At 39.9% G+C, this 144,179-nt stretch overlaps 1 protein-coding gene across 1 annotated transcript in view; it reads right to left on the bottom strand.

Annotated features, from left to right (window-relative positions):
- LOC131995745 (uncharacterized) overlaps window positions 1-1,406 on the bottom strand; it is a 5,220-nt gene extending 3,814 nt beyond the window's left edge. The window contains exons 1-2 of the mRNA XM_059364703.1: window positions 1,230-1,406; window positions 1-914 (exon numbers count right to left, since the gene is read on the bottom strand). The exon at window positions 1-914 is cut by the window's left edge and continues 64 nt beyond it. Of these exons, the coding sequence (XP_059220686.1) occupies window positions 1-914; window positions 1,230-1,406 (1,091 nt within the window). The remainder of the gene's footprint in view (window positions 915-1,229) is intronic.
- Between the last annotated feature and the right edge of the window lie 142,773 nt (window positions 1,407-144,179).

Below are 144,179 nucleotides of genomic sequence, written 5' to 3'. Positions count from 1 at the left end.
AGTAGCGCCCTCAACGTAAATTTGCCACGATTTGTCACAACCCTAAGCCTTATCGTGTAAAGTAAAACAGAGTGAAACGCCTGAGCACTATGCGAAGCCATCTGGGTAGGTGCATTACCTGAACAACCAGTAGGACCAGCCCTGGTTAGAGGACCGTCCGAATGCAGCACCGTATGGTGTAGCTGCTTGCATGTGATACAACGGAAAGGAGATTTGCAATTGTTGTGGTCATGCCCGACCACAAAACAATTTTGGCAAGCGTTCTTCTTTGAGAGAAAATTAACCTTATCGCTCAAGGGCAATGCTAAAAATTTAAAACACTTTGCGAGACTGTGAGGTTTCTCGCAGAATGCGCAAAGAATAGGTTTTGGTTTGGAAAACTGTCCAGAATTGCACGAAGCCTTCCGCACCTGCGCATTAGATTTCGAATTATTATTACTTTTATTTCTACCCTTAGTGGGATATTGTTTATCAGATGGGAACTCATCGGTCATAGACTCCAGCGTTCGGAAAGTTCTTTCCAAGAAAGAGAAGAGTTCGGAAATGAGGGGGATTTCGGTAGAGGATTTCAAAGACTGTTCCCAATCCCTGCGGGATTGAAGATCCAGTTTCTGCACGAGCAAATGGATAAGAAGAGGATCCCACGTGCTGGCATCTATATTCAAATTTTGTAAAGAGGACAAACACTCTTGAGCAGAATCAAGAAGTGTCTTAATGGACTGAAATCCACCATCTGATTTCGGTATATTAAACAACCTAGAAATCAAGTTTCCCACAAGCATACGCCTATTATGGTATCTTGATTCTAATATCTTCCACGCCGAGTCATAATTTGCCTCTGTGGCTGAAATATTCCTTATCAGATTTGCCGCCTCGCCACCAAGGGTACTACGCAAATAATAAAACTTCTGTATCTTATTGAGGGATTCGTTTTGGTGAACAAGGGAAAAATATATGTCCCGAAATGGGATCCATTCCATATATTCCCCTGTGAATCTAGGCAGCGTGATCTTGGGAAGTTTAGAGTCTGATCCTATCGTCATATCAGAGCGACCGTGATGAGTCACAAATGTGCTAGACATAGGAGACTGCATAACATTATGACCCGCATTAGAGTCGATAATTTTACCCTTAAAAGAGAGATACCTCTCAGAAAAATCAAAATACACGTCATCACTGATATATGGAACGTCATTAGAATTCAAAGATGTGTCGTGAATAAGCCTCACTATCGTATCATGCTGTGCCTCGAATCGATTAAAAATATCATCAACCCTTTGGCCCAATGCATCTACATAACCATGAGTTTTCTCGGCAGGATTTTTGGCATCGAAACGACTTTCATATTTAATCAATAAATCTAACAAGTCGCGTTGCTCCTTTATAAAAGTGGCCAGTTCACTCATGGTTAATTCGCGCACAAACGTTCACTAAAAGGGCTTTCCAAGCACCAAATCAAAGCAAATGAATAAAGCGAAACAAAAAAAAAAAAAAAAAAAAACACTTCCACCAAGATTAACGCAGTTATAGAAATTCCAATTTAAATCCAATATCAAAATACGCGAAAACTATGCCAATCTATGTCCAAAGAACTTATTAAGCACTAAGCAATAATTTTCGTTCACCAAAACACAATTAACTTATTCTTTCCGTCAAGAAAAATGCAAAGAGAAGCTTAAAAAAAATATGAAAAGTTTAATTACTTTGTTTAGCAAAATAATAGAACAAAAACCGACACGAGATTCCCGGGTTTCGGCACCAATAAAATGTAAAGAAATATCACCAAAAAAACTCCCTTTCGTCTTTCAAAGAAATAAAGCACAGAAAATAATCTTTCCTCAAAAAACAAAAAGGTTTCAAATTTTATTTGGCTGTAAAAAGGGTTACAAGCTTGAATACTTAAGTGTTGTCTGCTCGATGGTCGAAAAAGAAGAGATCGACTTCACACAAAATTCTAGCTAAGGGACTTCAAAAGAAATTACTTTCAAGTATATAAAATTATTATTTACAAAATACCTAAATAGCTTAAAGTGTTATATTTATAAGTACATAGCAAAATTTGTTTCTACATATCGATCATATGAATAAATAGTTTCGCTAGAAGCAACGAACGCCCACCAAAGTAGCAAAACCGGTGGTGGAAGGGAGAGACTATCTGATTTGCATTCTAATCTGCTTACTGGTAACTCTTAACTCCCAAAGGGCTTGGCATGATGTATTATACTAAAACACCCGATCGTTAATGACAAAGGGGGAAGGTGCGACGCACAAGCTGCCAGGGATTCAGGTAAGATTTAATCGGTAAAGGGGGAATCGTTATCACCGAAGCAGATTAGCACGCACAAAGATCAAACTGCGTATACTGATGAGTATTTGAATAAATACGCACAAATAATAATTAATTACGATAAAAACATAAGTATTTCAAATTACTGAATATTAAACTGCATACATGATTATGGCTATAATAATAATAATAACGTGGTGAGGTGTGTTTTTTTATGATGACGGTTTGGTGGTGAATGGGGTGAAACGTTAATGTAATGTTGGGTTGGGAAAATATATGATTTTGCCAACACCACATTAAGCATTTTAGTTAAGAGCATCGAAACTATTGAATGAATAATGGGTTCAACGTGTTATGATTTTCACTTGAATTATCGTGCCGCCTACGCCATCAAACAATACCCTATGTATGCATGAGTCTATGTATCTTTTGTGCGACAAACAATCGAGCTGTGCAACAATCACTTTACGCTTGAGTAAGCTAAACTGTGGCAAAGCGGCATTTAAATGCAATCTAAAGCATGTGCGGAGCCGCACGTTGTACAACGATACAGTGGTGGTGATGATGGTTGATGGTGCGGCGCCAACAGCAGCAGGGAACAGACTTCACTCATCATGTATTCGAGTATTAGTTCATCAATATGCACAAACAAACACACTCACTTACACACACTCATTCACTCACACCCAATGTGTCCTGGTTTAAATATATCGTATTGTTGTTGCAAGGCATCACAGTGTGAGTGTGTGTGTGTGTGTGTGTGCATACACTACGGTTCCTTCTTATGTGATCATTGTGCGATGCTGGTAATGTATGAGGACGAACACAAACCCACACACACACACACATACACGTATCCACCTTCCTTTGGACATGAACTTTGTTCGTACATTCAACAGACGTACCCATGAGCAGATGCATATCTGCATTTCATTGTGTATGTATGAGCGAGCGCATACATTAAAACGCACATATACCCCCGGTACAACGTGCAATGTTCAATGTGTCTGCCAATGTGTGTGTGTGCGTGTGTGTTCATTTGTTTGTCTTGCATAGTTGTTAGCCAGTAAAGTGTTGTATTTTTAGAATTTAAACTGTTGACAGGGAACATTCAATCCTCCAATACACACACACACACGCACACACAAAACCATGCTGTGTTGCATTTGTATGTGGCAAGTATCAATGAACCACAATGGCAAACAAGCATTTCTACAAATTTTTGCTAGATTCCTTTGTCATACAAAAGAATTCTGATTTAAATTTTGCTCATATAACCGACAAAAAATAGTTTTGGGATTAGTTGTTAAACTTCTATGCAGAAATCCTTTAGCCTTTGCTGTGTTTTCCAGAGCGAAGATCTAAAATCATGGCATCAAAATGAATCATTAGCTTTACTGTCTTAGCACAGACATTTGAAGACAAAGCGAGTAAATTGAAATACAGAGTTCGAATGATAACAAGAATTGAAAATTACGAAAAAATTAAGTAGGGTATAACAGTTTGGGATGTAATTTTGAAAACGAAACATAAAAATGTGATGACAAACATGTGTGGCTACGTTCATATCTTTCAACTTCAATACGTCTCCGCCTTCAATACGGCCTCCGAATTATCATGGTCAATCAGATACCTCGATGGACAGACAAACGGACGGAAAGACAGACAGACAGATGAACGGACCCACATTTTTAAATCGAATGAGGAAATGATCTTTCTATCTGGGAAGCTACAAACAACCGGATGAGATTGTAATACCCTATACCATTTTAATGGTGCCCGGCATTTCAATGCTATCCATATGTGTGCACTTTGCAAATGTTAATACAGTAAACATTTAAGGTTCATGGGATCTTCCAAAACCACATTTATGTATGTATGCTGCATTGCAAAGAGGTTAACTCCTCTCAACTACTTTCCATTCTAATTATTTCTCATTGTTCTTGTTAAAGACAAGACAAACGAATAGATGAAATATTTCTATACCCTACACCACTAATGGGGTACAGGGTATTATAACTTAGTGAATTAATTTGCAACACCCAAAAGGAAGAGAGATAGACCCATTGATAAGTATACCGATCCACTCAGAATCACTTTCTGATTCGATTTTGCTATGTCCGTCTGTCTATCTGTCCGTCTGTCTGTCTGTCCGTCTGTCCATGTTAATTTGTGGCATCAAATAATTTGTGTCTTCGATCGTCTTCAAATTTGGTATGAGCGTGTCTTTCGGCCTAGAGACGAAGCCTATTGAAATTGGAAAAAATCGGTTCAGCTCCCATATACATGTTCGCCCGATTTTCAGTAATACTGCAATAAAATGGTCATTTGTTAACAGATTTTTTTGAAATTTGTTATGGGCATGTTTTTCAGCCTAGAGACGAAGCCTATTGATATTGGAAAAAATCGGTTTAGATTTGGATATAGCTCCCATATATATGTTCGACCGATTTGCAGGAATACTGCAATAATATGATCATTTGTAAACTGATTTTCTCGAAATTTGGCAGAAACGATTTCCTTATGTCTCCCGATATTACAGATGATTTTCATAAAAATCGGGTCAGATTTGGATATAGCTCCCATATATATGTTCGCCCGATTTGCAGTAATAATGCAATTAAATGGTCATTTGTTACCCGATTCTCTCGAAATTTGGCAGGAAGGATTTTTTTACAACTCTCAATATTACTAGTGAATTTCATAAAAATCGGTTCAGATTTAGATATAGCTCTCATATATATATTCGTCAGATTTTGGGTCATTTGCCATAATGTTGTCATTTGTCAACCGTAGTTATTACAGTTTGAACATATTTTTTCTCGCCGAGGTCCATCAAGAATGGTTCAGAATTGGATATAGCTCCCACATTGTACTTATAAGGTAGGTGTAGGGTATTATACAGTCGGCCCCGCCCGACTTTTGCCCTTCCTTGCTGGTTTGACGGTAATTTTACTTAATCAAAAATACCTTATGCTTCAACCAAATCCTGAGACCGTTTCATCTTTGAGCAAGCTTAAAAAGTTTCTCTTCACTGCTAACGTAATACTTTTTAACTTTCTTTATAATAGACTATTTATGGTTTTGAATAAGGAAGAAAAATGAGCTCAGTTCAGCTTTTTGTGGCAGCATCAGCTTATGTAACGTTGGCTTTGGCAATGGCACTTGTGGAGAATTCTTGCAATTTACAATGCTTTAGACTTTAAAGTCTTGAATCTTCATGCAACAACAGGCATAGAAGAGCATGGCACTTTCTCTGGATCGTTGTTGCAAAGAGTATCCCATTTCGGCTGACTAAAACTCAGGACAAACGCTTCCACACACACACACCGAAACAACTTTCGCCTTGTAGAGCAAATTGGTGCTTATGGTTGTCGGTTGCCATCAAAAATGCACAGACGACGTACTATGTGCTGCACAAAAATCAGAGTTTGAGTGTGTTTAAATAGCTCTGCGTGGTGCGTGAGTCTCTATTACTACGTTACGTAGTCTGGAAAATGCTGTGGCCCTATTGGATATGCCATCCTGGGAGAGAGGCCAAGAATACGGAATGGCTGTGTGCAATGCAGTGTCATAACTACCATTGCGACGTTATTATACGTATTGTCAGGAAATGATCGGTATACCTACATGGTTATATTGTTTGCAACACATCGATATATTTGCATAAGAGGAGAGAAGAGAAAAGTAATATCTACTCGAGAAAATACCACATCTCTCCTCTACTGGTGAAAGTTAAAAGAAATGCAGCAATGTATGAAATTGGAAACCTACTCAAAAGTCCATATAGAAAATTTCATTTTAACTTTGCCTTTAAAGAAAATTTCTGAGACATTTGATTTTTAGGAAAAATTTCTTCAAAATTCTAGAAATAGATCGAATGGGTTGTTATTGTTGTTGTAACCACATTTTCATGTGGAGGTGGCGATCCTCGTCAAGCTACTGTAGGTGAGCTAGCTCGTTGCGGTCCAAAATACCGATCGCCGCGTGAACAGAGTGGTCATTGGTTATTTTAAGGCGTCAATAACTCAACTTGTCGTATCGAGCATCATAGGCACTCCGTATTTGTGCAAAAGCCAGTTCTGCCCGACCTCTCACTGAGACTCTCTGCTCGATACCGCTGATTGTCCGCGACTGTCATTGCAGCTACTCTGTATGGAGCATTCCACTATCCACAACCTGTGGACGAGCCCGGTAGCTCGCAGCTAAGCTTCTCGTGACAGCAAAGAACACCACAAAAATCGGACCTCAAAGTTCCAGATTGTGTGGTGAGATCATTAGGAGGGCAGTTTAGTCCAATGTGAGACCCTAGCGAGAGAAAAGTGTGGATGAAAGTGGTAAAAGGTGTGAGTGCCTTCTATACACCAAGAGATGAGATAAATACTTGTAGGATAAGAGACAACATAGGGGAGAAGAAAACATTCGTCTATCCGACAATCTTACATGTCTGTACTTTCCCAGAGGAAGATCGGTTCACTTCGGTTCTACCTTCGAAAACTTTTTTACGTCTTGAGCCTTGAGGAGAACTTTGGCGGTTTTATTTTCTGTAGAAGCCAACTCGATACTATATCTTTATAAAATTTCTAGAACCCCGGCGTGAGCATCAGTGGTCTTGCGCTCCGATGAGTAATCTCACACGGAGACCCGTTTGGAGCATTGCTATATCCTAGCGAGAAGAGAAGTGTAGGTGAGAAAGTGAAAAGGAGTGAGTCCCTAAAATTAAATTCTACCTTCGAAATCATTTCAATGTTTTGAGCCTTGAGTCTTGAACCTTCGGCGGTTTTATTTCCTGTAGAAGCTTAAAAACCAACTCGAGAGATTAGATTGAATGAGACTATATCTTTGTTACGCTATACTGATTTTATCAGACAAACTATGCAAATCCAAATTGGCCCATGATAGTTACATTAAGGAACACGGGGTGAACTTCTCACATATCAATGAGTGCGACAGCTCTTTGGGAAAAATTTTTTACAAGGTTTCTAGACTATACCTAACAAATATTGTCTGATGTTCTCGCTCAAAGTCGAACCCTATCGTTCAGCGTCACAGACTGGCATGCTTACCTCTGCGCTACGATGGCTTTTAGCCAAGTTAAAGCAACAACTAAATTGCCGTTCTTGCAGATGGTTTAATCACATTCTACATGATCAAGATCAGACCCAAAAATATGCGTTATTCTTTCAATAAAGTGCTAAATTCGCTCGGGCCGAATCTTATATACCCTACACCATCGAAAGCATTTGTCAAGTTCTTTGGCCAATATCTCTTTATAGGCAAACAAAGTGTAATGGATTAGATTTGCTATGCTGGCCATCCAAGCATACTTGGTTTGGCTGCTGGAAACCAAAGTGGAAGTCTTTACGCAAAATTTCAGCCAAATCGGATAAGAATTGCGCCCTTTAGTGACTCAAGAAATAAAATCGGGAGATCTGTTTATATGACAGTTATATCCAAATATGAACCGATCTAGGCCAAATTGACGTAGGATGTCGAAGGGCCTAACGGAACTCACTCACTCAAATTTCAGCAAAATCAGATAAAAAATGTGGTTTTTATGGGCCTAAGACCCTAAATCGGAGGATCGGTCTATATGGCAGCTATATCCAAACCTAAATCGATATGGGCCAAATTGACGAAGGATATCGAAGGGCCTAACACAACTCACAGTCCAAATTTCAGCAACGGTACCAACGGGGGCCGCCCCACCCTAAAACCTACCAAATATATATTTTGACCCATCACGACAATATGGGACTCAAATGAAAGGTATTTAGAATAAGAAAACTTATCTGATATCCAAATATCGGACCAAGTGTTAGGGGGAGCACCCCAACCCCCAAAAGACCCCTAAATCGGACATATTTACTGACCTTGCCAATATGGGACTCAAATGAAAGGTAGATGGGAGTAGAATACGAATCAGATATCCAAATGTGGGTTACCAACTATTTGGGGGCCACCCCTCCACAAAAACACATCCCAAAGAGAAGAAATTTACGACGATAGCAATATGGGTTCTTTGGGAGTAAAGCACGAATCTGATGTCAATATTAAGGAAAAGTGTCTATGGGGCCACCCCCATAACACCACCCAAATAGGACGTATTTTCATATCATTGCAAAAGGTGTTCAAATAAAAGGTTTTTTATACTATAACATATAACTGATATATTTTCAGGGCTAAGTCACTTAGTTGCCGTCCCATCCCCCAAAACACCCCCCAAACCGGACATGTTTGCCGACTATGGAAATATGGGGCCCAAATGAAAGGTATTTGGGAGTAGACCACGAATGTGATTTCAGCATTCGGGACCAACTGTCTGAGGGACGGCCCACCCCCATAACATCCTCAAATAGGACGCATTTGCTCACCACAGTTTTTAGGGCCCGTATCCCAAACCCTTCCATTTAAACCCAATAAGGGGTTAAAATGAAATGTATTTGAGATAAGGAAACGAATTTGATATCCAATTTTAAGGTCAATGGCAATATGGGGGTTCAAATAAATGATATTTGAAAGTAGAGCACGATGCTGATTTATGTTCGGCAGACCACAACGCTCCCTAAACCGGACATATTTCCTGACCATGTCAATGTGTGCCTCAAAAACGAATTTGATAACGGAATATTTGACCAAGTGTTTGGAGACGCCTCATCCCATAAAATTTCCTTAATCCAATGACAATATGAGCTTTAAATAAATGATATTTGAGAGTAGAGCACGATGGTAATATTTTTTCAGAGCTAAGTGCCAGGGGGACCACCTCACCCCCGATAACGCTCCTAAATCGGACATTAATTGGATCTTAACACGAATATCTTAGATAATAGAAGATGTCGTTGTGCAAAATTTCAACCAAATCGGATAAGAATTGTGCCTTCTAGAGTCTCAAGATGTATAATCGGGAGATCGGTTTATATGGAAGCCGTATCAGGTTAAGTACCGATTTAGACCATTCTTGACACAGTTGTTGGAAATGAAAACAAACCATCTCAAGCAAAATTTCAGCCAAATTGGGGGATAATGACGTCCTCTAGAGGCTGAAGATGTCAATATTCGAGATCGGTTTATATGGGAGCTATATCAGGAAATGAGTCGATTTTTACCATACTTAGCCCAGTTACTGGGAGAACAAAACACTTCTTGCTAAATTTCATCAAAATCGGATAACAATTGCTTCATCCAAAAAATCAAAATTCAGGATCTGTTTATATGGCAGCCATATCAATACATAGACCATTATAGCCAATTACTTATTTATTTTTCACTGACTAATTTCTCAAATTGCAAATTTGGCCCCTGAACATTCCACTAAGGAACAGGGGTAAACTTCTCACATATCAATGAGTGCAGTCCAATTCAAGTTTAAGTTCAATGATAAGGGACCACATTTTTATAGCCGAGTCCGAACGGCGTGCCGCAGTGCGACACCTCTTTGGAGAGAAGTTTTATATGTCAAAATACCTCACAAATGTTGCCAGCATTAGGAGGGGAAAACACCGCTGAACAATTTTTGCAGATGGTCTCGCCACGATTCGAACCCAGGCGTTCAGCGTCATAGGCGGACATGCTAACCTCTGCGCTACGGTGGCCTCCTCTGGGTGTAGCACCTCGAAATATTGATCTGCGACTTTATAAAGTATATTTATTCTGGATCGCCTTGACATCATAAGTCAATCGAGCCATGTCCGTCCGTCTGTGGAAATCACGGTAGCAGTTGATCATGTAAAGCTAGCCGATTGAAATTTTGTGCAAATATTTTTTATTGTTGTAGGTAGTTGGAGATTGCAAATGGGATATATATCGGTTCAGATTTGGATAAAGCTCCCATGTCAAACGAATTGGCTTCTTCACTTCACTGACCTCAGATGTAGCTCCCACTTGATTTCTGCTATTCTCTATGGACTTACCTATAAGCCATCCATTGTGAGGGGTGTTCAGATTTCGACTATACCCATATACCAGCCCATTGTGACTTTCTGTAACGCTGGCTGTCGATGCTGTTACCTTGTGGCGCAGAGTGCTTGTCTTTGGTGCAATGTTGCAACATCCCTTGTTGCATGCAACCAATTTAATATTCGTGAAATACCTGAGGATATTAGTCTCGATTTTGTTTGTGCTGATTTTACGAGTTGTGCTCGTACAACATTTTAAGATTAATACATACAAGAGTGTAACGTGTTTTCTTCTTAAACTTTAACCCCCTCCCTGTATATGTGTGTATGTGTGTGTGTGCGGTTGCGGTGTGCACATAAGAACTTTGTAACTGCAGCTGACTGGAGGAGAGTGCTTTGTAAACTTTAATGGAGTTAATGTTGTTGCATTATGGCTGGTATGCCGCAGGTCTGACATAAAAGATTCTTGGAGGCTTAACCAAGACTTTGTGTTTTTGCCAATAATTAATTTCAGCTAAAGAAACTTTATCGCGCATAACAGAATTGCCCAACACGCAAAAATCCAGCAATAACATTTATGCAAGAAGTGAACATGAAGAAGTTACCTAATATTAAATTTGACGATGAATTGCACCGGCAAGAGTTCACTGAGACCTTTGTCAGGTGTCTGAAAGGGGGAACTGTAAATTTGCAAATTTGCCTACAAACATTCAATTAAGAAATAAGAGGAAAACTTTTTATATAACAGTCCAATGTGAGAATGCTAACAACTCGGCTACAGGGTCATAATCATCGCCGAAAATTTTTCTGATATTCTCAGCAAGATATAAAAACAGCGTCGTAGACAGACTTAGACATTCTCACCTTTACGCTATGGTGGCCTACCACAACAACCCACTAGGGCAATAGGTTTAATCAAGATGCAGAGAATTTTTATACCCACCACAGAGGGATGGGGGTATATATATATATGGACGATCTAGACATGTCCGTCCGTCTGTCCGCCTGTCCGTCCGTCTGTTTAAATCACGCTACAGTCTTTAAAAATAGAGATATTGAGCTGAAATTTTGCACAGATTCTTTTTTTGTCCATAAGCAGGTTAAGTTCGAAGATGGGCTATATCGGACTATATCTTGATATAGCCCCCCATATAGACCGATCCACCGATTTAGGGCCTTAGGCTCATAAAAGCACATTTATTAGCCGATTTTGCTGAAATTGGGGACAGTGAGTTGTGTTAGGCCCTACGATATCCTTCGTCAGTTTGGTCCAGATTTGGATATAGCCCCCATATAGGCTCTTCGACAGTTTTGTGCAACTTTACCCAAATCGATTCAGATTTGGATATAGCTGCCATTTAGACCGATATCTCGATTTAAAGTCTAGGCCCCATAAAAGGCTCATTTATAATTTGATTTCACTGAAATTTGACACAGTGGCTTATGTTGGGCTTTTCGACATCCGTGCTACTAAAAGACCAATATTTTGTTATACACAATTGAACAATGACTTGTACTTATCAGTATTTGGTCCAAATCGAAACATATTTCGATATAGCTGCTATGGGACATAAAGTATGCAATTTTCGCCGGATTTTTGTTTACAGGTGGTTTACATATATACCCGAGGTGGTGGGTATCCAAAGTTCGCCCCGGCCGAACTTAACGCCTTTTTACTTGCTTCATTTCAGGTAATTCTAATTAAATCTTAGTTATGTTGCAAACATATTGTATTTCCAAGAGGTGTCTCCCAAATACACTGAGAGGACGAGATAGTTCAGACTTGATACTAGATAAGATCTTTCACGCAATTTTTTCGCACTGAGTAGTAACTAGTGCACCGCCATGGAACATGGTATACATGGGCGAAAGAGCCAAATCCTTGGTCTCATTTTCTTTCGGGTGAAACAGTACCTAGATTGGATCTGATTTATTTTCCCACCAACACTCCCTCTTGCTAGACCGTCGAAATGTATTAAACTGCCTAAAAAACAATCTAACCAGGATTGTGGGATACCTATTTAGGCTGCAGAAAACATTAATTGAAGTTTTGACCTTACTTAGACAATAACCTATGCAAAAATTTCATTGAAATTTTGTCTTAAAGGAATTATTCAATAAATAGCTTAGCTTAAGAGGATTATATGAAGGCGTATTTGCGTTTAGAGGAAAAATTTTCAAAATTTGTCTCCTAAAATTGTCAGTTTTTTTTTCTGTTACTTACAGCTGTCTTTACTAAATCCGAAGCAGTTTAAAAGTGTTGAATGAAATATAATATTTTATTGTGCACTCATAAACTTTTCTACTTGTACATAATCTTTTCCTTTTTTTCCATTATTTCCCTTCATATCGTAAGCCTTGGCGACTTACAATTGAATACATTGAGTTATAGGCCATTAGCAAGTGATTTCTCACAAGCATTGCGTTAGACAAATTGTTACAAAATGTTGTGTAATGGCAAAATTGGATTATTTTCGGTACTTTAACAATGGCAAGAGCACAGCGAATAAAGCCCTTTGATGCTCGCATATGTTTGCCGGCAACATTGTTTGGTGTTGGCGATTTCTCCTTGTTGCTTAAATTATCACAACATAAACGTTAAGTGACTTGTTCTCTAAGAGCCTTTCTTCATTTGGCATTTGGCAATGTGGCCATTGGCACTTGCTCTACAAATCGAGAACCTAGGGCAGTGACCTTAAGTGGATGTTTTGAACCTTTTGTTGGCACCCGCATTGTTGGACATCCGGAGACAGATGAAATTCCATTACCATTCCATTTTGTGCTGGGGCTCATTGTCTCGTTAGCCGTTTAAGTGGATTAAACGAATTACACCAGCATTTGGGGCCCACTGCATCCGCATTCGCTTCATTTCATTTCGTCCAAAGTAAGCGGCAATAGCTTAATAATATCTTTATTGTTGTTTTATTGCTTACTTATGTTGCTAGGGACACGAGCGTTCGCATATCGCATCTCAGCTCATACTTCCGCGTTTGCTTTTGTCTACCAACCACCCCGCCCATCACACACACACACACACACACACATACATTAACCCACAAGGTTAGTGGGATTTTCGTCACCAAAATAAAAAGCAAAAATTGTTTGTGCCGCAACATAGAGCCACCCACCGAAAAAAGCAGCCGAATTGTAGGAGCTCATGACTTTTATTTGTTCACGTTTCGACTTGAACACAAATAACAATTTTACTGCCTTGAGGACCAATACAGTCACACAAGTGAATCAACGAAATTGTAATTATTTTACACTTACACACACACGCGCGCTCATTCATACACAGTCTCACATATAGCAAACAGAAGTCCAACACATGGTCTACACACTAAACTGCTTGGGGGGGAGGGGGGGGGGATAAAGCAACAAATGTGTGTCGATTTGCTGATGCATGTGTGTAGATGTATGCGGTCGCAACATAATAAACAATAAAAACATTTATGTTGCTCTGGGACTCCGACAGAAGTTACTTTGCAGCACCTTGGATCCACCGTTACCACATTCCAGCTTCAAAGTGAACAGTGGGCTGTAGTTGTAACCAGGTCAACATCAAAATACGTTAAGCTGTTAATGATGTGTTTTTATGGATGCGTTATTCATTTGTATACCCACCACCGAAGGATGGGGGTATATTTAAATTGTCATTCCGTTTGCAACACATCGAAATATCCATTTCCGACACTTCTTGATCAGCGTAAAAATCTAAAACGATCTAGCCATGTCCGTTCGTCTGTCCGCCAGTCTGTTGAAATCACGCTACAGTCCTTCAAAATAGAGATATTGAGCTTTGAAACTTCCCTACGCAGACGTTATTATAATACTTCTAAGCGGTAAGGATCCAAATCTGCTACGCAGAAGGGCCGAAAGGGCCTTGCAAATGGTATACGACTGGGCTAGACCCAGGAGGCTCAATTTTAACCCACAGAAGACTGAAATCTGCCAGTACACGAGAAATCTGCCAGGGGGTGGCCCAATTCGATACACAACGTTTCCTTAATAGAACAATTTCGATATATGACAAGGCCAAATACTTAGGAGCGATCTTGGACAGGAAACTTAATTGGAAGCGTCACAAATGTGATTTGAATCCGAGGAAAGTTCACTGGCTCTACAGGAGCGTTATTAGACCAATACTTACTTACGCCTCAGTTATTTAGTGGCCTGCTATGGAGAAAAAATGCAACGTATGGAGAAAACAACAGGTTCAGTTAACATGTTTGCTTGGCATAGCCGTAGCGATGAGGACCACGCCCACTGAAGTCTATGATAGATATCCGACCCACAGACTCTGAAGGAGCGTGATTAGATCAATACTTACTTACGCCTCAGTAGTTTGGTGGACTGCGATGGAGAAAAAGTGCAACGTTAGGATAATACGACAGGTTCAGTGAACATGTTGTCCTGGCGTAGGCGGAGCGATGAGGATCTCGTCCACTTCGGCACTGGATATCAGACTCACTGACATACATATCAAGTGTGACGCAGCCACTGCGGCTATGAGACTCAAAGTGATGGGAGAATGGAAGAGAAAAGGAGCAGGTCTTACCGTTGGGGAGGCGACGACAGGGAACCAGGATGAATTAGAAAAGATTTTCGATCGGATACATGAGACGACACTTGAGATCGATTGCAAGACACTACTGCCAGAGGCACACTCTTGAATTGACAGAATTCTGGTATTACCATCTGAGAGATGATGCTTTACAAATGGATCAAGGCTAGCACATAGTGGGCCTGGGGTCTACATTGTGGGCTTGGGGTCTACTTGAAAACTAAGGAACTGAGATCTCTTTTAGACTGCCTGACCACAATTCGATCCTGCAGGCGGAGATCCGGTCAATCACAGCATGCGTGAGGTGGTGTGGTGTACACGTGAGGACGTTGAGTGTGAACATCGTTACGGACAGTAAACTGGCCATCAAGGCAATAACAACCAGGATGGTAAGGTCACGAACAGTCTTAAAGTTTATGAAGGAGATTAACACTTTCTCTGAGGATGGCACAATCTGCATCGTTTGGGTGCCGGGTCATAGCGGAGTAAGGGGGATTGAAAGAAAAGACGATTTGGCTGTCAAAGCCAGAGGACATCAATGGAGAGATCCCGATCGTGAGAAAACGGAACTATTACTGAAAGAAAGTAAGCAGGAAGTCAGTGAGAAGCACGGAATTCCTAACTTAGGTTTTCTTTTGCGAAGTTACTTTTTTTTAATATTTATAGCGCACAATAAGCCGATTACTGGATTAGGTGTTTTTTTCCATAGTGGCATGTGGCGTATTATTATCTGCAACCTATCTTCAACCTAAACTATTTTTGAATGGCGAAGATGCATTTTTCGATTCCAATAAAAGTTTGAATTATTATTTCAAGAAAAAAAAAATGTGAGTGTTAATTAGATAAAAACCAGCAAGGAAGAGCAAAAGTCGGGCGGTGTCGACTGTATAATACCCTACAAGTTCAATGTGGGACCTATATCCAATTCTGATGGACCTCGGCGAGTAAATATGTTCAAACTACGGTTGACAAATGACAAAATTATGGCAAATTACCCAAAATCTGACGAACGTATATAAGGGAGCTATTATATCTAATTCTGAACCGATTTCGAGCAAACTTCTCAGATAATGTGGTAGTCGTCGAGGAAAGCGTTGTGCAAAATTTTGGCAAGATTGGTCAATAAATGCGCTTGCAGTGGCTCTTGGGGTGAAAATCTGGCGATATACATATATGACAGCTATATCTAAATCGGGGCCGATTTCTATGAAATTCAACAGTAATATAGAGAGTCATAAGAAAATCCTTCCTGCAAAATTTCGAAAGAATCAGATAGCAAATGATCACTTTTTTGCAATATTTCTCAAAATCAGACGAACATATATATGAGAGCTATATCTAAATCTGAACCGATTTCGAGCAAACTTCTCGGATACTGTGGCAGTCGTCGAGGAAAGCGTTTTGCAAAATTTTGGCAATATATATATATATATATATATATATATATATATATATATATATATATATATATACATGAGAGCTACATCTAAATCTGAACCGATTTCCATGAAATTCACCAGTAATATTGAGAGTCAACAGAAAATTCCTTTTGCCGAATTTCGAGAAAATCGGACAACAATAGATCATTAAATTGTGATATTACTGCAAATCGGACGAAAACATATATGGGAGCTGTATCTAAATATGAACCGATTTTGACCAAACTCTATGTATATTGTGGTAGTCGTCGAGGAAAGCGTTGTGCAATAGTTTGGCAAGATTGGTCAATAAATGTGCTTGCAGTGGCTCTAGGAGTGAAAATCGGGCGATATATGCATATGAGAGATATATCTAAATCTGAACCGATTTGCATGAAATTCGCCTGAAATGTCAACAGTCGTAAAAAATCCTTCCTGCCAAATTTCGAGAGAATCGGTTAACAAATGATCATTTTATTGCATTATTAATGAAAATCGGACGAACATATATATTGCAGCCATATCCAGACTTCGTCTCTAAGTCGAAAAACATGACTGTACCAAATTTGAAGACGATCGGATGAAAACTGCGACCTGTATTTTGTACACAAATTAACATGGACAGACGGACATAGCTACAGGGTGGCTGATGAAAGCCGCTACCAAAAAAAAATGTAATAACTTTTTTTCTATTTAATAATAATAATTTAATAATTAATTTAATTAATTAATTAATTAATTTAATTAATAATAATTTAATAATTAATTTAATAATTTAATTTAACATGAATAAAAGAAAAATGTATTCCATACACCGAAAAAAAAATGTAGCAATATTCATCATTGTAGCAATATTCATCAGCCACCCTGTATATCGAATCAGAAAATAATTCTGAGTCGATCGGTATACTTATCAATGGGCCTATCTCTCTTCCTTTTGGTTGTTACAAACTAATTCACTAAGTTATAATTCCCTGTACCACAGTAGTGGTGTTGCGTATAAAAATCAACCTGTGTAAGATAATCCAGTGTGGACTATGTTAAGTTAGGCAATATTGAATCAGAAAAACGGATGTTTTTTAAAGGTACCAAAACTAGTTAAAATCCATTTGGTTACTCAATAAACCCACTGTGATTGCTACAAAATAGATATAGACCAACACACGCACACACACACACACACACCCAACCACCCATTGGCAAAAGTACTTTTTACATTATCACACTCAGAATTCACTCACCCGTAAATCCATGTGCATGGTTTTACAGTATGTGTGAGTTTGCCACACATATGCTTGTATGCGCTTGCGATCCAGTGGCACATCATGTGGCATGTATTATTTTATTGCCTTGGTGGGGAAATTGAGAGAGACTAAAATGGAACCACAACAACATGAAATCCGTAATACGTGAAACCTTAAATCCTGGTTTGATGGTTCTACCATGGCGATTGGTCAATTGGGCAAGCAAATATCGTTAGCAATGCTTACCACAGAGAATTCGTATGCGTCCGGTATAAGCACTAAATAGCTTAAACACGTCAAAAGTGCACAAATATTTGACCAATTGTTTTTGGAGCAAACAATCTCTAATCAAATTGGGTTAAAGATGGATATATGCAATTTTACAAAACACCTGACACCTAAAAATGCAACATAGATGTAAGAGGTGGATTTCAAGGAAATCTTCAAATTAGCTAAAATACTAGCTTTGTTAGCTTTCAAAGGGGGGCGAATAGGGTTGATTTTCATTTCCATAAAGTTTGCCGAAATTCTATCAGATTTTGGTGGTGTTTATTTATTGTTCGAGTTGTTTCATTTTGGAGAAATGGAAGATAAGATGAACAGATTTACAGAATCAATTACACATGATAACAAATGAAAAATTTTATAAAAGTGCTTAGAACTCTCAATGTGCTGAAGAAAGGGCAACGAAGAATAAAAAACATGCACAATAAACTCCACTTTATTTTAGTCTTCAAAATTTCCACTGAATGGAAATTCTACCTGGGAAAAACAAATATAGTTTATCCCAAGTTAAAATATTTTGTTATATTGTTTAGCACTATGGTCTATAAATCTGTACCCGAAATATTCGAAATCTATATAAATAATGTGTAGTTTGCTCACTCGCGGAGGTATATCTGAAAAATGCAAGGACGACATGAGTGTTTTATGGCAAGAGCATACAACTAACAAGCAAATGAGCGTTAAGTTAGGCCGGTTCGTACCTTATATACCCATTAATGTGGATCGCAAGTGACAAGTGACGTTTTTATACCCACCACCGAAGGATGGGGGTATATTCATTTTGTCATTCGGTTTGTAGCACATCGAAATGCCCATTTCCGACCCTATAAAGTATTTATATTCTTGATCAGCGTAAACATCTATGACGATCTACCCATGTCCGTCCGTCTGTCTGTGGAAATCATGCTACAGTTTTTAAAAATATAGCTGTTGAGCTGAAATTTTGCACAGATTCTTTTTTTGACCATATGCTGGTTAAGTTTGAAGATGGGCTATATCGGACTATATCTTGGTTGATGGCATCATTGGACCGTACTTATTCAAAGATGATGCGAATCGTTAGGTAACTATGAATGGTGAGCGCTATCGTGAGAATATATCCTTTTTTTTTTGCCCAAAATGCAAGAGCTTGACTTGCATGACATGTGGTTTCAACAAGACGGTGCCACATGCCCCACAGCACGCGTAACAATGAACTTACTTTGAGGCGAGTTCGGCGAACATTTTATTTAATATTCGAGACTGGTCAATTGGACGCCAAGATCGTGTGATTTAACGCTTTTAACATTTTTTTGTGGGGCTATGTTAAAGCTCATGTCCAAACGGACAAGTCCGCTTCAATTGGCGAATTGGAAGACAACATTGAAGCATTTATTCGGGAGGTACCGGCCGAAATGTTTGAAAGAATTTGCCAAAATTGTAACTTAGCGGATGGACCAATTGAGGCGCACTCACGGTCAACATTTGCAGGAAATAATCTTCAAATTTTAAATTATATGGACCGTACTATCCATTTAAGTAAAAACGCCATGTATTTTTCTGAATTGTATGTGCTTTTTTTGAAAAACTTTCCTATAGCCCATAAAAAATCACCCTTTATTAGAATGTAAGTAGGGAACTACATTTTCTGGAAATTCTCAAGTGAATGAAGTTCTTTCAAGGGATGACGTTCTTATATTTTATCGTACCTTACATCGAATCTTGAAGTCGAGTGCGAGGCACTGCTGCCATCGGCACAGTCTTGGATTGAGGGAACCCTATTATTGCCATCTGGAAGATTTTGTTACACGCATGAATCAAAGCTAGAGGACTGAGTGGGCCTGGGGGTTTACATTGAAAACCCAGCGATTGAGATTTGTTTAAGACTGCTTGACCATAATACGCCCCGGCAGGTGGAGATCCGGGCGATCACTTTGAGTGTGAGTGCGAGGACGTTGAGTGTGAACATCTTTACGGACAGTAAAATTGCCATAATGGCAATAACAACCAGGACGGTAAGGTCACGAACAGTCTTGCAGTGTATAAAGGCGATTGACGCCTTCTCTGAGGATGACAAAATCCGCATCGTTTGGGCGCCGGGCCATTAAGGAGTAAGGGGAAATGAAAGGGCAAACGATTTGGCGGTGAAGGCCAGAGGACTGCCTTTCGGGTCGACACAGTCCAAGTTAAGGTAGTGGGCGACGAAGGCGCATGCAACATTGTGGAACAGCGAAACGGTCGGTTGGACGCCGAAAATCCTATGGGGGGATCCAGATCGTGAGAAGACGAGGCTATTACTGAAAGGAATCAAGTAGGAGGTCAGTATAGCTATTGTTATCATAACGGGACACGAGCTCACTTATGTAAAATGGGTGCGGCTAGTGATAGCATGTGTAGGACATACGGGGAAGATGATAAGACGTTGGAGCATTTCCTTCGTCATTGCCCGGCTTTCGCGTCTAACAGATACCGGCACTTAGGTGGAGACACAATACCAGACATGAACCAACTTAGGGGAGTAGCACGGAATTCCTAACTTAAAATTTTATTTTTAGAGGTTACCTTATAGTTTCTGAAGCTCACAACAAGCCGATTCCTGGCTTAGGTGTATTTCCATAGTGGCATGGGGCGGATTAATATCTGCACCCTCTTTTCAACCTAACCTAACATCGAATCTGCAAAAAACAACACCATATCACCTTAAATAACAAGATTCAAAATATGAAGAGAAATAATTTGTTGAAAAATCCCAGTGAGGTGCAGTTCTGAGAATAATACTTTCCTCAAGATAAACATGGTGCATGTGTGTTCATAATTAAGTTAAATGTTAACTCATAAAACTTTATTGATTGACGGCCATTGGGGTAATAAACGTGCTTTTTACTTCTCCTTCAACATTCAATTGGCTCTGAAACATAAAAGTGTTGTGGAAAAAAATGTTTAACACAGGCAGACAAGCATGAAATGGATACCACCACCAAGGAATGAAGAAAAGGCGGCAATGCAGCCACTTCTACTGGGTACGCTTCGACATAGGCGAAGCTACGCTCATATGTGTGGGGGCCACAACGTCACTAGGGAGCCAAGTGCATAGCCAACTAACTCACTGACGTAGAAATTCCTTCTCTTTCACAGGGGGTATGCAAAACTACGAAGGCAGCAGTTTTATGTTCACTTGAATAGTTTTTGATGAGTGTTTAATTGATTCAAAGATTAAAAGGGATAAATGTTAATTCGATTGAGTGGCAAATGCAAAATCAAGATGAGAATCCTCTTCGAGGACAATGCACAATTTATGAAAACTAATTTATGGCTGACTCCTCACATTGCCACCCTCTTTGAGTAAAGTGCAAGTGGCAAGCATTTGTAGTAAAGCCAGAGATTGCAACTTTATGTAAATCCTCTTAATTATGTGGCAACATAAATGTGCAACATTTATGAGGGGGCTTTGAGGCAAAAACTATTTTTTTGACTCACAGAGATATATTTAAAGTTGAATTTCAATATTTATAACCTTGCATATGTTTTACCGCATTTTTGGCATGATTGAACTTAACTCAGCGTTATTTTGATACTACGAGGAGCAGCAACCTGCTTTATGCACTTAATTCTGAAACAACAATCACCAAAATGCTAAAATCAGATTTTGATTTCGTGTTTTAGGCTATGAGTCATCTCTTAATAATTTGCCGTGACTTTTATCTATAACAACACCCTACAAAAATAATTAACCTGACGAAGAATTCAAAAAACCGGTAAGAAAGGGCAAAAGTCGGGCGGTGCCGACTGTATAATACCCTACACATACCTAAGTACAATGTGGAAGCTATATCCAATTCTGAACCATTTTTGATGGAGCTCGGCGAGCAAAAATATGTTCAAACTGTAATAACTACTGTTGACAAATGACAACATTATAGCAAATTACCCAAAATCTGACGAACATATATATGGGAGCTATAACTAATACTGATCCGATTTACATGAAATTAACCAGTAATGTCGAAAGTTATTAGAAAATCCTTCCTGCAAAATTTCGAGAGAATCGGGTAACAAATGACTATTTTATTGCATTATTACTGCAAATTGGACGAACATATATATGGGAGCTATATCCAAACCTGAACCGATTTTTTCCAATTTCAATAGGCATCGTCTCTAGGCTAAAAAACACGCCCATACCAAATTTCGAGAAAATTGGTTAACAAATGACCATTTTATTGCAGTATTACTGCAAATCGAACGAACATATATATGGTAGCTATATCCAAATCTGAACCGATTTTTTCCAATTTCAATAGGCTTCGTCTCTAGACCGAAAGACACGCCCATACCAAATTTGAAGACGATCGGATGAAAATTGCGACCAGTAGTTTGTACACAAATTGGACAGACAGACAAACAGACAGACGGACAGACAGACAGACGGACATAGCTAAATCTGAGTCGATCGGTATACTTATCAATGGGTCTATCTCTCTTCCTTTTGGATGTTACAAAATAATTCACTAAGTTATAATACCCTGTACCACAGTAGTGGTGTAGGGTATAACAACACTTCGATGAGCCTTCCAATACACATATAGGAGAATATAATTCACTGAATCTAACATTTTTCGGTATAGATGAGATTGAACTGCACTCATTGATATGTGAAAAGTTTGCCCCTGTTCCTTAGTGGAATGTTCAAGGACGAAATTTGCAATAGATGAGATTAGTGTACTCCCCCTCCAATGGTTAGCAGTTGAAAGATTGACCTATCAAATTGTTTTTCACTGTCCTCCCACTGACCGACGCATGCAACAGATTCTTCAGTTTCTATTACCAGAATCTAGACTAAACGATATTCCAATGCATGACATTCATGACATATATTGTCACTGCTGCAGATTTTCTATTTTTACGCAAGTGTCTCTAGTGTGTGTGTGTGTGTCCATGTAGAGGAACTGCACATTCAAAACTTTTCTCAGTTTTTCTCTCTGGGTTTCCAAGCAATATGTATGCATGAATAAATTATTGCATAACAGTTTTTTTTTCTCTTCTTGCTGGGGCTTATGTAGCAAAATGTCTTTTCCTTAGGCCATAACGAGCAGCAACAAGAATTCCAACTGGTTGTGATGTATCCTTGGGCAGAAAATGTTTCTGCCATTAAATTTGGCAATGACAATTAGACCGCATCCTTCTTTTCTGAATATCCATGTGTTTTACGTTGCCTGTTATCCTTTGTGCCACAAGTCTGTGCAACAAATTGTTGCATGCATACGCAAGCGAGAAACGGTAACTCCATCCCAGCAGCCATCCGCACAGCAACAGCTCCAACCTATTCAACAATATTCAATTTTTAACCACAAATCTCTGTTGCAGATGGAATGGAAAGCCAGCAGAGAGAGAAAAAAAAACACATTTTTCAACATTCATTTTTAGAACCAGTTACAATTTAGAGCTTTGTACCACCAATTGTCTCTGTGGCTGGCAAAATGAGTGTGTATGAGTATATGATACCTGTCATGGATGTATACAACCTTAGTTTTGGGCATGCCTGCAGCAGTTACCTCTACCTTTAGCTAAGCCTAATGCACATGCTCACACACATATACATCTACACTAGGCCATGACATTACATCGCACTGGGAAGTAGCTTTTTTACAGTGTTCACAGTTTAACGATAACAATTTTGGCGGCTCTTTTTAGGATTTATGCTCTTTTAAACTATAGACACTTTAACGTGAAGCTAATAGAAAAGACATCAATGCTGACAAAAAATGATGGCTGGCAATCAAATAGTGTTTCGATAATTTCTTATACATTATACCACTACTATGCGCAGGGTGTTATAATTGAATTTGTTTGTAAAACCTAGAAAATGGATAGGTCCAATGTTAAGTAATGTTGGTGTCGGTAATGGCTTCGTTCGATTTATTTCAAACTTTCTCAGAGATCGCACTACTCGATACGTTATAGATGGGTTCTCATCCAATGAGCACAAATTGAAAGCAGGTGTATCACAGGGCTCTATTCTTTCTCCTTCTCTTTTTCTAATTTTCATCAACGATCTGTTGAGGCAGACATCGAATCCGATCTACTTATTTGCGGATGACAGTAATCTCTGTCATTCGTACTCATTCGACCATAGGCCCTGACCTATGGAGGCGGGTTATGGACCATACACTCTGCCAGGATTTGCTGGCCATTTCTGAGTGGGGTCGAATGTGTTGAGTAGATTTTAATGCACGGAAGACTCAGTGCTGCTTGTTGTCACACAAACGATTCGCTGACCCATTACGATCATCTTTGTCTATCAACGGTGTAGATGTTGAGCAATCAGTAGCTCTTGATGTTCTGGGCATGAAAATACAAAGTGATGTCCGTTGGGCTTAACATGTATTCGAAGTGTCGAAAGAAGCATTCAAGTGTTTAGGCTTCCTTAAATGGTGTAAGAATCACTTCACTCCGTCTGATCTTCTTAATATCTACACCATTTTCATTAGGCCGAAAATGGAGTACAACTCACATGTATGGGCTGGAGCTTCAAAATCATCCCTGGAGTTACTGGACCGTGTACAGAGGAGAGCGATGGCGTTGATTGGGGACAGAGGGGTATCCAACTCTATTGCCTCCCTTCATCATCGTCACACTATGGGTTGTTTGTCGCTGTTCTATCGGTACTTTCATGGTGTATGTTTGTCTGATATTCGTCTTCTTATTCCTGATGTAAGGATGTATGTCAGGGATACCAGACATTCCAGGAACTCACACCCGTTTGTAATTGATTGGCCAGCGGACCGCACAATGCATTATAGAGAGAATTGTTATTTCGCCCGAACCGGTTGTATGTGGAATCGACTTCCGGCTAATGTTTTTCCCACCCACTTTGACATCCAAAGATTTAACACAAATATCATTAAGCACTACATCCTTTTCACTCCTTCAATTCCTAATTTACTCTCGCCAACGCAATGCACTGCATTCATAGGGGATATCCCCTGCGTATTGGCTGAAGGAAAACAAAAAAAAAAAAAAAAATAAAAATCGGTCGACTCAGAATCATTTCTGGCTTCGTCTGTGCGTCTGTGCCTGATAATTTGTGTACAAAGTACAGACTGCATTGTTGATAGAATTACCTTTAAAATTGCTACATACTTCCTTTGTAGCATCGAGACTTTCAAATGGTTGTATTGACCAGCCATCACAATATAGGATTCAAATGAAAATTATTTGGGAGTAGAAAACGAATTTGATATTCAAATGTCTGGCAACATGTACTGACGGCCGCTCCTCGTTCCAAAACACCACCAAATTCTACATATTTATGGTGCTCAAATGAAACGTCTTTGGAAATAGAGCATAAAATTTATAGCCATTTTCGGACAGACTTCGTTTATAGCCTTGAGACTGTCAAATGGTCATATAGACCAGCTACAAACTTCGTGAGCACGGAATTGATATTCATTTTCGGGATCAAGTGACTAAGGATTCGCCCCACACCCCCAAACTTAACTTATTTATGTATCCCAGATTCAGATCGTGAGAAGACGAGGCTATTACTGAATGGAAGTAAGAAAGAGGTCAGTATAGCTAATGGTATCATAACGGGACACATAGGGCTATGAGCTCACTTATGTAAAAACCGTTGGAGCATTTCCATTGCTATTGCCCGCCATTCGCGTCCAATGGATACCGGCACTTAGGTGGAGCCACAATATCAGACATAAACCAAATTAGGGGTGTGGCAAAGAACACAATTAGGGATTTTATAAGTAGCACGGAATTCCTAACTTGGATTTTCTTTCTCGAGGTTACTTCTTTATAGTATTTAGAGCGCACAACAAGCCGGTTACTGACTTAGGTGTATGTCCATAGTGGCATGGGGCGGATTAACATCCGCAGCCTGTATTCAATTTAACATAACCTAACCTACGGTCCACTGTAAATGGAACTCAAATACAAGTTATTTAAGTGTAGAAACCTAATATGATATCCATTTGTGGGGAAAAGTGCTAAGGCGGCCGCTCCACCCCCAAAACATTCCCGCAAATCGGACATATTTACCAACCACGGCAATGTGTTGCTCAAATGAAAGGGAGATGAGCACGAATTTGCTGCACATTAGGGATTTATCTGAGGGGATAAGCCTTCCTCGAAAACATCCCCAAAGAGGACTTATTTACCAACCATTCCGATATTAGAGATCGGTATATATGACAGCTATATCCAAATATAGACCGATCTGAGCCATATTAAACATGAACGTCGTGGAGCCTAATACAATCCACTGAGTAAAATTTCAGCGAATCGAGCTATAAACGTGCTTTTATTATCCCAAGAACTTAAATCGGGAGATCGGTATATCCACATCTGGACCCTACTACAATACAACTCACTATCCCAAATTTCAGCGAAATCGGATAATAAATGGAGCTTTAATGGGCCTAAGACCTATATGGGGGTCCATCAAGTTATAGTCCGACATTACCCATATCCGAACTTAACCTGCCTATGGAGATAAAAAGAATTTTGGCTCAATATCTCCGTTCTTAACGGCAGTAGCGGTACTTCAATAGACAGACGATCGGACAGACAGACGGACAGACAGACGGACAGACAGACGGACAGACAGACGGACAGACAGACGGACAGACAGACGGACTGACAGACGGACAGACAGACGGATAGACAGACGGACAGACAGACAGACGGACAGACAGACAGACGGACAGACAGACGGACAGACAGACGGACAGACAGACAGACAGACAGACGGACAGACAGACAGACGGACAGACAGACGGACAGACAGACGGATAGACAGACGGACAGACAGACGGACAGACAGACGGACAGACAGACGGACAGACAGACGGACAGACAGACGGACAGACAGACGGACAGACAGACGGACTGACAGACGGACAGACAGACGGACAGACAGACGGACAGACAGACGGACAGACATACGGACAGACAGACAGACGGACAGACAGACGGACAGACAGACGGACAGACAGACGGACAGACAGACGGACAGACAGACGGACAGACAGACGGACAGACAGACGGACAGACAGACAGACAGACTGACGGACAGACGGACAGACAGACGGACAGACGGACAGACGGACAGACAGACGGACAGACAGACGGACAGACAGACAGACGGACAGACAGACGGGCAGACAGACGGATAGTAAATGCTAAAGACACTAAATCAGAACATCAGTCTATGTGGCAGCTATATCCAAATATGATCCGATTTGGCCCGTTCAAGAACTTAACCTGCGTATCGAAGAAATACAGATCTTTGCAAAATTTCAGTTCAGTCTGCATCATGTCCTTCTTGCCCTTTTGTATGCACTGTGCCCCATTTACTGAAGGGAGATTCTTTTTTGACTTTTCATTGTATGATGAGCTTGCAGGGTGCCATGGCATTGGACCACATAGAACTTGGTGGGCTTTGTTGCATTGTGCCTCCTCATCTTTGCGACTTTACAAATGTGGTTGATGATCATGTTGCTTCTTCAGTTACCGCCACTGCTACTGCCACTGCCACTGCTTCTGTTCCAACGTTAGATGCAATGCTATGAATGTTGATTTTTTTTTGGTAGCATGCAGCAGCTGTAGCGGCAATTGCTGATTCCGCCAAGAGGCCTGCTCGTTTTTGCCATAGATTACGCCAGAGGATAAGCGGTGGCGGCAACGTTAGCGGCCGCCTTAATTGTAATAGCAATAACTGCTTTAGGAATTGAAAGTGCAGCAGCACAATTCAGCCACCACACACAATTTCCGGTTGAGCATATTGTGTGGTTTTGCTACAACTCCTGCTGCATGAGGCGATTGCAAACTTGCTGCCGCATGATTCTCATTTGTGTGCCTCTTCAGACAGACAGACAGACATTCAATGAGCCCAGCCATTGCCATAGCCAGACCCCAGCCAACCTGGCAATGTAGCAGCCAACTTGCAACATGTTATGTGTGTGAGCTGTGGTTTTAAACTCCACTTGGTTGTAGGTGTGCGTGTATGGGTACTTTAATGCAAAAGAAACAATGCAACGGTGGCAAAAATTACAAAATGAAAAGCCAGAAAGAATTGGCAAAAACGGCAAGCAGCCAGGCTGCACTCCCACACAACCAAAGGGGACATTTAAGCCAGCCCTCGGTGTGGGTTGCAAAACCTCAACAAGTGAGCGGCTGTGGAAAAGTTCTACGTGCTGCCAAGAAACGAGTTGCTTAGCGGGTGGGCATGGGTAGCGGCAAAGCCACTTCCGATTTTAGGGGCAAGTTACTGAAGAGCTGTTCATGTTGCTAAATGCTAGTAGCTTTGAAAGGAGGTAGTTTTGAAAATTGTGTTTGAATTACAGTTGAATGGACAGCATTTAGCAAAATCTGTTTATAAAAGACCATAGAATTGAAATATCCTTCTAATATAGCTGTTGTGTCTCAAAAAAGTGGTCAATTGCGACATGAATTGGCATCGAATAATAAAACCAGCGATTTTTCATCATTTCTGTTACCGCAGAAGCCACAGACCACAGTCTTTGCTTGGATTCAAACTCTCTACCCCCACACTGGCAATCGAAGCCTCGATGCTGTAGACTTTGTGGCTAAGGCTAGGTTAGGTAAGAGTGGCAGCCCTTACAGAAACACTTAGACAATCTTAAGCCCATTACCCATACCACAGCAGCGAGAGCCCATCAACTCTGGTGGGAATGGAACACAATCGACATCCCCGCACTAGCAATCTGAGCATGCTGCCAACACGTCTACCGGGGCGGCAAGGGTTACTCAAATGAAATATTGACCAGGTTTCCGAAGAAATCTATCAAGTGAAGATTCCCCCCATTAGTGAATCGAAATGTTGTCTCGGAATAACCAACCAAGTGTTTGAGTTTCCTTTTCGCATTATCCCTCGTAACATTTTGCATAAAAAGTCCTGTAATAGGACTACAACAAATGCCACAATGAATTGAAAACTTGTGGCTTATTACAGAAAAATTATAGGCGAAAAACCTCCCAAGATCTTTCCCAACTTTTAACTTAATTAACGGTAGCAACATTTGTTACTTTTGTGTTTTTTTAAACCCCATTCGTTTGAAAGTTGTTTTTGCGGAAGGCAAAATGAGAGTAGCAAAGCTAAAATTGGGAAATTACATGGCAAATTATCAAGTGGTGGTTTTTGCAAAAAAATCTTAAATTGTGGTAAATTTTGCATACGTCAAAAATGTCTGGAATTAGCTACGCGACATGCTAAGTGCAAAAGAATGGTCGTTGATTATAAACGTAAAGGGAAAAAGGGTTAAGTTCAGCTGATATTTATCTTAAATCTTAAATCTTACTGACATTTGTCTTAAATCTTTGGGTGTCAAAGTGGGTTGGAAAAACATCTGCCGGAAGTCGATTCCACATACAAACGGATCGGGCGAAATAACAATTCTCTCTATAATGCATTGTGCGGTCCGCTAGCCAATCAATTACAAACGGGTGTGAGTTCCTGGAATTTCTAGTCTCCCTGACATACATCCTTACATCAGGAATAAGAAAACGAATATCAGACGAACACACACCATGAAAGTATCGATAGAACAGCGACAAACAACCCACATTGTAACGATGATGAAGGCAGGCAATAGAGATACCAGATACCCCACTGTCCCCAATCAATGCCATCGCTCTCCTCTGTACACGGTCCAGTAGCTTCAGAGATGATTTTGAAGCTCCAGCCCATACATGTAAGTTGTACCTCATTTTCGGTCTTATGAAAGTGGTGTTGATCTTAAGAAGATCAGACGGAGTGAAGTGATTCGTACACTGTTTAAGGAAGCCTATACACTTGAATGCTTCTTTCGACACTTCGAATACCTGTTAAGCCCAACGGACATCACTTTGTATTTTCATGCCCAGAACATCAAGAGCTACTGATTGCTCAACATCTACACCGTTGATAGATAAAGATGATCGTAATGGGTCAGCGAATCGTTTGTGTGACAACAAGCAGCACTGAGTCCTCCGTGCATTAAAATCTACTCAACACATTCGACCCCACTCAGAAATTGCCAGCAAATCCTGTCAGGGTCTATCGTCCATAACCGCCTCTTGTCTTTAATCTCTCGAAGACTCGGCCTATGGTCGATTGAGTACGAATGACAAAGATTATTGTCATCCGCAAATGAGTAGATCGGATTCGATGTCTGACCCAACAGATCGTTGAAGAAAATCAGAAAAAGAGAAGAAGAAAGAATAGAGCCCTGGGGTACACCTGCAGTCAATTTGTGCTCATTGGATGAGAACCCATCTAAAACGACTCGATTAGTGCGATCTCTGTGAAAGCTCGAAATAAATCGAACGAAGCCATTACCGGCACCAAATGCGACAAGCTTCGATAGTAGTGCACCGTGCCAGACCCTATCAAATGCCTTGGAGATATCTAGAGCCACAATCTTACTCTCACCAAACTGGTGGATTGAGCGACTCCACCATTTCGACAGAAGTGCCATGAGGTCGCCCGTAGAGTGATTTCTGCGGAACCCATACTGTTGGTCGCTAAATACCTCACAAAATGGTGATTAATCATGCTCTCCATGACCTTGGAGAGAGAGGAGCATATCGCAATTTGCCGATAATTCGCAGGGTTGTTTGCCTCACCTTTCTTGGGTATTGGCTGAACGTTCGCAACCTTCCAACGCGCCGGGAAGAAGACGGGAGGGAAGGTTGAACACTTGCGTAAGACAAGTGTTGATATGCCATCCGCGTCCGGAGATTTATTTACGTCTAGATTGTCAAGAACCCTTTTAAATCCACGAGTTCCAAAAAATGTTTAAGGCATGATGTCAGATACATTTTCGATTAAGGGGAGTGGTTGATAGCTATGCGGCAGGGAAGAATTCCCTGAAAATATATCAGCCAACAGATTAGCCTTATAACCGGGTCAGTGAACGTTTGATATTCCTTAACAAGAGTTGGAATAGATGGAGAACTACCCTTTACTCTTTTCACGAACGACCAAAAGCTCTTACTTCTTTGTGTAGAAGCAAGAACCTTAGCAGGCAGACGCTGTTCGTAAAGAAATTTTTCGCAGTTTCTGAATATTGATCTGACAGCATCTCTGCATGTCTGGTTAAACCAACTTTTGTCATCTGATTTAGCCGTTATAGTCTTAACTGGAATAAATTTTCTCATTCCATTTAAAATTTGATAGTTTCCAATTAAAATGCTGAAAGAATCCATTGAGCTCAGCCCAACGTATTTTTTCGTATATACCATCACTGTGGTACGGAGTATTATCCCTCTGTGCAAACAAATGCAACGCTAAGAACGTGGACTCGGTTATAATACCAACCACCATAGAATGTTGGTATACTTATCTAGTCATTCCGTTTGTAACACCTCGAAATATTGATCTAGGACCCCATAAAGTTTATATATTCTTGATCGTCTCGACATGCCGTCCATCCGTCTGTCGAAACCACGATAGTGGTCGAACGCGTAAAGTTAGCCACTTTAAATTTTGCATAGATTCTTTATATTGAGGTAGGTCGCTTGGGGATTGCAAACGGGCTATATCGGTTCAGATTTGGATATAGCTCCCATATAAACCGATCTTCCGATTTGATTTCTTGAGCCCATGGAAGCCATAGTTTTGCCGATTTGGCTGAAATTTGCACTTAGTGTTCTGTTATGACTTCCAATAAGTGTGCTAAATACGTTCAAAATCGGTCAAGAATCTGATATAGCTCCAATATAAACCGATCTCCCGATTTGACTTCCTGAGTCCCTGGAAGCAGAAATTTTTGTCCGATTTGGCTGAAATTTTTCAATAACTGTGCCAAGTACGTTTCAAAGCGGTCAATAATCAGATATAGCTCCCATATTTTAGCAGAATCCATTGTGGTGGGTTCCCAAGATATGTATCACTAGATTTTTAATTTTAGAGCCCTTGCCAGAGAATTTCTGTCTTCGTTTATGACCTTTACAGAGAATGCCGATTTTGGTTGAAATCGGTCCATATTTAGATGTAGCTCTTATAATACTTTTCTGTCGGCTTTTGACTTATACTGCAATAATTTGGTGGTTGTTAACCGATGCTTACAAAATTTGACCAGCAGGTTTCACTAGGACTCTTCTGATTAATGTTGGATTTCTTAAAAATAGGTCCAGATTTAAATATAGCGTTTTTGAAAGCGAATTTATCTACCAATCTTCTCAAAATTTTACACAGCGATATGTACGACTACGACTCTCACAATATGTACGAATTTCGGTCGAAATTCCTCATTGCAAATATTAATTACGAAGACATAGCCTTCATGCGCAATGTGATGTAGGCTATCAAAATTCAGCTTTACCTGACTTTAGCCCCTCCTTACTTGTGTTTTATTCAATAAAACTTAAAAAAGTTTACGCATTTTATCATGCATTGCTGCCATTTGAGAGTTGTTAATTATTTTGCAACTATGTAGAAATGTTTGTTGTCATTTTCTGGCAATTTAAACTACAGGCTTACATCATCACTTTTACTTTAGCCGCAACTCGCATTAAAAGTCAGTTAGCGTGTTAAAAACTGCAAACATTTCACAAAAAGAGGAAATCTTAAAAAATCCTTTTTAAGAAGACGTCATCTCGTGAGTATGAGTGTGCGAATACCATATGCTTTTTTATAACATGATTTTTGGTGTGTTAGTGTGAGTTTGTGTATCTATGTGAGTGTGGTATTCGAATCAATATGGGCTCCCTCCATTCGCTTTTTTGGGAAAACCACAAAAACGAAAAGTTTTAAAAACAAAAACCTCAGAAACTGCAAACTTAATACCAGCATGCAAACGAGGGACTGGAGCAAGAGTTTGCAGTCAAAGACTACCGGACTCAACATCAAATGTCTCAAAGAAATAACTGTCATCAAACAAAAAGGCCCAAACATCAGTCAACACCAAAAGTAGAGATGAAGACACCGAAGTCAGGATATAAACGAGTATTTAAGAGGCACAGCGTAGCGCAAAGGTCCATAGAACCGATTCGCTTATGATGCTGAAGTTCTAGGTTCAAATCCTGGCGAATACATTAGACAAAAAATTCCAAAGGTGGTTATCCCCTCCTAATTCTGGCGATATTTGTGAGGTACTATGTCATGTAAAAACTTTTCCCCAAAGAGGTGTGGCACTGCGACACTTCCTTTGGACTGTGCTATAAAAGGGAGGTCCCTTATCAATACGCCTAAACTTGAATTGGACAGCACTCACTGATGTGTGAGGAGTTTGTCCCTGTTCCTTAACGCAAGTTTGCATTGCATTGCATTTAAGAGGCACAGGCATTATTCCTTGATGAAGCCACGAATTTCGTATTTTTAGCTCTTAAGGAAGCATATTGAAGAATTCCGTAGCAATCTGAATAAAATTTTACTAAAAAGAAATTTTTTTTTTTGATAAATTTCTTTCATGGAAAGCCGAACGTGCGAAGCAGCGCTTTTGTTAAAGAACTTTGGTAGATGTGACTTTAACGAATGGCTTAACAATGCAACAACACAAACTATCGAGTGAATAGTTGTGGTCTATTAAAGCATTGTTGAAGAGATATGCCGAAAATATACTTGGAATGAGATGTCAACAGCCTGATGTGTATAGTCAAATTGAATCATAAAGAGATTTAACATCAATCTTTTTTTGTAGCAAAGAATTGAAATCCTTTGCTTTTAACAATTCATGAAAGTTGCTTAAGTTAAGAAACAGTAAAAGTTGTGTTGGGCTTAAAAGAACTCTCAGAAATCTCCACGCTTCAGCTGCAAAGTGATACACATACCGGGAGAATATATTTGAAATGAACATTTCCCATATCGGATCGCATCACATGGCACTGCTGCGTATCATATCCCATCATTCATGTATAAAACTCGCATATGAGAAAACTCGCACTTGCATTCAAACACTTCACAAGCACACAAAGACTTCGACTACTTAAACAACAACAACAACAAGAACAATTGAAAGACTCTTTCCAACAAGACAGAAAACACAAAACAAATTCTCCAACACACACATATTCATACACACACACACACACACGCGCGAGCAAACTGACAAAGTGAGAAGAATCCTTGTTTGTTTTGGTTTTTAGTTACAAATTTCAAATATTGTTCAACTTCATCCACTCACACACACACACACACACAAGCCGCTCAAAAGTCCCCCAAATTGGCAAACATGTAGACCAGCAGACATACATAGTATGTGGCATGCCAATGGAGGGCTGATAACAAGGCTATGGGTAGCTAACGAGACGAGGACATTGAAGTCAGTATCATATCTACCCCTGGGGCAGGGTGAAGAGTGAAGAATCAAAACTAGACAAACGAAGAGAAACAAAAGCAGATAATAATCCTTATCATGTGCTTCCATAAATGTTGATGTTATTGATTGTGTTCATATTAACACTGACTTACTAACACACACACACACACATGTATTCATATGTAAGTGTATGGCTATATGTGCCTGTATATCTGCTGTTTGCATAGTTCCCCTATGCGTGTGAGCAACTTACACCATCAAAGCAGTCAACCATCATTTTAGTTTTTTGTTGAGATATGCTATAAGCATTTCCCAAATATATATGTGTACGTATATGTGTATGTATGTATGTGGAAACAGATACTTTAGTGTATGTGCATGTGTATGTGAATACTCTGTAAGGCCATTCGCCAAAAAGGGCAAAGTTTTTCCTTTCTAATAAAACGAACACATTGTTCGTAGCAAAAATCAAAACATTTTAAGAAATTTGTTAAAAAGCCATTGTAAACATTACACCAGAATAGTGATGTCTTATACCATCTTGTTGCTCCTCCCCATAGACCATGGCAAAGTTTACACGAGCTTCTACTTTCTTATATGGGTTTGTATAATCCACATTTATCTTTTTTTCTTTTTGGGGAGTGTTAGCTACTACAGTGGAGCGGCAGCCCAAATATGTGTTAAGGCTTTTTTCTGGCATTGATACGGGTAAGTGTGTTAACAAGGTTTCTCATGTTAGGCGATTGGACTACACATCATAGTAATAAGCCGAATGTTACATTTTCAATTAATTTCTTAATACATCACTTTGATTGAGCATTAATATGGAAATGAGATATTTGTCTAACTGTGGTACACCGGTGGGTATGAGTAACATCCATTGCAATTTTCATACATCATACTACCCAGTGTTCAGTGCTTATAAAATTGTAATTCATCATTAGATTTTACTAGAAATTCAATTACTGTCGTTGCAGGATGCAACATTGAGGGTGAAATGAAATAATCTCCGAAAGTCGCATTTGCCATTAACTTTTGTATACCCACCACCTCGGATATATGCATGCACATATTAAACACGTGCCGTCATAATCCGTAATCCAGTGAAAAATGGTCCATTTATGAGCCCATAGCAGTTATATCAAAATAAGGTCTAATAAGAATCATGCAAGGCAAAGAATTCAGGGAGTCTAGAACAATTTGCTGTTTAAAACCGAGTAATAAACGGCCGAGACCATAAATTGGGAGATCGTTTATATGAAAGACATTTCCGAATATGGTCCTATTTGTATCATATTCAGGATGAAGAGGTCGATAATAATAACAACAAGTAAGAGCGCCCTAAGTTCGGCCGGACCGAATTTTATATACCCTCCACCATGGATCGCATTTGTCGAGTTCTATGCGCGGTATCTCTTCTTAGGTAAACAAAGAATATTGAATAAGAACTGTTATGCTATTGGAGCTATATCAAGTTATAGTCCGATTTGGACAATAAATGAATGCTGAACATTGTAGAAGTCATTGTGTAATATTTCAGTTCATTCGGATAAGAATTGCGCCTTTTAGGGGCTCAAGAAGCAAAATCGGGAGAAAGGTTTATATGGGAGCTGTATCAAGGTATTGATCGATTCAGACCATATTAGACACGTATGTTGAATGAAATGAGAGCAACCGTTGTACAAAATTTTAGCTAAATCGGATAAGAATTGCGCCCTCTTGAGGCTCAAAAAGTGAAAATCCCAGACCGGTTTATATGGCCGTTATATCAGGTTCTATACCGATTTACGCCATAATAAGCAAAGTTATTGGAAGACAAAACAAAACACCACGTGCAAAATTTCAGTCAAATCTGATGAGAATTGCGCCGTCTAGAGGCCCAAGATCGGTTTACATGGCAGCTATATCAAAACAGGGACCGATTTATACTTATTGGAAGTAATGCCAAAACATCACGTGCAAAATTTCAATCAAATCGGACAAGAATTGCGCCCTCTAGAGGCTCAAGAAGTTAAGGCCCATTATCGGTTTATATGGCAGCTATGTGAAAACATGAACCGATTTGAATCATACTTAAGACAAATGTTGGAAGTCATAACAAAACACTACGTGCTAAATTTCAGTCAAATCGGACAAAAAATGCGCCCTCTAGAGACTCAAGAAGTCAAGACCCAACATCGGTTTATATGGCAGCTATATCAAAACATGGACCGATTTGGCCCATTCACAATTACAGCCGACCTACACTAATAAAACTATTTGTGCAAAATTTCAAGCGTCTAGCTTTACTCCTTCGAAAGTTGGCAGCTTTCGACAGACAGACGGACGGACATGGCTAGATCGACTTAAAATGACATGACGATCAAGAATATATACATTCTTTATGGGGTCTCAGACGCTTATTTCGAGGTGTTACAAATAGAATGACGAAATAAGTATACCCCCATCCTATTATGGAGGGTATAAAAAGATAATAATGGCAAAACAATTTCAATTGTTTGAGCCACATATTTGGTAATTTTAGCCCTCTTTAACACGACACAATAAATAGGGTTAAAAGAGATGCTGCTTAGCTATATATCAGTTCCATCAATCATTTCCAAAAAAATTAATTCATTTTGCTTCTGTCAATTGTATCTATAACGTTTTATTTTCTGCAGTACCACCAAAGAGTTAGCACAAGTAGTTTGCTTATTACCCTACCGGTAGTTGTGCTTACTGCCATATCGGAGTTCTACTAACCCTTTGCCGATAGTTGTGCTAACTATCCTTCCCGCAGTTAGTACTGCATATAACATCTTCACATACCACTGAAGAATTCGGAATCCGATGTATGGGTCTCCCGGTCGCGAAAAACTTCAGGTAATTGAGTGGGTTGTCAGGGATAGTTAATGTGGTAATTGTATCATAGAGGCGTTTTCGCAGTAAATACGATTTAAATACAACATACCAACTCACGACCCTTGTAGCCATTACGCCTAATATGGTTGAAAAGTCGTCTAACCAAAGACGAAACGCGTCCCATAGTGGCTGGAGTGTGTTACTATATCTGGCTTTACTTTTCCATTTGCAAAGAAAAATCAAAGTTGTGGTTGGCAAAAGTATTGGTTGATACAAGAAATCTGTTTTCTAGGTGCAAGTATGACCCGATCTTTATCAAACTTAGCAGGGATTTTGAAGGGACAAATAAAACTTCATTGAAATCAGGCAAAAAATGAGACTTTTATGGGCTTAGAACCTTCATTCGGTAGATCTACCTATAACCTATAAATGGTTAGGTTAGGTTAGGTTGGAAAAAGGGTGCGAATATTAATCCGCCCCATGTAAATTAGGAATTCGGTGCTACTTCAAAATCTTTAATTGTTTTCAATACCACTCCCCTAAGTTGGTTCATGTCTGATATTGTGTCTCCACCTAAGTACCGGTATCTGTTAGCCGCTAAAGCCGCGCAAGGACATAGAAATGCTCCAACGTCTCATAATCTTCCCCACATGCCCTACATATGCTAACACTTACCGTACCGATTTTCATAAGTGAGCTCTTAGTCCTATGTGTCCTATTGCTAGTGAAAATTTGCCCATGAACATTCCATTAAGGAACAGGGGCAAACTTCTCACATATCAATGAGTGCTGTCCGATTCAAGTTTTAAGCTGAATGGTAAGGGACCTCCATTTTATTTCCGAGTCCGAACGGCGTGCCGCAGTGCGACACCTCTTTGCGGAGAAGTTTTTATATATATAACTGCCATACCAAATGGTACAGTACCTTCCAAATGTCGCCAGCATTAGGAGAGGATAACCACCGCCGAAATATTTCATGATGTTTTCGCCAGGATTCGAACCCTGGCGTTCAGTGTCATAGACGGATATGCTAACCCCTGCGCTACGGTGGCCTTCGATGTGTCCTATTACGATATCGAAAACAATACTGACCTCCTGCTTACCTCCTTTCAGTAATAGCCTCGTCTTCGCACAATCTGAATTTCCTCAAATGATTTTCGTAGTCCTACCGAACGTTTCGCTGTTCCATAGTGTTACATGCGGGTTCGACGACCACGCCCTTAACTCAGACTGCGTCGAACCGAAAGGCTTCGGGTTAACCAAGTTTATTTACGGCAGTCGTCTGGCCTTCACTGCCAAATCCTTTGCTCTTTCATTCCCCCTTATTGCCCAGATGGCTTGTTTACTTTCCGATGTGACCCGGCACATAAACAGTGAAGATTGTCTCGTCCTCCTTCTTACACTCCAAGACTGTCCCGAACCTAACCGTCATGGTTGTTATTGCCCTGATGGCTTGTTTACTTTCCGTTAAGATGTTCACACTGGACGTCCTCGCATGAACACCGCACCACCTCAACCGATCTCCTCCTGCAGGATCGTATTATGATCAGGCAGTCAAAAACAGATCTCAATGGGCCAATCTGCCCTCTAGCCTTGATCCATCTGTTTAGCACAAGACTGAGCCGCTGGCAGCAGTGTCTCACCCTTGACCTCAAGTGTCATCTCAGGTATCCGATCGGAAATCGCTTTTAATCCATTCAGGTTCTATCGTCACCTCGATAATCCATTCCCCCATTGCCTTAAGTCTTATAGCAGCAGTGGGTGCCTCAGCTTAATCTGTATGTCTATGGGTCGGTTATTTAGAATAGTTTCCTGTGGCTTAGTGGGTGTGGTCCTCTTCGCTCTGCCTATGCTAAGACAACATGTTCACTTAACCTGTTGTATGGTCCTTATGGCTTGGATATAAATACAACCCTTGCTTCCTGCAAGGTTTTCGGAGGATATGCGAGTGCGAGGCACGCTTTGAAATTAGTGGTCAAATGGGGCGCCATTTGACCATTAATTCCGTTATAATAAGCTTAAGCTTTCGACAACCTTAATATTCCAAAACACCGGTGTTTCCGTAAGTCTTGTTGTATCCCTGGGAAAATGCGTTTTCATCAAAAGCATCAACATGTTGTCTGTTGTCTCTGCTCTCACTCCCATGCCGTCTACTAACGTCTTGATGTAAACCAATATACCTGATCTGCCAATGTAAAAGCAAATTATCTGTGCAAAGTTGTAGTTCAATCTCATTTTTATATGCTCCACCATAGGATGGGGGTATACTAATTTCATCATTCTGTCTGACACCTCGAAATATGCATCTAAGACCCCATAAAGTACATATATTCTTGATCGTCATGTCATTTTAAGTCGTTCTAGCCATGTCCGTTCGTCCTTTGAAAGCACGCTAACTTTCGAAGGAGTAGGTCGGTTGAGATTGTATTAGTGTAGGTCGGTTGAGATTGTAAATGGCCCACATCATTCCATGTTTTGATATGGCTGCCATATAAACCTATCTTGGGTCTTGACTTCTTCAGTCTCTAGAGGGCGCAATTCTCATCCGATTTGACTGCAATTTTGCATGAGGTGTTTTGTTATAACTTCTAATAACTGTGCTAAGTATGGCGCAAATCTGTACATAACCTGATATAGCTGCCATATAAACCGATCTGGGATCTTGACTTCTTGAGCCTCTAAAAGGCGCAATTCTCATCCGATTTGGAAGAAATTTTGTAGAACGGCTTCTCTCATGACCTTCAGCATACGTGTCTAATATGGTCTGAATCGATCAATAGCTTGATACAGCTCCCATATAAACCTACCTCCCGATTTTGCTTCTTGAGCCCCTATAAGGCGCAATTCTTATCCGAATGAACTGAAATATTACACAATGACTTCTACAATGTTCAGCATTCATGTATGGTCCAAATCGGACTATAACTTGATATAGCTCCAATAGCATAACAGTTCTTATTCAATATTCTTCGTTTGCCTAAAAAGAGATACCGCGCATTGAATTCGACCAATGCGATCCATGGTGGTGGTTTCCCAAGATTCGGTCCTGCCGAATTAAGCACGTCTTTGCTTGTTTGTTCTCTGCATGTGCCCTTCTACTCCACCGTACACCACACACAAAGCCCCATGAGTTGTGGTGTACTTACAAATATTTACCAAAGAGGTGGACTTCGTCTTGAGGTGATTTATTAGATCTCAGGCGACAATAAACCCCGTGTTAGCCACTGGTCTCCCTAGAGAGGGAAACAGAATATAAACAAAAACAAAAAGTTCAATATTTAGTTAAAACATTCTTCCATGTTGTGATGACAGTTTCTGTGGCATTTTGCTTAACGCTAGCCAAACGTGTGTGTGTCTCAACTTCATCGAACAAAGCAATGAATAATGTTCCGGCATATACTAAGGAGTGTCCCCAGGATTATCAACCATTTTGGGGAGTGCTGCCGAGATTTCCACACCATGTGGAAGGTAGTGTTGACACTGCAGACAAACAACCACCATTTCCATCGATGGTCTGTCATCATTTTTCCATCGATGTCATTGACACTTTTTAAGTGCAAAGAAAATCTGATTAGAATAAACCATCAAGTGTTGATAACAATAAAACAAGACAATTAAGTGTAATTAAATAACAATAATCAGAGTAAAATCGATGCTGACATTTCATTCTGATGGGTAAATAATGCATGCGAAAACAAGATTGTCTAGGCAAATAAGTTGATGGTATTGGAATAGCAATGGCTCATCTAAGGGAGATAATGAAAAATGTGGTTGCATCATGGCACACAGATAATAAATTCCTTGGAAACATTGATGCTTATCAATTAAATAAATTACTATAAACATAAGACAATTGAATAATCTAATATCTGCTTACATCTTTAACTACGCTCAGTGAAATGCTGCACTAAAATTGGTTTTGATTAGTCCAATTCACCGAGAAACTCATAACTGCTAATGAATGGCAACAATTAAAGCTATAGCCTTAAGTGAAGAGTAATCAATGTGGAGTATTTGAAGTAATTTGCTATCTAAATTCATTAAATATTACCAAGCTGGCATTCAATTTTCACCATTTGGACAGCAATACTGTCAGTTATGTAAATTGTAAAATTGAAACAATCAAACCAATATGGCGTAAGTGTTGTCCGTTGATGTTGGGCGAATGGTAAATTAAGAACTAAATTAGGGATTTAATAGAGATATCAAAATCAGGATCAAATCAAGTAAAACAAATAAAAAGGAGTTAAGTTCGGCCGGGCCGAACGTTGGATACCCACCACCTCGGGTATATGTGTAAACCACCTCTCATCAAAATCCGGTGAAAATTGCATACCTTATGTCCCATAGCAGTTATATCGAAATATGTTCCAATTTCGACCAAATACTAATAATTACAAGTCATCGTTCAAATGTGTATAACAAAATATTGGTCTTTTTGTTAGCTATATCTAAAAAAAAACCGATCTGAACCATACAAAACATGGATGTCGAAAAGCCTTACATAAGTCACTGTGTCGAATTTCAGTGAAATCGGATTATAAATGCGCCTTTTATGGGGCCAAGACTTTAAATCGAGATATCGATCTACATGGCAGCTATATCAAAATCTGGACCGGTTTGGGCCAAGTTGCAGAAAAATATCGAAGAGCCTTACACAACTCACTGTCCCAAATCTCGACTAAATCGGACAATAAATGCGCATTTTATGGCCCCAAAACCTTAAATCGAGAGATCGGTATATATGGCAGCTATATTCAAATCTGGACCGATCTGGGCCAAATTGACGAAGGACGTCGAAGAGCCTAACACAACTCACTGTCTCGAATTTCGGCGACATCGGACAATAAATGGACCTTCCATGGCCACAAAACCTAAAACCGAGAGATCGGTCTATATGGCAGCTATATTTAAATCTGGACCGATCTGTGCCATATTGCAGAAGTATGTCAAGGGGCTTTACTCAACTCACTGTCCTAAATTTTGGCAACATGGGACAATAAATGCGCCTTTTATAGGCCAAAAACCTTAAATCGAGAAATCGGTCTATATGGCAGCTATATCCAAATATTAACCGATCAGGGCCAAATTAAAGGAAGATGTCGATGGGCCCAAGACAACTCATCGTCCCAAATAAAAGTAAAATCGGATAATAAATGTGGATTTTATGGGCCTAAGACCTTAAATCGGAGGAGCGGTCTATATGGCAGCTATATCCAAATCTGGAACGATTTGGGCCAAATAAAAAGAATACGGCGAAGAGCCTAACACAACTTACTTTCTGAAATTTCGGCAAAATCGGACAATAAATGCCCCTTTTATGGCCCCAAAACCTAAAACCGAGAGTTCGGTCTATATGGGAGCTATATTAAAATCTCGGCCGATCTGTGCCATATTGCAGAATTATGTCAAGGGGCTTAACTTTACTCACTGTCCTAAATTTTGGAAGATGTCGGCGGGCCCAAGGCAACTCACTGTCCCAAATTTCAGCAAAATCGGATAAAAAATGTGGCTGATAAGGGCCTAAGACCTTAAATCGGAGGATCGGTCTATATGGCAGCTATATCCAAATCTAGACCGATCTGGGCCAAATTGAGAAAGGATGTCGAAGGGGCTTAATTTAACTCACTGTCCCAAATTTCAGCAAAATCCGATAATAAATGTGGCTTTTAAGGGTCTAAGACCCTAAATCGGCGGATCGGTCTATATGGGGTCTATATCAAGATATCGTCCGATATAGCCCATCTTCAAACTTAACCTGCCTATGGACAAAAAAAGAATCTGTGAAAAATTTCAGCCCAATATCTCTATTTTTAAAGACTGTAGCGTGATTTCAACAGATAGACGGACAGACGAACGGACATGTCTAGATCGTCTTAGATTTTTACGCTAATCCAGAATATGTATACTTTATAGGGTCCGAAATGGATTTTTCGATGTGTTGCAAACGGAATGACAAAATGCATATACCCCCATCCTTCGGTGGTGGGTATAAAAATAGCACGGTCAGCGCCGAATTCGATAAGCTTCCGGAATAAGTTGGAAACCAACTGGACAAAATTCGGAGAGCTACTCAGAAGAAGACTTAGGCAAGATAATTTAGTTTGTCCAAGCATAGAAAACATGGATGAAAAAGTCAACAGGATTACGACGGCACTGGTGGGGTCCTTCGAAGATAGTTGTCCTCTTCGGGGAAGGAAATCAACCCAAGAAAAATCCTGGATGACCTGTGAGATTCGCAATATTGGGAAAGAGGTCCGCAGATTTTTAACAGAACACGTCGTAAAAAAGCGGAAGTTTATTGGAATGTGTATTACACATTCCTCTATGAATTCAATAAGATTACCAAAGCGGGAAAGCGCGCCTCCTGGAAGCTTTTCTGCGAACAGGTTGATAGCGTTAATGACGCCGCCAAGATAAGAAGGTTTTTTCTCAAAAACCCATGCCCAAACTGAAACTTTAGTAGACGACATGGGAGTGAGAGCAGAGACAACGGAAGACTTGTTGAAGCTTTTAATGAAAACCCATTTTCCACAGGATACGAAGGGACTAACGGAGACACCGGAATCTTGGAATTACGACATAGATGGAAGGTTTATAACTACGGAATTTATGGCGAAGGAATCCTTGAGGAGCTCCGGGTAGCTTAAATGGTTTGAACCATTTAATCTACCCGGATCTGATGGAATATTTCCGGCGTTAATATAGAAAGAGGCAGACTATCTGGCTCCTAGTCTGGCCGAAATTTTCACAGCGTGCCTAGGACTTGCATATACTCCGAAAGCCTGGCAGGACTCAAGGGTGGTGTTTATACCCAAGCACTATAAGGCAAGTTATGCGATACCTTTAAGTCTTACGTCCTCTCTACTCAAAACCATGGAACGTATTGTGGACACCATGATAAAAGGTAGAAAATCCAGTGAACCCCTCAAATACAAACAGCATGCCTATGTCAAGGGAAGGTCGGTGGAGACAGCCCTACACAAGGTTGTGCATGACATAATTGTGTGTCCCATGGCATAATTGTGTGTCCCATGGCGAATCTCGAGGCCACCGAAGCGCAGAGGTTGGCATGTTCGCCTATGACGGTGAACGCCTGGGTTCAAATCCTGGTAAGACCATCCAAAAATTTTCAGCGGTGGTTTTTCCCTCCTAATGCTGGCAACATTTGTAAGGTACTATGCCATGTAAAACTTCTCTCCAAAGAGGTGTCGCACTGCGGCACGCCGTTCGGACTCGTTCGGACTATAAAAAGGAGGACCCTTATCATTGAGCTTAAACTTGAATCGGACTGCACTCATTGATATGTGAGAAGATTGCCCCTGTTCCTTAGTGGAATGTTCACGGGCAAAATTTGCATTTGCATGGCTTAAATATAAGGAGAAAGTGGGACAGGCCACGCCACAGGGGGCATTTTATCGCCACTCCTATGGGTGACTACCATGAATGACCTATTAAGAATGCTGACTGAGGAGGGATTTGAACCCGTCTGCTACGCAGGCGATGTAATAATACTTCTAAGGGGTAAGGATCCGAACGAGATATGCAGAAGGTTCGAAAGGGTCTTGCCTATGGCATATGACTCCAGAGAAGACTGAAATATGCCTGTTCACGAGGAAGACGCACCACGTTTCCTCGATAAGACGATTTCGATATCTGACAAGGTCAAATACTTAAGTGTGATCTTGGACAGGAAGCTGAATTGGAAGTGTCATATTCAGGAGCGTACTGAGAAGGCTCACAGATGTTGGGCACTATGTAGACGGGCCCTAGGCTCGAAATGGGGCCTGAATCCGAGGATGGTCCACTGGCTCTGCAGGAGCGTGATAAGACCAATATTTACTTACGCCTCAGTAGTTTCGGTGAACTGCTATGAAGAAAAAGTGCAACATAAGGACCATACAACAGGTTCAGGCATAGTCGGAGCGATGAGGACCACGCTCACTAGGGCACTGGAGACTATTCTAGATATCCGACCCATTGACATACAGATTAAGTGTGAGGCAGCCACTACGGCTATGAGACTTATGGCGATGGGAGAATACCATCGCGATATAATCGAGGCGACGATAGAAAACCTGGAAGGAAGGGATGAGGTTTCCGATCGGATACCTGAGATGAACCTTGAAGTCAAGTGCGAGACACTGCTGCCATCGGCGCAGTCTTGGATTGACGTAACCCCAGTATAGCCATCTGGAAGATCATGTTATACGCATGGATCAAAGCTAGAGGACAGAGGGGACCTGGGGGTTTACATTGAGAACCCAGGGACTGAGATCTGTTTTTGACTGCCTGACCATCATAGGGTCCTGCAGGCGGAGATCCGAGCGATCACGGAATGAGTGAAGTGGTGTGGTGCTAAAGCGAGGAAGTCGAGTGTGAACATCTTTACGGACAGTAAAATTGCCATAAGGGCAACAACAACAACCAGGACGGTAAGGTCACGAACAAGCTTGCAGCGTAAGAAGGAAATTAACACCTTCTCTGAGGATGGCAAAATCAGCATCGTTTGGGTGCCGGGCCATAACGGAGTAAGGGGAAATGAAAGGGCAGACGGTTTGGCGGTAAAGGCCAAAGGACTGTTGTCAATAAACTTGGTTAACCCGAAGCCTTTCGGGTCGACGCAGTCCGAGTTAAGGGAGTGGGTGACGAATAGCGAAACGGTCGGTAGCACGACGAAAATCCTTTGAGGAAATCCAGATTGTGCGGAGACGAGGCTATTACTGAAAGGATCTCAGAAGGGGGTCAGTATAGCTATAGGTATCATAACGGGACACATAGGACTACGAGCTCACTTATATAAAATCGGTGCGGCAAGTGATAGCATGTTTCGGGCATGTGGGAAATATGATGAGACGTTGGAGCATTGCCTTTGTCTTTGCCCGGCTTTCGCGTCTAACAGATACCGGCACATAGGTGGGCACTTGTTGGTGAGTATAAAAACGTATGCCCCAATTTTGGCTTCAAGAACATTTGGTGGGTTTTGATAGGATTTATCTCAAATTCTGGTAGGATGTATATTTTCTTGAGTGGCCACACTGTTTGCAACACCTCGAAATATTCGTCTAAGATCCCATAAATATATATATTTTTGACCTTTTCTCGCCCAATAAAACGATTGTCAACGTTCCACAAATAATGATAACTATAAAGCATTAAAAGGCGAAGCAAACATCTACGAAAAAATCCTCATGCCCCCAGCAATAATGTATGGTTTTTAAGCTGATATTGCCTTTGCCATATAAATCATATGAACTTTGAATTTGATAAACTCTTTCTTTAAATCTCCCAACAATCACTTCGAAAGGACATGGCCCCAAGGCTTAGATCTATGACAATATCTGGGTATCTCAGTTGCAACCCTCCCACATATGTGGGCAACTTCCAATTGTGATTTCTCAACACATCTTTCACACTTAAGCTCACAGCATGAGCATGCTAGAATGGAAACTAGCAATTCTTCTTTGTCCTCGATAGCTTCTTATTAAAACCTTGCGGCTTTTGAGGTGATTAAAAAGTTTCCTCGAAAGTTTTGTGTGCTGGTTATTCTTCACGTGCCACCACGCAAAACAGAACATCCATCTTCTATTCAGTGCTAGCAATGCCGCCTCACCAGGAGCAAAAGGAAATCAACTGACAAGGCGATGGCAAGAACAAACAAAAGGGCACATGTGCTCCACGACTATGCGTATATGAGCGACCTGATTCTACAGCCAATTCAAGATGCCATACTGAGCGCTACAATCAACTACATTGGTTTTTAGAGATGTCATGATGAAATTTGTAAAATTATAAATACGGATATCATTCGGTATGTAAAAATGCAAATGCAAATGTTGCCCACCAAGGATCAGGGGCAAACTTCTCACATATCAATGAGTGCGGTCCGATTCAAGTTTAAGCGCAATGATAAGGGACCTCCTTTTTATAGCAGCAGTGCGACACCCCTTGGGAGAGAAATTTTACATGGCATAGTACCTCACAAATGTTGCCAGCATTAGGAGGGGAAAACCACCGATGAAAATATTTTCTGATGGTCTCGCCAGGATTCGAACCCAGGCGTTCAGCGTCATAGGCGGACATGCTAACCTCTGGCCTCCGTTATTTTCGGTATGTAACTTCTGAAAACGTTGGCCAAAGAATTTATAAAGTTTTAAAAACCTCTACCATAGGATAGAGACATAGATTCGTCATTTCATTTGTAACACCTCGAAACATTGGTCAAGGTATTGGTTAAAAATACATATACCTAGTATTCTTAACCGTTATGATATTCTAAGTCGATATAGCCATGTCCGTCATTCAATCAGTCGTTCAGCCACTAAATCAGTCTGTCCATCTGTTTGTCCGTCCATCTGTTTGTCCGTCCATCTGTTTGCCCGTCCATCTCTTTGTCCGTCCATCTCTTTGTCCGTCCATCTCTTTGTCCGTCCATCTGTTTGTCCGTCCATCTGTTTGTCCGTCCATCTGTTTGTCCGTCCATCTGTTTGTCCGTCCATCTGTCGAAAACACACTAACTTACTGACGAGTAAAGTTAACCAATGAAAATTTTGAAAATATTTTTCCTAGTAGTGTATTTGGGTTTGGATTTCGGATAAGCCAAATGGGTCCATGCTTAGATATAGCTTCCATAAAAACTCATCTCATGCTTTGACTTCTGGAGCCTCCAACAGATGCAATTATTACCCGACTTGGACAGGAATTTTCTAAGTGTTATTTTCTTATGGCTTTCAAAAAGTTTTCAAATCGGTCCTTAACCTGAAATAACTCCCACATAAAGCAATTACCCGTTTTGATTTCTTCAGCTTTGTAACGACAAGTTATCTCGTACTGCTTGGATTCAGCTCACAGGGGAACAAGGATCTTCACAAAAATTTATTTGATCTGGGACTGGGACATTTTATTAGCTTGATGGTGTCTTAAAGGTAGAAAGTAAGGGGTGTGTTTCCAGAGCACGGTCGCTGAGGGTCCATTTGTGAGCGGTCTCATCATAATACACGGTTAGACACTGGGGTTGGGCAGCCGGTAGGTGACACGGAGGCACACCGTAATAAGAGGTAAGTCAAGCAGATTGTGGGCTCATGGGTGTCTTGGAGGCACACTCTTATACACGGCGCTCTTCGGATTGCCGGTGTTCACGGTACGAGATGCGGAAGACAAAAGAATTCACACCCTTATATGAGGTACGTCATGCTGTTTAATGGTTAGGTGGCACACCCTTATACACTGCACTGATCGGGATCAGTGGGCGCGATGGCAAGAGAAAGGGAAGGAGGAACACCCTAATATACGGCACTTTTCACTCGCGATCGCGAAGCTAAAAGGCAAGAGGGCAATCTGTTTGCGCTTGGCACTGGGCGACGAATGGGCACACCCTGATATGTTAGAGGTAGTAAGGAACTCTAAGATCACTCTACTCACCACGTCTGCACGGTTGACTGTCCTCAGTACTCATTCTAAATCCCACTTTTTTGTTACAACTTTTTCCCAAAAGTTCTAAACAACTTTCGATGTCAACATTTCGTTGGATTTTGTTGTTGTCTGAAACCGATCTTAGTGCTATTGTTCGGCAATAGGCAAAAATGAACTAACTCCACGCTCGTTGATTAACTAAAAGCTGCTATTGAATTCATTAATCTTAATCTGAAGTGTGGGCGAAAACGAAGACTGTTGACTTTCTTCATCACAACTTCTTTTCCCACGCATAAAAATAGCTCATAAATGAAATTTTCGACAAAATTCCATCATCTTTTGCGATAAATTCATTGAAGAATTTGTGACCGATACAAAATTCCTTTGCTCAGGTGTTCAAATAAAAGTACGTTTACATTGACCACTAAATCTGGATTTTTTGCCTTTTCGAGATTAAACTGCTAAATCCTGTGTTTTTTTTTTTTTTGCAGATTTTACCATACAAAAATATATATGATTTTTGTAGGATTTATTTTTAAATCCCCAATAAAGTCGATTTCATTACTGAATAATCGATAAAAGTACCAAAATATGCAACTGTTTTCAAGAATTGTGTATGGTTGTGTGTGATATGCACATTCATGGACGCTTGTGTATGTCGCTTAAATCCCAAAGAATGCAGTGTAAACGGACAGAATTTGTTTTTTGATTTAGTTCAATCCAGATTTAAAAATTTTTAATGTAAACGTTCTGAAAGAGGAAAGATTTGTCATAAAAGAATGATAGATCCCAATTTCGTGATGATCGCTTAAAAATATACCATATTACTTCAACATTACTTAAAATTGGACTTACATATATATAGGAGCTATATCCCAATCTGACGACGACAGGCATCGTCTCTAGGCATACAGACGCCTCTGCACTCTCTCGTAGTCTCTGCCGAATGGAAGGGACACAAGAGATAAACAAAGCAAACTATTCATCTTTTTTTGATAATAAAAACGCGTTACGTTTTCTTCTCATTGGATTTCACCATATCCTTTCGTCCGTTCACCTACCTGGCTGGTTGTTCGTCCCCCTCATATCGTTCATTTGGGTGTCGAAGGCAACGCAAGTCCTGCAAGGCCCATAAGCTTATGAAGCTATCGATCTTCCTATTCGGTTTCTTGAACACCTGCATTGTGCAATATCGTACATCGTACTTGCGATTAGCTGGACAGGGCCCGCTCCGCTGCGCCTTCTTTAACTCTCTAATATCTATTTAGGATGGGGCCACTTTATCCAGAATGTGGATATCATGTTACTGTAGCCTATGTCCGTCTACGACGCTGAACGCCTGCGTATCCCCTCTTACCTGGCGACATTTGCGAGGTACCACACCATGCATGGTCATGTAAAAAATTCTCCCCAAAGAGGTGTCGCACTGCGGCACACCGTACGGACTCGCCTATAAAAAACGCACCTTATCAGCCCCTTGATGGCATGATCGGTAAATAAATTGTGGTTGAAGGTGGGATGTACCCCAGGGTCGTTGTCCCGAAAATCAATAAATTTCCACCCCAAATAATAGCTTTTATATAATAGGGAGGTATTTTAGGGTGGGACATTTGGCGAGTTTTGGGCCGTCCCCGCGGCACCTGTCCTTAACAATTGAAAGCATGTTTCGAACTAATCGCATTACCAATCTCCGAGATCTGGTATTTTTGAAATTAGGGTAATGAGAACTGGTTTTTATGGGAGCCATTTCGACTCAAATATGAATATCAAATTCATGCCCACTCTTAACTTTGAACCCCATTTTGTCATGGTCGGTAAGTATGAACCGTTTGGAGGATGTTTTGGGGCTGGGAAAGCCACCGCCACCTGAAAATAGATATCAAATTCGTTCTTTACTCCCAAATACCCTTGATTAGAACTCCATATTGCTTTAGTCGGAAATCAAGTTCAGTTTAAGGGGTGATTTAGGGCGTACCCCCAAAATTGGATATCAAATTCGTTTTCTACTCTCCAATATCTTTCATTTGAGTCCCATATTGCCATAATGGGTCAATTAATCAATTCGACGTGTTTTTAGAAGGAAAAGAGCCACCTTGAAAACAAATTATAATGTCATATTTTTTAATCCACTGCCAAATATCTTTCATTTGAAACCTATACAGCTATGGTCGGCTGATATGCCCATTTGGGGGTATTTGGGGGTGAGGCGACCTCCCATTACTTGGACCTAGTTTTTTATGCCATATTTGTAATCTACTGCCGGATACTTTTCATTTGAGTCCCATATAGATAGGAACCTCGAATGTTTCTGTTTAAAGGAGTTTATGGGTTGGGGAGGCCCGCTGGGTACTTGGACCCAAAATATAATATGATTTTCATTTTGTAGTCACCAATACCTTTCATTTGATAGCTATATTGTGCCCATCAGTCCTCTTTTGGTTTTTGGTGGCGTTTTTGGTGTAAGAGAGAGGGTCAGCCATCATCCGATATAGCCTATATTTCCTTTTTTTGATTCTACGGTATAAACAAACAAACCGAGTCTCATATAGTTATGATAGGTCATATGCCCATTTGAGGAGTTCTTAGGAGGTGGGGTGACCCCCTTCACTTCGATCTGATTTTGTATGGCAGATTCGTAATCTTCTCCCGAATACCTTTCATTTAAGCCCCATATTGATATGGGCTACTAATTTTCTGTTTTTAGACATTTTGCGGTTAGGGCAACTTCCTGGGTACTTGGACCCAAGTTTTAATACCATATTCGTATTCTACTCTTCAATACCTTTCATTTGATATCCATATTGTCTTTATCGGTCCAATTGTAATTTAGGGTGGTATTTTTGGGGTAAGGGGAAGGGTCTGCCCCCTTCCGATATCAACAAATTATAAAGCATATTTCTTCTTCCTGACCATATTCTTAGTATACTTCCGAATACCTTTAATTTGAGTCCCATATTGTCATGATCGTCAAATAAACCTATTTTAAGGGGTTTTAGGGCTGGGGGGTACTTGGACCCAATTTTTATTATGAAATTTGTACTCTACCCTTGAATGCCTTTCATTTGAATCCCATATTGTCGCGATCGCTGAACTTTTATTTTTGGCTAGTACTTTTGGGGTAAGGGGGAGGGTCCGCGCCCCTCCCGCTGTCAAAAAATTATGTAGCCTATGTTTTCTTCCAGATAAACCTACACAATCTGTGAAAATTGCAAGGTAATCGGTTCAAATCGACAAACAAACAAACACAAATTAAATTTTATATATAAGATTTCAATCAATCCTATTCCAAATCGTTTAAAAACCCTCTAGCGATATCAATTCCAATTTAATCCAAGTTCTGTTATGACTTCGAAATGTGGCGCAATTTTGATTTCATGATCACTTTCAGGGCGCGTTACTTATCCGAATATGGTGAAATTTATGCACGAGTAACTTCATGAAGGTTACTCGCCTAAAAGTTTATCCTTATTCTGATATTTGCAAGGACATCTCTAATTTGAGGTTTCATCGAAACTCTAGAGCATTATTCCCTGTCCTCACATTGCATACTCGGTGTCTCCCCGAAGATGACTTAAATCTAATGATGGAGCAAAAACAAAAAAAAACAGCCAAAAACAATACTTACAACATTTCGAAAAGGAAATTAAAACGTGAAATGAATCATGGCTGCAACAGCAACAACCATAGCGGCAACATCAGCTCATAGCCCAGAGCAGAAGAAACAAAACAAACAAAAACTATGGCTGCTTGTGAAAGTGTTGCCGCCGCTATTGCTGCTGGCACTTGGCTGCGGGCGGCTGCTGGGCCAAGGATTACATTACAACTCTCCCTCTCAACTCGCTCAACTCGTTGTGAGAAGTGAAAAAGTTTGTTTCATTTTGGTTTCATTCGTTTTTTCTTCTTCTTCTTCTTCTTCTTCTTTTGTTTCGTTTGTTTGCATTTGTTGTAAACGCTGAATCTGGTAACCAACGTATGTTTGAGCAAAAGTTTGAAAGAGTTTGTGGTGCCCTACATGTAACTGTGTGTGGGTGCATGTGGCTGTTTGTGCCTGTGGGTGAGGGTAAAAGCTAGACTTTTTTTTGACATTTACTGCGATTTCGTAGATGAATGTGTCTTTGGGGAACAATTGATGTCGTCGTTTAAAGAAAAACACAAAAACTCATAAAACAACGCAACGCGTGTTCCACCGAACCTATGGAGCAACACAAACACAAACACACACATATGCATACATGCTCGTGCTCACATCAATTCTGGTCGACAGATGAAAAGACAAACGGAAACCCCGAAAGCTAAGTAATGGAAACATTTGAGCAAAGTGCATGCAATGAAATGAATTGAATTGAACAACATATTCGTCGTGGTGTAAATACTCACCCACACAAGAGCACACCCCACTTGCCCCCCAGCCATACTTTGTGGGGTTTTTTGCTTTGGTTTATATTGCATGGGGATCAAACAAAAGACCTCTCACAGCCAAACTCCAGCAGTGGAGTGAAGACAAAGCTTCCCTCACACACACACACACACACACACACACAAATACACTTGTTATTGAGAGTGTCTGTTGGTGTGAGAGACATCATTTAAACGGCTCTTACGATTACAATTATTATTGTTAGTGACAATTTGAACAAATTGCTTCAACGTATTTCTCCTGCTTTTTGTGCATTTGTAATATGTCAGATTTTAATCCTGCCCGACTCTCCTCATTGACAAGTCCTATGTTTTTCCCTTTTTTTTCTTCTTCTCTTTGGCGAGGGGAGAGTTTTGTTTGTCTTTTGCGTAATGTGGCTTTTGCATTGTTTGCCAACTCTTTGGCCATGAGTCAACGTGGCACCGGTACAATGGCAGCGGGTCCTTGTCGAGGCAAAAATCCATCGCATCTCAGTCACTGTAGCCTAACAACCTTTTGGCGCTTGGATATGATTATAATCCCAAGAATAAACATTAATAAGTGAATGAATGAAATAATAATGGCAGCAAAGCTGTTTAATACCAAAAAAAATAAAAACAACAAAAATGAAACTGAAACTGAAAAAAAAAATAAACAACAGAGAACGGGAAAATCGGAATAATAACAAAGAGGACCAGGAAATGCTGACGATTTACCGTTATGAAATGCGTTGCTTGTGGCTACATGTAAGAATGTTACGAATTGAAAATATTAAGTCCTTGTTATAATCCAAAGAGGACAAAAATGGAGTTGCCATACTGCACACATTCTTGGAATAATTGCAGAACAAAAAATGCAATTTTTTTTTTATTTTTGTGTTTTGTTGAGGGGCTTTTTAGTCAGGTTGAGGATTATCCGAAGTCCCCTTTAAAAAACATAAATCTTTATTGGAAAAATTTTTAAAGGCAAGTTGCTTTGAAGCCTTTCACGACCCTGCTCGATATAATCTAATTGCCTACGACCAAGAACCATCCATACACGAGAAACTTACCGAGGACGGTTCAAGCTAGTTTTTGCACCAAAGCTGGGAAAATTGCAGTACAATTCACGATTTTGGACTATTTAAGGGCCTTAACCAATGTAAATTACTCTCCAAAATATATGTTTATAAAGGATATACATTCGGAGAGGACAGTGATTGTTTGAAGAATGAATATCCTGGTGGTAAAGAGATCATGGTTTCAGGACGGTAAAGCTAAGAAAGTGTTTTCTCCAAGATGCACTTAATGCAAATGGTAGACTGGATTCGTAATACATTGAAAACAAAAGCTTAAACCCCTTAAAGTATACGAAGGATAAAGATCGTACAGGGAGAAACTTGTACGAGCACAATTTCAGTCCAATAGGACAAGGATGTAAAATCTGGAGATCGGTTTTTATGAGAGCTATTTCGGGTTCTACAACGATTTTAACCATATGGTATCAGTGGTAATGCCTAAATTAATACCAAAGCACTACCGTATGGTATGTATAGAGCTTTACATCATCCATACCATACGGTATGGTTTTGCTCAATGGTTCCAATTTTGTTATCAGTGTAGGTCTTTTGTCCAAATCTACACTGCTATAAACTCTTTATAATCCCCAACGACATACGTTGAGCTTAAAACTTGAATCGGACTGCACTCATTGATATGTGAGAAGTTTGACCCAGTCCCTAAGTGGAATGTTCATGGGGAAAATTTGCAATTTGCCACGACCAACGTTAAAAAGAAGTGTCTGTGAAAATTTCAAGCGGATACCTTTATCTGATCGAACGCTACCATTATTTCCACAGGCGGATGGACGGACATTACTAAATCCCCTCCGGATTTTGAAGACAATCAGGACTATACACATCAATATTCCGAGGTGTTGCAAACGGAATGACTAGATTAGTGTACCTCCCATCCTATATGTCCGTGAGTATAAATTAACTTATTCCAAATTTTGTAGATATCGGATAGTAAATGATCCTTTTATGTCCCAAGATTATACCAAAAATTGGTGCTATGGATACGATACTTTGTAACGTGGTTTTATCTACGATTGGGGCAGGCCATCAATCGTCCTAGGTTTACCTTTAAGGACCCAGAAACTTTAAATAATAACTCATTTATAAATACCTTTCAGGGTACGCAGTACAGTTTTCGTTGTCAATATATTTCAGTAAATACAATTCAAGATGATGTTCTAAGCTCTACGGTGCAGTGTGTTGATCGGAGTCAGTCAATGAGGCGCTTTTAGCCCGTGGGTGACTGTTCTAGGGAATTGAGCCACAATACCGGGTAGATTCTGAATTCGGTAGATTTCCTCGGTGTTCGGACAGGCCGGAATTGTTAAACTTGCTGGCGGTTAAGGATACGGCTAGTATTCGGATTTTCGACTATTCGGTTGTCTAGTATTCGGCTTATATTTGGTTTATGCGCGCACCATTGGTGTCACCGCTAGAGTCTGAAAAGATAAGAGTAAAGTAAGGGAAGGGGATGTGTAATGTAATGTGGATTTGAACGAATCGCGTTAGGGTGCGATCAATTCGCCGTCAGGATGCAGACGAGTCGCATTAGAATGCGAACGAATCAGCGTTAAGATGTAAACGAGGCGCGTTACAATGAGAGCAAGTCACCGGTTCAGACAAGTGGAGTTAAGATGTGAACGAATCAGCATTAGGATTCGAACAAGTCAGCGTTGGGATGCCGATGAGTCACGTTAAAATGCAAATGAGTCGCGTAAGGATGCGAGCAAGTCACCGTTTGAATGCAGACGAGTCACGTTAGGATGCGAACGAATCAGCGTTAGGATGCGAGCAAGTCAGCATTAGGATGCAGACAAGTTTCGTTAGGATGCGAATGAAGCAGCATTAGGATGCGAACGAATTAGCTTTAGGATGTAGACGAGTCGCATCAGGATGCGAATAAGTCAACTTTAGGATGCGTAATAGGTTGCGTTAGGTTGCCAACAAATGAGCATGCAGACGAGTTGCATTAGGATGCGAACGAATCAGCGTTAGGATGCGAACGAGTTGCGTTAGGATGCGAGCAAGTCAGCGTAAGGTTAAGACAATTCGCCCTAGAATGGGAACGAATCAGTGTTAGGATGCGATCTAATCAGCGTCAGGATGCGGACTGATTGTGTTAGGAAACGAATGTAATCTATGTAATGAATACAGGGCTACTAATGACGAACAGTGGGCAAGATGACATATTATGTACAGGTCCAAATTGGTTCGTAACAACTTGACATTGGTATATAAAGAAATTTTCTCAAAAAGGTATACATAAGGGTGGGACAAATTTTTTTGTTTGTCAAAGCGATAATCAAAATCTAAATCTACTACAAATTCTGAGAATATTTCCTCAAGATTACTTAGGGTTTAAAATCAAAGTCAAGCATCCATTTTTACCGACAACGTCTGTCCGTCGATTGGTATCGTTGTATGGGAACACATTTCATATTGAGTTTAATGTAAATCTGTTGAAAGTTGTGGTCACTACATTCTCATGTGCGAAAATCGTGCGATATGTACATCTGAGAACTATACATAAATCTCAATCGATTTTTACCAAAGTTCATAGCGTTTTCCGTTAGGCTAAAAAAAGTGATATGTTGAAAATCAGGTGATGATTCGATGACAAATGCGAACTCCATCTTGATTACAAAGAGAAAAAATGGGGGACAAACCGTATGGAAAAAAGCATGGACGGAAATATCCAAGAATATTTTAGCCATAAAGTTACAGAAGTTATGGACGGACTTTGTCTTTAAAAATCGCAAGTTCAATTTTGATTTTAGACTCATGGTCTCATGGACTAATGAAACTAATGTCGTCGATTTCGATTTTGCCAACTGCTAGTTGGGTTTTTTTGGTCCACATAAATTTACCCACACTAGTATAAAATATTTTCTGTTAAATATATTAAACATGTTATCGTCAATATCAAGCCATAGCCCGCTTGTCCATCTTCGATCTTTAGAAGCTTTATTTTTGAAAATCACAGCGTAGTTACTACAGATTTTTGTTTTCATTTTCCTTGCCTGTGGCAACTTCCTCACCCTCATTACGTTCAGACACAGTTAAGGTGAGACGTATATGTGAATGTGTTTATTAATGTAAGCATTTTTTTTCTGTTATTTTTAATTTGTATAATTCATGCAGCAAACTTTTTTCATTATGCGTGGTCCTGGGTTTTCCTTCCATTCTTATTATATTCATTTCACTCTGCTCTGCAATCCGGTGGTTGGGCCGCATACATATATTTCATTTGGCTTTGTATGAGTGTAATACAAGGGACGGGTAAGGGCATGGTTAGCAGGTTTTCAAGTTAATACGGTCCAAGGTGCCCCATGTCCAGTAGGTGTGTTGACTTTGCCAAATGCACAAGTATGGCGTTGACCATCATTTGTGAAACCAAACCACAATTACCTTCCCAACCACATCTTTAAATTTTCCGCAGCCACATTTTCATGTTATTAACCAACTTCTGGCCAGCAACGATTTGTGGTGTAGGATAAGGAGAACAATAAGTTAGCGTCTCGTATTTTATTCGATTCTTCCTCTTCATCTGGGGAGGCAACATTCTAAGGTATCGTCATAAATATGGAGTTTAAAAGTTACCCATAAAATTTGCCAGTAACGGAAGTAATATAAAACACGTTTGCTACACCACTGCTTGCTTCAAGTGGTTTTAGGTCATCATTCAGTTTTCTTAAAGCTGCTGCGACTAAACCTTAAGTTGGATCCTACACAACAACAAAAAAAAAGCACATGACCTTAAATTCAAAACATTTTTTAAAGTAGCGGAAAGGGAAGAGGAAGAAAAAAATATGGAGAACAAATTTAATATTTTTTAAAGCTTACAATAACCACTTTGATTTAAAAGCTTTTAGGTAAAAAAAAAAACAAGCGCGATTGGAAAAAAATCCGAAAAACTTGGTTGATAGGATATTCAGTCAAAAAGCAAGAAAATAAAATTGAATGAATCGAAATTGTGGCCTACGACACTACATATGTTCTCAATCATCAAGTTTGTCCGTCTGTCGAAAGCATGTGGACTTTCGAACGAGTTATCCCTTGAATGGCTTAGCCACTGGAATTCATTAAAGGCCGTTTTCATCACGCTGCATATGTTATGCCATTTTACCTTTTTGTTGCTTATTGATTTCCTCAAGCGACGAAATCTGCAAATAGAAAATCATAATGTTTTCAAAACTATAACTGACAGCTTTCTTCGAAGCTGTGAGCAATAGTGCTCTCTCATTAAGACTATGTTTGTCTAAGCTCATAACATTGAGGATTGACTAGGACCTCGAAGAATACTGCTGATGAAGGGATGGAATCCTAGAAACTGCAGTCCGTTGATCCTTTCGAACAAAAATTTGGTGAACAAAAAATGGTGATTTTATTATTTTTATTCATCTTTCAAGGCCGTAGCGCAGAGGTTAGCATGTCCGCCTATGACGCTGAACGCCTGGGTTCGAATCCTGCCAAGGCTATCAGAAAACAATTTTCTACGGTTGTTTTCCCCTCCTAATGCTGGCAATATTTGTGTGGTACTATGCCATGTAAAACTTCTCTCCAACGAGGTGTCACACTGCATCACGGCGTTCTGACTTGGCTATAAAAAGGAGGCCCCTTATCATTGAGCCTAAACTTGAATTGGACCGCACTCATTGATAGGTGAGAAGTTTGCCCCTGTTCCTTAGTGGAATGTTCATGGGCAAAATGTGCAATTTTGTTTCTTTCAAGTTTCCATTCCACATTTCAATAGGCGCTAATATTCCAAATTAAGGTCTGACTACATACATATGTCCAATATATTAAAATTAGTATGTAGATCCGTAGGTGGTGTAAAGTATTTTGTAGTCGGCTCCACCCGATGTTTTCCTTTCTCCACTGTTTTCAATTGAATACTTCAATTTCAACCAGGAACAAGTAAAAATGCGTTAAGTTCGGCCGTGCCGAACTTTGGATACCCACCCACCTCGTAAACCACCTTTCATCAAAATCCGGTGTAAATTACATACCTTATGTCCCATAGCAGTAACCGGTACAAGTCATTGTTCGTGTATAAAAAAATATTGGTCTTTTAAGAAGCTATAACTAAAAATAACCCGATCTGAACTATATGCGACACGGATGTCGAAAAGCCTAACACAACGAACTGTCCCGAAATCGGACAATAAATGCGACTTTTATGGGCCAAAACCTTAAAACCGAGAGAACGGTTTATATGGCAGCTATATCCAAATCTGGACCGATCTGGGCCAAATTCAAGAAGGATGTCGAGTGGCCTAACACAACTCACTGTACCAAACTTCGGCGACATCGGACAAGAAATGCGCCTTTGATGGGCCCAAAGCCTTATATCGAAACATCGGTCTATAAAGCAGCTATATCCAAATCTGGACCGATCTGGGCCAAATTCAAGACAAGAAGGATGTCGAGTGGCCTAACACAACTCACTGTACCAAACTTCGGCGACATCGGACAAGAAATACGCCTTTGATGGGCCCAAAGCCTTAAATCGAGACATCGGTCTATAAAGCAGCTATATCCAAATCTGGACCGATCTGTACCATATTGCAAAAGTATGTCAAGGGGCTTAACTTAACTCACTGTCCCAAATTACAGCGAGTTAAGTTAACTCACCATCGGACAAGAAATGCGCTTTTGATGAGCCCAAAACCTTACGTCGGCGATTCGGTCTATATGGCAGCTATATCCAAATCTGGACCGATCTGTGCCATATTGCAGAAGTATGACAAGGGGCTTAACATAGCTCACTGTCCTAAATTTCGGTGAAATCGGACAATAAATGCGAATTTTATGGGCCCAAAGCCTTAAATCGAGGGATCGGTCTATATGGCAGCTATATCCAAATCTAAACCGATCTGTGCCAAGTTGAAGAAGGATGTCGAGTGGCTTAACGCAATTCACTGTCCCAAATTTCAGCTAAATCGGACAATAAATGTGGCTTTTATGGGCCTAAGACCCTGAATCGCGGATCGCTCAATATGGGGGCTATATCATGATGTAGTCCGATATAGCCCATCATTGGACCTGTTTATGTACAAAAAAAAAAAGAATCTGTGCAAAGTTTCAGCTCAATATCTCAATTTTTAAAGACAGTAGCATGATTTCAACAGACAGACGGACAGATGGACGGACATGGCTAGATTGTCTTCGATTTTTACGCTGATCAAGAAAATAAACTTTATAGGGTCGGATATGGATATTTCGATGTGTTGCAAAAGGAATGACAATTCATCACCCATCTTTCGGTGATGGGTTTAAAAACTGTTATTGGTATTATCATTTTTGGTGATGGAACATTTGCATGAACATTCCAATAAAGAACGGGGGCAAAGTTCTCACCTATCAATGAGTGCAGTCCGATTCAAGCTTAAGCTCAACGATAAGGGGCCTCCTTTTTATAGCCGAGTCCGAACGGCGTGCCGCAGTCGACATGGCATATTACCTCAAAAATGTTGCCAGCAGGAGGGGAAAGCCACCGCTGAAAATTTATTCTGATGATCTCTCCAGGTTTCGAACCCAGGCGTTCAGCGTCATAGGCGGACATGCTAACCTCGGCGCTACGGTGGCCTCCTATGGTGATGGAAGCAGTTCCAATTAAAACATCTATTGGATTCTTATTATACCCTCCACCATAAAATGGGGGCATACCAATTTCGTCATTCTGTTTGTAGCTCCTCGAAATATTCGTCTAAGACCCCATAAAGTATATATATTGTTGATCGTCATGACATTTTAAGTCGAACTTGGCAAGTCCGTCCGTCCGTCTGTCTGTCGATAGCACGCTAACTTTCGAAGGAGTAAAGGTAGCCGCTTGAAATTTTGCACAAGTACATCTTATTAATGTAGGTCAGTTGGGATTGCAAATGGGCCATATCGGTCCACGTTTTGATATAGCTGCCATATAAATCGATCTGGGATATTGACTTCTTGAGCCGCTAGAGGGCACACTTTTTATTCGATTTGGCTGACATTTTGCATAAGGTGTTTTATTATGACTTTCAACAACTACGCTGAATATGGTTGAAATTGTTCCATAACCTGATATAGCAGCCATATAAACCGATCTGGGGTCTTGACTTCTTGAGCCACTAGAGGACGCAATTATTATCCGATTTGGCTAAAATTTTGCGTGAGGTGCTTTGTTATGACTTTTAGCAACTGGGCTAAGAATAGTTCAAATTGGTCCATAACCTGATATAGCTGCCATATAAACAGATCTGGGGTCTTGACTTCTTGAGCCTCTACAGGGAGCAATTCCTATCCGATTTGACTGAAATTTTGCACATAGTATTTTGATATGATATCTAACAACTGTGCCAATTATGGTTTAAATCGGTCCATAACCTGATATAGCTGCCATATAAACGGATCTGGGGTCTTGAATTCTTGAGCCTCTACAGGGAGCAATTATTATCCGATTTGACTGCAATTTTGCACATAGTGTTTTGATATGATATCCAACAACTGTGCCAATTATGGTTTAAATCGGTTCATAACCTGATATAGCTGCCATATAAACAGATCTGGGGTCTTGAATTCTTGAGCCTCTACAGGGAGCAATTATTATCCGATTTGGCTGAAATATTGTACAACATGTTTTATTATGACTTCCAACAACTGTGCTAAGAATAGTTCAAATCGGTTCATAACCAGATATAGCTGCCATATTTACCGATCTGGGGTCTTGACTTCCTGAGCCACTAAAGTGCGCAATTATTATCCGATTTAGCTGAAATTTTTTGCATCGGCTTCTCTCATGACCTTTAACATACGTGTCGAAAATGGCATGAATCGGTTTACAGCCTAATGCAGCTCCCCTATAAACCGATCTACATATTTTACTTCTTCAGCCCCTTAAGTTCGCAATTCTTAAGATTTGGTTGAAATTTTACACAATGACTTCTACTATGGTCTCCAATATTCAGTTTAGTTATGGTCCGAAATGAACCATAACTTGATATTGTTCCAATAACACAGCGATTATTTTCTTTTATCCTTTGGTTGCCTTAAAAGAGATACCGTGGCTAGAGCTCGACAAATGCGATCCATGGTGGAGGGTATATAAGATTCGACGCGGCCGAACTTAGCACGTGTGTACTTGTTTTTTCTGTAGGTCGTTGGCGATTGCATTGGAAATATATACGAACTCTGTGTTTCGATCAAGGAATTATTGAAAAAAACCCGTTCATGGTTCTTCTGCACTTGACTTTGGACAGCAAGGCTACCTAGCGTTAAGCTTCTCAAAAGCAATTTACCCGGGAAGCAATTTACTTTGTTTAACTAAATCTATTTAAAGACTAACTACTTTCTCATAGTGTTATAAACAGTTTTTAATTACGGCGTCTCTCGTAAAATCTTTATAAAAATGCTCTTTCAGAGCCAGTTTCTAAGGGAAGTTTTTTTGCATCTTAATCACACATTAATATATTCTCTGGAGCGGAGTGAGTTCTTATATGACTGGATTTTTAAATCTCCTTGCAAAAGCATAGACCAGCAACACCACCACACCAAAGTGTTGAAAAAATACAATGGTATGAGTAATGAATGCATTACTCTTTTCACTCTAGAAAATAGTGAGAAGAAAAACATGCTAGCTTTTGCTTAAACTCACTCCTTGAAATGTTCTCATCATTTTTGCTTAGCCCTTTCTATTACCACCGGGGTTTTCTTTTTGGCAGAATCGTTTGTTTTGGTCTGTGAGTGGCGGCATAGCTTTGCTATTTTTTAATTTCCTGTGCAATAAAGTTTCCTGAATAAGTGCACTTTACGCTTAAACACGACTGCTTTCTTTCTCATTGCTGTGGGGGCTTTACGAATGAGGCAGTGTTTGCGCTGTATGTGTATGAGGGTTTTTTTTTATGCTGCGTTTCCTTTACGGCTATGGTCGTAATAACTCTTCACAGGTTTTTCGGATTCTTCAAGAAGGCACAACTGCCTGCTGCCTCGCAATAGCAAGGCAACTTCCTTTGTCTTTTCTCATCGTTGGTTCTCCACAGCACTCTGTTTTTTTTCCTTGGCAGCCTTGTAGCAGTGAAGCTAGCTGGTGTGGCCCGATATTTAAGACACTTTCGACCTTTTTGCAAATTGATGGGAGTTTAAAGTGGGAGTGCGTTTATTTGATTTTATATTCCACTGACACCCTCCTGCCATCGTGCCATCGTCCTCCGTCTGCTTGAGGATACAGGCCTCACGAAAACCATGCAGCCAGGTAATACAAAATGACGAATAGCGTCTTGTAGTCTAAAACAGTTTTCGAGCAAACTATGAACGCTGCTACTGCTGCTGGCTGCTCCTTAAATGATGACATAAAACTTTTCCAAGTAGTTTTGCCGGTATTGTTAATGGATCGCTCAAAAAAAAAAAAATGAAACAGGGTGTTGCCTACTCCCCAAGCAGCCATTCTTGCGAAATGTAATCAAAATCAAATTCAAGTGCCAATAACATAAATTTAAGCATTTCAAACACTTTGTAAAGCAAGTGTGTCTGATTGTATTTCATCATGGCTTGAAGTACAAAGGCCAAAAGAGGTGCTTTGTAACAATACAAAGAATGGCAATTTGTGTCAATAAAAGCCCAATGTCAATTTCATAAACAAGAGCTATGCAGTTCATGTTCAGTTGCTTTTCTCATTTAATATACATTTTTGCATTAAAGGTAGAAATTGTATATGAATTATAGCGAATATATTTGGGCGCCCCGGTAGACAGGTTGGTAGCGTGCTTGGATTACCAGTGCAGGGGTCGTGGGTTCGATTTACGCCAGAAGCCTTGGTCTGTCGCTACTGTGATATCCCAGTGGACTTAAATGTCTAAGTGAGTCTGTAAAGGACTGCCACTCTTACCTAACCTAACCTATAGGGAATATATTTGCAATGTCTATGTACAGAATGACACTTATAAACCTGTTTACAAGGGAGTGAAGGTTTTTTCCCCAATGAACATTGTAACCTGGTTTTATCGTTGACTGAGATAGACCAGCAGTCTTCCAAGACTTATCTTTAAGGACCTACAATCCTTAATTAATAATACACTTAATATTCTTTGCAGGATACGCAATCTAGGTTTTAATGCTAATACGCCTCAGTAATTACAACTCAAGATGGTGTTCTAAGCTCTTAGATGCAGGTTTCGGGTGGTTTCGGCATTCTATAGATTTCTTCGACATTCGAACGAATCGAGATCATTAGTCTCTCTGGCCGTATCACTATTCGCCCATGACCGATTTAACAACGCAAAACTTATGGCACTTAGGATATTTGTATACTCACCACCATAGGATGGGGGTATACTAATCTAGTCATTCAGTTTGTAACACCTCGAAAAATGCGTCTAAGACCCCATAAAGTATATACATATTCTTTATCTTCGCGACGTTCTGATTCGATCTAGACATGTCCGTCCGTCTGTCTGTCGAAATCACGACGCGTAATGTTAGCCACTTGAAATTTTGCACAGATACTCAATATTGATGTAGGTCGTTGAAGATTGCAAATGAGCCATATCGGTTCAGATTTGGATATAGCTCCCATATAAACCGATCTAGCGATTTGACTTCTTGAGCCCCTGGATTCCGGAATTTTTGTCCGATATGGCTGAAATTTTGCACGTAGGGTTCGGTTATGACTTCCAACAACTGTGCCAAGTACGGTCTAAATCAGTCTATGACCTGGTATAGCTCCCATATAAACCGATCTCCCGATTTGACTTCTTGAGCCCCTGGAAGCAGTTATTTTTTCCGATTTGGCTGAAATTGGACATGTTCAGTTCTGTTAAGACTTCCATCAAAGTGTGCCAAGTACGGTCTAAATCGGTCTATAACCTGCTACAGCTCCCATATAAACCGATCTCGCGATTTGACTTCTTATAAGCCCCAATTTTTGTCCGATTTTGGTGAAATTTTGCATGCGGTGTTCTGTTACGACTTCCAACAAACGGTCCAAATAAGTCTAAAACCTGATATAGCTCCCATGTTGACTAATCTCTCGATCATCCTTGTTCGGTTCCTAGAAGCATTATTTTTTGCTGGTTTGACAAAAGTTTGGTATGTAGAATAAAAGTATGCCCTTTTTAGCAGAATCCATGGTGGTGAGTTTCCAAGATTCGCCCCGACCGAACTTAGCACGCTTTTACTTATTATACCCACCACCGAAGGAAGGGGGTATATTAAATATTTTGTACCGACGTTATGAAATATATATTTTCTTGATCAGTGTAAAAATCTAAGACGATATAGACATGTCCGTCCGTCTGTTTATTGGAATCCCGCTACAGTCTTTAAAAATAGAGATATCGAGCTGAAACTTTGCACAGGTTCTTTTTTTGTCCATAAGCAGGTTAAGTTCTAAGATGGACTAAATCGGACTAGATCTTGATATAGACCGATCCGCCGATTTAGGGTCTTAGGCCCGTAAAAGCCACATTTTTTATACGATTTCTCCTTTAATTTGGCCTAGATCGGTTCAGATTTGGATATAGCTGTCATATAGACCGATCTCTCGATTTAAGGTTTTGAGCCCATAAATGGCTCATTTATTGTCCCATGTCGCCAGAATTTGGGACAGAGACTTAGGTTAGGTCCCTCGATATCTTTCTACAATATGGCACAGATCGGTCCAGATTTGGATATAGCTGCCATATAGACCGATCTCTCGATTTAAGGTTTGGGGCCATTAAAGGCGCATTTATTATCCGATTTTCCCGAAAATTGGGGCAGTGAGTTGTGTAAGGTCCTTCGTCAGACCTCTTGAATTTGGCCCTGATCGGTTCAAATCTGTAAATAGCTGTAATATAAACCGATCTCTCGATTTGAAATCTTGGCCCCATAAAAAGGCACATTTATAATCCGATTTCGTTGAAATTTGACACAGTGATTTATATTAGGCTTTTCGACATCCGTGTCGTATATGGTTCAGATCAGTTTATTTTTAGATTTAGCTACTGAAAAGACCAATATTTTGTTGTATACAATTGAACCATGACTTGTACTTATTAGTATTTGGACCAAATCGGAACATATTGCGATATAGCTGCTAGGGAGCATATGGTATGCATATTTCACCAGATATTGACGAACGGTGGTTTACGTATATGTGCGAGGTGGTGGGTATCCAAAGTTCGGCCCGGACGAACTTAACGCCTTGTTACTTGTTATACCCTCCCCCATAGGATGGGGTAATACTAATTTCGTCGTTCTGTCTGTAACACCTCGAAATATACGTCTGAGACCCCATAAGGTGCATATATTTTTGATCGTCATGCCATTTTAAGTCATTCTAGCCATGCCCGTCCGTCTGTCCGTCCGACTGTCCATCTGTCTGTCGAAAGCACTCTAACTTTCGAAAGAGTAAAGCTAGCAGCTTCAAAGTTTGCACAAAAACTTTTTATTAGTGTAGGTCGGTTGGGATTGTAAATGGACTAACTTTCTGACTTCTTGAGCCTCTAGAGGGCGCAATTCTTGTCCAATTTCACTAAAATTTTGCACGTGGTGGTTTGGTATCACCTCCACTAACTGTGCTGAATATTGTCTAAATCGTAACATAACCTGATATAACTGGCATATAAACCGATCTGCGGTCTTGAATTTTTAAGCCTCTAGAGGGCGCAATTCTCGTCCGATTTGACTAAGATTTCGCACGTGGTGTTTTGGTATCACTTTCAATAACTGCGCTAAGAATGGTTTAAATCGGTCCATGTTTTGATATAGCTGCCATATAAACCGATCTTCTGTCTTGACTTCTTGAGCCTCTAGAGAGCGCAATTCTCATCCGATTTGACTGAAATTTTGTACAACGGCTTCTCTCATGACCTTCAACATACATATCTAATAAGGTCTGAATCGATCAATATCTTGATACAGCTCCCATATAAACCTATCTCCCGATTTTGCTTCTTGAGCCCCTACAAGGCTCAATTCTTATCCGAATGAACTGAGATATTACACCAAGACTTCTACAATGTTCAGCATTCATTTATGGTCCAAATCGGACTATAACTTGATATAAAGGGTGATTGTTAAGCTACTATGTTTTCGACAACACGCATTTAAACAGGTCGCTCATGTTTCGTGTTTTGTTTCACTGTCAAACATCTTCATTATTTATAGACTGTACCTGTAATTTAACCATGAATCGTCTTACAAACGAACAACGCTTCCAAACTATTGAATCTTGTGAAAATGCGTGCTCTGTTAGGAAGGTTTAGCTCTCGCTTCTTATATTCCATCGACGAAGCTCATTTTTGGCTCAATGGGCACGTAATTAAGCAGAATTGTCGATTTTGGAGTGAAGATCAGCCAGAAGCATTGCAAGAGCTACCAATGCATTCAGAAAAAGTCACAGTTTGGTGCGGTTTATGGGCTGGTGGCATCATTGGACCGCACTTCTTCAAAGATGAAGCGAATCGTAAGGTAACTGTGAAGAGTGAGCGCTATCGTGAGATGATATCTTACTTGTTTTTGCCCGAAATGCAAGAGATTGACTTGCATGACATGTGGTTTCAACAAGACGGTGCCATCTGTCACACAGCACGCGATACAGTGGAATTATTGGGAGGCGAGTTCGGTGAACATTTTATTTCACGTTAGGGAACGGTCAATTGGCCGCCTAGATCGTGGGATTAAACGCCTTTAGATTTGTTTTCTGTGGGGCTATGTTAAAGCTCATGTCCATGCAGAAAAGTCCGCTTCAATTGACGCATTGGGAGACAACATTGAAGCATTTATTCGTGAGATACCGGCCGAAATGTTGGAAAGAGTATGCCAAAATTGGACTAAGCATTTGAGACGCAGTCACGATCAACATTTGCATGAAACAATCTCCAAACCTTTAATTATATGGACCGTATTATCGATTCATACCAAAGATTTCATGAATATATCCGAATTTTGTGAGTTTTAATTTTTTGGAAAACCTTTGCTGTAGCTCTTAAAAAATCACCTTTTATCTTGTTTTCTTCATTGCTATATATGATAATATGGAATTAAAAGTGTTTTCATAGTTTTTATCGCAAATGCCGCATAATGCTTCACATGCCTTATTTTCTATTTTAAATATAATTGAAAAATTAAGCTCATCTTCTCATCTCGTTCTGCCTTGAAAATGGTTTTTTTGCTATACTTCTACAAAAATTCAGCAAATGTTTAAATCTTTTCAAAACATTTTAACCATACATAAATGGCCATAAAAACAAAGACCTTTTTTCAAGCTGCTCATTTTAATGGGCATATCAAATTGATGGGTATCGAATTATTTTCCATTGCAAAAAGCGCAATTTTAATAATTTTTCAGGCATTTGCAAAAACTTGATAGTTGTGTTATTATTACTTCGATTCGATTCGGTTGAATAAAGCAATAAAGGATTCAATGATGGTGATGATGTCTGTGTGAGTACAAGTGTGTTTGTATATGTGTGCTGTGTGTCCTGTTTACATTGAACGAGTATTTCAATTCACAATGTTTTGCTTTAGGTTGTTTTTTTTACTTCTTTGTGTTATTCTGTTGTTTTGTTTCATTCTCCACAATGTAATTTTATCAGTCAATCAGAAAATTAAATATTTACTTTTTTAGTGGGGAAATTGGTTTTTTGTAATTTTTTTTTCTTTTTTTTTGCGTGTCTCCACTGCTGATACCATCGATAAGGGCACTTTGTGATTTGGTATTAAAGGTAAATTAAAGGCACATATCATGCAGCACTTGATAAGGCATATTCATGTTAAAGGACTCTGAACTTTGTAATTATCAAAAAAAAAATCAATTTTATTTAGTTTGTTAAAATTTTGATGAAGCTTCAAATAGAACGATTTTAAATTAATTAACATTTGAAGATAATGATAAATTAGAATGTAATAAAATTTTAACAAAATATATGAAATGAATTTTATATCTTTACCATAAAGTAAAATTTCTCTGGAGTAAAAAATAAGTTTCAAAAAAAAAAAAAAACAACAACAAACACCAACCACTATGGGATGCATTTCGTCTTTGGTTAGAAGACTTTTCAATCATATTAGGTGTGATGGCTTCAAGGGCCGTGCGTTGGTATGTTACATTTGAATCGTATTAATAGCGAAAACGCATCTATGATACAATTACCACATTAACCACGGTCCAAATCAGTACATCATAACCTGATATAGCTCCCCTGCTAAAAGGTCTCTTGATCATCCTTGTTCGGTTCCTAGAAGCTTTAATTTTTGCCGGTTTGATTGAAGTTTGGTATGTAGAATAAAGTTATGCCATTCAACTAAATTTATTTTGTATACATTTTTAGCAGAATCCATGGTGGTGGGTTCCCAAGAATCGGCCCGGCCGAACTAAGCAGGCTTTTACTTGTTCTATTTAAACTATTTATTTCGTATACAAAAATCGTTCTTTGCTTTCATTTGAATATATAGCTTGAAACTGCAATCTATTGAAATATTAACAAGTAAAATGAGTTAAGTTCGGCCGGGCCGAACTTTGGATATCCACCACCTCGGGTATAGATGTAAACCACCTTTCCTCAAAATCCGGTGTAAATTGCAGTTATAGCGAAATATGCTCCGATTTCGACCAAATACTAATCGGTTCAAGTCATTGTTCAATTGTGTATAGCAAAATATTGGCCTTTTTAGAAGCTATAACTAAAAATAAACAAGTCTCGGCGAAATCGGACACCGATCTCGGCCAAACATACAAAGGATGTCGAAGGGCCTAACACAACCCCCTGTCCCAAATTTCAGCAAAATCTGATAATAAATGTGGATTTTATGGGCCTAAGACCCTAAATCGGAGGATCGGTCTATATGGCAGCTATATCCAAATGTGGACCGATCTGGGCCAAACTTAGAAAGGATGTCGAAGGGCCTAACACAAACCACCGTCCCAAATTTCAGCAAAATCGGACAGTAAATGTAGCTTTTATGGGCCTAAGACCCTGGATCGGAGGATCGGTCTGCAGCGATCAGTGCCATATTGCCGAAGAATGTCAAGGGGCTTAACCTTACTCACTGTCCCAAATTTCGGCGACATCGGACAATAAACGCGCCTTTGATGGGCCCAAGACCACAAATCGAGAGATTGGTCTATATGACAGCTATATCCAAATCTGGACCTACAAACTTACAAAGGATGGCGAAGGGCCTAACACAACCCACTGTCCCAAATTTCAGCAAAATCGGATAATAAATGTGGCTTTTATGGCCCCATAACCTAAAACCGAGAGACCGGTCTATATGGCAGCTATATCCAAATCTGGACCGATCAGGACCAAATTTACGAAGGATGTCGAAGGGCCTAACACAACCCTCTGTCCCAAATTTCAGCAAAATCGGACAATAAACGTAGCTTTTATGGGCCTAAGACCCTAAATCGGCGGATCGGTATATATGACAGCTATATCCAAATCTGAACCGATCTGGGCCAAATTAACGAAGGATATCGAAGGGAATAACACAACTCACTGTTCCAAATTTTTGCAAAGTCGGATAAAAAATGCGCCGTTTATGTGTTCAAGACCTTAAATCGAGAGATCGGTCTATATGGCAGATATATCCAAATCTGGACCGATCTGGGCCAAATTGAAGGAGAATGTCGAGGGGCCTTACACAACTCAGTCCTAAATTTTGGCAAAATCGGACAATAAATGCGCTTTTTATGGGCCTAAAACCTCAAATCGAGAGATCAGATGTGATGAAGGATGTCGAAGGGCCTTACACAACTCACTGTCCCACATTCCAGCAAAATAGGATAATAATTGCGGCTTTTATGGGATGAAGATTTTAAATCGGTGGATCGGTCTATATGGCAGCTATATCTATATCTGGACCGATCTGGGCCAAATTGAAAAGAGATGTCGAAGGGCCTAAAATAACTCACTGTTCCTAATTTCCGCAAAATCGGATAATAAATGTGGCTTTTATGGGCCTAAGACCCTAAATCTGCCTATCGGTACATATCTAGATATAGTCCGATATAGTCCATCTTCGAACTTAACCTGCTTATGGACAAAAAAACAATATGTGCAAAGTTTCAGCTCAATATCTTTATTTTTAAAGACTGTAGCGTGATTTCAACAGACAGAGGGACAGACGGACGGACATGGCTAGATCGTCTTAGATTTTTACGCTGATCAAGAATATATATTCTTTATAGGGTTGGAAATGGATATTTCGATGTGTTGCAAACGGAATGACAAAATGAATATACCCGCATCTTTCGGTGGTGGGTATAAAAATTAAAAGGTTTAATGCTCTTTCTAAAGCTCTGGAAGCAAAGTTCGGACGACATATATAAACATGGGAGCTATATCTAAATCTGAACCAATTTTTATGAAATTCGTGCCAAATTTCGCGAGGATGGTTGACAAGTGACGATATTATTGCAGTGTTAGTCCAAATCGGACCAACATAGACACGGGAGCTAGATCCAAATATGAAACGACATCTTCCAACTTCAATAAGCTTTGTCTCTAGGTCAAAAAAGGGTGCCAGTAATAAATTTGAACACAAACTAAAAAGGCAGGAAGACAGATCCAGAAAGACAGAGAGACAGATGGTTGGACAGACAGACGGACATAGCTATATCGAATCAGTGAGTGATTCTGCGTCGATAGATATAGTTGTTTAGTGGTCTATATTTCCTCCTTGGACGACAGTAGTGGGAGAGGGTTTAAAAATATTAAAAACTTGCACCCGTTTTTTGAATAAGTTCAGTTTTTGAACAGTTTGAAAGTCCGTACTCAGAAACATAGTACGAAATATTTTTCAAGTATTTCTAAAATGTTCAGCACTATAAACTAAAATTATTCTGGACCAAATGACCCATATGCAATGACCAACGATCTACATTACTAAGAAGTATCTATAAACTAGGAGTGAAAATCGGGCGATATTTATATGAAAGCTATATCTAAATCTGAACCGATTTCTATGAAATTCACCAGTAATGTCAAGAGTCATAAAAAAATCCATCCAGCCAAATTTCGAGAGAATCGGTTAACAAGTGACCATTTTATTGCATTATTACTGCAAATCGGACAAACATATATATGGGAGCTATGTCTAAATCTGAACCGATTTCAAGTAAACTTCTCAAATATTGTGGTAGTCGTCGAGGAAGGCGTTCTACAAAATTTTGGGAAGATTAGTCAATAAATGCGCTCGTAATGGCTCTAGGAATGAAAATCGGGCGATATATATATATGAGAGCTATATATAAATCTGAACCGATTTCTATGAAATTCATCATTAATGTCGAGAGTCATAAGAAAATCCCTCCTGTCAAATTTCGAGAGAAACGGTTAACAAATGACCATTTTATTGCATTATTTCTGCAAAGCGGTCGAACATATATTTCCAACTAGCTGACCCGGGCCCGCTCGGCTGCGCCTTCTTTTACTTTATATGGAACAAAAGTTTCCTTGGAATGTTTATTTTCGACAATTAAAGAGCTTTTAGTGAAATACCATGCTAATTTGACTAAAAGTTTAACAATATAAGTGCCTTTATCTGAATCCCATATGATCTTTATTGGTGTAGGAATTTTAGTTCGGATTTAAAGTGTACTCCATTCTTAAAATACTTTACTTCAGCCTGATATTCTCATGATGTCTGATTTAGTGGTGTTTTCGGGGGAGAGGTGGTCCCCCAGACACTTGGCCCTGAAAAAATATCAGCATCGTGCTCTTCTCTCAAGTACCATTTATTTAAACCCCATATTGCCATTGGCTTAAGAGGAGTTTACAGGATGAGGCGTCCCCCAAACACATGGCCCCAAAATTAGTTATCAAATTCGTTTTCTTATCTCAAATACGTTTCATTTGAGCCACATATTGGCATGGTCGAAAAATTTTTTACCTTTGGGGTGTTTTGGGAAAGGGGTGATGCTCTAAGTACGTGGTCCTACATTTGAATATCAAATTCGTATTCTACTCCCAAATACCTCTATTAGAGCCCCATACTGCGATGGTCACTAAAAAATTGCTGTTTGTAGGGTATTTTGGAAAAGGGGTAGACCCCGAGAAAATTGGTCCCGAAAGTGGGTTTAAATTCTTGCTTTACCCCCCAATACCTTTCATTTAATCCCCACATTGTCATGGTCGGTAAATATGAACGATTTAGGGGTGTTTTGGGGTGGTTCCCCGAATACTAAGCCCGGAAAATATATCAGCAACGTGCTCTATTCTCATATACCATATCTGATCCTCATATTGCAATAGTCAGCAAATACTTACTATTTGGGTGGTGTTGTGGGGGTGGCATGGCCCCGTAGACTCTTTTCCCGAATATTGATATCAAATTCGTGCTTTACTCCCAAAGACCTTTCATTTGAGCAGCATATTGCTATGGTCGTGAATTTGTCTCCTTTGGGGTTTTTTTTTCAGAGGCGTCCCTCAAAACACTTGGTCCCATATTTGGATATCAGATTCGTATTCTACATTCAAATACCTTTTATTTAAGCCCCATATTCCCATGGTCAGTAAATAAGTCCTGTTTGGGGGGTGTTTTGGGAAAGGGGTGGATCCCCAGAAACGTGGTCCTTCATTTGGATATCAGATATGTTTTCTTATCCTAAATACCTTTCATTTGAGTCCCACACTGTCGTGATTAGTCTAAATATATATTTAGTAGGTTTTAGGGTGGGGCAGCCCCCCTAGGTACCCCAACCGAAATTTGGATACCAAATTTTTATTTTTTGGGTACTATATGAAAGCACACAAAATTTCGCTTAAATCGCGCGACCCATCTCCGAGATCTGACGTTTCTGAAAATTAGGGTAAGGGGGAGGGTCCGACCCCCCTTCAGATATCAAAGAATGTAGTGCTCTATTTTCACCACGGGATCATTATGCACCATCTGCGCAAAATCAAATCTAATCCATATTTAGGTCAGATGTCGGGAGGTTTAAAAAAACCCACTGTCGCAAATTTCAGCGAAATCGATGAAAAATTATACCCTTTTTCGGAAAATCGGTCCATATAGCATCTATATCCAAATATGATCCCATTTGGCCCGTTCTAGAACTTAACCAGCGTGCATAAAAAAGATGTATCTGTGCAAAATTTCAGCTAAATATCTCATAGCTGCTATATAGACCGATCTCCCAATAAAGTGTCTGAAGACCATCGAAACTTTCTTCATTAACCGATTTCGCTGAAATTTGCAGCAGTGGGTATTTTAAGCCTGCCGACATCTGACTTAAATATGGCTTAGATTGGTCCATATTTAGATATAGCTACCATATAGATTGATCTGGTGATAAAGGGTCTGCAGGCCATAAAATCTTTATTTTTTATCCGATTCCGCTGAAATTTGCAACAGTGGGTTATTTTAAGCCTCCCGACATCCGACCCAAATATGGTACAGATTGAACCATATTTAGATATAGCTGTCATATAGACTGATCTCCCCATAAAGGGTCTGAAGGCCATAAAATCTTTACTTTTTATCCGATTTCTCTAAAATTTAGAATAGTGCGTAGTTTTAAGCCTCCCAACATCCGACCCAAATATGGTACAGATCGGACTATATTTAGATATAGCTGTCATATAGACTGATCTGCCGATAAATGGTCTGAAGCCAATACAAACTTTATTTTTTAACCGATTTCGCTGAAATTTGAAACATTGAGTAGGTTAAGACCTCCCAACATCCGACCTAAATATGGTTCTGATCGGACTATATATAGATATAACTGCCATATAGGACGATCTCCCGATAAGGGGAATGAAGTCCATAAAATCTCTATTTAGTACCCGATTTCGCTGAAATTTGAAACAGTGAGTTTTTCTGAGCCTCACGATATCCGACCTTAATATGGTTCAAATCGGCTTATAAGTGGATATATCTGCCAAAAAGACCAATATTTTGTTATACAAAATTGAATAGTGACATACATATTAGACCACTCAATGTCCGTGCCGAATTTGGGTGCTTAAGTTATCCAATTTTCACCGGATTGTGACGATTAGGGTTTACATATATTGCCGAAGGGGTGGGTATCCAAAGTTCAGCCCGGCTGTACTTAATGCCTTTTTACTTGTTATATATCTTTTCATCCTTTGGATACAAAAATTCATCTGGCGAACTCATAGTCAGCACAATTTCTCGATCTCGATCTCTGAAGACATTGTAGACAATCGATTGAAAATGATTTGGTTTCATTAAAAATACAAACAGGCGAAAGCAGTAAAGTTTGCAAAATAGCCCGTCATCCAAACTTCATAGTATCCCTCTCTCTCTCTCTCTGTCTCTTTCATAAACTTATTTTGGCATTGGTTTAAAAGGAAAATAACTGCAAAAAATGTTTTGGATGCCATCGTTTATTAGTTTTGTTTGCCATCTAAAAAAGGCTATTTGTATTGCAACACCCTGTATGCAGTGTTTCATACTTTTACAGCTGGCAGTGATTTGCCATGTATTTGCCTAACACTTCTTTTCCCTGTCCGTTTTGTTTGAAGTTTACTTCATTTTATTATCGTAAATGTGTGAAGTTTTCACACAAACAAACTTTGTTTGCTTCTCTATTTCGAGGTTTTTTCGTCGAACTTCTTTGCCACCAAAAATGTGGCGGTGTTGGTTGGTGGCAGTGTCATCTCTTGTGTGTTTGTGCGCTTGCTTTGGCATTCATGGTTAAGTTTTTCATTTCCGGCGTTCAAATGGAAATGAACATACGCTCTGTGTGAAGTGGCGCATGAAAAAGCGGAAGTGGAATAATCTGACATTCAATGCAGCCAAAAAAAATTGCTGCTCGTTCGTGTAGGGCGAGCACAGCTGAGCTGGCCCCCCCCACAACCAGCCCCATGTAGTCGTCTCCAGTGGTATACTAAATAAATTTTGAAATTGCTGTTTTTAGATTTTGCCTCTGACGATCACCACAACGACGACGATGACGACGACAACGTCAGACATTGACATTTGAATTGCAGAACCAAACAAATAAATTGCCCAGGTAGCAGTGCAATAACTCTCTTGGGAGCCCCTCCTATACAACTGCTTCTAGGGTAAATTAAGTTTCAATGCACTTTGGTTAGCATATTGTTAGCATTTTGCCTATGTCTATCTATACCACATGGCGACCCACCCATTTATCAAGAGTTGTCCTTTTGCTTGCGGCATAGACGGCAGCACTGCCAAAGCAATTAAATTAAAATGTTTTATGTAAACTTGAATGACTTTAATTTTAACCGCCAGCTTCTTCTTCCTCTTCTTTGGCATCAACATTATCATCATTTTAGGCAATTTAGCCACTGTCATTGTGTATCCAGGAACCGCCATCTGTCCATTTGGTTACACCACCATTCATCTTTTCCAAGTACGCTCTTACCTTTGCCGAATCTTAAGTGTTTCATTAGGATATTTTTGGTTTTTTTTTGTTTTGTTTTGCTGTTAATGGCAATGGAGCCCATGATCCATGGGTTTTCCTAGCCTTTTGACGTGACGCAGGCAAAACGCTTGATTTTGAAGAGAATGAGGGCCTTTATTTGTAGATTTGAATAATGACTTTGAAATTGTCATAGCCAGGACTGCGGAGAGAATTAGTGGGAGTATACTCCGGGCACTTAAAAATACTACGTCTTGTACCCACCACTACAGAATGAGGTGAGGTGCTCCTATCTAGACAATATGGATATCAAAAGAAAGGTGTAAGCGATTAGATTATGAATATGTAATAATAAGTCTAAAAATTGGACCCGGTAATAATCTTCGGGGTCTGGATTTTGGACGCCCCAAAGATGCCTAGGCTTAGGCAATATGCGTATCAAATGAAAGGTGTAGATTATGAAAACGAAAAAACAAAAAAATTACACTCACTTGTGGCGCTTTCTTCCAATTTCCATTTTTATCCAATACTAGCCGAACCGGCCCGCTCCGCAACGCCTTTTTAGGGTGGGGACACTTCGCCCTGTATGCGGATTCGAATTCGTGCCATTGTAGCCTATGACGCTGAACGCGTTCAAATCCTGGCGAGAACATCGGGCAAAGCGGAGTTTATCCACTCTTAATGTTGGCGAAATGCCATGCCACAATGCCATGCATGGTCTTTTAAAAAATTTTCCCCAAAGAGGTGTCGCACTGCGGGACGCCGTTCGGATTCGGCTATAAAAAAGGTCCCTTATCATTGAGTTTAAACTTGAATCGGAAAGCACACACTGATGTGTGAGTATTTGCCCGTTCTTCCTTAGGGTAATGTTCTCATTAGGGGAGGGATGGCACCTCAGACATTTAGACTCAAATATGGATATCAAATTCGTGCTGCACTTCCAAATCCTTTTAATTTGAGCCCCATATTGCCATGGCCGGTAAATATGAACCGTTTGGAGGGTGTTTTGGGGCTGGGGTGGCCACTGGCACTTTGCACTGAAAATAGATATCAAATTCGTTCTTTATTCCCAACGGAAATGAAGTTCAGTTTAGGGGATGCTTTTGGGCGTACTCCAAAACCCTTCGCTCCAAAATTGGATATCAAATTCGTTTTCTACTCTAAAATACCTTTCATTTGAGTCTCATATTGTCATAATGGGTCAAATAACCCATTTGACGTATCTTTAGGAGGAAAAGCGCCACCTAGACTTGAACGCAAATTTTAATGACATATTCGTAATCTACTCCCTAATAACTTTCATTTGAGTCCCATATAGCCATGGTCGACTAATATACCCATTTGGGGGTATTTGGGGATGGGCGATTTGACCTTATGTTTTATGCCATATTTGTAATCTACTTCGAATATATCTGTTTAGGAGAGTTTTGGGGTTGGGGGGGGGGCCTCTGGACCCAAATTTTAATACCGTATTTGTTTTCTGGTCTCCAATACCTTTCATTTGATACCCTTATTGTGCCCATCTGACCACTTTCGGATATGGGTGGCTTTGTGGGGAAAGGGGAGGGTCCACCTCCACCCGATATCTCAAAATTATATAGACTATGTCACCTTCCAGACAACCGATTTTGTATGCCAGATTCGAAATCTACTCCCGAATAACTTTCATTTGAGCCCCATATTGAAATTAACCTCCAATATGTCTGTTAGATAAGACGAAATGGATGGTTTCAACTCCCAAAAAGTTGGGAACGACAACTCTGAGACAGACAGCCCCATATTGAAATTAACCTCCAATATGTCTGTTAGATAAGACGAAATGGATGGTTTCAACTCCCAAAAAGTTGGGAACGACAACTCTGAGACAGTTAGTAACGAAATCTACCTCGGCACCGCCGTAACCGAAACGAATGACACCAGTTTAGAGAATAAGCGAAGAATAATACTGGCAAACAGATGCTACTTTGGACTAAGTAAGCAGTTTAGAAACAAGGCCACCTCTCGACAGACGAAGATTACACTATACAAGACACTGGTACTACCCGTGCTGTTATATGGTTCTGAAGCATGGGTACTTGTGAAAGCAGATAAGGCAGTGCTTGGAGTATTTGAGAGAAAGATTCTTCGTGCAGAGGTTAGCGTGTCCGCCTATGATGCTGAACGCCTGGGTTCGAATCCTGGCGAGACCATCAGAAAAAATTTTAAGCGGTGGTTTTCCCCTCCTAATACTGGCAACATTTGTGAGGAACTATGCCAGGTAAAACTTCTCTCCAAAGAGGTGTCGCACTGCTGCACGCCGTTCGGACTCGGCTATAAAAAGGAGGCCCCTTATCATTGAGCTTAAATTAGAATCGGACTGCACTCATTGATATGTGAAAAGTTGGTCCCTGTTCCTTAGTGGAATGTTCATGGGCAAAATTTGCAATTTGCAAGTAAGTGGTGCAGAATTCAGTTTGTGGTTTTGAAATAAATTCCATTCAAGTTTGTACTTAGTTTGTCAATTTCATGCTAGGACCTAAAATACTCAGCTGGATTGGTTGGAAAACACTACATTCAACAGCGGACATCATGTGGGCTCATAATATTTCGCTTCATTTTCATTTTACTTATTGGTATCAGGAGGAAAAAAATTAAGGTATGCCTTTCCATATATGCCGAGATTTAAAAATGTTAAATTTCTTTATATTTCAAAAAGTAAAAATTATTTAAACCTTTAAATTTATGTTCATTAAGATTTCAATTTTTTTAAAATTGATACTTAGACTATTCTCCTAATATGAAAGGCCTGCTGTTTCCATGTGGTCCCCCTTTGTATCTACTATGGCCCTGTTGGGCCACACAATGTTGTTTTTTTAATGAGGTGTTGTGTTTTTGTTGCTGATTATGTTTGTGCTGCCCTTGTTTTTCTTATTAAATTCGGGTTGGGCCCTCTTTTTCCCATTATTTTCAGATTCGTTGATGTAGTCGATTTTTTTTTTTTTTTTTTTTTGTGCGAGAACATTCATCGTCATCTGTACCTGCGGCATACTGGGTAAGTAAATTATCCGGTCTGATGAAGATTTCTTACCTTGAAATTGCCTGCAGTCGAGGCATTTTTAACCGAACACAACCAACCAAGAAAACAAGCATGGCCACTCAGTCATTTTTATCTAAAGTGGCTGGAGTTCTGGTTACCTCGCTGGTAATTGTATTCGGAAGGATACGTGTGTGTGTGTGTGTGTGTGTGAATGTCCTTCAAAGCTAAAATAAGTTTCCTTTACTTGGTCAACTGTCGTTGCTTTCGTTTTGTCCCAAATCCAAGATTACTGGCTCCGTCTTTTCACAGTGACTTTTTTCGCCGAGCATACTTTTCTAATTAAGTTGGCTGCGTGGCTGTGTGGCTGCCTGGCCGCTTGGCAATGGCAAGTAAAAACGGATGACCTTTTTGGCCGACCCCTCTCCCCGTGGGTAATATTCGCTGTCTGATTTCACTGCGTGAAATCGAGCAGCCCACAAAATGGTTGTAACGGCAAAAACACATGTTGACAATTATGTGCACTCAGTGCTATGAAGCCGTATCACTTCTTCCACTACCACCACCCCAACCACCAGAAGCTGACAATATTTATGGAGTACACATTTCGAATCATGCTTTGGAGACTCCACTTACCAGACAACCAACTTCAGCATCGTCATCCGCGCAACGCAACTTGCAAATGTACTACTGGTAAATTTACAAACAAATAATCACCGAGCATGGGTCTCTATTGAAGATACTTTATGTTGTGCCGCATCATCCTCATTCTCATCCTCATGGTTGGCATTTTAAGGCAAAACTTTAAAGCCTTGTCATTGTTGCGACACTTGAGGTGGGGGACGACAACTGTGAGGGGGCGAGACAAAGACCCAAAATAAACTTTGGCCCTTGTGAAATGCTTTAAAACATTGCTCACCCTAGATGAGGGGCAGGTGGGACAATGACTTGGCCAAAGATGTTGCCAGGATTATCACAACATAATTTCGGGGTGATTTATATTTGGGGAAATGCTCTGTACATAAACATTTCTATAAATTATTTACAGGTGTATCAGTGTAGCTTTGATGACTGCACTGGGAATACCCGCAGGCAGTCTCTGCCTCAGTCCCTGCACCTGGTGGCCGGCCTCTGCCACAATCCAAGGGCAATTGAAATTATTATGTTGTCACCTGCAGGTAATATAAATTTAAATGAAATTCTTGTTTGTCGGGCGATAATAATTACGTGTAAGAAATTTATTATCCTTGGACAGAAAGTGAAAAAAACACTACATTATTATTATTCCTGTTAAATGTTTTTCTCACTGCGTGTATGTGTGTGTGTATGTGGATATGGGAAAATGTCTCTTTGGGGAGTGAGTAATAACAACAAGAAAAAGGGAAAATATTTAATTTTCATATGCTTAGAATGTTGGCATTTTAAAATAATTTTTAAATATCCCCCTGGATATTAAAGCATTCTTTAAATGTTGGACTAAAAGTAAATAAAATCTTTACTTTTCATCATAGCTACAGAAAACGGGAGGTCTAATGAAATCAAAATTATATTGAAATCAATATTTAAAATTGTTCTGAAGTACTTAATCGATAGCTGTCGAGCGTTAAACATAATGACAGTGTTTTGAAAGACATCAGAATTTCCAGAACTTTACTTGTTAAAGAAAAGTAGTGCACGAACATACACTCCATTACGGAACAGAGAAGATGTTGTAAATAGCAAATAAATACTTATAGATTTAACTCGTTTTGAAATACTCATATGTATGTTAACATAGTAGGCTTTGCCCATAGCATGCTTTGTTTATATTCATCATAGTAGCCTTTGCTTATAAGTAACATAGTAGCCTTTGCTTTTAAGTAACATAGAAGCCTTTGCTTTGATGTGTTTGTATTCTGTTGCGAGGAATATTTGAATTTTGTCTTCTCATTTTAGTCTTAATAAAACTTTCATTCTATTCACATTAAACATTTGTGCGTGCACATTATTTTGGAAGGCTATCAATTTCTCACAGGTTATGGGCCCAGCACGCTTCCACTGCGCGAATTAAAAAGTTAAAAACTAAATAGTGTGCAAAAATGAGTTATACGAATGTGAAAATCGAGCCTCTTGGAAAAGACAATTTTGATACGTGGAAAATTCAGATTGAGGCATTGCTAATAAAGAATAATGCATGGAAATATGTGGATGGAAGTTTTCCGAAGCCAACGGAACCAGCAGACAAAGTAGCTGAATGGGTAGCTGAGGACAGCAAGGCAAAATCGGATTTGATTTTGTCGATAGCTCCAGCGGAATTGAAGCAGATCAAAAACTGCAAGACATCCAAAGATGTTTGGGATAAATTACATGGAATTTATCAATCAAAAGGTCCGGCTCGTAAGGCAATGTTGCTGAAATCTTTAATTTTGTTGAAAATGAAGAATGGAGAGGACGTCAGGGACCACATAAGAAAGTTTTTCGATATTGTGGACAAAATTAATGAAATGGAGCTGAATATTATCGACGACTTGCTGACAATTTTGCTTTTGTACAGCATACCGGATGAATATGAAACATTCAGGATAGCCATTGAGACTCAAAATAATCTGCCAGATCCAGAAACGTTAAAGGTAAAACTTCTGGAAGAATTCGAGGCCCGGAAAAGGAACGAAAACGAAGAGCAGACAGACGCAATGTTTGTGAAGAAACCGGCGAAGAATTTGAAGAAGAAAAATGAAAGTACAAGGCCAAAAGGTGAGACGTTTAAATTTTCCTGTTATTCGTGTGGAAAAGTTGGACACATGGCCAAAGATTGCAAGCGGAAGAATGGAAATAAGAATGCCAATGGAGAAGGTAAGAAACATGAATCATCCAACAGTGCTCAAGTGGCGATGCTTGCAAGGAGTGGGAGAACCCAATGGTGTTTGGATTCGGGCGCATCATCACATATGTGCTCTGACGAAGATAAATTTGCGAAAATTTATAAATCAACAAATAACACCGTACATCTAGCCAACAACGAGTCTACGAGAATTGAAGGAAGCGGCAATGTTATCATGAAGTCCAAAGGTGGTTGCACTGCAAGATTGGAAGAGACCTTGTATGTTCCTGATTTACGTTCGAATTTGTTGTCCGTGGCAAAAATGACGGACCATGGATTTGAAGTAAAGTTTTCGAAGAATGCAGCTGTGGTTATAGATCCAAAGACGAATGTGCAATACATGAAAGCGAAAAGGGACAAAATTTTATATTACGTCGAAGAATTATGCGAAGAAAATTGCCGTAGTGCTGAAGCAAATAATCTGTTGGAATGGCATGAACGTTTTGGTCACCTTAACGAAAATGACTTGAAGGAAATCATCAGAAAGGAAAAGGTAATTGGCATAAATTGTAATACTAATGTAAATTTGGGTATGTGCGATACATGTGTAAGGGGAAAGCAGACTCAAAGACCATTTCCCAGATCTGAGACAAAATCAACAGAACTGCTGGAGTTGATACATACCGACGTATGTGGCCCGATGAGGGTGAATTCGTTTGCAGGAAGCAGATATTTTTTGACTTTCATTGACGATAAATCAAAATGGTGCGAGATATATTTCCTGAAAAAGAAAAACGAGGTGGCAGAGAAATTCAAAGAATTTAAGAATTATGCTGAAAAAAGAACTGGACGTAAGATAAAAGCCATTCGATCTGACAACGGCACAGAATATACGAACAACAGTTTCCAGAATTACTTAAAGAATGAAGGTATTAAACATGAATTTACGGTAGAATACACCCCTCAGCAAAATGGAATCGCCGAACGGAAAAATCGAACGCTGGTGGAAATGGCCCGTTGTATGATGATACAATCCGGCCTAGCTCCAAGTTTCTGGGCAGAAGCTGTATCCACAGCAAATTACATTCGTAATAGATGTCCATCAAGAAGTTTAAATGGAGAAATACCATTCCAAATGTGGATTGGGCGTAAACCCGTGGTGAGTTATTTTCAAAAGTTTGGTACAACAGCATATATGCTTGAAAAGTCAAAACGCCATGGCAAATTTGAATCGAAATCAAATAAATGTATATTCATTGGATATTCTGCGAAATCGAAAGCTTATAGATTATGGGATCCAAAGACCCGTAAGATGGTGTGCTCTCGAGACGTAAGGTTTGCGAATGCGTATGGATCTGAAAATAACTACTCTGATTTCGTTGATATCGAATTACCACAACATGAAGCAGTCGAATTCCAGCCAACAGAAGTTCCAGAAAACATGGTGCCAACAGTAGAAGCAATTCAGAATGACATCATCAAAGTCCAAGATGAAACCAGTACGGAAGAAAATGTTGAACTAGAAAATTCTTCTAGTAACAATGATGATAATGAAGAATTTCATACTCCACAAGCAATGAAAAGAGGTCCTGGAAGACCGAAGAAGCTGCTTACTGGGAAAAAGGGAAGGCCACGGAAAATTTACAACGATGTTTGTGAAACTGAACCGGAAGATGAAAATCAAGAAACAAATGTTGCAAATATGATGGACGACAGTGAACCAATTAACGCCGAAGAAGCATTGAGAGGTCCGGAAGCCACAAATTGGAAAAATGCCATGAAGTGTGAGTATCAAGCACTTCGAAAGAATAAAACTTGGACAGTGGTAGATCTCCCGAAAGGACAGAAAGTAGTCGATTGCAAATGGGTATTGAGAAAGAAGTACACAGCAGAAGGAAATGTTGAGCGCTATAAAGCTAGACTGGTAGCTAAAGGTTTTACTCAAATGCCAGGTGTGGATTTTAACGAAACATTCGCACCCGTTGCTAGAATTGGGTCCATCCGTTTAATAATGGCCTTAGCTGCAGAATTGAAGCTCGACATATACCAACTTGATTTTGTAACGGCGTATCTTAATGGTGAAATCGAAGAGACCATTTACATGAAGCTGCCAGAAGAACTCACATATATTCTGTGCGAGAAAGAAATGCACGAGTATAGAGGTGAAAAAGTGTGTTTGTTACGAAAAGCACTTTATGGTCTAAAGCAATCTGGCCGACAGTGGTACAAGAAACTGGATGAGAAACTTCGGAATCTGAACTTGAAACCATTGGACTGTGATCCGTGTGTCTATATATCAAAGCAAGGGGAAGACATCACTCTTGTAGCAATTTATGTAGACGACTTGATAATTGCAACCAATAGCGAAAGGAAATGGATTCATATGAAATCGGAATTAGCAAAATCTTTTGAAATGAAGGACTTGGGTAGACTGAACATGTGTTTGGGAATAGAATTTCGCCAAAATCCAGAAACCAAAGAAATAACAATGTCACAAAAGAAATTTGTTCAGACTGTGCTGAAAAGATTCAACATGATGAATTCCAACCCAGTTAGTACTCCTTTAAATAGTAGTTTAAAACTATCCAAAGACATGTGCCCTAAAACCGAAGAAGAGAAAGCTGAAGTGAAAAATTTGCCATACCAAAATCTAGTTGGATCACTAATGTATCTCGCAACGTCAACAAGACCGGATATTGCACATGCAGTAAGTGTTTTAAGTCAATACAACACGAATTATGGTAAACAGCATTGGATAGCTGCGAAACGGGTACTACGCTATTTAAAAGGAACTGAGAATTGCGGCTTAGTATTCAAGAAGACCGGGAAGCCACTAATAGGATTTGCCGATGCAGATTGGGGTTCAAATATTGATGACCGAAGATCATATACAGGTTATGCATTCAAGTTGGCAAATACAGCTATTTGTTGGGAATCCAGAAAGCAAAGAACTGTCGCAATGTCAAGTACTGAAGCCGAATACATGTCAATTGCGGATTCAACAAAAGAAGCAATTTATCTCCGCATGTTTCTGAAAGAAGTAATGGGTCAACAAGATACCATAACAATTCACAACGACAATCAAGGTGCAAGATTGTTGAGCAAAAATCCAATTTTTCACAACAGAACGAAACATATGGACGTTCGTCACCATTTCGTGAGAGAAAACGTCAAGGGAAAGATAATAAGAATTGAGTATCTCCCAACCACAGAGATGCCAGCAGATGTTTTAACGAAGAGTTTGTCTAAGTTAAATCACGATAAATGTATTAGAAATTTAGGTTTATTTAACATTAATAATTAAATCTATGTAGTATTTTTTGAGGGGAAGTGTTGTAAATAGCAAATAAATACTTATAGATTTAACTCGTTTTGAAATACTCATATGTATGTTAACATAGTAGGCTTTGCCCATAGCATGCTTTGTTTATATTCATCATAGTAGCCTTTGCTTATAAGTAACATAGTAGCCTTTGCTTTTAAGTAACATAGAAGCCTTTGCTTTGATGTGTTTGTATTCTGTTGCGAGGAATATTTGAATTTTGTCTTCTCATTTTAGTCTTAATAAAACTTTCATTCTATTCACATTAAACATTTGTGCGTGCACATTATTTTGGAAGGCTATCAATTTCTCACAGAAGAGACTTCTCCCATCTCAATAAGTGCGCTCTGACTTTAATTCTAGGTTAACTCGTTCTTATACCGTCCACCATAAGATGGGGGTATATTCATTGTGTCATTCCGTTTGCAACACATCGAAATATCCATTTCCGACCCTATAAAGTATATATATTCTTGATCAGCGTTAAAATCTAAGACCATCTAGACAAGTCCGTCTGTCTGTCCGTCAGTCCGTCCGTCTATCTGTCTGCCCGTCCGTATGTCCCTCTGTCTGTCTGTCCATCTGTCCGTCCGTTTGTCCGTCCGTTTGTCCGTCCGTTTGTCCGTCCGTCTGTCCGTCGGGTCTTAGGCCCATAAAAGCCACATTTATTATCCGATTTTGCTGAAATATGAGACATTGAGTTGAGTATGGCCAGTCGATATCCTTCTTCAATTTGGCTCCGATCAGTCCAGATTTGGATATAGCTGCCATATAGACCGATCTCTGGATTTATGGTTTTGGGTCCATAAAAGGCGCATTTATTGTCCGATGTCGCCGAAATTTGGGACAGTGAGTTTAGTTACCCCCTCGACATCTTTCTGCAATTTGGCCCAGATCGATTCAGATTTGGACACAGCTACCATATAGACCGATATCTCGATTTAAGGTCTTGAGCCCATAAAAGGCACATTTATTGTCCGATGTCGCCGAAATATGGGACAGTGAGTTGCGTTAGGGCCTTCGACGTCCTTCTTCAATTTGGTCCAGATGGGTCAAGATTTGGATAAAACTGCCACAATGATCGATCACTTGATTTGTGAGTTGTGTTGGGCCCCTCAAGATCTCACTGCAATTTGGCCTAGATCGGTCAAGACCTATCTCTCGATTTAAGGTCTTGGGCCCATAAAAGACGCATTTATTGTCCGATTTCGCGGAAATTTAACACAGTGACGTATGTTAGGCTTTTCGACATCCGTTTCGTAAATGGTTCAGATCGGTCTATATTTGGATATAGCTACCAAAAAGACCAATATTTTGTTCAAGAAAAATTAACAATGACTTGTATTGGGTTGCCCAAAACGTAATTGCGGATTTTTTAAAAGAAAGTAAATGCATTTGTAATAAAACTTAGAATGAACTTTAATCAAATATACTTTTTTTACACTTTTTTTCTAAAGCAAGCTAAAAGTAACAGCTGATAACTGACAGAAGAAGGAATACAATTACAAAGTCACAAGCTGTGAAAAAATTTGTCAACGCCGACTATATGAAAAATCCGCAATTACTTTTTGGGCAACCCAATACATATTAGATGTCATTGCCGAATTTGGTCCAAATCGGACCATATTTCGATGGGGGCATAAATGATGCATTTTCACTGGACTATGGTTGGTTGACACATATGCCCGAGGTGGTGGGTATCCAAAGTTCGACCCGGCCGAACTTAACGCCTTTTACTTGTTCCTATTTGGATTTATAGGAAAAAATATTAATCGTAACCCTAGTTAATAATAAACATTCGGGATATATTGAATTGGGTACTCTTCCTCTTACGTTAAAACATTATTTGCTTCATATGTTACATGTTTAGTTTAAATTCCAAAAAGTCTTAACAAAGTCAATACTCTCCCCTTACAAGCTTAAGAAGGATCCATATCGTTCGGTAATGGAATGTAATGTTGGCAGGGCCATAATGGACTCATACAGGGCTTATGTTTTTCGTTAAGCAGCATTTTTTTTCTATCTTTCCTGTTTGATTTTTTCTTTGAAAATGTTCTGCTCAAAACATATCGCCTTACATTGAATACCGATTATCCGACTTAATCAATGCTGGGCAGCAAAATAAACTCAGTAGCATTTACTTCAACATTCTGCCTTCACAGCCACTATAGGCTTTGAAAGCACCACAATACACAAGGGGCTATTCGGTCTATCATCCTTCCCAGAATTCACACACACACACACACACATATGCCCATTCTATAGAGAACTGAGTTTTGTCTTGTAATACCCCCCGACCATATTCTCGCAGAAAAATTCACTTGATTTCATTCATCTCATGAACAATGAATAAATGAGTGAGCTTATCCCGAATTGTAACAGATAGCAGCAAAAGGAGAGTGGTTTAGAAACATTGGTAAATAAAAGTGGAGAGTGGTTAGAGTAGATTTAGATACAAGTCTTACACACATTGTAAATATTATATTTAGGAAAAGTGAATTATGTTAAAACATTTGTTGTTAGCTATGCCATACTTTACTTTAATTGGCTATGACAGAATATTTCTTCCACTAGCCGAACGTAGAATACCGTTCCAAGCGCCTCGAGCCTCTGCGCTCATTCTAAAATCTCTGACACCAAGTTTCGAGGTGTCTCCCACCACTTGATCTTTCCATCGGGTTTTTAGTCTTCCCGGTTTGCGTGTACCACAGTGTTTGCCTTCAAAAGACTTCTTTGCTGGAGCTTCTTCATTCATTCTGACAACATGACCTAGTCAACGCAGCCATTGTATTTTGACGCATGCAGCTCGTGGTTCATATGTCTCCTATATTCTCCATTATCGCAAACTGGTCCAAATATTTTACGAATAATCTTTCTCTCAAATACTCCAAGCACTGCCTCATCTGCTTTCACAAGTACCCATGCTTCAGAACCATATAACAGCACGGGTAGTATCCGTGTCTTGTATAGTGTAGTCCATTTCTCCATTTTCTTTATCTGCTCGATTGTGCAAGGCTTTTTGGGAGTTGAAACCATCCATTTCGTCTTTTCTCCATTTACTGCCAAACCCATTTTCACTGGCTCTCTTTTGATTCTTTCAAAGGCTGCAGTTACTTCTTTCGGTGACCGACCTATGATATCAATGTGGTCGGCATAGGCGAGTAGCATGTGTTCTCTTGTGATTAGTGTGCCATATCTATTCACATCTGCATCTCGAAACATCTTCTCCAAAAAGATATTAAAGAGATCACACGAGAGGCTGTCTCCTTGTCTGAAACCTCGTTTGGTATTGAATGGTTCGGAGAGATTCTTTCCTATTCTTACTGAGGAACGCGTATGCTGCCGTGTCTTATTAATTTTGCAGGGATGCCAAAATCAGACATGAACGTAAAGGAGTATCGAAGGCTGCTTTATAGTCAACAAAGAGATGGTAGGTGATGATTTGTCCTTCTCGGGTCTTTTACAGGATTTGGCGCAGTGTCAATATCTGGTCTAGGGTGGATTTACCAGGTCTAAAGCCGCATTGATAGGGCCCAATTATGTCATTGACTTTAGGTTTTAATCTTTCACACAGTACGCTCCAGAGTATCTTGTATGCGATGGGGAGGAGACTTATTCCTCTATAGTTGGCACATTCCGTCTTGTCTCCTTTCTTGTGTACGGGACATAGTATGCTGAGCTTCCAATCATCGGGTATGCGTTTTTCTGGCCAGATTGCGCAGATAAGCTGATGCATCAGCGTGTCGCCTCCGGTCTTAAATAGTTGAGCGGGTAATCGATCGGCTTCTGCTGCCTTGTTGTTCTTTAGTCGGGTCACTGCTACTTGGACCTCATTCTGACTAGGAGGTAAACATGCTATACCATTATCAGGGATTTGTTCAGCAGTATCCTCTTCGCCGCCATATCCATATCCTCAGCATGTTATGTGTGTCAGTTACCAGATTTCCTTCTTTGTCGCTACAGGAGAATGTGCCTGCACCAAAGCCATCGGTTTGATGTTTAATTCTTTGGTAGAATTTCCGGACTTCATTCTGACTCTTGTGAATCTCAATTCGCTCACACTCATGTCTTTCCATTTTCTTTTTCTTTCAGCGGATTAGACGTTTCTCCTCTCTCACGATTTCTTCCGATACCTCTCCTTCTTCGGGCGCGTTGCTACTGATTGCAGGGTTGCTCTATATGCCGCATTCTTGGCTTCAGTAGCATCTCGACACTCTTGGTCGTGCCATGGATTTCTTGGAAGAGGCTTCCGGTACCCAAGTACGGATTTCGCGGCATTTTCCATGCAGTGGGCAATAGTTTGCCACTGTGCCATTATATCATCGGAACAAGGAGTGCTTTCATCAAGCAGTTGGGTCAGTCGAGTGGAGTATGCCGCTGCCATTTGTTGTGTTTGCAGTTGCAATGTCAGATCGTACGTTCCTCGACATGTTCAAACAGGTACGAACCTTTGCTGCAACAAGGTAATGATCGGAATCTATTGTATGTTCGCTCCACGGATCGATCGTACTTCTTATGAATGCCTTCCATCTATCACAACGTGATCAATTGGGTTTCTCGTGTTTTGATCGGGTGACAGCCATGTGGCTTTGTGAATATTTTTATGTTGAAATCTGGTGCTACTAACTACCATGTTTTTTTCCGCGGCGAAATCTATCAGCCTCAACCCATTACTGGGCTTTATCTCGAAGAGGCTAAACTTTCCGATTGTTGAACCAAAAATGTCTCCCTTCCCTATCTTCGCATTAAAATCTCCCAGAACGATTTTAATATCATGGGCGGGGTAGCGGTCATATTCTCTAGGCGCTCGTACATATCCTTGGTCTGCTCGTCTTTGTCTTTCGTCGGGGCATGGGCACAAATAAAGCTGATGTTGAAGAATTTGGTTTTTATGCGCATTGTGGTTAGCCTCTCATCCACCAGAGTAAAGTTGGAGACAAGGTGTTTTAGTCTCCGACTAACCACAAATCCACAGCCAAATTCATGCCTCGTGTTATGGCAGCTATAGTATTGGTGCTGTAGTTACGCCATTCCCAGTCCATCGCCTTCCTGTAAGGCGGTAATATCTGCCTTGTACTTCTCTAATACATCCGCCAGCGCGTATACTGCACCTTCTCTATAAAGAGTCCGGACATTTCAGGTGCAGATCCGCAAATAATGGTCCTTTTTTCGTTGGCGTGGGTCGTCAACATTGGGGGGTCCGTTTTTACTATTCCTTTGTTTTTCATAGTAGTTCTCATAGCGTTCCGGGGGCGGGTTACTGGCCCAACGCCCCAACCGCATGGATTTTGTGGGATTGCACATGTATCCCTCGTTGGGCGAGCTGCTTGCTCCAAAATCTGACGCTCCCCTCCAGCCGCCCCTAACTTGGGAACAGACGCTGATGTTGGCCATTGATTATTTGAAGGCGCCAATAACTCGCCTTGTCATCTCGTGTATCGTTGGCACTCAGTATTTAATTAAGAACCAGTGCCACCTGACTCCTCACTGAGACCATCCTCTCGAAAATCGCTGACTGCCCGCGGCCGCATTTGCAGCTACTCCGCATAAAAACGGAGCTTTCCACCATCCGCAATCTGTGGACGCGGATAAGCTTGCCGTGATAACGATGGACACCACACAAGTCGGAGCTCAAAGTTCCAGCCTGTGTGGTGTTCATAGTTATCCCGTATCGGATACGAGGAGCTATGCTTTAATTTAAGAAATTGTTTTTTTTTTAAGTTTTACTCAATGTAACGTTTGATAGGGAGCATATTTATAAATAATTACTCTAAAATTTAATTTTTTCAGCCATGCCACTTTTCAAGTACCAGCGCGATACAAAAGTTTCTATATATTTCTGCTTCGAGTTCTGCCGAACGATCAATGAGTTACATGCAATGAGAAAGGCAAACCAGGGGATACCACACGTCAATACGTTTCGAAGAGAGGCTTATCGAGCACTTTAGGTCTACGAGCATGTGAATATAATTTATTTTATATCAATAATTTGAGTTTTTCCCAGTGTATGTGTTTTTTTTTTTTCAGTGTGTCCCCAGAAATGTTGCTTTTTATTTGCCTTCGCTTTATTAATGATGCATATTGAAATATTTAAAAGGTGCAAATTTGCCATAAAAGACACTTTCCTTCGAAACAACAATTCGCGGAATGACAACCCTTTTGGCATGACAAAGTCCTTTTAATATTCCCATAAAGGATTATGGGACGTGCTTTGGAAAATATGCCTAAAATCACGTCAAATAAATTTATTAAATCAATTCAACAACAGCAACATTCGGCAACACTTTCCTTCGAATGGCGTCGACCCAGAATAAAAACATCCAACAAAGCAAGAAATCGCCGTGTAAACGAGCAACAACACAAGCGACATCTTATTTATGGGCAAAATTGAATTTCCGGCAAGGTGACGTGAGACATTTTCGCTGAAATGGAAATGGCCCCTCAGCCGCCCGTGGGCTCGCATGCTGTCGCAAGTTGTCTCCAGTTGACGGGCGACAGCGATGAGGAGCAGCATTCTGCATATGCTGATCATAGTGTCCTCGTGTGTGGCTGACTCCTTGGTATGCCTAGAATGTGATAACTTTATGAAATCATGTCTACATTCATTCATTCGCTCGCTTCTGCGTTCATTTCAAGTTATGATGTCTTGTGGCTTTTGTTGTTTGCTTGGTGGCGGCAACAGAAAAAGATTAGGTGTGTTTTTTCATCCTTTGCTGTTCTTATTGTTGCTGTGTGCTTTTCAATTCTTATGATTCATGCTGAGTTTCAACTTTGTCTGCTGCTCCGGCAATGGTCCCTCTAGAGCTGTTGCTTAGGCTCCATAATTCCATTCTACTTGCAAAGAATAACCAACATTTCAGGCTCCCCCTACTACGCACACATGAAGGCACAAAATCTGCAAGTTTGTACATTCTTTGGCGAGCATAATGAAAAGCAGTAGCCCACCTCCGGTTCAGCTACCCCAATTCAATGTCAGCCTTGACAACATCACATGGAAATGGAGCATTTAAGTGACGTCTAGTTTCCAGCCCTTTTTTTTGTGAGAAGGACAACAAAAACATGAAAATCTCTGTCACAGATATTCAGCTTGTTGGCTGGCCCAAACCGCTCCCCCTTCCCCCCCATCCCACAAAACTTCTACTCTACTCATGCTAAAACACACACAAAGGATTAGGCGGGGGAAGAAACTGTGAGTGGAAAGCCTGGATGTTGTAATAATAGCTGCGGCTATTTTTCAAGACAACAAAGGAAAGACACCCCCACCCATACCCACACCCATAGGCCAACAGCAACACAATCAGGCTGAGGAAAACTTTTTACAACAGTTTTTAGTTGTTGTTTTCATTTTGTTTTTTTTTTTTTTTTTCTTATTGTTATCTATGCTAATTTTGTCGGTGAAATTCATATGAAAATAAAGTGCTTAATTAACATTTTTCTCTATTATATTAACGGGGGAAGCGGGATGTAGCACCCAACAGCGCATACAGCTCTCTCTTCATGCCTCTTGATGGCAAAGTGGGATTTTTGTTACGCATTAGTCATGCGATGATGCGAAAACTTTTCACCTACCTCCTAAACTCCCGAAAAAAAGCGGCAGAGCACAATGAAACTTTTGGGTTTCATGCGATGCTTATGCCAGGAAGAGGTTGCGAAAATTAACATTTTCTTGCAGCGAAAGGCCCACTACCATGTTTAAGGACTTTTTAATGCGGCCACAATGACGTCCCAAAAATGTGAATGAGTTTCAAGTTTAAGACTTTTTTCTGATGATTTGTTTGTCGTTTGTTTTTACATCAAAGGCACTACGCTCAATATGCTCTTCTCTAAGACAGAGCATGAAAAGTTGCATGTGACAAGCGTTTACTAGTCAACGTAGATTTTCGCAATCGCAGGGAAAAGCCATTTTCCAGTTTTTCCTGAAACCCAAAATACACCATGTGAAAAAGATCCGTTGATCGTCATTTTTATAATGGACTGTTTTCCAGGAAAACTTTAAATTAAAATTTGTTTAAATTTGAAACCCAGAATTTCGAACAAAATCCAAATTTGAAAAAAAGCCCAGAAACTGCTGCCCACTTAACCTTTCGACCAAACATTGTTGAAAATATTTTTGATTTTATTAAAAAAAAACAAGTCAAAAAGCGTTAAGTTCGGCCGGGCCGAACTTTGGATACCCACCATTTCGGGTATATATGTAAACCACCTTTCATCAAAATCCGGTGAAAAATTAATACTTTAGCAGCTATATCGAAATATGTTCCCATTTGGACCAAATACTAATAAGTACAAGTCATTGTCAAATTGTTTATAACAAAACAAAATAAACCGATCTGAACCATATACGACACGGATATCGTAAACCCTAACATAAGTCACCGTGTCAAATTTCGGAGAAATCGGACTACAAATGCGCCTTTTTGGGCCCTAAGCCTTACATCGAGAGATCGGTCGGAGCTATATCCAAATCTGTCGAAGGGCCTCACACAACTCATTGTCCCAAATTTCAGCAAAATCCGATAATGAATGTGGCTTTTATGGGCCTAAGACCCTTAATCGGCGGATCGGTTTATATGGAGGCTATATCAAGATATAGTCCGATATAGGCCATCTTCGAACTTAACCTGCTTATGGACAAAAAAAAAAAAAAGAATCTGTGCAAAGTTTCAACTCAATTTCTCCATTTTTGAAGACTGTAGCTTGATTTCAACAGACAGAGGGACAGCCGGACGGACATGGCTAGATCGTCTTAGATTTTTACGATGATCAAAAATATATAAAGTTTATAGGGTCGGAAATGGATATTGCGATGTGTTGTAACAGGAATGACAAAATGAACATACCCCCATCCTTCGGTGGTGGTTATAAAAATCACCCACGGTTATCATCTAATAAATAAGTTGGACAACCATTGGTTTGGTATTTAGCTCTGTAGTAAATGTCAACCAAAAATAAACGATAGCATAGACTCCAAAAAAAAAACTAAAGGGTGATTTTTTGAGGTTAGGATTTTCATGCATTAGTATTTGACAGATCACGTGGGATTTCAGACATGGTGTCAAAGAGAAAGATGCTCAGTATGCTTTGACATTTCATCATGAATAGACTTACTAACGAGCAACGCTTGCAAATCATTGAATTTTATTACCAAAATCAGTGTTCGGTTCGAAATGTGTTCATTCACCGTTCAGCGATGAGGCTCATTTCTGGATTTTCTCAAAGGATTTTCGTCTTACCGACCGTTTCGCTCTTCCACAATGTTGCATGCGCCTTCGTCGCTCACACCCTTAACTCGGACTGCGTCGAACTGAAAGACCAATGGTTAACCAATTTTATTGACGGCAGTCCTCTGGCTTTCACCGCCAAACCGTTTGCCCTTTCATTTCCCCTTACTCCGTTATGGCGTGGCACCCAAACGATGGGGATTTTGCCACCCTCAGAGAAAGCGTTAATCTCCTTTATACACAGCAAGACTGTTCGCGACCTTACCGTTGGTTGTTATTGCCCTTATGGCAATTTTACTGTCGATAAAGATGTTTACACTTGTCGTCCTCGAGTTAGCACCACACCACTTCACTCATTCCGTGATCGCCCGGATCTCCGCCTGCAGGACCGTATTATGGTCTGGCAGTGTAAAACAGATCTCAGTTCCTGGGTTCTCAATACAAACCTCCACGCCCACTCTGTCCTCTAGCTTTGATCCATCCGTGTAACATGATCTTCCAGATGGCAATACTTGGGTTCCGTCAATCCAAGACTGTGCCGAAGGCAGCTGTGCCTTGTACTAGACTTCAAGGTTCATCTTAGGTATCCGATCGGAAACCTCTCCCTTCCTTCCAGGATTCCTATCATCGCCTCGATTATACCGCGATGGTATGAGCTGCTCCCATCCTCAATCCATTCTCCCATCGCCTTAAGTCTCATAGCCGCAGTGGCTGCCTCACACTTAATCTGTATGTCAATGGGTCGAATATCTAGGATAGTGTTCAGTGCCCAAGTAGGCGTGGTCCTCATCGCTTCGCCTATACCAAGACAACATGTTCTCTGAACTTGTTGTATGGTCCTTATGTTGCACTTTTTCTCCACTGCAGTAGACCAAACTACTGAGGCGTAAGTATTGATATAATCACTCGCCTGTAGAGGCAGTGGACTATCCTAGGATTCAGGCCCCATTTCGAGCCTACGCCCCGTCTACATAGTGCTCAACATCTGTGAGCCTTCTCAGTTAGCTGCTGAATGTGATACTTCCAATTCAGTTTCCTCTCCAAGATCACTCCTAAGTATTTGACCTTGTCAGATATCGAAATCGTCTTATTGAAGATACGTGGTGTGTTAAATTGGCCCAACTTCGTCTTCCTCGTGAACAGGCATATTTCAGTCTTCTCTGGGTTAACAATGAGACCTCTGGGTCTAGCCCAGTCGGCCCTTCTGCAGCGGCAGACTAACGAATGATGAAGAGACGGATAAACCAGAGGGATGCGCAGCTCGTCCACAGTCTTTATGTTAAGGTGGCGTTTCCGTTTCAAATTCAAACAGCAACAGTGTCAATAAGACAGTCATCGCAGCCGAATCGAGAGATGAAGACAGCGGGATGACGGCAGTGGTAAAAAAGGGCTTTGCTCTGACAAGAGGATCGAGAAAACGATCCGGAGCTTGACGAAGGAGACAGAGGAAAATGCACCGGCAGCGCAATGGGGCGAAAGTGCAGAATGCTGAAAGGGGATAGTACTGACTTTTTCGGAAGATCGAAAGATAGTCAAATCTCCCGAAGAGTATAACACTGCTAAAACCCTGAAGAAAAAAGAGCTCCCCGTTTTCAGATACTCTGGCAAGACCAAGCCAGCCCTTCCCCAATGGAGACTACAAACAATGTCCTACGGACTACCAAAACCAAAAGTTGGTCGTGGAGACATGAGGGATTTTCCACAGGGAGGAGAAGGATTAAGGAACTCTCCTTGTGAAGAACATTGATCAAGTTTCCGTGACAAGTTTGGCTATGACTAAAGGCACGGCGTGCTACAGGACCAAGGCCGTCTTTTTCAAGATTGGAAAGACTTGGGTAGGGGAGAAAGTGCAGAATGCTGAAAGGGGATAGAACTGACATTCCAAGCACATTTTCTGGAAGCTGGAAAGATAGTCAGATCTCCCGAAGAGCATAACACTGCTAAAATCCTGAAGAAAAAAAGAGTTCCTCGCTTTCAGATACTCTGGCAAGACCAAGTCAGCCCTTCCCCAATGGAGACTACAAACAATGTCCTGCGGACTAGCAAAACCAAGAGTTGGTCGTGGAGACATGAGAGATTTTCCACAGGGAGGAGAAGGATTAAGGAACTCTCCTTGTGATTGGCATTGATAAAGTTTCCGTGACAAGTCTGCTTAAGACTAAAGGCATAGCGCACTACGGGACCAAGGCCGTCTTTTTCAAAATTGGAAAGACTAGGATAGGCAAATATCCTCATATTGAGCCATTAGGCAGTGTAGTGGCAAGCCACTCAATACCACCTTACGAATAGGGGGCCGACCACGAGACAATCACCATCTCCCTCAATATTGGGAAGACTAGGATAAGCAATATTCTAATATCAAAACATTAGGCAGTGCAGGGACGAGAGACCCAAAACAGCCTGACGAACAGGGCCACGGCGATGGAACCATCACCTACTCCTAAGGAGCCCATTTACTTGATTTGGAAGACTATGTTAGGCAAAGATCCTAGTATTGAAACATCAGACAGTACAGAAATGGGAATCTCAATACAGCCTAATGAACAGGGACCCGACGATGAAACCATTACCGACTTTATTAAGTTTCAGAAGACTAGGATAGGCAATGAACCTAATACGAAAACATCAGGCAGTGCAGTGACAGGAATGTCAATACAGCCTATTAAGCAGGGAGAAGACGATGAGACCATAACCCACTCCCAAAATGCCCATTTACTGGAGGACCAATTATTGAGGTCATCCAGATAAACCTCCACCGGAGCGATACAGCTGCACACTGATGAAGAAAATCAGCAAAGGCAAGATTCATATTGCCTTAATTCAGGAGCCATGGGCAACCCAGAACAAAGTTTCTGGGCTGAGCCATATCAACTACCAATTATTCTATGCTAGCACTGGTACTCGGTTATTCGTCATAAAAATTTAAATATATTTTCGCCAGAGGTGACATCGTCGGATGTAAAAGTGATGAGACAGGGAGACGGTGGAGCATACCTAGCATCAGTTTATCTACTTTCGTCTTTCCGACACCACCACCTACGACGGAACTGCAACGGTTGCTGAGGAAAGCAAAACAGACACGAAATATGGTACTAATAGGGTGCGATGCGAACTCTCACCACACTTCAAGGGTGCGATGCGAACTCTCACCACACTTCAAGGGGTAGTACCAAAAAGCGGGCCAAGCCCTGGCAGAATTCTTGAATACTAAGGACCGAAAGATACTTAATATTGGTAACACTGCCACCATAGCGCAGATTTTACCATGTCCGTCTATGATGCTGAACGCCTGGGTTCGAATACTGGCGAGACCATCAGAAAAAAAAATTCAGCGGTGGTTTTCCCCTCCTAATGCAAGCAACATTTATGAGGTACTATGTCATGTAAAACTTCTCTCCTAACAGGTGTCGCACTGCGGCACGCCGTTCTTACTCGGCTAGAAAAAGAAGGCCCCTTATCATTAAGCTTAAACTTGAATCGGACTGCACTCATTGATATGTGAGAAGTTTGCCCCCTACTTTAGTGGATTGTTCATGGGCAAAATTTTCATTTTTGCTACCTTTGTTAATAGGATTAGGGCGGAGGTTCTAGATGTGACAATATGTTTGGAAAAACTAATCGATGAAGAGCACTCCTTCTCTAACCATCGCCACATTAGGTTTAGAATAGCATCGCGCTGAAATTTGGCACAGCGGGCTGAGCTACACTCCTCGACATACATGTTCAATATAACCCCAGATCGTTCTGTACTGCGATACAAACCGATCTCCCGGTTTAAGTTCTTGGGCCCATAAAAGGCGCATTTATTTGCTGATTTCGCTGGGGGTATATTCATTTTGTCATTCCGTTTGCAACACATCGAAATATCCATTTCCGACCCTATAAGTATGTATCTTGATCAGCGTATAAATCTAAGACGATCTAGCAAGTCCGTCCGTCTGTCTGTTGAAATCAACCTACAGTCTCTAAAAATGGAGATATTGAGCTGCACAGATTCTTTTTTTGGTCCATAAGCAAGTTAAGTTCGAAGATGTGCTATATCGGACTATATCCTGATATAGCCCCCATATAGAACGATCGGCCGATTTAGGGTCTTAGGCCCATAAAAGCCACAATTATTATCCGATTTAGCTGAAATTTGGGACAGTGAGTTGTGTTAGGCCCTTCGATATCCTTCGTCAATTTTGCCCAGATCGGTTCAGACTTACATATAGCTGTCATATAGACCGATCCGCCGATTTAAGCTCTTAGTCCAATAAAACCAACATTTATTATCCGATTTTGCTAAAATTAAGGACAGTGAGTTGTGTTAGGCCCTTCGACATCCTTTTTCAATTTGGCCTAGATCGGCCCAGATTTGAATATAGCTGCCATATAGGCCGATCCTTCGATTTAGGGTCTTAGGCCCATAAATGCCAAATTTATTATCCGATTTTGCTGAAATTTGGGACAGTAAGTTGTGTTAGACCCTTCGACATCCTTCGTCAATTTGGCTCAGATCGTTTCAGATTTGGATATAGCAGCCATATAGACTGATCCCTCGATTTAAGGTTTTGGGCCCATAAAAAGCGCCCATAAAAGGGCCCATAAAAAGCGTCCGATGTCGCTGCAATTTGGAACGTTGATTTGTGTTAGGCCCTTCGACATCCTTCTTCAATTTCATTCATATCGGTCCAGATTTGGATATAGCTGTCATATAGACCGATATCTCGATTTAGGGTGTTATTTCCAAAAAAGGGACATTTATAATCATAAGACATAAGATATGCAATTTTCACCAGATTTTGATGAGAGGTGGTTTACATATCTACCCGAGGTGGTGGGTATCCAAAGTTCGGCCCGGCCGAACTTTACGCCTTATTACTTGTTTTGCAATAACTCAAACTTGACCATTTGATTTTATAACAATACAAATGTTTGCATTTTGCTTAGTTAAACCGATTAAAGCTAACAAAAGTGTTTGAAGCACTTGTGTTCTAAAAACAAATATTGTCCAGCATTTGCTAGATTATTCAGTGGCTCTTACCTTTCCAGCTATGACCAATGCAATGTAGGTATAACCCTTTTTAAAATGCTTCGTCATCAAGATGTTAACAGTTTCAGTAGTGTGCCATCCAATAGCATTTAGGTTTTGTCGTCCAAAACAGCCCCCTTCCAATGTTTGTAAGGATATTTTTGGGGGTAGGTGTATCAGTGGGGCAATATAGTTTAGCCTAAAAGGGTTCATTTCAGATGCTTCTTATCTAATCCAGTGGAAGGCAATCTGCCTAACAACTATGACAACAGTAAATAATTTTGGGGGACACCCTCACACACATTTCATGGAGACGTGCATAGAGAGCTACAAAAAAAAATTTCCATATTGAGTATTAGCAGAGACAGTTTTGGGACACACATATCATCGAGATTCGGATAACAGTAACAGTGATTATGAAAATCTACAGTCTGACCAAAGAGTGGATCTGCTATTGAGTGGAGTTAAATAACGGCATTGTCCTTATGGGGGATTTTGGAAAAGGCAACAAAGGAAGTTTAAATTCAATCTTACAAAAAAAAAATAGAAACGCAGTAGAAGTCGAAATGTTGGCTAGAGAAGATAAGCCGATAAGGAGTAAAAATCAGGAATAACCAGCAAAGGAAGTAAAAAGCTTACCTAACTGAAGAAAAGGAAAGAAGTAAGAGCGAATAGTTTGCCAATTGCAATACAAAGCTAAAGTTGGCAAGCTGGTAAGGGGTTTGAATCAGTTTGTCTATTCAAACTAACTGTAAGATTTTAAGCAATGTAAGGTCAAAAGATGAAACTATGATTATGGTGTTTTGTCCTTGGAAAGACTCTAGTAAATGGTAGAAAGTAACTGTACAGCGAATAATACTGGCTACATCAGTTCTTATAGAAAAAGACAGTCGATATAAACCTATGTACTCGTAAAAACTTAACTGTACTAATAAATAGTTTAAATAAATCTCACCACACAAGAACATGAAAAACTGGCTTAAACGTTAAAATCTCTTGACTTGATAACAAGAAAAGCCAGTGTTAAACGAAGGGCATTAGACATTCTTTTAACAAAATTAACAAAATACTCTCTGCCGGGTTTCAATTCTGTAAAAGGTAGGATTTCTTTTAATTTAATCACATATCTCAATGCGAATGTGAAACAAGTAAAAAGGCGTTAAGTTCGGCCGGGCCGAACTTTGGATACCCACCACCTCGGGTATATATGTAAACCACCTATCATCAAAATTCGGTGAAAATTTCATACCTTATATTCATATACCTCATACCGATCTGAACTATATACGACACGGATGTCGAAAAGCCGAACATAAGTCACTGTGTCAAATTTCAGTGATATCGGATTATAAATGCGCCTTTTATGGGGCCAAGACTTTAAAACGAGATATCGGTCTACATGGCAGCTATATCCAAATCTGGACCGATTTGGGCCAAGTTGCATAAACATGTCGAAGAGCCTAACACTAAGCACTGTCCCAAATTTCGGCGAAATCGGACAATAAATGCCTCTTTTATGGGCCCTAAACCTTAATTCCAGAGATCGGTCTATATGGCAGCTATATTCAAATCTGAACCGATCTGGGCAAAATTTAAGAAGGACGTCGAAGAGCCTAACCAAACTCACTGTCTGAAATTTCAGCGAGATCGGACAATAAATGCGTCTTTTATGGCCCCAAAACCTAAAACCTAGATATCGGTCTATATGGCAGCTATATCCAAATCTGGACCGATCTGTGCGATATTGCAGAAGTATGTCAAGGGGCATAACTTAACTCACTGTTCCAAATTTCAGCGACATCGGGCAATAAATGAGCATTTTATGGGCCCAAAACCATAAATCAAGAAATCGGTCTATATGGCAGCTATATCCAAATTTGAACCGATCTGGACCAAATTAAAGAAATATGTCAAAGGGCCTAACACATCTCACTGTCCCAAATTTCAGCAAAATCGGATAATAAATGTGGCTATTATGGGCCTTACACCATAAATCGGAGGATCGATCTATATGGCAGCTATATCCAAATCTGGACCGATCTGAGCCAAATTAATGAAGGATGTCGATGGGCCTTACACAATTCACTGCTCCGAATTTCATCAAAATCGGATAATAAATGTGGCTTTTGTGGGCCTAAGACCCTAAACCGGAGGATCGGTCTATATGGCAGCTATATCCAAATCTGAACCGATCTGGACCAAATTAAAGAAACATGTCAAAAGGCCTAAGATAACTCACTGTCCCAAATTTCAGCGAAATTGGACCATAAATGTGGCATTTATGGGCCTTAGACCCTAAATCGGAGGATCGGTCTATATGGCAGCTATATCCAAATCTGGACCGATCTGAGTCAAATTGACAAAGGATGTCGAAGGGCCTAACACAACTCACTGTCCCAAATTTCAACAAAATCGGATAATAAATGTGGCTTTTATGGGCCTAAGACCCTAAATCGGCGGATCGGTCTATATGGGGGCTATATCAAGATATAGTCCGATATAGTCCATCTTCGAACTTAACCTGCTTATGGACAAAAAAAGAATCTGTGCAAAATTTCAGCTCAATATCTCTATTTTTAAAGACTGTAGCGTGATTTCAACAGACAGACGGACAGACGGACAGACGGACAGACGGACGGACATAGCTAGATCGTCTTAGATTTTTACGCTGATCAAGAATATATATACTTTATAGGGTCGGAAATGGATATTTCGATGTGTTGCAAACGGAATGACAAAATGAATATACCCCCATCCTTCGGTGGTGGGTATAAAAAGCTATTAAATATGTAATGGCGATTTGTTGACTTTCACAATGTTAGACATTCCATTACATTCGTGTGGTATTTGATTTCCAAAATTTTGTAAATTTTTTTATAAATATCACCCAAAACCTCTTTTGAGGAAAAGTTTCCTATATAGCCATAGCAAAGTTTTAGAATAATTTGCTGTTTAAATAGCATATTATTTGAAAACTTTCAATGAGGTCGATTTCAAATATTGCACAAATTGTGGTCGATTGGTCAGAGTATCATTTCAAGCTTTTAATTTACCCAAATCAATATTTATATTAAACTTTTTTTCTTTGAGATGCCAAAGCTATTTGCACATTTTTCAATAAATGTTTTGCAAAGTTTTGCAAAGCATTTCAAATATCTACATATTAAATTGTATGCATTGCTGGCGAGTATGTATGTATGTAAAATTATTCTTAATTTAACAATGCTACAAAAAATTTCAATTATGGTCGTCGCACATGCGGTATAGTTGCTTGTTGGTTACTGCCCTAGTGTGAAAAAGCGACAACTAAAAGGGCATTAAATTCTGAATTCGTTTTTACCAAGAACAAGTGAAAAGACGTTAATTTCGGCCGGGCCGAAATTTGGATACCCACCACCTCGGGTATATGTGTAAACCACCTTTCATCCAAATCCGGTGAAAATTGTATACCTTATGTCCCATAGTAGTTATATCGAAATATGTTCCGATTTGGACCAAATACTAATAAGTACAGTAGCTATATCCAAAAATAAATGGATCGGAAAGCCTAACATAAGTCACTGTGTCAAATTTCATTGAAATCTGATTATAAATGCGCCTTTTATGGGCCCAATACTTTCAATTAAAATACCGGTCTACATGGCAGCTATATCCAAATCTGGACCGATCTGGGCCAAATTCAAAGAAAGATGTCGAAAGGCCAAAGACAACTCACTGTCCTGAATTTCAGCAAAATCGGATAATAAATGTGGCTTTTATAGGCCTAAGACCCTAAATCGGAGGATCGGTCTATATGGCAGCTATATCCAAATCTGGACCGATCTGGAACAAATCAAAGAAGGATATCGGAGGGCCTAACACAACTCACTGTCGCAAGTTTCGGCGAAATCAGACAATAAATGCGCCTTTTATGGGCTCAAAACTTTAAATCGAGAGATCGGTCTATATGGCAGCTATATTCAAATCTGAACCGATCAAGGCCAAATTGACGAAGGATATCGAAGGGCCTAACACAACTTACTATCTCAAATTTCATCAAAATCGGAAAGTAAATGTGACTTTATGGGCCTAAGACCCTAAATCGGCAGATCGGTCTATATGGCAGCTATAACCAAATCTAGGCTGATCTGGGGAAAATTAACGTCGGATATCAAAGGGCCTAACACAACTCACTGTCCCAAATTTCGGCGACATCGGATAATAAATGTGGATTTTATGGACCTAAGACCCTAAATCGGAGGATCGGTCTATATGGGGGCTATATGAAGATATAGTCCGATATAGCCCATCTTTAAACTTAACTACCTTATAGTCAAAAAAAGAATCTGTGCAAAGTTTCAGCTCAATATCTTTATTTTTGAAGACTGTAGCGTGATTTCAACAGATAGATGAACGGGCATGTCTAGATCGTCTTAGATTTTAATGCTGATCAAGAATATATATACATTATAGGGTTCATTGGGGAAGGCTTTTAGGCCCCAAGTATAGATTTGGGTAATTTTGAAGGGAATGAGTGGTTTTTTTTCATTATATCGCCATATTATTAGTACAAGGATTGCTTTTATCAGGCATATCATGCGTTTGCAGCTTTTTTAGGTCCAGCTTAAGTGCAGTGTCAAATCTCATATTTCTCGTTATGATATGCTCCAACGGGGTATTGTTCCGGATCGTATATCATAAACGCTTGATGAATGCTTTCTAACTTTCAAAACGTGATACATTTTATTTGTATACCCTCCACCATAGTATGGGGATGTACTAACTTCGTTATTTCGTTTGTAACATATCGAAATATTGATTAAACACCCCATAAAGTTTATATATTTTGTATCCTCAGGACATTTTAAGTCGTTCTAGCCATATCCGCCCGCCTATCTGTCTGTCAGTAGAAAGCACGCAAACAATGACTTCTACTATGGCCTCCAACACCTGAACCAAGTATGGTCAATAACCGATTATAGCTCCAATAGCATAGCAATTCTAATCCATTATCGTTTGTTTGCCTATAAAGAGGTAACGGGCAAAAAACTTGACAAGTGTGATCCATGGGGGAGGGTATATAAGATACGACTTGGAAGATCTTAGCACGAGTCGCAACTATATAAAACATTTTGTTGTTGATTTCTAGTGTCGTCACCTACCATTTTTAGACGAAGTCTTTTAGCATCAAAGCATTATCAGACTCTCTGCTGTGGAGAACAAATATTTCGAACTTTTGCACCAAATATTTTCTCCGCCTACAAAGACATTTTACACCTATTCTTCATACTGTAAGGTCAAGTTAAGCAATTCGCAAACGAATTAAAATTCTACAGATTTTCTCATTATGTGGATTTTCAAATTGCAAATTTTGCCCATGAACATTCCACTAAGGAACAGGGGCAAACTTCTCACCTATCAATGAGTGCACTCCGATTCAAGTTTAAGCTCACTGATAAGGGGCCTCCTTTTTATAGCCGAGTCCGAACGGCGTGCGACACCTCTTTGGAGAGAAGTTTTATATGGCATAGTACCTCTCAAATGATGCCAGCATTAGGAGGGGAAAACCACCGCTGAAAATTTTTCTGATGGTCTCGCCAGTATTCGAACCCAGGCGTTCAGCATCATAGACGGATATGCTAACCTCTGCGCTACGGTGGCCTCCAATTATGTGGTATAGTGTGCTTAAAAATATATCATCAGACATTTGATGATGTTTGCTTAAAGTGAAAAGCCATATTTTAAGCCAACACAAATTCGATTAAAGACAACTATGGTGACCTTAATTTCTAAAATATTTGCATCTCAAAGCTTAACATACACATGCTGTCTATTTTAACCACCTACGCTTTTGTTGCACATTCTTATTTTGTTTTATGTGTAAATACATACATTTATATATATCTCCTTTTATTGGAATTCTATCAACAGTTTGCCAACACGTCTGTGGTAACCGCTTGAATAATTTAAATTCAGCCCTTGAATGACAACAACAATTTTTGAACTTTTTTTCCACAAAATTAAGAACTAACCACTGTAAACTACACTTAAACTTATTGATGTACAAACATACACACACACCCACACACATAGACACATAGAGTTTCATGTCCCATTAGTCCAGGCCACTAGTTTCAAACCTGTCTAGTGAACAAAACAAGTTCAAAGTAATCAGAAACAGTTTCACTTTTGTTTACTTGCAGTATAAACAATTGGTGAATTTAATATGGGTTTATCATTGGAGCAATCAGTTGGAACTAGTACTTCTGCTTATTCTCGATTTTTATACCCACCACCGAAGGATGGGGGTATATTCATTTTGTCATTCTGTTTGCAACATATCGAAATATCCATTTCCGACCCAATGAAGTATATATATTCTTGATCAGCGTAAACATTTAAGACGATCAAGCCATGTCCGTCCGTCTGTCTGTTGAAATCACGCTACAGTCTTTAAAAATAATGATTTTGAGCTGAAACTTAGCACAGATTCTTTTTTTGTCTATAAGCAGGTTAAGTTCGAAGATGGAATATATCGGACTATATCTTGATATAGCCCCCATATGGACCGATCCACCGATTTAGGGTCTTAGGCCCATAAAAGCCACATTTATTATTCGATTTTGCTGAAATCTCGGAAAGTGTGTTGTGTTAGGCCCTGCGACATTTTTCATCAATTTGGTCCAAATCGGTCCAGATTAGGATATAGCTGCCATATAGACCGATCCTCCGATTTAGCGTCTTGGGCCCATAAAAGCCACTTTTATTATCCGATTTTGCTGAAATTTGGGACAGTTAGTTGTGTTAGGCCCTTCGATATCCTTCATCAATTTGACCCACATCGGTACAGATTTGGATATAGCTGCCATATTGACCGATCCTCCGATTTAGGGTCTTGGGCCCATAAAAGCCACATTTATTATCCGATTTTGCTGAAATTTGGGACAGTAAGTCGTGTTAGGCCCTTCGACATCCTTCGTCAATTTGGCCCAGATCGGTCCAGATTTGGATATAGCTGCTATATAGACCGATCCTCCGATTTAGGTTCTTAGGCCTATAAAAGCCACATTTATTATCCGATTTTGCTGAAATTTGGAACAGTGAGTTGTCTTAGGCCCTTTGACATCTTTCTTCAATTTGGCCCTGATCGGTACAGATTTGGATATAGCTGCCATATAGACCTATTTTTCGATTTAAGGATTTGGGCCAATAAAAGTCGCATTTATTGACCGATGTCGCCGAAATTAGGGACAGTGAGTTGTGTTAGGCCCTTCGACATCCTTCTTCAATTTGGCTCAGATCGGTCCAGATTTGGATATAGCTGCCATATAGACCGATCCTCCGATTTAGGTTCTTAGGCCTATAAAAGCCACATTTATTATCTGATTTTGCTGAAATTTGGAACAGTGAGTTGTCTTAGGACCTTTGACATCTTTGTTCAATTTGGCCTTGATCGGTCCAGATTTGGATATAGCTGCCATATAGACCTATTTTTCGATTTAAGGATTTGGGCCCATAAAAGGCGCATTTATTGACCGATGTCGCCGAAATTTGTGACTGTAGGTCAAGTTAGGCCCATTGACATACTTCTGTAATATGGCACAGATCGGTCAAGACTTGGATATAGCTGTTATATAGACCGATCTCCTGATTTGATTCTTGAGCCTCTGAAAGCCGCAATTTTTGTCAGATTTGGCTGAATCCGATTTTGCGTGTAGTGTTCTGTTATGACTTTCAAACACTGTGTGAAGTACGGTTCAAATCGCTCTATATCCTAATAAAGTTCCCATATAAACCATTTGGAATCCCCATCGACCCACATACTAAGTATCTGTGCAATATTTCAGGTGACTGACTAGCTTTACGCACTCGACCGCTATCGTGTTTTCGACAGACGGACGGACAGATGAAGAATATATATACTTTACTAGCTAGACAGAGCTCCACTCCACTGCGCCTTCTTTAATTCTCTAATATCTATTTGGGGTGGGGACACTTAGCCCAGAATGTGGATATCGTGCTTCTGTAGCCTATGTATACCTATGACGATGAACGCCTGCGTTCGAATCCTGCCGTAACTTCGTACAAAATTTAATGCTAGCGACATTTGCGAGGTGCAATACGATGCATGGACATGTAAAAAATTCTCCTCAAAGAGATGTCCCACTGCGGCACACCGTACGGACTCGGCTATCAAAAAGGTCCCTTATCGTTGATAAACTCTACTTGAATCGGAAAGCACTCATTGATGTATGAAAAGTTTGCCCCCGCTCGGTTCCTGGGCAAATTTTTACTCTACTCCCAAATGTCTTTCTTTTGAGCTCCATATTACTGCATTGGGTTTAGGGGGTATTTCGGGGATGGTCACTTGGCCATCAAAGTAAATATAAGATTCGTGCTCTGCTTTCAGAAACATTTCGTATTAACCCTTATAATGTCATGATCGGTGAATAAGTTGTGTTTGAAGGAGGGGTGGACCCCATGATCTTTGTCCTGAAAATTAATATAAATTTCCCGAAAATCAACAAATATCCACCCCAAATAGCTTTAATTTAATAGGGAGGTATTTCGGGGTGGGGCGGCTTCCCAAACACATGGCTCTATATTGTCGTGATTGGTCCATATATCCATTTGGCGGGTTTTGGGCTATCCCCGCGGCACCCGTCCCCAACAATAGAAACCAAGTGTTTTTTTTTGATGATTTTTAGAGTGCAAAAATTTGGTACTAATCGCATTATCAATCTCCGAGATCTGGTATTTTTGAAATTAAGGTAATGAGAAGCGCTTTTTAGGAGAGACATTTCGATTCAAATATGGATATCAAATTCGAGTCCACTCCCATATCCCTTTACCTTGAACCCCATTTAGTCATGGTCGGTAAGTATGAACCGTTTGGAGGGTGTTTTGGGCCCTGGAAGGCCACCTCCACCTGAAAATAGATATTCGTTATTTACTCCCAAATACCATTGACCCCCTACACTTCGATCTGATTTTTTAATGCAGATTCGTAATCTACTCACGAATATCTTTCATTTAATCCCCATATTGTTATGGACGACCAATTTTTCTGCTTTTAAACATTTTGCGGTTAGGGCTACTTCCTGGCTATTTGGACCCAATTTTCAATACCATATTCGTATTCTACTCTTCAATACCTTTCATTTGATATTCATGTTGTCTTTATCGGTTCACTAGGGATTTTGGGGTGGTATTTCTGGGGTAACGGGGAGGGTCCACCCCCTTCCGATATCAACAAATTATATTTCTTCTTCCTGACCATATTCATAATATACTCCCGAATACCTATCATTTGAGTCCCCTATTGTCATGATCGTCAAATAAACCTATTTTAAGGGGGTTTTGGGGCTGGGCGGCCCCCCAGGTACTTGGACCCAATTTTTATTATGAAATTCGTACTCTACTCTTGACTACCAATTATTTGAATTCCATATTGTCGCGATCGCTCCACTTTTATTTTTGGGTAGTACTTTTGGGGTAAAGGGGAGGGCCCGCCCCTTCCGAAATCAAAAAATTTTATAGCCTATTTTTCCATCCAGACCAGCCTACACAATCTGCGAAAATTTCAACTAAACTAAATTGGCTGTAAAAGATAGCTTCAGAACTAGATGATGGTGCCAACTGGTTACTGGCTGGACAACTGGGGTGCACATCCATAGGAAACTAAAACAATTTCAAATATTTTCAAACACACGTATATACCACAAGGACATTCGTCTCACAGACATTTACATTCAAAACTCTATTTTATGAAAGTCTGCCTACAAAAACCTCCCTACCAAAAAAAAAAAACAGCTACTCCATCTGAATGTCCGCCATGCACTGCCACAAGTTGATTTCACACACCCACATACACTTGCTGTCGCACTAAGTAAAAAAGGTCCTTTTATCATATAAAGCATAAATACAAAATTCATACATATACACACACACACACACACATCCATGTATGCATGGACGTATGTGTCCACAGGTATATGACTGTGAGTGTACTGATGTCGCATGCTTTTCACAGCTATAAAAAATTGATTTAAATAACAAACGAATGAGTAAACTCAATGCCAGAAAATTTGCCGTTTTTATGCCTTTGCGCCCAAATAAAAATGGAATAAACTTCAAAACACTCATGGCCAAAGCAAAACAAGCACATACGAAAATATATCACGAAGCGACCATCAGTAAGTGTCCCCGAGTACACTACGGCTAACTAAAATAAGCAACAAAGTATTCTGTGGAAAAAATTCAAGCGTTATGATCATCGACAACATTTTGAACCCGCTAAAAACACCCTATCTAACTCATACGAACTAGAAAAACATGACTAATAAAATAATCAATTTAATGAGCAACCAGTTTGAATTGAGCGCTAAGCAATGGCAGCAGCCAACTAGGAACTGAGTGTGAACGCAGTACATCCAAGATGCAGAGGTGCTAGATCTGGATGCTTTAAAGAAATTTAACAAGTAAGAGCGTGTTAAGTTCGGCCGGGCCGAATCTTATATGCCCTACGCCATGGATCGCATTTGCCGAGAATCTCATTTAGGCAAACAAAGAATATTGAATAAGAACTGTTATACTATAGGAGCTTTATCAAGTTATAGTCCAATTCGGACCATAAATGAATGCTGAACATTGTCATTGAAGTCATTGTGTAATATTTCAGTTCATTCGGATAAGAAATGCGCCCTGTAGGGGCTCAAGAAGCAAAATCGGGCTGTATCAAGCTATATATCGATTCAGTTCATATCAGACACGCATATTGAAGATCATGAGAGAAGTCGTTGCATACAATTTCTTCCAAATCGGATGAGAATTGCGCCCTCTAGAGGCTCAAGCAGACAAGATCCCAGATCGGTTCATATGGCAGCTATACCAGATTCTGAACCGATTTGAATCATACTTAACACAGTTGTTGAAAGTAATACAAAAACTCTACGTGCAAAATTTCAGTCAAATCGGATGAGAATTGCGCCCCCTAGAGGCTCAAGAAGTGAAGATCCAAGATCGGTTCATATGACAGCTATATCAAAACACGGACCGATTTGAACCATACTAAACGCAGTTGTTGGAAGTGATACCAAAACACCACGTGCAAAATTTCAGTCAAATCGGACGAGAATTGCGCCCTCTAGTGACAGTAAAACCAGTAAGGAAGGGCAAAAGTCGGGCGGTGCCGACTGTATTATACCCTACACCTACCCTATAAGTACAATGTGGGACCTATATCCAATTCTGAACCAATTTTGATGGACCTCGGCGAGCAAAAATGTTCAAACTGTGAAAACTACGGTTGCCAAATGACAACATTATGGCAAATTACCCAAAATCTGACGAATATGGAAGCTATATCTAATTCTGAACCGCTTTCGAGCATAATTCTCAGATAATGAGGTAGTAGTCGAGGAAAGCGTTGTGCAAAATTTTGGCAACATTGGTCAATAAATGCGCTTACAGTGGCTCTTAAAGTGCAAATCGGGCGATATGATATATGACAGCTATGTCTAAATTTGGGCCGATTTCTATGAAATTCACCAGTAATATCCTTCCTGCAAAATTTCGACAGAATCGGATCACTTTTTCACTTCACTTTCTCAAAATCAGAGAGCTACATCTAAATCTGAATCGATTTCGAGCAAACTCCTCAGATACTGGGCAGTCGTCAAAGAAAGCGTTCTGCAAAATTTTGGCTTAATGGATCAATAAATGCGCTTGCTGTGACTCTCGAAGTTAAAATCGGGCGATATATCTTATATATAAAAATCAATTTGTGTTTGTTTGTAGGTTTGTTTGTTTGTATGTTTGTGTGTTCCTAATAGACTCAGAAACGGCTGAAATGATTTTCTTGAAATTTTCACAGGTGGTGCATAATGACCCCATGGTGAAAATATGGTACTACATTTTTTAATATCTGAAGGGGGGGCGGACCCTCCCCTTATTTTCAGAAATGCCAGATCTCGGAGATGGGTGGTGCGATTTAAGCGAAATTTTGTGTGCTCTCATATAGTACCCTAAAAATAAAAATTTGGTATCCAAATTTCGGATGCGGTACCTAGGGGGGCCCAACCCTTAAATGGCCCCACCCGACAAAATGGGACTCAAATGAAAGGTATTTAGGAAAAGAAAACGTTTATGATATTCAATTGTCGTACCAAGTGCTAGGGGGGCCACCCCAAGCCCCAATGGCAATATGGGACCATGGCCATGGCAATATGGAAAGGTATTTCATTTGAGTATATGAGAGCTGGTCATGTTTGCCGATTATGGAAATATGGGGCTCAAATTAAAGGTATGTGGGAGTAGACCACATATCTTATATCAACTTTAGGGGCCAACTGTCTAGCAGACGTCCCACCACCATAACAACCCTCAAGTAGGACATATTTGTTCACCAAGACAATTTGGGTCTTCAAGACAGTGGAACTAAATATTCATAGTTTTTTGGGCCAGTACCTCAAACCGGACATATTTGCTGACTTTTGCAATAAGGAGGTTAAATGAGATTAGAAAACGAATTTGATATCTAATATTGAGGGCAATGGCAATATGGGGTTCAAATAAATGATATATAGATATATGAGAATAGAGCACGTTGCTGATATATTTTCCGGGCTTAGTGTTTGGGGGACCACCCCAATCCCCAAAACACCCCTAAATCGGGCATATTTACCGACCATATCAATGTGGAGCTTAAATGAAAGGAATTGGTGGGAGAGCAAGAATTGATACCCATTTTCGGGACCAATTTTCTGGGGGTCTACCCCTTTCCCAAAATACCCCACAAGCAGCAATTTGTTAGTGACCATCGCAATATGGGGCTCAAATAAAGGTATTTGGGAGTAGAATACGTATTTGATATCCAAATTTAGGACCATGTATTTAGGGCATCACCCCTTTCCCAAAACACCCCCAAAGGGAAAAAATTTTTCGACCATGCCCATATGTGGCTCAAATGAAAGGTTTTTGAGATTAGAAAACGAATTTGATAACCTATTTTGGGGCAGTGTGTTTTGGGGACGCCTCATCCTGTAAACTCCTCTTAAGCCAATGGCAATATGGGGTTTAAATAAATGGTACTTGAGAGAAGAGCACAATGCTGATATTTTTTCAGCGCCAAGTGTCTGGGGGACCACCTCTCCCCCGAAAACACCACTAAATCAGAAACCATGAGTAGACGGGCTGAAATTAAATATTTTAAGAATGGAGTACAGCTTATATCCAAACTTAAATTCGTAGACCAATAAAGACCGGCGATATACCATTTTCGTAGCATGGTATTTCACTAAAAGCTTTTTAATTGTCGAAAATAAATATTCCAAGGAAACTTTTGTTTCATATAAAGTAAAAGAAGGCGCAGCGGAGCGGGCCCGGGTCGGCTAGTATATATATGTATATATGAGAGCTTTATCTAAATCTGAACCGATTTCAATGAAATTCACCAGTAATATTGAGAGTCAAGAGAAAATCCCCCTGCCAAATTTCGAGAAAATCGGTTAACAAAAGACAATTTTTTTGCAATATTACTGGAAATCGGACGAACATACTTATATATGAGAGCTGTATTTAAATCTGAACCGATTTTGACCAAACTCTATGAATATTGTGGTAGTCATCGAGGAAAGCGTTGTGTAATATTTTGGCAAGATTGGTCAATAAATGTGCTTGCAGTGGCTCTAGGAGTGAAAATCGGGCGATATATACACATGGGAGCTATATCTAAATTTGAACTGATTTTCATGAAATTCACCAGTAATGTCGTGAGTCGTAGAAAAATCCTTCTTGCCAAATTTCGAGAGAATCGGTTAACAAATTACCATTTTATTGCATTATTACTGAAAATCGGACGAACATATATATGTGGGAGCTATATCCAGATCTGAACCGATTTTTTCCAATTTCAATAGGCTTTGTCTCTAGGCCGAAAAACATGCCTGTACCAAATTTGAAGACGATCGGATGAAAATTGCGACCTGTACTTTGTACACAAATTAACATGGACAGACGAACAGACAGACATAGCTAAATCGAATCAGAAAGTGATTCTGAGTCGATCGGTTTACTTATCAATGGGTCTATCTCTCTTCCTTTTGGGTGTTACCAACTAATTCACTAAGTTATAATACCCTGTACCACAGTAGTGGCGTAGGGTATAAACAGTAAAAAAAATAATTAAACACACTTGCCTAAAAATGTCTGGATTCCCTATAGAGTGCTCAGATGCACCACATTCAAATTTAGTATCGATGTTCCTATCGAAGTGATCGTCAGTGTAACATATTTCGTTGTCGCTGCCCCACAATATTCTGCACCCTAGCTTAGGACTCTCTGTGGATTTCCCATTCGGCAGTAAAGGCACTTAGAGATGTAAACATATAAACTCCCAAAGATAACTATATTTTTTTTTTTTTTTTGATAGTATTTACATCTACATATGGGAAGGGTGTGTGAGATTCGAAGCCCATTCTCAACGGCCGATATATGCATGTGTGGGGACTACGATGTGGTATCCTTTGGATATTTGCACACGTGTATGATGATTCTTCGAAATGAGTAAAGAGATAAATAAATATATAAATAAAGATAAATAAATTTAAGCATAAACATTTCCTCGGAATTGCCCATACTGTTTAATTCCTAAAGTTTCAGAAGTGCATAATGAATTTGTGGGAAGAAAACTTGTGGGTTTTTTGTAAACATCCAAATGTTAATAAAGTTTTTCACGTATCGTTTCAATTTTTACTTTACCAGTATTTAAAATTGTAATTTGTATTCGGTAAATAGTAAATTGCTGGCATTGAGAAATGAGGCTCCCAACTAAAACTGAAATGAATCCATAAGCTTCATTGCATACGAAGCAATTTTTAAATGTAATGCAAAAAGTGTCAAAAAGACTCGACTATTTGCGTATGTGGCATTTTGGATGGATTAACATATCTCAGCTCTCACGAATAGTGAGTTGTTGCGTAGCCCATAAAGGGAGTGGTTTTGAAATGACTTCGCTGAAATTCACTACAGCGAGTCGTAATCGATCAATCGAAAATTGTGACTAGTGTGACAATATTTAGATGAAACTGCCACATTGACCTATCTTCTAATTAAAGATCTTGGGTTCACCATTGTCGCATTTCTGCGACCGATTGCTGCGAAATTTTCAATTGAGAGTTGTATAATACCTTTCGATTTTTATACTCACCATCGGAGGATAGGAGGTATATTCATTTTGTCATTCCATTTGCAACACATCGAAATATCAACTTCCAACCCTACAAAGAATGTATATTTCAGATAGACGTAAAATTCTAATACGATTTACCGATGTCCGTGTGTCTGTCCGTCCGTCTGTTGTAATCAGTCTAGAGTCTTAAAAAATTGAGATATTGAGCTAAAATTTGGCACAGATACGTCTTTTTGATGCACGCTGGTTAAGTTCTTGAACAGACCAAATCGGATCATATTTGGATATAGCTGCTATATAGACCGATTGTCCTATAAAAAGTCTAATGTCCATAAAAACTTTATCCGATTTCGCTGAAATTTGAAACAATGAGTAGTTTAAGGCTTCCCGACAACTGACCCAAATATGGTTCAGATCGGACCATATTTAGATATAGCTACCATATAGACCGATCTCCCGATAAAGGGTCTGAAGCTCATTAAAGCTTTACTTATTACCTGATTTCACTGAAATTTGAACGAGTGAGATATTTTAAGCCTCCCGACATCTGACGTAAATATGGTTCAGATCGGATTATATTTACATATAGCTGTCATATGGACCGATCTCCCGATAAAAGGTCTGAAGCCCATTAAAGCTTTACTTATTACCCGATTTCGCTGAAATTTGAAAGAGTTGGTTTATTTAAGCCTCCCGACATCTAATGTGAATATCGATTAGATAGGTCCATATTTAGATATAGCTGCCATATAAACCGATCTCCCAATAAAGGGCCTGCAGGCCATAAAAGCATTATTTTTTGTTCTATTTCGCTGAAATTTGGAATAGTGCGCAGTTTTAAGTCTCCTAACATCCAACCCAAATATGGTACAAATCGGACTATATTTAGATATAGCTGCCATGTAGACCGATCTGCCGATAAGGGGACTGAAGTCCATAAAAGCTTTATTTATTACCCGATTTCGCTGAAATTTGAAACAGTGAGTTTTTCTGAGCCACCTTATTATGGTTCAGATCGGTTTATAATTGGATATGTCTGCCAAAAAGACCAATATTTTGTTCTACAAAATTGAATAATGATATATATATATTAGACCACTCAATGTCCGTGCCGAATTTGGGTCCTTGAGTTATCCAATTTTTACCGGATTATGATGAAATGGGGTTTACATATATACCCGAGGTGGTGGGTAGCCAAAGTTCGGCCCGGCCGAACTTAATGCCTTTTTACTTGTTATATTGGGTTGCCTAAAAAGTAATTGCGGATTGTTTAAAAGAAAGTAAATGCATTTTTATTAAACTGAATGAACTTTAATCAAATATACTTTTTTACACTTTTTTTCTAAAGCAAGCTAAAAGTAACAGCTGATAACTGACAGAAGAAAGAATGCAATTACAGAGTCACAAGCTGTGAAAAAATTTGTCAACGCCGACTATATGAAAAATCCGCAATTACTTTTTGGGCAACCCAATATATAAGATATTTTCTTACTAAACTAGCAACAGGGAATATTTCTCTCCAATCAATGAGTGCAGTCCGATTAATGTTTAAGCTCAATGATAAGGAGCCGCCTTTTATGTGCCGAGTTCGAACTGTGTGCCGCATAGCGACACCACTTGGTAGAGAAGTTTTAACATGACAGGCTACCAGTATCAGTAATAATATAACCACTGCTGGAAGTTTGTCTGATGTTCGCGCCGAGATTTGAACCCAGGCGCTCGGCATCATAGACGGATATGCTAACCTCTGCGGCACTGTGGTCTCCATTTATATAAACATTTTCTTCTTTTATATAAACATCCAACAAAAACCACTGTTTTTAACTTTTTCGTCTGTTGAAGCGCATATATGTGGATACGTGGAATTGTTTACCTTTTCGCAATAAATAAAAGCAAAAGAGTCAGCAAGAGATTCTTTAAAAGAATATTTTCTGATATTTTAACCTGAATTTTGCATATTGTTAATGCCAACGCCAAGTCGGGTTGCTTTTGCTGTTCCAACTATCGGCCTTCCCATCTCATAACTTTGCAGCCGTGTCACAAAGAAAAAACCGAAAGTTTATATGTGTGCAGGAGTGAGCCGAAAGTGAAATACATGTAAAAATGCCGGTAATGATGTTTTGATTTTGTTTTCAATCACGAATACATTGGAACAAATTATGGAACTTTAAAATTTGGGATACAATCGATCTAAGAGGATCTGCAGTGGTAAATTACAAAAAAATGGAGACATAAGTAATCAACTTTCGATCTGTGGAGCAGTACAATGTATGTTAGATATATTTAGGGGAGAATATAGACTTCCAATAACAGACTTTGGTGGCACTATTTAGATTACTAGGTGAGATGCAGTGTCTCAAATTAGGCCACTTTTTACCTCACCAACCTGCTGGAGTCTAACACTTTAATGGTTTTTTTGGCAGCTATATGTGCTTGTGAGCCCATTGAGGCCATACGTGATGTGGCTATTTTAAATGATAGCAGTGCTCGACCTGGAATGTTTTTGGCAATCTTTCATTTTCCGTTACACCCTACTTTGCATTAGCATGCATGTTTGGAAGCTTTTTTCCCTGTGTGTTGTGTCGCTATGACTGCGGGTATGTGGAATAGTAAGAAGGGATAGGCAGTTGTAATTTCACCCACTTTATGTATATTTTATGGACGATATTGATGTATGAAATGTACCATTCTTCTCATGTACTCGTACGACGCTCTGTCTTAGTTTGCGGTGTGCATGTGTATGCGAGCATGGTTACAAATATCGTGACTTATGCAGACAGACACAGATGGACGACGTGTGCGTATATCTTTAAATGGAAATGTTGATCGGCATGAGTGAGTGCGATATGCGTTTGTGTGCTTTCGGACCATATATTTAGTGAGTGTAGCTTAAATTTGGTTGTAGTCTGTATGAAGTCCCGCAACGAGTAATGTGCGTGTGTGTGTGTGTGGGTGAACTTGTATGGGACAAAGTGAGTGTGCTTACAAACAAAAGATAGTAAGGCCATTCATGTATGCCAACGTGTGTGGGACTTATTCCGCTGCTCTTTTCATTTTCCGTTTGTTTGTCCGCATGACTGACTGTAAGTCGCTGGCCTACAAACTTCAATGTCCTTTGCTCGCACGAGGACGACAGTGTTGCTTACCAGAAATGTTGCCATACGCTGGCAGTCCATTTCAGGTCGCCGGCTTTCCTTGACTTTTGGTTTGTGAAACGAAAAATATAAATTTACTGACAGTCCAATCTCACTGGGATATGCAAATGCCTTTAAAAATTTATTATTTTTACGTTAAAAGATTGATTTTCTTGTTATCTTTGCTGAAGCCGTTGCCATAGCCATAGCCAAAGCCATTCATATTGGGCCATGCAGTGCGTGAAATGTGAAACTCGGCAACCGTTCGAGGTTGCTGTGCAACCCCCCCCCTACGGAAACGTCAAATGGCGTTTTTACGTTTCTACAGTACAGCTTAAATGTGTTTGTGTGTAATGGAACGAGCATTTCGTTTAAATGGAGATTTTGCTGTTTTATTTATGAGTCCTCCTAAAAAAACCTATATACATATATAAATAAAAATGTAAAATCTTTAAAACGAATGTGTGCGACTGAAATAGGCAAACAAAAAAAAAAAACGATATTTCTCATATTTTTTATGGCAAACAAATTGCCCAAATATGGGTCAATGCACTCACACGGCGGGGAGTGTGGGAAAGAGAGCGGATTCAGTTTGATATGCCTCTAAATATAAATTTTCAAATTTTATAGCCCTCATCTTAAAGCATTTCAATTGTTATTGGGCAGTAATGCGAAAGTGATTTATAAATGTTTCATATGAATAACAATCACAAATCCCATTATCAATAATGAGAAATTCTATAAATTTGCTTTAATTTAATTTTCAAAAAGGTAGTTAAGTTCTTAAAACGAATGTCGAATTTTTGGCTATTGGAAAATTATAATTAACGCAAAAAAAGAAAGTTTTGATTCAATATCAAATAAAAGCGTGCAGTCCCAGGTCGCTCCGGTAGCTGAGTTGGTAGCGTGCTCGAATTACCAGTGTGGGGCAATGGGTTCGATTCCCACCAGGGCCTGGTCTGACGCTATTGTGGTATCACAATGAACCAAAATTGTCTAAGTGAGTCTGTTTGGAAATAGACTGCCACTCTTAACTAAAATAAAAGCGTGCTAAGTTCGGCCGTAACGTATCTTGTGAACCCATCACCATGGATTCTGATAAAATATGGGAGCTATATCTGTTTACAGATCTATTTGGACCGCACTTGGCACAGTTGTGGAGAGACATAACATAACTTACTTTACCCTAATTGGCTATGACAGAATATTTGTTCCACTAGCCGAACGTAGAATAGCGTTCCAAGCACCTCGATCTTATGCGCCCATTTTAAAATCTCTGACACAAAGTGTCGAGGTGTCTCCCACCACTTGATCTTTCCATCGGGCTTTTGGTCTTCCCGGTTTGCGTGTACCACCGTGTTTGCCTTCAAAAGACTTCTTTGCTGGGGCTTCTTCATCCATTCTGACAACATTACCTAGCCAACGCAGCCGTTGTATTTTGATGCGTGTAACTATGCTATCATCGTCTTACAGCTCGTGGTTCATATGTAGCCTATGTGTCATTCGTTTCGGTTACGGCGGTTCCGAGGTAGATAAAGTTACTGACTGTCTCGAAGTTGTGGTTCCCAACTTTCTCCATTTTCTTTATCTGCTCGGTTGTGCAAGGCTTTTTGGGAGTTGAAATCATCCATTTCGTCTTATCTCCATTTACTGCCAGACCCATTTTCGCTGACTCCCTTTTGATTCTTTCAAAGGCTGCAGTTTCTATTTCCGGTGACCGACCTATGATATCGATGTCGTCGGCATAGGCGAGTAGCATGTGTTCTCTTGTGATTAGTGTGCCATATCTATTCACATCTTCATCTCGTATAATCCTCTCCAGCAGGATATTAAAGAGATCACACGATAGACTGTCTCCTTTTCTGAAATCTCGTTTGGTATTAAATGGTTCGCAGAGATTCTTTCCTATTCCTACTGAGGAACGCGTATCAGCAAGTGTCATCCTGCAGAGTCTTTTTAATTTTAAAGAGATACCAAACTCAGACATAGCTTGAAATACCTTTGAATGTAAAGGAGTATCGAAGGCGGCTTTGTAATCAACAAAGAGATGGTAGGTGTTGATTTGTCTAGGGTGGATTTACCAGGTCTAAAGCAGCATTGACTTTAGGTTTAAATCTATCACACAGTACGCTCGAGAGTATCTTGCATGCAATGGGGAGGAGACTTATTCCTCTGTAGTTGGCACATTCCGTCTTGTCTTCTTTCTTGTTTACGGGACATAGTATGCTGAGATTCCAATCATCGGGTATGCGTTCTTCTGGCCAGATTGCGCAGTTAAGCTGATGCATACGCCTTATCAGCGTGTCGCCTCCGGTCTTAAATAGTTCAGCGGGAAACCCGTCGGCTCCTGCTGCCTTGTTGTTCTTTAGTCGGGTCATTGCTACTTGGAACTCATTCTGGCCAGGAGGTAAACATTCTATACCGTTATCAGGGATTGCTTCTGCGGTATTCTCTTCGCCGCCAACGTCAGATACTAGCAATTGGGTAAAATTTTCCTTCCATATCCTCAGCATGCTATCTGTGTCAGTTGCCAGATTTCCTTCTTTGTCTCTCCAGAAGGATGTGCCTGCACCAAAGCCATTGGTTTGATGTTTAATTCTTTGGTAGACTTTCCGGACTTCATTCTGACTCCTGTACATCTCAATTCGCTCACACTCACGTCTTTTCATTTCCCTTTACGTTTCTCCTCTCTCACGATTTCTTCCGATACCTCTCCTTCATCTGGCGCGTTGCTACTGATTGCAGGGCTGCTCTATATGCCACATTCTTGGCTTCAGTAGCATCTCGACACTCTTGGTCGTACTATGGGTTTCATAGAGGAGGCTTTCGGTAACCAAGTACGGATTTCGCGGCATTTTCCATGGAATGGGCAATAGTTTGCCACTTCGCCATTATATCATCGGAACAAAGAGTGCTTCCATCAAGCAGTTGGGTCAGTCGAGTGGAATATGCCGCTGCCATTTGTTGTGTTTGCAGCTTTTCAATGTCGCGGTTCCGTGCATTGCCAGATCGTACTTTCCTCGACATGTTCAAATGGGTCCGAACCTTTGCTGCAACAAGGTAGTGATCCGCATCTATATTCGCTCCACGGACCGATCGTACATCTAACACGCTGGATGAATGCCTTCCATCTATCACAACGTGATCAATTTGGTTTCTCGTGTTTTGATCGGTTGACAGCCATGTGGCTTTTTCAATATTTTTATATTGAAATCTGATGCTACTAACTACCATGTTTTTTGCCGCGGCGAAATCCATTACTGGACGTCATCTTGTGGAGGCTAGACTTTCCGACTGTTGGACCAAAAATGACTTCCTTCCCTTTCTTCGCATTAAAATCTTCCAGAACGATTTTGATATCATGGGAGGGGCAGCGGTCATATTCTCTTTCTAGGCACTCGTAGAAAATATCCTTGATTTGCGCGTCTTTGTCTTCCGTCGGGGCATGGGCACAAATACGGTTGATGTTGAAGAATTTGGCTTTTATGCGGATTGCCAAATCCACAGCCAAATTCATGCCTCGTATTATGGCAGCTAGAGTATAGTTCGTCACCGTTTGGTGTTGTAGTGGTGCCATTCCCAGTCCATCGCACTTCCTGTAAGGCGGTAATATCTGCCTTGTACATCTCTAATATATCCCCATCTTATGGTGGTGGTTATACAAACGTCATATTTGTAGAATTGTTGAAAAAAGGCCCCTATTTCTGTTCGTGGGCAGATTTGAGTTGCTAAAAAATTGACTATGAGTAAATAATGATTTTGCCTACCCCTATGTCTTTGTTTGCAACTATGCAATCGATCACATAAGACATTAAAGCTTTAAATGTATAAAAACAAAATTAGTTTTTTTTTTTTGTAGAATATTCACTAATTACATACTTTTTCAAACCGAGTAGAATCGATCACATACATATTAAATTGCATTTTGCAATATATTATGTAACTCAAAGGAAACCCTCACATATATTGCTGTTGTGTAGAGAATCTCTTTAAATCAATCAGCTTTAAGCCCACACTGTGTATATCAATGTGAGTATGTGTGTGTGTGTGTGTGTGTGTGTGTGTACGCTTAACATATAACGCTACATAGCACATTAACATATTTAAATGTATACGTCATCTATTAACTTTTATTTGTATAACTCAATAAGACGTGTTCTTATTTGATTTTAAATGTCCGACATGAACACAATTTCAGCCGGAGTCACAATGAATATAAATGTGGCTCTTTCCCCACGGCTGTCGACCGAACAATGGCTGATGGCTGTTGGCTGTTGCCTTAAGGCAGCCTTGTGTTTAATAATGATGTACAAACAACGCCATCCCCAGCAAGACAGGGCCTCTGAAGGCAAACGGAAGAAAACGAAGCTCTCTCTCTCTCTCGCACACAAACTCGGGCAAATCCAAGAAAAACCCACATCTTTCAAAGAAACAGTTTTTCCCCACTCACCTAATGCACACACACACACGCACACACACACATTCACTTGTATGCTCTAAACGTTTGTGGGAAGAAAACCATGTTCTCCTAGAAAAGGTGTATGGCTGGAAATTCTGTGAAAGATGCTCCATGGCAAAATGGAAAATGCCGGTCTTTAACAAAAATCCAAACCGACTGCCATTCGTACAAACAACCAAATGCCAATCAATCAATAATTCGTGCTTCGTTTTTTTTCCTGCTGATTTTTTGTGCATTGTCGAACAAATTATGGAAATTAGGCAAAAGCAAATTATTTAATACGAAATCAAATCAAAATAATAAATAAATATTTAACGGTACAATGAACACTCGAACGCACACATAAACACAGCCGCTCGCATACACACTCACTCGCCCAACCACAACAGAGTATGAATAATTTCGAAAAGCTAAAATTCGAGGAAGTATTTACTGTCGAAATAACACACCAGTCAATGTTTACGAATGACAGAAATATCCGAGGGAGTCTTAATAAATTGGGTTCATACCTCAAGAGGGAAAGGTATACTCCATTTTGCAGCATCGGAACCTCCTTTAGTATGTCGAGAGTAGATTATTTTATGTAATGGGTGTAAACTCTAAATGAAGTTGGTTTGGTTAGGTAAAGTTGCATTGGCAATCCAAACAATTTGTAGTCCACCTATAAGCATACGAGTAGCTAATTAGGAATCTAGCACGGACTATCAGCGCGGGGATCTTGGGATCGATTCGGACCAGAGGCTTCAATCCTTTGCTACTCTCGCATAATAATGTTCAAACATGGTCTGAATGAATCTTTACCTAACCTAATATAATATATACCACAATAGCTGCTATGTCAGCCTCAAGCTATGTCAGCCGTGGTCCGTGACCCCCGAACCATTACTTTCCCCAGCCGCCCATACTTCCCTCCACGCATATTCAATGCATTGATTGCTCGCTGAAATTGTTCTTTAAAGGCAATATGCTCGTGTATCCCCATGTTTTCCATTTGTGGCTACATCCTAATGCGCTGTTTTAATACATCCTGATTGCAGACTGGAATGTAATGATGTTCGGTTGCCTTGTTGTGGTTTCCACCCTCCATCTTAATTTGTCAATCTGGGAAACCGCATTCATCCCTTGAAATCGAACCAAAGCCGAATGGATTGTAAAAAAAGCGAAATAAAAACATAAAGCATCGTAAAACATTAACATAATGAACATTTAAATTTATATCGTTTGCCTGAAAAGGGGAGGTCTGATATACGCGTGGAGTACAAAATAAATACAAAATATGTACAAATACAATGTTATAATTTTTAAATTGCTAAATCTATTAACATTAAATTGTTTGGCATTTATCACAATTCACGGCATGGGGGGAGGGCGTATGGCTTATTATGATTAATCAATCATACGCACCCATACGCTTAGTGATGTGAAAATTATGGCAAACACTTAAAAAATTATTTTAAGACATAACTTCTTATTTAGCAAGCATATCAAAAATTTACGGGTCATACGAAATTGCAAAGTTCGAATTTAATGAATATGCAGATGATTTTATAAATTAAAAATTATGATTATGAGTTTCCAGAAATGATTACAATTCGAAAGTAAAAGGGGAATATGGCGATCGGAACAACAAGGAGTTTAACAGAAGGGGTTTTTTGAATAACTCCATTGAAATTTATGTAATTTCAATCTCCCAGGGGGACATGTACAGCGATCGCGACAATGTGGAACTTAAAAGAAAGGTCTTTTTAAGTAGAGCATCAAATTAAGATTAGTCTTTTAGTCAGAAAATTTTCATTTTATTTTATTTATAATTCACATAAACAAATAAAAATTAAAATGAAAACTAACAAGTAAAAAGGCGTTAAGTTCGGCCGGGCCGAACTTTGGATACCCACCACCTCGGCGCCCAAGATTTAAAATCGAAATATCGGTCTACATGGCAGCTATATCCAAATCTGAACCGATTTGGGCCAAGTTGCATAAACATGTCGAAAAGCCTAAGACAAAGCACTGTCCAAAATTTCGGCGTAATCGGACAATAAATTCCTCTTTAATGGGCCCTAAACTAAACCTCTTTTATGGGCCCTAAACCAATGGCAGCTATATGCAAATCTGGACTGATCTGGGCAAAATTTAAGAGGGACGTCGAATAGCCTGACCAAACTCACTGTGTCAAATTTCAGCGACATCGGACAATAAATGCGTCTTTTATGGCCCCAAAACCTAAAACCTAGATATCGGTCTATATTGCAGCTATATCCAAATCAGGACCGATCTGTGCGATATTGCAGAAGTATGTCAAGGGGTTTTACTTAACTCACTGTTCCAAATTTCGGCGACATCGGACAATAAATGAGCATTTTATGGGCCCAAAACCATAAATCAAGAAATCGGTCTATATGGCAGCTATATCTAAATCTGGACCGATCTGGACCAAATTAAAGAAATATTTCAAAGGGCCTAACACAACTCACTGTCCCAAATTTCAGCAAAATCGGATAATGAATGTGGCTTTTATGGGGCTTACACCATAAATCGGAGGATCGATCTATATGGCAGCTATATCCAAATCTAGACCGATCTGAGCCAAATTAACAAAGGATGTCGATGGGCCTTACACAATTCACTGTCCCGAATTTCATCAAAATCGGATAGTAAATGTGTCTTTTGTGCGCCTAAGACCCTTAACCGGAGGATCGGTCTATATGGCAGCTATATCCAAATCTGAACCGATCTGGACCAATTTAACGGAGGAAGTCGAAGGGTCTAAGACAACTCACTGTCCTAAATTTTAGCAAAAACGGATAATAAATGTGGCTTTTATGGGCCTTAGACCCTAAATCGGAGGATCGGTCTATATGGCAGCTATATCCAAATCTGGACCGATCTGAGCCAAATTGACGAAGGATGTCGAAGGGCCTAACACAACTCACTGCCCCAAATTTCAACAAAATCGGATAATAAATGTGGCTTTTATGGGCCTAAGACCCTAAATCGGCGGATCGGTCTATATGGGGGCTATATCAAGATATAGTCCGATATAGCCCATCTTCGAACTTAACCTGCTTATGAACAAAAAAAGAATCTGTGCAAAATTTCAGATCAATATCTCTATTTTTAAAGACTGTAGCGTGATTTCAACAGACAGACGGACGGACATGTCTAGATCGTCTTAGATTTTTACGCTGATCAAGAATATATATACTTTATAGGGTCGGAAATGGATATTTCGATGTGTTGCAAACGGAATGACAAAATGAATATACCCCCATCCTTCGGTGGTGGGTATAAAAAGGCATTAAGTTCGGCCGGGCCGAACTTTGGATACCCACCACATCGGGTATATATGTAAACCACCTTTCATCAAAATCCGGTGAAAATTGCATACCTTATGTTTCATAGCAGTTATATCGAAATATATTCCGATTTGGACCAAATACTAATAAGTACAGTGGCTATATCTTAAAATAAACCGATCTAAACCATAAACGACACGGATGTTGAAAAACCTAGTATAAGTCACTGCGTCAAATTTTAGTGAAATCGGATTATAAATGCGCCTTTTATGAGGCCAAGACTTTAAAACGAGATATCGGTCTACATGGCAGCAATATCCAAATCTGGACCGATTTTGGTCAATTTGCAGAAAAATGTCAAAGAGCCTAACACAACGCCAAATTTCGGCGAAATAGGACAATAAATGCGCCTTTTATGGGCCCGAAAACCTTAAATCGAGAGATCGGTCTACATGGCAGCTATATTCATATCTACACCGATCTGGGCCAAGTTCAGGAAGGACGTCAAAAAGCCTAACACAACACGCTGTCACAAATTTCAGCGATTTCGGACAATAAATGCGCCTTTTATGGCCCCAAAACCTAAAACCGAGAGATCGGTCTATATGGCAGCTATATCCAAATCTGAACCGATCTTGGACAAATTGAAGAAGAACGTTGAAGAGCCTAAGACAACTCACTGTCTCAAGTTTCAGCGATATCGGACAATAAATACCCCTTTTATGGCCCCAAAACCCAAAACCTAGAGATCGGTCCATATGGCAGCTATATCCAAATCTGGACCGATCTATGCCAAATTGAAGAAAGATGTTGAAGGGCCTAACACAACTCACTGTCCCAAATTTCAGCAAAATCGGATAATAAATGTGGCTTTTATGGGCCTAAGACCCTAAATCGGAGGATCGGTCAATATGGCAGCTATATCCAAATCTGAACTGATTTGGGCTAAGATGTAGAAATATATCGGCGACATCGGACAATTAATGCGCTCTTTATGGGCCCAGAACCTTAAATAGAGAGATCGGTCCATATAGGAGCTATATTTAAATCTGCACCGATCTGATTGAAGAGGGATATCGAAGGGCCTAACACAACTCACTGTCCCAATTTCAGCAAAATCGGATAATAAATGTGGCTTTTATGGACCTAAGACCCTAAATCTAAGGATCGGTATATATTGGGTTGCCCAAAAAGTAATAGCGGATTTTTTAAAAGAAAGTAAATGCATTTTTAATAAAACTTAGAATGAACTTTAATCAAATATACTTTTTTTACACTTTTTTTCTAAAGCAAGCTAAAAGTAACAGCTGATAACTGACAAAAGAAAGAATGCAATTACAGAGTCACAAGCTGTGAAAAAATTTGTCAACGCCGACTATATGAAAAATCCGCAATTACTTTCTGGGCAACCTAATATGACAGCTATATCCAAATCTGCACCGATCTGGGTCACATTGAAGAAGGGCATCGGAATGCGTAACGCAACTCACTGTCCCAAATTTCAGCAAAATCGGATAATAAATGTGTCTTTTATGGGCCTAAGACCATAAATCGGAGGATCGGTCTATATGACAGCTATATCCAAATCTTGATCGATCTGGTCCAGATTGATGAAGGATGTCGAAGGGCCCAACACAACTCACTGTCTTAAATTTCAGCAAAATCGGATAATAAATGTGGCTTTTATGGGCTTAAGACCCTAAATAAGCCGATCGGTCTATATGGGGGCTATTTCAAGATATAGTCCGATATAGCCCATCTTCGAACTTAACCTGCTTATGGTCAAAGAAGAATCGGTGCCAAATTTCAGCTCAATATCGCTGTTTTTAAAGACTGTAGCGTGATTTCAACAGACAGACGGGCGGACATATCTAGATCGTCTTTGATTTTTACGCTGATCAAGAATATATGTACTCTATAGGTTCGGAAATGGATATTTCGATGTGTTGCAAACGGAATGACAAAATGAATATACCCCTATCCTTCGGTGGTGGGTATGCAAATCTTTTTAACATTTTTTAATTCCAATCTGTATAAAAAACTTTTTTATATGAATAAAGCACTATCCGGCAAAAATAATTTGGGAAATCGAAATGCAAAGGTGACCAAATTTAGGGGGCTATCAAAAGGCGCCTAGATCATCTTCTTTTTTTCTTTAATTGCTATGACAGAACATTTGTTCCACTAACAAAACGTTGAATAGCGTTCCAAGCGCCTTGATCTTCTGCGCTCATTCTAAAATCTCTGACACCAAGTTTCGAGGTATCTCCCACCACTTGATCTTTCCATCGGGCCTTTGGTCTTCCCGGTTTGCGTGTACCACCGTGTTTGCCTTCAAAAGGCTTCTTTGCTGGAGCTTCTTCATCCATTCTGACAACATAACCTAGCCAACGCAGCCGTTGTATTTTGATGCGTGCAACTATGCTATCATCGTCATACAGCTCGTGGTTAATACGTCGCCTATATTCTCCATTAACGCAAACTGGTCCATATATTTTACGAAGAATCTTTCTCTCAAATGCTCCAAGCACTGCCTCATATGCTTTCACAAGTACCCATGTCTCAGAACCACATAACAACACGGGTAGTAGGGTAGCTTTGCCAATCGTTTCGGTTACGGCGATGCCGAGGTAGACAAAGTTACTGACTGTCTCAAAGTTGTGGTTCCCAACTTTCTCCATTTTCTTTATCTGCTCTGTTGTACAAGGCGTTTTGAGAGTTGAAACAATCCATTTCGTTTTATCTCCATTTATTGCCAGACCCATTTTCACTGACTCTCTTTCGATTCTTCCAAAGGCTGCAGTTACTACTTCCGGTGATCGACCTATGATATCGATGTTGTCAGCATAGGCGAGTAGCATGTATTTCCTTGTGCTAAGTGTGGCATGTCTATTCACATCTGCATCTCGTATAATCCTCTCCAGCAGGATATTAAAAAGATCACACGATTGACTGTCTCCTTGTCTGAAACCTCGTTGGGTTGTGAATGGTTCGGAGAGATTCTGTTGAACTCGCCTTGATATAGCTGCCATATATACCAATCTTGGATATTGACTTCTTAAGCCAATAGAGGACGCAATTTTCATCTGATTTGGCTGAAATTTTGCATGAAATTGTTTGTTGTGACTTCCAAAAACTGTGCCATATATGGTTTAAATCGATCTATAGCCTGATATAGCTGCCATATAAACCGATCTTGGATCTTGACTTTTTGAACCACTAGAGGGCGCAATTATTATCCTATTTGGCTGAAATTTTGAACGAAGTATTTTGTTATGACTTCAAATAACTGCCATAAATATGGTTCAAATCGATACAAAACCTGATATAGCTGCCATATAAATCGATCTGCGATCTTGACTTCTAAAGCCTCTAGAGGGCGCAATTTTTTTTATACGATTTGACTGAAATTTTGTACAATGGCCTTCAACATACGTGTCCAATAATGGTCTTAATCGATCGATAGCCTGATACAGCTCCCATATAAACCGATCTCTCGAATATGCTCCTTGAGCCCCTACAAGGCACAATTCTTATCCTAATGAACTGAAATATATCCCACTTCTTCTTCTACTACTGTCTTCACCATTCAATTTACTTGTGGTCCGAATCGGACTATAACTTTATATATCTCCAAAAGCATAAAAATTCTTTTCCATTATTCTTTGTGTGCCTTAAAAGACATACCGCGCAAAGAACTCGAAAAATGCGATCCATGGAGGAGGGTGTAAAAGATTCGGCCCGGGCGAACTTAGAACGCTCCTACTTGTTTTTTCTGCTTTCAGTAACATTGTTGAGCCACCCTAATAATCGTAAACTCATACGCATAAAATGCTTCGCTTGTTCTTGTAATCCGATGTTGTTGCATGGCTTCTGATTATGAATGTATGTGCAAGTCTGCTTGCTGTGTATGCCTGTTCGCTTGTGTATGCACAATGTAAATGTAAATTTATTTATATCCAATACTTGTTTACACACACTAATACACATGCAAGTATTCAATGCCGCAATGATATGTGGTTATGGGCAGGCGATGGCATGGTATTGATGTCATTTGGTTTGGTTAGAGTTCAATGGGAAATCAGATTATGATTGAAAAAGTCGCAAATAAATTTTTCAACATAATTCCAGCAGAAATATAGCCACATTGCCAACGAGTGGCGTGCGGCGTGCAGAGTGTGGATCAGCACTAGGCAACCTTTCATTTCAATGTTACAACTCATTTTGCCCAAAAATCATTTGAGACGCGTAGCCAAACTGAGAGATCAGTGTCTCTGTTGAAGGGCATTGTTTAGTTTGGGGGCATCATTTCGATTTGCCATGTAACTTAAACCATTGCCAATATATACGGTTACCAAGCCAGCCAGCGTGTAAGTCAGTCCGCCAGTGCAGAATGTATGGCCATTCAAACAACATTTTTGGCATAACCATGAAAGATATAGGAATAGATTTGTGTGAAGCGAATAACTGTTAACCCCAGGCCATATGACTGTGAGATCATGGTACGCTTAAATCATAATATAATAATAATTGCATCGAATAATGCCCCCATTCCAATTCATTGTTCTGAAATGATAACCAACACTCATTGGTTAAATCATTTGTAAAATGAAAGTTAATTGGAAACTGTATGGAGCATTTCTGCCGACACTATTTCTAAGAACTAAATTGGTTTTATGTTTCATCCCCAAAACGGTATTAAATAAAGTAACGGAATAACAAATAAGGTTCTGTTACTTATTTATCTGTGAACAATGTTCAACATAGTTAATGAATAATAACTACATTAGCTTAATGGTTTAGTTTTGAGTGGCGTTTGTCCTTCCGTTCACCTGCAGCCCATCCTCTCTACTGTCTATCTCTCCGTTTGTTTGTCCATCCTTCTGTAGAAATCACTATAGCAGTCGAAAAATTTAGCACAGATACTTCTTCTTGATAGAGGACGATGGCAATTGCAAAAGGGTCATATCAATTCAGATTTGGATAAAGATGTCATATATTTGAGTCCTTTAGGCCCTATTTCGACCCGAAAAGTCATAGTAAAAATTTAAAAATAATTTTTGTATGAAACTCATGCTTTTTAGTAGGTCCAGCAAAATGTTGTAGGTCCAAATTTAACCACTTTGATCCACTTTGCACTTTATCTGGTTATCACCTCAGACAAAAGCATTTGAAATTTCCCTATTTCTCTTCGTTCAAATATGACAGAAGTTTTTTTTACTAAATTTTTGTCCCATCCCACTGAGAGTCAACGCCGGACTTTTTGTCTTTTACACCCAATAAACCAAAATATCCTTAAAATTTGTAAAATTTTAACCCTTATCCTTACAATGTGTAACATTTAAGGGATTTGGTTATTGAATCGCATATAAAAGCATTTTTGAGATTTATGTAGTTTTTATACCCACCACCGAAGGATAGGGGTATATTCATTTTGTCATTCCGTTTGCAACTCATCGAAATATCCATATCCGACCCTATAAAGTATATATATTCTTGATCAGCGTAAAAATCTAAGACGATCTAGACATGTCCGTCCGTCTGTCTTTTGAAATCTCGCTATAGTCTTTAAAAATAGAGATATTGAGCTGAAACTTTTCACAGATTCTTTTTTTGTCCATATGCAGGTTAATGGGCTATATCGGACAATATCTTGATATCTTCTATTATATGCAAATGAAATTGGTGCGTTTGGTTTGTTTGTCTGTTCCGTATAGACTCAAAAACTCGATTCTCATGAAATTTTCACAGATGGTACTACATTTTTTGATATCCGAAGGGGGGGGCGGACCCTCCCCCATACCACCATTTTCAAAAACGCCAGACGTCGGAGATGCGTGCACCGATTTAAGCAAAATTTTGTATGCCACCTTATGGTATCCCAAAAAACACGAAATTTCTAAAAAAATTGGAGTCAAATAACCTGGGGGGACGCCCCATCCTAAAACCCACCCGGACGGACATGTTTACCGATTGGGACAATATGGGTATCGAATGAAAGGTATTTAAGAGTAGAGTACGAACTTGGTATACAAATTTAACCGTAAGTGTTCGGGGGGGGTTTCCCAGCCCCAAAAATCCATCCCCCCCCCCAAAAGCACTCTTTCACCGCTTTGGGCAATATGAGGATCAAATGAAAAAAATCTGACATAAAAATGTATTCCTTCGTGTCAAAGGGACCTCCCCACCCCAAAATCCCCCCGCAGGGCATATTTATCAATTGGGACAATATGGATATCATATGGAAGGTATTTAAAAGTAGAGTAAGAATCTGATATAAAAATGTATTCCTTGGTATCTGAGGCGCCTTCCCCACCTCCCAAAAAACCCCCATCTGGTCTTATTTACCAATTGGGAATATATATATATCAAATGAAAGGTGTTTGGAAGTAGAATACTCATGTGTTATATGGTTTTGGTAAAAGGTGTCTATGGGGCCTCTCCAACCCCCAAAACGGGCATGAATGTCCAATGTCACAAAATGGGTATAAAATGAAAGGTCTTTGAGAGTTGACTACGATTCTGATTTACACATTTGGGATAGAGTCTGGGACCTCATCACCCACCTAATACGCTTCAATAAGACGTGTAGATCTATCGGAAAAATATGGCAATTAAACGAAAGGTCTATGACAGTTGACTTGAAATCTAATGTTGATATAAGGATTCAAGTATCTGTGTTACGTCCTGCCGTTCAGTCGGACATGTAGATCTCGACATTAAAGGACTCGAAAAATTGTATTGTGTTAGCGTCGGGGGGACCGTACCTCTCCTGTCAATAAAAATAACACCAAACTGTCATGTAGGATGACCGAGAATATATTGTATTCAAATGGAAGAACGTGTCAGAGGGCAATCGCCTACCAAAAAAAAAAGGAATTAAAAATAATAAATGAAGGCTGATCCGGATAAAATAGGACAGAAATAAAAGGCCCTCGGTAGGAGAGTTCACTTTTTACCCTCATACAGGAGTACCTGCGGATCTTTAGAAAGTGGTAGCTTTGAAATGTGATTTTGAAAGTAGATAACCAAAACAAAAAAAAATATTATTGTAGAACTGAACGGGACCTGTAGCCCTGAAGATCTTGATAGCCACCTTCAAAATGCTTGACATAATAGGGTTCAAATAAAATCGTAAAACGACACCGTAGCGCAGAAAAGGCCACCGTAGCGCAGAGGTTAGCATGTCCGCCTATGACGCTGAACGCTTGGGTTCGAATCCTGGCGAGACCATCAGAAAAAAATTTTCAGCGGTGTTTTTCCCCTCCTAATGCTGGCAACATTTGTGAGGTACACTATGCCATGTAAAACTTCTCTCCAAAAAGGTGTCGCACTGCGGCACGCCGTTCGGACTCGGCTATAAAAAGGAGGCCCCTTATCATTGAGCTTAGACTTGAATCGGACTGCACTCATTGATATGTGAGAAGTTTGCCCCTGTTCCCTGAACCACACATATACCAACTATAGCAATATGTAGCTCAAAAGTGGTTTTTGGGGGTAGAGTATGAATCTGATATTGAATGAAGTAGAACCAACACCCAAACTTTAATGGGCGAACCCTCCCCTTACCTTATTTTCAAAAACTCGGAGATCTCGGAGATGGATGGGGCGATTTACGCGAAATTTAGTACGTTTATAATAACTCACAAAACAAGGGCGGCCGCCCCCTCTCTAAAGCCCACCAAATGGAAATTTCAACCAATAATGACAATATTATGTTCATATGAAAGATATTTGAGACTAGAGCCCGAATCTGATACATGGGGTACCACCCCACCCACAAAAATCCCCTCATACCAAACATATTTACTGGCCATAGCAATATAAGGCTCAAATGAATGAAATTTGGGAGTAGAGCACTAAGAAGAGCACACTTTCGGGCGAAAAATCCGAAAGGCCGTACTAGCACCCCCAAACAGGACTTTCTCCATACCGTGTCAGTATAGGGCACAGTTAAAGTATCCTTCTTTAATTTGGTTCAGATCGGTCCAGATTTGGATATAGCTGCCATATAGACCGATCTCTCGATTTAAGGCTGTGGGCCCATAAAAGGCGCATTTACTGTCCGATTTTGCCAAAATTTGGGATAGTGAGTTGTGTTAGGCCCTTCGACATCCTTCTTCAATTTGGTTCAGATCGGTCCAGATTTGGATATAGCTGCCATATAACCCGATCTCTCAATATAGGTTTTGGGGCAATAAAAGGCTCATTTATTATCCGATGGCGCCGAAATTTGGAACAGTGAGTTGTGTCAGGCTCTTCGACATACTTCTGCAATTTGGCCCATGTCAGTTCAGATTTGGATATCGCTGGCATATAGACCGATCTCTCGATTTAAGGCTTTGGGCCCTTAAAAGGCGCATTTATTGTCCGATGTCGCTGAAATTTGGGACAGAGATTTGTGTTAGGGCCTTCGACATCCGTCTTCAATTTGGTCCAGATTTGAATATAACTGCCATATAGACCGATCTCTCTATTTGAAGTTTTGGCCCCCTAAAAGGCGCATTAATAATTCGATTTCGCTGAAATTTTACACAGTGACTTATTTTAGGCTTTTCGACATTCATGTCGTTTATGGTTCAGATCGGTCTATATTTGGATATCGCTACCAAAAAATCAATATTTTTTTTACAAAACTGAACAATGACTTGTACCTATTAGACCACTCATTATTCGTGCCGAATCTAAATCGGACCATTTTTCGATATAGCTGCTATGGGGGCACAAGTTATGCATTTTTCACCGGATTATGACAAAAGGTGGTTTGCACATATACCCGAGGTGGGGGGTAACCAAAGTTCGGTCCGGGCGAACTTAATGCCTTTTTACTTGTTTTTATTGATATTTGATATTTTTGTACCCTACATGACCACTGTGGTACAGAGTATCAAAACTTTATGCATTTGTTTGCAACGCTTAGAAAGAGCAGGGCTAGATCCATTGATAAGTATACCGATCGGCTTATAAACACTGAAACTCTTTAGTTATGTCCGTCTGTACATGTATTCTTCTGATCAAGTCACAGGTCGCATTTGTAGTCCGACTGTCGCAAAATTTGGCACAAATCAATTCTTTTGGTCCAAAGACGAATGCTATTGATTTTGAAGGAAATCGAATCAGATTTATTTATAGCTCCCGTTTATAACTTTCATCCGATATGGCCTTTTAAGGCTGTAGTAGACACAATGTCGACCCGACATTTAAAAAATTTTGCATAAAAAATTTATTCAACGTCCCAGTGGGTGTGAAAAAGTTCATCAAATTCGCAGGATTTTGTCAATTGCAGGATATTGTTCGGCTCTCACATATTTAAGCTGATATACGCTTTTACTCAATATTTCAATAGTTGTACACCAATTGAAGTTTAAGCACACTTCGACATAGGTTCTATGCAAAAAAAGTCGTACATAGACTCGGTAGGGTATTATATATTCGACTCCGCCCGATTTTTGAATTTCCTTGCAGTTTTCAATCCCTGTTTCGGTTTTCTTTTGACGATTTTTTAATCCTTCAAAGCGATGGCTGCATTGATGAGTGTTTTGTCCGCTGGGCACTTCACAATTTCATTTCGCACATGTGCCATAGATCAAAGACCTTTCATTCCTTCTTGGAGTTGTTTCGTTCAAAACTCAGTCATTTTTAATTATGAGCTGCTTCCATAGAAGTTCTATGGAGGAGCTCTTGACGAGGACAAAGTAAATGGAGGGACCATTACATGGTCGTTAGTAACTTGTGTGATGTAATGTGGTTATGCCAACATCATAATGTGACAATCTGCCAAAGGACCATTTGAACTGAACTGCAGAGCACTGTTTTCAATAACTCCATCAACTCTCACAAGAGTAGTCCGCAGCGGGCATACATACAGTCAGTCGCGTGAGCCTTTGAGCCCACCAGGGCAACGCTTACCACACAAAAACATCAGCATCACAATGGCGCCATCAACCTCAGCATCATCATCGTCGTCAACATTATCGCTATCGGCATCACCATCAGTAGATGTCGCAGAAGTAGGGCGCTATGAGTACTTGCTCCAGATGACATTATTCCCGATTTATTGGTTTTTCTTCGTTGTCATCTGTCTTTATGTAAGCATTCGACACAGGCAGACCACCAAACCCAATCCACCCGCTGCTGCCGCGAAGTGTTTCAACAGACGATAGACGGCAGATGAAATGGAAGCAAGAAACCTCAAATGTAAAGAATGGCACAAATGAATGAATGAATGGCTAAATGAATGAATGAATGAATGACTGCATGAATGGCATGGAGGTGGTTTTATGGAATGGTGGTGCCTGATGTTGGTGTATGTGACGGTGTGGTGGCAGGGCACATCATTTCATACCCCATTCAAACAACAAATTTCCATAATAACAAATCGTTGCAAAAAAGCAAGAAAAGAGAGAAAAAAGGAGACGAAATCGAATAAAAACTGGTCCGAAATAAAAGCATGTCACCATGTTCCGTCTTTCTTCATTCAGCCGCCCATCAAGAGTTCCGCCTCTTTCGATCGCACACTGGTTTATTGCAAAATTATTTTATTATTGCAAATCGGACGAACAAATATATGGGAGCTACATCTAAATCTGACCCGATTTTGACTAAACTTTATAGATATTGTTACAGTTGTCGAGGAAAGCGTTGTACAAAGTTTTGCCAAGTTTGGTCAATAAATGCGCTTGCAGTGGTTCTAGGAATCAAAATCGGACGATATACATATATGGCGGCTATATCTTAATCTTAACCGATTTTTATGAAATTCGCCAGTAATTTCGAGAGTCAAGAAAAAATCCTTCCTACTAAATTTTAAGAGAACTGGTTAGCAAATGACCATTTTATTGCATTATTACTGCAAATCGGATGAACATATATAGGGGAGCTATATCGAAATCAGTACCGATTTCTATGGAATTTTCCAGTAATGCCAAGAATCATGCGAAAATCATTCCTATCAAATTTCGAGAGAATCGGTTAACAAATGACCATTTTAGTACATTATTACTGAAAATCGAACATATATATGGGAGCTATATCCAAATCTGAACCGATTTATTCCAATGTCAATAAGATAAGTCTCTAGGCCGAAGAATATGAAGACGATCATATCAAAATTGCGACCTGTAGTTTGTACACTTAATTTGTGTACAATCTGCCCGTATGGTCAGACGGACAGACAGACACACGGACATAGCTAAATCAAATCTGAAAGTGATTCTGAGTCAATCGGTGTATTTATCAAGGGATCTATCTCTCTTCCCTTTGGGTGTTACAAACAAATGCATTAAGTTATAATGCCCTGAACTACAGTAGTGGTGTAGGGTATAATAAATGTCTGAGTTTGGGATATGAGGCTCAGCCTTGGCTGTGCCCTTTCATATAGGCTTGAAGGTGATAAATTCCAAGAGGTTTTAACCTCTACATTGCTCTCCACACATTTGGCGCCCGATACACTAAAATATCATTATTATACCCTACACCATAGGATAGGGGTATACTAATTTCGCCATTCGGTTTTTAACATTTCGTAATATTCGTCTAAGAACCCATGAAGTATAATTATTCTTGATCTGTCCGTCCGTCCGTCTGTCCGTCCGTCTGTCTGTCCGTTTGTCTGTCTGTCCGTCCGTTTGTCTGTCGAAAGCAGTCGCTTGAAATTTTGCACAAATACTTTTTATTAGTGTAAGTCAGTTGGTATTGTATCTCGATCTAGCCATCCGTCCCTCCGCGCGCTAACTTTCGGAGGGACGCTAACTACCAACAACTATGCTAAGTATGGTTCAAAGTATGGTTTCTAACCTGATATAGCTCTCATATAAACTGATCTCCAAATTTTACCTCTTGAACCCCTAAAGAGAGTAATTCTTATCCGAATTGGCTGAAATTTTGTACAACGACTACTCCCATGTCCCTCAACATTCCTGTCAAATATCGTCTGAATCGACATTAAGTCTGATGCAGCTCTCATATAAACAGATCTCCCGATTTTACTTCTTGAGCCTCTAAAGGGTGCAATTCTTATCCAAATTGGCTGTAATATTATAAAATGGTTTCTACTATTGAATTATGATCCGAATTGGACCATAACTTGATATAACTTGCCAAATGAGACCCATGATAGACGCTGTTACTTGTTATACCCTCCACCATAGGATAGGGATAAACTAATTTAGTCATTCTGTTTGTAACTCCTCGAAATATTCGCCTAAGATCCCATAAAGTTGATATATTCTTGATCGTCATGAAATTTTAAGTCGCACTAGCCATGTCCGTCCGTCAGTCTGTTCGTCTGTCTGTCGAAAGCACGCTAACTTTCGATGGAGTAAAGCTAGCCGCTTAAAATTTTGCACAAATACTTCTTATTAGTGTAGGTCAGTTGGGATTGCAAATGGGTTATATCGGTCCACGTTTCGATATAGCTCCCATATAAACCGATCTGGGATCTTGACTTCTTGAGCCGCTAGAGGGCACAAATCTTATCCGATTTGGCTAAAATTTTGCATGAGGTGTTTTGTTATGACTTCCAACAATCATATAGCTGACCTATAAACCGATCTGGGGTCTTGACTTCTTGAGCCTCTACAGAGAGCAATTCCTATTTGATTTGGCTGAAATATTGAATGACGTGTTTTGTTACGACTTTCAGCAACTGTGCTAAGAAAAATTCAAATCGGTCCATAACCTGATATAGATGCCCTATAAACCAATCTGGGGTCTTGACTTCTTGAGACTCTACAGGGAGCAATTCCTATACGATTTGGCTGAAATATTGCATGACGTGTTTTGTTATGACTTCCACCAACTGTGTTAAGAAAAGTTCAAATCGGTCCATAACCTGATATAGCTGCCCTATGAACCGATCTGGGGTCTCGACTTCTTGAGCCTCTACAGGGAGCAATTCCTATTTGATTTGGCTGAAATATTTAATGACGTGTTTTGTTACGACTTCCAACAACTGTGTTAAGAATAGTTCAAATCGGTACATAACCTAATATAGCTACCTTATAAACCGATATGGGATCTTGACTCATTGAGCCTCTAGAGGACGCAAGTGTTATCCGATGTTACTGAAAGTTTGTACAACGGCTTCTCTCATGGCTTTTAACATACGTGTCGAATATGGCATGAATCGGTTCATAGCCTTATACAGCTCCCCTATTTTAGTTCTTCATCCCCTAAAGTTCGCAACTCTTACTAGATTTGGCTGAAATTTTACGCAGTGACTTCTACTATGGTCTCCAAAATTCAGTTCAACTATGGTCCGAAATGAACCATAACTTGATATTGTTCCAATAACATAGCAATTCATTTATTTTGATCTTTTTTTTTTGCCTAAGAAGAAATACCGTGGCAAGAGCTCGACAAATGCGATCCATGGTGGAGGGTATACAAGATTCGGCTCGGCTGAACTTAGCACGCTTTTACTTAGACTCACATTGTCTATCTTTGATTGATAATCGTCCTATCATTTGGAACAACATTTTGATATAAAATATAATACAAAACTTCCTAATACGAGTATTCCTTGTATAAGAGTACTTTCCGATTCAAGTTTAAGCTGAAAGGTAAATGAGGACTTTCTTACTGCCGGTCTTACACCTCTTCGTAAAGAATGTCTCAAAAAGGATAATAACTCTAAAGTTAAAGTTCTCTCTTGAATTAGATTCTAGGCAGTAAGTGACCTACAACTGATCTGAACACTACCTTAAATATCAAAGGACCAAAGAGTGTGTTCCGTAAAAAATTCTTAGATGCATCGATCTAAAGCCTCAAAATCCCACAGTGCCAGAGTATGCTGGAACAGTTCTTTCTTTCCTTGTATTTGTTTGTAATTTATAACGTTTACGATGCTGCGTCTGTTCTTTGCTCCTTTCTATTTCATTTGCTAGTAGGACAGCAACGTTGAAGTTGAGGGAGCGATATAACTGGAGAAACCTCAGACATTCGCTGTGTATTTGAGGCAGAAAACAGAATGTCAAAGAAATTCCGGCGGAGAAGGAAAGATATGGTGGGGACGCTGGAGAAATGTTCCATGCACTCCTTCCTCTTATAGCATTATTAATAAAATAAATGTCAAATTATTTTTTTTTTTTTTTTCTGCCACAAAGAATGAAATTGATGTCTTCTCCACTTTGACAAATGTCACTGACGCCAAGACACGAACAATGGCAGCCGTCATACTTTACCCTTGTATGGCGCCCCTTGTCCTTGGTATGTTGAATCTTTGCCTGTGATTTCTTTACGTCGGTGTATTTGTGGTCGTCAGTCAATGTAGATTTCAGTGTGGCTGGATGTGCTTTGAGTAAAAATCGAACACATCAAATAAATGACAGTTTGCGAACGTGCTGCAAGTGTCTGGTCCAGAGCATATATCAGTGAACACACACACAGGACTTTGAATTGTGGCACAGCCGATATTCAATGACTGTTCTCTTAAAAACCAACTTTCAAAGAAGTTTACTCAGATTTCAGTTAAATTTTTGTTAAATACAAAAATTCAATGAAATGTTTATAAGGACAAAAATTTTATGAAAATTCGCCGAAGTAAAAACGTTTCTGATTTTTTTTTTAATGAAATTTTAATGTTTTGTTTTTTTTTTTCAAGATTAAAAAATTTCAATAAAAATGTCTCTAAAGTAACATTTCTTAACATTTTAAATATCCCTTTCGTTTGGGTCGGTTAAGTTACCTTTCCATTAGGAAGAGGTGGTTCTTTACTCTTTTCCTTTGCAAAAAGTAGTTGTAGAACTATTTCCCTTTGAAGAAGGATAGTTTTAAAATCATTTCTTTGGGAAGGGTATTTCAGTGGTGTTTCATTTGGCACAGAGTGTTTTTAGTACCGTTTCCATTGTAAAAGAGTCATTTTAGTATCGTTTCCTTTGGGAAATGTAGCTTTTGCATCCTATCCTTTGAGAAAAGGAAGTTTAAAAATGCTTTTGGTAAAGGCTGGTTTTAGTACCGCTTTATTTAGGAAAGCTTAGTTTTAATACCGTTTTCTTTGAGAAAGTGTAGTTTAAGTACCTTTTGTTTTCGGAAACGATAGTTTCGGTAAAAAAGGGTAGTTTAAGTTCCGTTTCCTTTGGCAAAAAGGTAGCTTTAGTACTCTTTGCTTTTAAAACAGGTAGCTTAAGTACACATCCTTTTGAAAAATGAATCCTTTCCTTTACACAAAGGTAGCTTTAGTACCCTTTCGTTTATATAAAGGTACTAAAGCTACCCTTTCCCTTATATTAAGGTAGTTTTAGTATCCTTTCTTTTAGGACAGAGTTGTTCTAGTATCCTTTCCTTTGGGAGAGGCTAGTTTTAGTTCCCTTTCCTTTAGGAAAGGCTAGTTGTAGCACCCTTTTCTTAGGGCCTTCTGCTTTGGGAAATGACAGATTTTGCAGCGTTCCTTTCGCGAATATGTAATTTGACTACTCTTTTCTTTGGGACAGAGTAGTTCTAGTACCCTTTCCTCTAGGACAGAGTAGTTTTAATACCCTATCCTTTGGGACAGAAAGGGAAAGGCTAGTTTTAGTACCGAACAAGTAAAAAGGCCTTAAGTTCGGCCGGGCCGAACTTTGGATACCCACCACTTCGGATATATATGTAAACCACCTTTCGTCAAAATCCGGTGAAAAATGCATACCTTATGCCCCATAACAGCTGTATCGAAATATGTTCCGATTTGAATCAAATACTTAAAAGTACAAGTCATTACTCAATTGTCTATAGCAAAATATTGGTCTTTTTAATTGCTAAAAAAACCGATCTGAACCAAATACTACACGGATGCCGAAAAACCTAACATAAGTCACTGTATCAAATTTCAGTGAAATCGGATTATAAATGCGCCAAGACTTTAAATCGAGACATCGGTCTATATAGCAGCTATATCCAAATCAGAACCGATTTGGGCCAAGTTTCAGAAAAATGTCGAAGAGCCTAACACAACTCGCGGTCCCGAATTTCGGCGACATCGAACAATAAATGCGCCTTTTATGGGCCCCAAACCTTAAAACGAGAGATAGGTCTATTTAGCAGCTGTATCCAAATCTGGACCAAACTGACGAAGGATATCGTAGGGCCTAACACAACTCACTGTCCCAAATTTCAGCAAAATCGGATAATAAATGTGTTTTTTTTTTTTGGGTCTAAAACCCTAAATCGGCGGATCGGTCTATATGGGGGCTATATCAAGATATAGTCCGATATAGCCCATCTTCGAACTTAACCTACTTATGGACAAAGAAAGAATCTGTGCCAAGTTTCAGCTCAATATCTCTATTGTTTAAAGACTGTAGCGTGATTTCAACAGACAGACGGACGGGCATGTCTAGATCGTCTTAGATTTTAATGCTGATCAAGAATATATATACATTATAGGGTCGGAAATGGATATTTCGATGTGCTGCAAACGGAGTGACAAAATGAATATACTCCCATCCTTCGGTGGTGGGTATAAAAAGGGGTACCCTTTCCTTTAGGATAGGCTACGTTTAGCACCCTTTCCTTTGGGAAAGGGTAGTCTTAGTACCTTTTCCTTTGGGAAAGGGAATTTTTTGTACCTTTTCCTATAGGAAAGGGTAGTTTTTGTACCTTTTCCTTCGGCAAGTGGTGGTTTTAGTACCATTCCCTTGGAAAACAGTAGTTTTAGTACCTTTTCCATTGGCAAAAGGTAGTTTCAGCAGGGCGGAGTCGACTGCAGTCCTGGTTTTGAAACCGGAGTAGAAGAAGAAGTCGGGGTACCAAGCCCGAGTCGGAGACCGGTTTGCAGTAAAATAAGCTTGCCTTGACTCTGAACCCGTCTACGACTAGTGTTAAATAGTCGGACTCCGACTCCAACTCCGCCCCGAAGTCAGACTAAGTTCGCTTTGCCTCTGTTAAGGAACCGAGGCAAACCTCTCACATATCAATGAGTGCAGTCCGATTCACGTTTAAGCTCAATGATGAGGGGCTACCTATTTATAGCTGAATCCGAACGACGTGTCGCAGTGCCACACCACTTTGGAGAGAAATTCTACATGGCATAGTACCTCACAAATGTTGCCAACATTAGGAGGGGAAAACCACCGCTGAAATCTTTTTCTGACAGTCTCACCACGATTCGAACCCAGACGTTCAGCGTCATAGGTGGACATGCTAACCTCGGCCCTACGGTGGCCTCCGTAGCTTCTCTTCGCTTGTAATATGTCATATATTGCCAGAGTTGGCTGTTCCATTTATTCTCCCTTTGGAAACACTGCAGTTGTTATTCAGAAACTCGTTGCTGTTTTCGAACGTTTCATGGGTGGGTGTGTTGGCCATATACGCTCGATTATTCCTCGATCTTGAATTGATGGTATGCGTGCAAGTGACAGTGTAGTTGTGGCATATGAAAGTTATTCCATCGATATTGGAAACTTTTTGACACAAGTTTTCCTAAATATGATGGCGCCTAACTGTGGCGACAAAGTTGATTTATGCCGTAGGTGGGAAGGAGGGGGGCATGCAAAAGCAAAGCGAAAAAAGCAATCGAATCGATCACAATATGTCAAATTGTTAAACGTGAAGAATCTAAAATAAAATGAATATTTAATAAATGCATTTAGAGTTTAATAGCCGCATTGTTCGTCAGAGCAATGAATGTTATGCCCACCATTGATGATCGAACGCACATTTATGCTAATGACATTGGGCCATGCCATTGCCGAGATGATGGGGGTGATGGGGCGTAGCATTGATGGCAAGACAGATTAACGTTGGTTGCTCTCACAAAAGCTACCCAACCCCAATGTGTGTTGGATTGGCATTTGTGGGGGGTAGGTTCATAGGGAGCGAAATACATCAGAGTTATTGGCCAATTTATCTTGCTTCCCATTTCTGCTTTGCCATTCGATGGTTAATAACAAACTTTGCCAAATGTTAGCTGCTGAGTGGAGATACGATTGCCACTGATTCCAATGCCTTCATATTGAAAATGGCCCTGTATCCTTGTAATCCATATCCGCACGTAGTGCCTGTCAAGTGGCATATGTTGGGAATGGGTGTTGTTAGTATCTGATATGGCTGATGAATGAACTGAATTCACATGAACACCTGACCAAATTAATATGCTCATTTAGTGATAATTTGTCAATTCCACACAAAAGCACTTTCGCCTTATTAAGAGCTAGTGATTACGGACTCTTCTCTCTTTATTGAAGCTTATCGATTAACCGTCTTTCTATGTAAGAAAGAAAATTTTGCAAACAATTATTTCTTATAAATTTGTTGCTACTTACTGGCCGCAAATAAACCCACCTCGAACAATGCAGAAAATCACAAGAAAATAAAATTAACGAGCTAATGGTGCATTAGCTTTAAAGGTATACAAAGCATTGGGTATCAAAGCCATATTCTGGATATATCAAGTTGTAAACTGTTCAACCCTCAAACAAAGTTAAATGCCAGAAAATAACTGCAATGTAGATTTTGACTGAGGAGGGATTTGAACCCGTCTGCTACGCAGTCGATGTTATAATACTTCTGAGAAATAAGGATCCGAACGAGCTATGCAGAAGGGCCGAAAGGGTCTTGCATATGGCATATGACTGGGCTAGACCCAGAGGTCTCAATGTTAACAGAGAGAAGACTGAAATATGCCTGTTCACGAGGAAGACGAAGGTGGGCCAATTTAACACACCACGCTTTCTCAATAAGACGATTTCTATATCAGACAAGGTCAAATACTTAGGTGTGATCTTGGACAGTAAACTGAATTAGAAGTGTCACATTCAGGAGCGTACTGAGAAGGATCACAGATGTTGGGCAATATGTAGACGGGCCG

Source organism: Stomoxys calcitrans, chromosome 3 (genome assembly GCF_963082655.1).
Source record: "Stomoxys calcitrans chromosome 3, idStoCalc2.1, whole genome shotgun sequence".
In the NCBI taxonomy this organism is placed as follows: domain Eukaryota; kingdom Metazoa; phylum Arthropoda; class Insecta; order Diptera; family Muscidae; genus Stomoxys; species Stomoxys calcitrans.
This window is presented reverse-complemented; position numbering and strand designations above follow the sequence as displayed.